Source organism: Mirounga leonina, unplaced genomic scaffold (assembly GCF_011800145.1).
Source record: "Mirounga leonina isolate KUSES-001 unplaced genomic scaffold, KU_Mleo_1.0 Mir_153, whole genome shotgun sequence".
Taxonomy (NCBI): Eukaryota; Metazoa; Chordata; class Mammalia; order Carnivora; family Phocidae; genus Mirounga; species Mirounga leonina.
Window position 1 is genome coordinate 8,174,348 of NW_023270387.1, and position 144,179 is coordinate 8,318,526.

The 144,179-nt window shown below is 42.9% G+C and overlaps 4 protein-coding genes across 8 annotated transcripts; 3 read left to right on the forward strand and 1 right to left on the reverse strand.

Moving 5' to 3' along the window:
• Nucleotides 1-20,657: 20,657 nt before the first annotated feature.
• LOC118013216 lies at nt 20,658-53,101 on the forward strand. Of its 4 annotated transcripts, XM_035008903.1 has the most exons (10): nt 20,658-22,245; nt 22,548-22,665; nt 23,508-23,700; nt 24,414-24,536; nt 26,514-26,665; nt 35,743-35,829; nt 37,263-37,409; nt 37,831-38,028; nt 42,224-42,346; nt 43,021-44,141. In XM_035008903.1, exons 3-10 carry the CDS (start codon nt 23,568-23,570, stop codon nt 43,078-43,080), a joined length of 1,023 nt encoding a protein of 340 aa, XP_034864794.1. In that variant the 5' UTR covers nt 20,658-22,245; nt 22,548-22,665; nt 23,508-23,567; the 3' UTR covers nt 43,081-44,141. The 4 variants fall into 4 exon arrangements, with proteins under 4 accessions (XP_034864794.1, XP_034864792.1, XP_034864791.1 ...); XM_035008901.1 differs by lacking the exons at nt 20,658-22,245; nt 22,548-22,665; nt 43,021-44,141 and adding exons at nt 22,699-23,384; nt 52,887-53,101; XM_035008900.1 differs by lacking the exons at nt 20,658-22,245; nt 22,548-22,665 and adding an exon at nt 22,699-23,384.
• Nucleotides 50,487-96,657, reverse strand: BTG4 (BTG anti-proliferation factor 4). 2 transcript variants are annotated; one of them, XM_035008905.1, is made up of 6 exons: nt 96,102-96,657; nt 94,738-95,798; nt 54,237-54,428; nt 53,638-53,775; nt 52,855-53,053; nt 50,487-51,141 (listed from the first exon to the last, which is right to left on the reverse strand). In XM_035008905.1, exons 3-6 carry the CDS (start codon nt 54,407-54,409, stop codon nt 50,959-50,961), a joined length of 693 nt encoding a protein of 230 aa, XP_034864796.1. In that variant the 5' UTR covers nt 54,410-54,428; nt 94,738-95,798; nt 96,102-96,657; the 3' UTR covers nt 50,487-50,958. The 2 variants fall into 2 exon arrangements, 1 of the variants encoding a protein (XP_034864796.1); XR_004679969.1 differs by lacking the exons at nt 50,487-51,141; nt 52,855-53,053; nt 53,638-53,775; nt 54,237-54,428 and adding an exon at nt 93,191-94,152.
• Nucleotides 72,368-93,152, forward strand: HOATZ (HOATZ cilia and flagella associated protein). The gene is made up of 7 exons (XM_035009421.1): nt 72,368-72,593; nt 73,864-73,934; nt 86,179-86,242; nt 89,101-89,168; nt 89,843-89,902; nt 90,524-90,576; nt 93,095-93,152. Exons 1-7 carry the CDS (start codon nt 72,368-72,370, stop codon nt 93,150-93,152), a joined length of 600 nt encoding a protein of 199 aa, XP_034865312.1.
• A 117-nt stretch (nt 96,658-96,774) lies between the features above and the next one.
• LAYN (layilin) lies at nt 96,775-115,459 on the forward strand. Its single transcript, XM_035008904.1, has 7 exons — nt 96,775-96,952; nt 99,977-100,274; nt 106,134-106,291; nt 109,802-109,834; nt 110,454-110,537; nt 112,672-112,768; nt 114,822-115,459. The coding sequence occupies exons 1-7, from the start codon at nt 96,868-96,870 to the stop codon at nt 115,183-115,185; spliced, it is 1,119 nt and encodes a 372-aa protein (XP_034864795.1). The 5' UTR covers nt 96,775-96,867; the 3' UTR covers nt 115,186-115,459.
• Nucleotides 115,460-144,179: the final 28,720 nt, after the last annotated feature.

Below are 144,179 nucleotides of genomic sequence, written 5' to 3' on the forward strand. Positions count from 1 at the left end.
CCCATCCTTTACACCCCCTCAGAACCCAGGGACCCCTTGCTCACAGAAACTTCCTGCAAAAGGAAAGGACTGTACTTTGTGGACGATAGACAGTAACTCTCACCCTCCGGAGCTCAGAGCTCCCCTCAGCAGGAGGGCCCAGTGACCCTCAGCTTCTTACTGCCCCTGAGAGGTCTCTTGGGAGCAGGTCCTCTGATGGGGACTAGAGTGGAGGGTGCTGGAAAGGAATGGGTATCTTTGTTTGCAAAGCTAATATTTCTCATTCCCCTATGCCCCCATCAGACCCCAGGAGCTGTGCTCGACCAAGGACTGGGGCTGTTCTCTTTGGAAATACCACATAGAGGCTGGCAAGGGGCCGAGGGTCCTCGTTGCCCACGATGAGGTTAGCACGCCAATGGCGTGCGCCTGCAGCCATGCCTGGCATCCCTACCACCACTCAGCAATGCAGAAAGGTAGGCTGGGCATCCCAGTTTTCATCCTGTGGTCTCTTACCTGCTTCTACCATGCTGTCCAGGTTTTCGATTGATGGCTTGGCCACCCAGCCTTCCTGGGTTTTCTTTTCAGCCTTGATCATGTTCTTAGGCGATCTCCATTGGCAACACATCTTATACCATGAGCCCAGGGCATAGCTCACTCTACCCTCAGGCTCAGCTCAGACCTGCAGGACCCCCACCAGGTCCATAGCCTCTCAGGGGGAGGGAACTGATGACTATCACCCCCGACCCCAGTGGGCAGCATTTTATGCCCACCTAGAAGAGAGCCTCGGACATGTCCACGCTCACTGTGCTATTGAGGACCTAGAAGCAGCTGCAGATGCTACTTGGGGGGAAAGGCAAAGGAGGAGGATGCCAGGGCATCCACAGAGCCATCAGCAGGTGGGACATAGAAGTCTCTGGGCCCCCTGCCCTCCAGGCAGTTCTGCAGTTCCACAGATGCTGACTCAGGATCCCGGACTCCCTGCATACATTTGTGGGTTAGACTGAGGGCTCCAATTTGTTTAGGCCAAATTCTAGCACAAAAAGGGATGGGTCCCAGTATGCTTTGGCCAGTCCCCAGGGACACGATGTTATCTCCGTGCACATTGCCAGTCTGTGCCTTATGCTTTCCAGCGTGAATCCCTTGGCTTGTGCAGCCGCTCGCCTCTTGCCCGCCCTGGCCTCCAGACCTCCAAGGGCTTGGCTCTCGGAAGCCTTCCCTGATCCCTTCCTAACTGAAGTCAAGCATTCTCTCGGGGCCTTTTTTCCAGCACTCAACAAATTCCCCCAGGTATTTTAGTTATCTGGGTACACATCTTATCTGTAAACTCCTGAACAACAGAGCTATCTCATTCATCTCTGTTCTCACCAACTGCTCACCATTCCTCACCCCCTACACCTAGCCGTGTAGCTTGCAGAGAGCAAACATTAAACATTTTCTGGATCAATAAATCGGGATAATCCCAAGTCCTTCTGATTGGTCACTAGGGGATTCTGGGTAGGGGTTGATGGAGAAAAAAAGGAAAAAAAAAAAAAAAGAAAACCAAAATATGTCCCCATCTTCTTGGCAACCATTTATATATATATATATATATATATATATAAAACTCTAAGTTTCAAAAGAGAGAATGCTAGAGAATGCCCCAGGTATTATGGTCAGAGGGACCCTGACTATAAGAACATCCCCCATCCTCACTGGATAATGCCCTGAATTTCCAGTGATACTTCCCCAGTTGCACTTCTGTCCCTATGCATCTAACCAACCATCAGAAACCTCTGTATGACATATTAAACAAAACCCCAATTTCCTAAACTTGAGGGAAAACAGGCTTCCCCTGCCTGGAGTGCTGGGTGCTCTCTGGCCCACTCCTGCCCTGGGAGGGCAGCTAAGCCTCTGTGGTCAGGACCCCAGGGAGGCCTCCTGGTGATTTGCATATAATCACACACAATGCCAGGCACAACAAAGCCACTCCGCACAGCGGAGTCTGCTCAGCTGAGTTTAAGGCTTAATCTCCTTAATACAAAAGTTTCTGCTTTGCTTCAGACGACTTCTGGGACTCTTGCTAATGATGCTAAACAAATAATCAGCCTTTATCCCCCTGTGGACGCTTTGCCCTGTGCATTGTGGCAGCACGGGGCCCTGTTGCGGTTTACGGGCCAGGCCTGCACCTGCAGTGTTCGTGTGAGATCACTAGGGCCCAGCAGTGCCCTTTAAAGGGAGCCGAGCACAGCAGTGGGCAGAGCCAGGCAGAAGGCACTAGCCCAGGGGCTGCTTGAACCCCCGGGCCAGACACCAGCTCAAGGCTTCCCATACTCCCAGGGCACCCTGCTCTTCCCCTCGGAAAGCACTCACCCCCACGCCCTCCTGCCAAAATCCAGTCCCTTCTTTACTAGTTCTCCGAGTTGATTCTCTTCCTCTTCCAGACAGTGCTCAGCCCCCTTGTGCTCCCCTCCCAGGCTCACCCCGTGTCTCTGTTTAGGCAACTCTTTGCCCCCACCACCTGGTCATTCTAGGTCCATTTTCCTATTTATTTCAACACCCCTAGAACTCATAGGGCTAGCCCAAGCAAAGAGCCTCCGGGACACAATTTCGAAGAGATGCTCTGTACCTTTAGTCTCGCCTTTAGCTCCTCTGCCATGCCATTTTGAGAATGAACCATGAGCCCCCGCGTCTTACAATAATGCCAGATTTGGAAGTTGATAATCAGACAAGTGGCCTCAATGCGTGCACCCCGGCAGTCTCAGTCATCTGTTGCTGTGTAACAAACAACCCCAAAACCAAGAAGCACAAAACAACAATCATTCTTATTACATCTCACAATGTTGTAGTGTAGAAATGTGTTTAGGGCTCAGCCAAGCAATTCTTCCGTTCTATGCGGTGTCAGCGGGGGTTACTCTATGGTATTCAACTGACAGATAGGCTTCACTTTCAGGTCTTATGCTGTAGTAGGTGTGGCTGGGAGGCTTGGATCAGCTGCAACTGTTGACCAAAGGGCCTACACATGGCCTCTCCAGCATGGCAGTCTCCAGGAAGTAAGGCTCTTTACATAGCAGATCAAGGCTCCCAGATAGAATGTACCAAAAGAACTGCACAGAAGCTGCAAGGCTTCGGAGGGCCTAGGCTCAGAAATCCCAGAATCTCACTCCTACCCTGCCTCATTGGTCAAGCACATTGAAGAGGAGGGAATTAGCAGACAGCTTTAATGTCTCCTTGTCAGGGGCCACCAGCCTCACCAGGAACAATGTCCTAGGCCTGAAGGCTGCATAGCCTAGCCTTGCAAATAGAACCTCACAGTTAGCAGCCTGCATGCACTAGGTGCTAACATCATTCTCATTCTTTCCCCCAGAAACTCAGACACACTTCCTACCCCGGGCCCGGGGCTGTGTCCCCAGCTGACCTCCTGCTTAGTCGGCCTTCCACCTGCTGCTGGCAAGACCTTTGGTTTTTCTTGGCTGCTGCCAGATCTAGAGCTGCCCTTTTCAGGTTTTTGTTCACAGATGGCTTTAGATGGGAGATAAGGAAGTGTGAGTCCATTTTTGCAGAGGCAAAGATGCTGCCCTATGATGGGGGTGGGTGGTAATAATTCTCCAGACCTCAAGTCCTCCCTGGCCTTATAGAACGGCTCCAGCAGCAAGTCCCTGCTATGGGAGAGGGTTGTCTCTATGTCACCACTCTGAGGCTCTCAGGGAGTCAGAGGTGGGCCTCTGGGATGAAGGGGGCGAGGAGAATGGGAGGAAGGGGTCATTCTGTATCTGCCGCACCACCTAGATGTTGAGTCACATCAACACCAAGCAACACCAGGTCAGACAGACTCCGGCACTCCCATCTGGCCCAAACCAGATGCTCTTTCCCTGGCTCCAGGCTGGGAGTGGCAAGTGTCTGGGAGGTCAGTCTCTGCTCCAGGAGCAAGGGTGCGTGGTCACGTAGAGGAAGGCCATACACACGTCTTTCCCCTTTTCTTCAGTAATGTGTTGCAAATGTGATTATGAAATGTTTAAGCCACACAAAAAGGAATGAGGAATACAAAAACAAGCCCCCACACAAGCACCCCCAACTTAAGAAATAAAATGTTACCAATATTGCTAAAGTTCTCTGTGCCACATATATTTTCAGGGCTCTGGAGAGTTGGGGAGAGAACAAGTTCTGCTCATTCTCTCTACGGGCTTTGGGAAGCAGCCGTGGGGACCCTTCCACTCCTAACAGAGCCTATTAAGGCATCTGGATGGGTTTTAAACAGAATGAGTGGGTAACAGTTGACAGACATATTCTTCCTTCTTTGGCTTTAAATGAAAAAGCAAAAATCACTCACACACACACGCACACACACACACACACTCACACCAAAAAAACAAGGGGAGAAGCATTGATGGAGAAGAGGGAAGCTCAGCATCAGCCATGGCTGCTCCATCCTGAGAAGGATCACTTATTGGGGCCCCAGTCAAGGTAGATGTAATCAGAGTCTGCTAATAGGCTATAGAGAATGTAGACACTTCCTTCAGCTCTGAGCTCAGAGACTTCCCAGATCCTGTAGTCTGCACGGGTCAGTAGGTCCTTAGAAATTGGCTTTACGTCTCCATGTGCATCTATCTCCCAAACTTGACTATAAACTCCATGATGGTACATTATTCCTTTTTGATCACCCATGAAATTCTTGTGCAGAGTCAGGACTCTATTACTGGCTTGAATGTATGATTCATTCTTAGGAAAGCCCCGTGGTCAGTGGGCAGGGATCAGGAGACCTAACAGAAAAGGAAAGTGGCTGAAACATAAGAGACCAGAGCATGCCTAGCTCCCAGACCTTGGTTCCTAATTCCACTCTTTCCAAACAGGAACCAGGCTGATTCTGAGACCAGGGCAGGAGATGGACAAGATAAGCCCATAGCATCTAATAGTGCCAGAAAGTAAGGAAATGCTTTTAAAAAATAAAACCCACAATGATGGGTTATGTCAAAGGACTCGGGAGCCAACTGAAAGAGCTCCCAATGACTAACATTGGGTCATTTGAAGGGGAAAAAAAAGCTTTCAATATCCATGAGTCCATTCTGATATAAATAAATAATTGAATAAATAAATAGGGGAGAAAAGACAAATCTCCCATGCAGAAGAATTCCATATACTTTATGTAGATGCTCCACCATCAGAGGGCTAGAGCACAGGTCTTCGCTTGCCCCCAAGAAGCACACTATGGAAAGGAGAAAAATAAGAACAACTTTTCAGTAGAAAAAACCTGACAAACATGACCTCAGCCAGGTGGCTAAAGTCCACATCAACAGTGATGCATCATGGCGATAGTATGCACTCTTGATGTGAAGTGGTATACGCAACACTTTGTGGTCTTCCTCCCCCAAGCCCACAATTCCAGTCTAATTACTAGAAAAACATCAGACAAATCCCAATGGAGGGACACACTATGATACCTGACACATCCTCCTCGAAACTGCCAGGATCATCAAAAAGCAAAGAAAGTCTGAGAAACTGTCACAACCGAGAGAAGTCTAAGGAGATGTGACAATTAAATGTAACACGGGATGCTGGAACAGAAAAGGGCATTAGGTAAAAACTAAAGAAATCTGAACAAAGTATGGACTTTAGTTAATAATGATATATTGGTATCTTAATTCTGACAAATACATCAACTTAATGTAGGATGTTAATAATAGGGGAAACTGGGTGTGACGTATATGAGAACTCTCTGTGCTGTCTTTGCAATTTTTCTCTAAGTCTAAAATTGTCCTAAAAAAATTATCAAGAAAAAATCAACCATGTTCCAGGAAAAAAAATTAAATAAAACTGGAAAAACAGTGGGAAAAAAAATTAGAGACTGAAAGGACTTCAGAATCATGGAAGTTAAGAAGTCCCCAACCTGTCCGAAGCAGTGAAGAATCAGGTAAAATCAGAAGTAAAATCTAGAAAGATCTAGACCAGCCAGGGGACGCTGCCCTTGGAGAGGGCAGTTTTAGGAGACAGTGAATATGGAAGTCAGAGTTCAGGGACACAGTATAAGACACTGGAAGCAACAAATGTAGACCAACTATCAGAGAGTGTGGTCTTTAGGGATACGCAAAAACCACAAGAGTGGTCATGAGCGTCAAGAAGGATGGTGCACATCAAAGCTCCTCACAAAACTTAGCTACTTAAGGCGTGGTAACCACAGCTTGTTAGAAATGCAGAATCCTGGGCCGCACCCCAGATCACCTATAGTACTGAATCATAATCTCCCTTTCAGGAGCGCAAACATTCAATACCAAGAAAACAAATCACCTAATTTAAAAATGGACAAAGAACCTGAATGAACATTTTTCAAAAAGAAGACAGATATGTGAAAAGATGCTCAACATCACCGATCCTCAGGGGAATGCAAATCAAAACCACAATGAGATAGCACCTCACACCTGTTACAATGACCATCAACAAAAAGACAGAAGATAAGTGTTATCGAGGATGTAGAGAAAAGAGAACCCTTGTGCACGGTGAGTGATCCAGGCATTATGGAAAACAGTATGGCATTTCCTCAAAGAACTAAAAATAGAGCTACCATAGGATCCAGGATTCCTACTCCCAGGTATTTATCCAAAGGAAATGAAATCTGTATGTTGAAGAGACATCTACAGTCCTGTGTTCACTGTAGCATTGTTCACAATAGCCAAGACATGGAAACAACCCAAGTGCCCATCGATGGATGAATGGATAAAGAAGATGTGGCAAGTACATATAATGGAAGATTATTCCGTCATGAATAAAAAGGAAATCCTGATGTTTGTGACAACATGGGTGAATCTGGAGGACATTTAGCTAAGTGAAAGGAGCTAGACAGAGAAAGACAAATACCCTATTATCTCACTTATATGTGGAATCTGAAAAACAAAGTTGAACTTATACAAGCAGAGAACAGAAGTGTGGTTACAGGAGCAGGAAGGTGGGGGAAATGAAAGGCTTGGGCAAAAGGGATACAAAGCTGCAATTACATAAGATGAAGAAGCCTAGAGATCTAATTTACAACATAATGACTACAGTCAATAACACTGTATTCAATACTGGAAGTAGGCTAACAGTTGATTTCAGGTGCTCTCATCACACAAAAAAATGACAACGATGTGAGGAAATGATACGTTAATTAGCTTGACAGTAGTAATCCTGTCACAAGTCACGTGTATCAAATCATCATGTTAAATACATGCAATTTTTATTTTTCAATCTATATATAAAAGAAAAAAATGAATTCAATTAAATTAAAATTGAAAAGATCCCTGAGCGATTGGCAGAAATAGTAAAATGTTTGGAGAATTATAACGTGACATAGATGTTAATCGTCATTTCCACCAAAATAATTAAGGTACTGATACTAATTGGCACAAACATACGTACACACACACATCCTCCTTTACAACTGCATTTCCTCTTCTGCCTCTACTCAACGCAACCACCGCCACCACCTGCATCGAGTGATCCTGCAAGATCACAGTGCCACCTTCTGGAAAGACGAGGGAAGGATGACAGCCCCCCAGGAGAACAAAGCAGGTGACAGAGGTGATGGGCAGGGCAGGGGGCCACACACCGGCCTAGAGGACCTTGTAGAGAAGGGGCTTCACCAGACAATGGCACCCCGAGCTGTCCAGTACAGCGATCAGTAGCCACGTAGGGCCACTGAGCACTTGACACGTGGCTAGTCCTCCCTGAGATCTGCTTTCAAAGGCTTAATATAAAAAAAGAATGTAAGATACCATGTTATTAATTTGTATACCGACTAAGTGCTGAGGTAATACATTAGGTTAAATAAAATATGTTATTAAAACAAATTTCACTTGTTTCTTTTTAGTTTTATAATGCAGCCACTAGAAAATTTGAAATTACATCTGTGACTCGCACTATGTTTTTATTGGACAGCACGGATGTTAGCTGTGTTTTACAGAATATAGATCCCCAGGGATCTTAATGTCTTCTCCCTCAAGTATGTCTCTGCAAGGCGTCTCTAATTCTGCAGCTCGGTAATTCCCCTTCAGACCTCAGCTCCACAATCAGCATCCGGTTCCTGTGGGCATCAGCAGCCTCAGCAGAGAGTCTAGCACGTCGTAAGTGCACAATGAATACTTGGGGAATGGACCACTAAATAGATGAGCAAGTGAAGTGCCATCGAGTAGAGGGACACCTTGTCCTGAACAGAAGCAACCCAGTCACCAGTCATTCAGGGGGAGATATAGTGAATTAGATGCAACAAACCAAGTCAGAGCACATTTATTATTCTCAAAACCAAAGCCTGATTACAAAGTCATAAAACAGATTTTCTTAAGGCCCTCCCAGCCGAGTGCTATTCAAACTGGGAGGCAGAGATCTTATTTACAAGTTGTAAATGGGGCTTAGAAGTTGGGTGGCCTTGAAAGTCCCAGAGTCCCAGTTCCCTTTCTTTGGCAGCCACACCTCATCCGAGACCTCACTTCTGTTAGCACCTTATGGCTCGGCAGGCACTTTCTCACCTGTTAGCTTGATCGATTTTCACATCTGCTCTTGAAGAAAGCCAAGCAGTATTATTTATTATCACCTTTTTATGAGTGATAAGTTAACTGATTATCTGATTTCCAAAGGTAATTAACAAGGAGGCCAGGTCTCTCCCCTTGCTCTCCACCACCTGCTGTGTGCTTGATGCATTGTATCACATGGGTATTCTAAGCGCTCCCTGGCTGTTTTATAGTTTCCGGGTACTTCGTGTATGCATTTTCTTGAAGAGCATTTGACCGGCTGTGTGACTCTGTTAAAACTTTCCGTCTTATTGGCCTCGATCTTCTCATCTGTAAATTGGGAGGAGAGAATTAAATTATCTCCAAGGTCCTTCCTAATGCTAAAATCATGCGGATCTCTGAACGTGCACCAAAGGCGGAAGCCTGTGTCTCATTCCTCTCGTGTCTCTCCTGCAGGATTTTGCAAACAGAGACTGGCTTTGCCTTGCACAAGGAGGAAGCTAAAATGTCCCTTGCTCTCACTGAGCCCAGTTCTACACACACACACACACACACACACACACACACACACACCCCACTGGCTGCTATAGGAAGGAAACAGCGCGTGGCCCTATCTGAGTTGTCTGGGCCAAAGCCGCCCAGAGGATCCATCTCCAGATGTCATTTTCATGAAGTATTCAGTGCGTGCTCCCTCGAGCTTCTGTGAGTGGCAGAGGCTATTCTCCCTGGCGTTTCCCTCTGCGTGCAGACCCCTGTGCCCAGATCTCTCTGTACCTCTCCCACCCTCCTCTCGTCCTCTCCGGGTGCCACTGTCACCCTGTCTCTGCCTTTTGCCCTTGCCTCTCCATCTGCGTCCCCAGAGGTGTTGTCCATCCTCTTCCAACCTGCATGTGGGCCTCTCCCTGCCACTGTCGCCCCTGCCTGGGAGGTGAGGGCTCTACCCTTTGGAGGCATCCCAGGGACATGGGCCTGTCTAGCTCTCTTCTGCTCTACCTTCCAGAGCGCCATGTGCCTGGGAAGGGAGAATCCTCAGGACTGCGGGAACCAGACACCCTGCGCAGAAGAGGCGCACCAACCAGGGTGCCCAGAGGGTAGGGCCTGGGGCTGAATGTGCACCGGATGAGCTGGGGATAAAGTGAAGGGGTGGGCAAGACAAACAGCTCGAGGGGAGAAACACCTGAGCTGGGGGGTCAGAGGCCCCTGAGCAGGGAGAGAGAATAGTCTGGGGTGCACCTACGGCCTCTGGGGGGAATCATCGGACTTCTCTCCAGCCCTGTTGAACCTTGACCTCCCCTCCCCCACCTCTCTTTTCTGATCCATCTCAGGTAGGGTCACAGCCAAAGGTGTGGTTCCTCACAACCAGGTTGCTCATCAACCAGCCAGTCTTCAACTGCAGATGGGAATCAACTGCCTCCTTGAGGACCGGAAGCTAAGTCTCAGCCCTAACCGCTGTGCGCCCTTCATTCTACAGGTGGGCTCTGCCCTGGCTCACCACCTGCTGCCTGTCCCCCCGGAACTTTCTTCACCAGAGCGGGTCCCCACGACATGCCCCTCTGCCGCCTCTGCCCTCGAGGATTCTTCAACCACTGGCCTGGCCAGGATGCCTGTTTTCCCTGTGGTTCGGAGGCCACCCAGCCGGAGGAGGGCAAGGACATGTGTGTCTGCCTGGGGCCTGGCAGAGTGTTCCAGGTATGTCCTCTGGTGTGGGACCCAAGGACAAGCTACATTTCCAGGACTGTCTTTGGTCAAGTTCAGTTCAGGTGTAACCTGACCAGGGTTAGCTCAGGTTTCCAAGTGACACGGGGGTAAGATCGCCAGATAAAATACAGGGTGTCCAGTTAAACCTGAATTTCAGATCAATTACGGATCATTGTTTAGCATAAGTGTGTCTCAAGACTTATGCTGAAAACATATTTCTTGTTTATCTGAAATTCGAATTTAACATTTTTACTTGCTAAATCTGGCAACCCTACTCAGAAGAAAGGGTAGTCTGTTGTTCTCCACCATAACCACTCCCAAAATACACCCTGGCCCAAACCCTTCCAATTCGAACTTTCCCTATAAGCCAACCAATATGTATGTGAATCCTTCCTTTCCTGAAATTTCCTGAGTCTTTTTGACTAAAATGCTAGCACCGGCTGGACCCTAACCAGCATGTGTTGGTTGTCTTCCCTTCTCATCTGACTCCTCTCCAGCCCTGTTGAACCTTGACCTCCCCTCCCCCACCTCTCTTTTCTGATCCATCTCAGGTAGGGTCACAGCCAAAGGTGTGGTTCCTCACAACCAGATTGCTCATCAACCAGCCAGTCTTCAACTGCATTTCCTCCCTCCCCAACCCACAGCCCAGTGATGGGCAGTGCCCCTGCCTCCCAGGCTACCAAGATTTTGGAAAGCCAAGGGGCTGTGTCCCGCGGGAACACGGGAGCTGCAAGGATGGGGCCACCTGGAACCAGGAGGGGCTGTGTTTGACCAAGGATCAGTGGAGTGACCACTGTGCCCAGGAGGTAGGAGGCATCTCCATAGTGCACCCACCCCTTGCACCCCGGCCCTCCACCCAAGAGCTCACAGGCCCAACCCCCTAGCCCTCTCTGGAAACAGGGAGACCTGTGCTCTATACTCTGAAGCTGGAGAGAGTTGGGGGCAGCATCCCCCAGAGAGGTGTGCCTAAGAAGTTTGAGTCTTTGTGCAGGTGTGTACCACACCAGGAGACGTCCGTGGCTATGACCCAGGCCTGGGGCTCTGTCTGTGCTGGGGACGACGCTCAAGTGGAATGTGTGGTTCCCTGTGCCCCGAGGGACAGAGACATGTCCTGCAGCTCAGCTGCTCTGAGGGCATCCCACAGATTTCCATCACTGAAGGCACTGGGAGCCAGGTACAGTGCCCGAGCTTCAAACCCTTGCGGGGCTGGGGTTCCCTGCACCTGGGGCCTCTGCCTCCTAAGAAGGAGAGTGCATGACATGCCTGTGCATGGGGTCCTGGCCCCTACTCGCCAACCCACATCATGGGCACAACCTCCAGCAGCAGAGAAAAGGCCCCCCTGTTGATTTAATTTCATCCTATAAAACTCCTTGAAGAAGTGATTTGCTCATTAAAGAGCGGGAAACTGTCTTGGAAATCTTCCCACGTGAGCAAAGCATAGCACCCTGAGTTACGACTCCCCGTTGCCCCTCCCTGTGAAGTTCTTAGACTATTGGCACCACCACCCCCCCCCCCCCCCCCCCTGCAGCCTTATCAGGACACTCAGACAGGGCTCAAGGAAAGCCGCGTGCTCTCTCCACCTCCCAGCGGGGCAGATGTGTTACTTACTCACCGTGTCTTAAGGGAAGAGCTGACCCTGGACCTCCTCTTTCCCAGGAATTTTACCTTCTGGACAGGCCTTCCTCACCACGTGCTGTAGGCCATCCCTGCAACTCAGACCAAGGGCAAAAGCCTGTCCCTCTGTATGTGGTCAGGATGGATGGTAAGACAGCAGGCCAGAGGGAGGCCACAGGTGGGCCCACCACTCAGGACCACACACGGGCAAGCCTTGACCTTTCCATGGCATGAGCATGGCCCCTTCAGGCAGAAGCTAGATGGTGACGGGCAGTTCCCCATGAAGGGACCCCCTCGATTTTTAGAAAGTTGAATCCTGCCATGTGCAAATCAGAAATGGACAGCTTCTCTTGTATCCATGCGCTAGGGAAAACTCTCCCCCTAGGCCCTGCAGGTTGAGGGAGATCCCTGTCTTGCTCCAGGGATTGGGTTCCTGGGCCTGATCAGACCAGGTCACGAGCTGCTACACTCCCTTGGTCTGCTCTTCTGGGATCCCGGGTCCTCAGGCCACGATGCAGGTGAGCATCGCAGCTGATGCCTACTGCCTCTCCTCTCCCACCCCCACCGGCAAGAATCTGTCTAAAGGCTGCTATTCCTCATATTCTGTGTCTTGCTTGCCCAGAAATTCGAGTGAAGCCCATCTGACCTCTTCTTGGTCAAGGAGCCCCAACTCTACGCGCCATGGGGATTTGTTGCCCCCAGAGCCAGGCATCCAAAACCCCACAGTCTGCCTCCAAACCAATGATATGCTTGCCTTCCTGGTGACCCATGCGCATTACCCAGAGTATGACCTGTGAGTGTCCAGAGGACAGAGCCCTGCCACCATCAAGGCACTGGGGAAAAGACGCCCCAGGTGACAATCCACCGCCTCCTCTCTCTGTCCCCAGGGGCCACTTCTATAACACACTGCAGGGATTTGACTGGGGGTGCTTCCGGGCCCTCCCTGAGGAGTCCCAGCTCCACGATTGAGAACCCCACCTCTTTCTGCAGCAGTTCCAGCAGCCTGGGGTGTATGTCTTTCGTCTGAGCAGCAACAAGCATCGGAAGATGGTTTGTCCCTGACGGCTGGCCTCATTTAACACACTAGCCCATCATTTCCCCCTCGTCTTAAAAAATACTGCCTCATAACCATCCCAGACAGATCCCCAAGGAAGGAGACACTCAGGGTGTCCCTATCAGAGTTTTGGGCTCCCATAGTCCTAACAGGTAATTCTGGGGGTTCCTAGGGTTCCCTCCAACATGTGATGTATAGGGAAGGGAAGATCGTGAGAGTGGAAATAACATGTGTATCTAAGGACCTCACAGTGTCCAAACATCTCTCCCAGCCCTCTACTTCATTACCCCTCCTTCCCTACTCCCTCTTTCATCCTAAAGGCACACGTCCCAAGCTCATCTGCACAGGCTTGTATCCATGTGACCTGCCTATGAGGTCACCACTGATCCAGGTGCAGTCTCTTGGGCACACACAGGTTTAGCTCCCCATCCTGTCTGCACAGCTTCTAAGAGGCTGTGCTGACCTCACCCCAGAACATGCATACAGCTGCTCAGTTACTTGATGTGAACTTGTTTCCCAGGAAAACCCAGATTCTGCTCCCCCAAGGTATGCACAAAGATCTAGACTACTTGGTTCGTGCTGACAGGCCCAGGGTCCCACTCTGTCCCCTTGCCAGTCTCTGGCAGACTGTGGGAGAAAGGCTGAACAGATTTCTTTCCACCCAGTACATCCGCACCCTCCTGCCAGGGGGCCAGTGCTTCGGAGAAGGGCCCTTCGCCTCCACGACTCCCAGGCATCTCATCCAAACTGGCATCGCCAAGATCCCCAGGCCCCCGAAGAGGTCTGACTGGCCAGAAGTTCTGGGGGAGATTGTCCTGCTCCTGGGGTTCTGCCTGCTTCTATTGGTGAGTAAAGCTGGACAAGTGACATCTTAACCCCTGTGCAAATCCATGTCAGTGGGCTGTGCAGTGCCCGTTCACGGCAGGCAATCCAACAGCCACTAAGATGCAAACGTGACAGAGGTTCAGCCTCGGGCCTCCAGTGATCAAAGTTCAGCAGGCAGAATACAGACAAGGAAACAAATGAACGTCAGGGAACATCAGGGGACTCTGGTGAAAGCCTGTCCAGGGCGTCTGGCTGCACGAGGAAGGAGCTGACTGCCCTTTCTTGGTGGGTCAGGACAGACTTTTGTGAAGAGGTGATCCCTGAAAAAGGCTTGAGATATGAGCCGTGGGGGCATGTGGTCCCTGTACTAACAAAGGGGTTGGTGAGTTGGGCGCTGGGAGGGTAATGGGCTTGGGCAGAGGGAGGGGATGAGAAAGGGAGGACTATGTGTGAGGGAACAGAGGCATGAAAAAGCATTCACCTGCTCAGGTAACCAAACGTGGGGGTGCAAGCACAGAGCTGAGAAACGAAATCACTATGGTTTCATGGGCCCTGCTTTATCCTCTACGCAGTGAGGATCCATTAAAACCTTTGAGCAAAACAAAACAAAAAATTTTCAAGCAAGAGAGAGAAACCCTGGTAAGACTTTTATTTTTACTCTAGCAATAGGGTAGAAGACAAGATGGATTGGGGGGAAAGTCACAAAGAGATAGACAGTTGGAATAGTCCAAACAAGAGAAGATGAGGTGCTCCCGAACTACAGCTGAGCAGCGATCTCCCTCCTCCTGGAAGAAGATGCTTCCCCCTGTCCTTCACATCACCCCATTATGTACCATGTAGATTCAGTGTCACAGCCTGACGTGGGCCCGGAAGGCCACTCCCAACCCCACCTTCAGGAAGCATCAGCAAGGATACAACCTGGATGCCTACACTTCCCCAAGAACTGGGATTATATCAGTGAGGAGAGGTCCATCACACCAAGACTCTGATACCCCCAGGGTCAAGGGAGATCATGGTGAGTGGCAGACTCGGGTTAGAATCCCAGAGTTCTCCCCAAATCCAACTGACCAGCTCCTGCTTCCTTTTTTCATGTTCCTAGATTACTCATGGTTCCATTCTCCCCCATTCATTTATTCATTTGCTCAGTAATTATTTATTAAAGGCCACTCTATGCCAGACACCGCCTGGTTCTAGAAGAACGCAGTGTAGATGGGGGTAGAGACATCTAAATAAAAACTTTCCAAGGGGCGCCCGGGTGCCTCAGTCGGTTAAGTATCTGCCTTCGGCTCAGGTCATGATCTCAGGGTCCTGGGATCGAGCCCCGCATCGGGCTCCCTGCTCAGTGGGAAGTCTGCTTCTCCCTCTCCATCTGCCTCTCCCCCTGCTCATGCTCTCTCTCTCAAATAAATAAATAAATAAATAAATAAATAAATAAATAAAAGCTTTTAAAAAAAGAACTTTCCAAAAGAAAAGTAATATAGCTGTGTACAAAGTGCCCAAGTTAGGAGATGTCCAGCACCAGCCGGAGGAGCGGATCACAGAAGGCACTCCTATGTCACACTAAAGTGCTTCACCTTCTACCCTTGCTACTCAAAGTATGCTCCTCAGATAGCGGCACTCCACCTTAAATGTGATTATGAATCACCTGGGAACCTTCTGCTGCAATGGCTCAGAGGTAGAACCTAGAATTCTGTGTTTCTAACGAGCTCCTCAGCAGAGCTGATGCTGCTCGTCCAAGCAAGACTGTGTCTAGACCATTGAGGATCTGCAGGAAGAAGATGCAGGGAAGATCGGCAGGGAGGCTTAACCTTGCATTTCAGGAGGCTAATCCCGCTTCCCATCCCCTGACAGGTGGGTGCTGGGAGGCCGAGGAGCAGGTAGACCTGGAGTGGTTTGACCCAGAACGCTTCTTTGCGATCCTGCTCAGGCAGTCTCTGTCCGTGACAACGCAACTCAGCCAGACCAAGGAAGAGGTAAGTGGAGAAGCTGAAGAAGAGAGCGGGGTTGAAAACGGGTTCATTGCAGAAGGGAACTGGTTAAAAGGATATAGAACCTAAAGAAATCCTCCATCTATCCATAAGGAATCAGGAAAAAGGAAAGTATCCGGGAGGGGAAATAGATTTCAGATCAAATTTAGGGCTGATTTTCAGAACTTTGGGCTTCAGATCAGTGATAGAGAACCTACTAAGACCACCGCTGGAGTCTCTCAGATCCCCATTCCTGGTCCTCGGTAGCCCACCTGGAATGCATAAATTCAGGCCAGGAGGTGACAGGCGTCGGGAGCAAAAAAGAACACACTAGAAGTCCAAGTACGGAATCTGGGTCAGGGGGCCTGCGGTGCTGCGGCGTCCCTCCCCCGACGGGCAGCAGGGGGCGCTGTGATCAAAGCCAGGAGCGCGGCCGCGAGGCTGTCGCAGGTGAACGCCGCCCTCCCCCGCAGCTCAAACTGCTCTGCCCCAGACTCGCGAGTGACGCCCGTTCTCTGCGGCAGCCGGGGGGGCTGAGCGTCGCGTCCCAGCCTCTGCTGGCCAGCTTCTGGGGAGCCCCCCGAGGGAGTGCAACAGGTCGGGCTGTGTTCACCCCTTCCCCCCCGGTCCCTGTGCCTAAATGCGCCCCCCCCTGGGCCCCGCCCCCCGGGGCGCCCTGAGCCCCGCCCCCCGGGGCGCCCTCGCGCACGGTCCCGTCTCCCAGGCCCCGGGGCCCTTGGCCCCCCCCGCCCCCCTGCGGAGTTCTCGTCCCTTTGCCTCCGCTGCCGGGCCCGCCCAGAATGTTCTGGAGCCCCCTCCCGGGGCCCGCCCCCGGGCAGCTGCTGGCCCTGGCGTCTGCGGCCCCGCGGGCAAGCAGGCAGGGCTGCGTCCGACCCCCGGCTGCGGAGGCTGCTGCCCGGGCCGCGGAGCAGGAGGCCGGGCGCAGGGGGCGTCTGGCAGGCCCCGACGCAGCAAGCCTCGGTCGCCGCTGACGCTCGTCCGCCAGGACCTGGGCGCCAGGCGGGGGCAGTGGGCCTCTTTCTGCCCGGCGCTGACGGCGGCTCGGCGGCTGCTGCGGGCCCGGCGGCCTCCGGGCCCGCGAAGTCCTCCCAGGCCGGGCCGAACCCGGAAGGGTGCGTACCCGGTGCCTCTGGGTCCGGCTCGGTGAGCTCCGGCTTAGGGGAGGCGCGCGCGTGGCTTCGCCAGGCCCGGAGCTGGCCACGCGGAGGGCCCGTCCCCCTCCGTCACCGCGCTCCCCTGCGAGGGCCTCCCCGCGCCCCCGCCCCCCGCAGGGAGGCCCCCCAGCTGGATGCTGCGCTGGGCCGCCTGTCCCAGGCTGTGCTGCAGGAGGGCCACCGCCTGAAGGCCTGGGGCGTCCTGGTACCCGCCCTGGGGCGGAGCTGCTGCGGCCAGGTGGGTCCTGCTCCGCCTCGCCGGCGCCCCCCAGGAAACCTGGCCCTGCGTTCAGGGCGACGGGCCCTCCCCTACGACACCCTGCAGGGGAGGAGAAGGGCAGAGCAAAGTGGAAACCCCCAAAGTTGGGAGGGACTTCCCGTGCAGGGTGCGGGCAAACAGCCGTGTTGCCGAAGAGGGAGCCTCCTAAATGGGAAGAACAGGGTAGAAATGAGCGAAACGGCCGCGAAAAATGGCTTTACACATAAGGGAGCATTTCCTGGGAGCAAAAGCCTGACCGATGAGTGCAAAAGGCCACATTTGGAGAATGCCGGGCTTGCCTGGAAACGAAGAGTGGGAGAAGGATCCCCTTGGGTTCCCTGTGGGAATTCTGAGTTCTGGGAGTCCCCAGCCCCATCAGGTGACCCCTAGGCTGTCACCACAGTTTCCCAGAGTCCTTCTAGTCCCTGCCAGCCTGCAATATGATGATACCACCATGTCATGTCTTAAATGGGGAATCCTGGCCTGCACTCAGCAAAAGACAAGACACTCTGCTCTCAGGGAGCACTTGCTCCTGGGGTTGGGGTGCGGTTCTTCCCAGCTCCTTCCAGGCACCAGCCAAGGGAGCCCCTAGCCTGCCCACTCAGCCTCACACCCAGGGCTGAGCAGTTTGCTTTCCTGCAGCCGCAGCAGGCCCTCAAGGGGGCGCCCAGGACATCAGCGTGATTCCCATCACCAAGTTGATGGTCCCCGGCCCCAACTGTGCAATGCTTCCAGCCAGTGGCCATGCAGGGTCCATACCCCCTGGCTACTTCATCCACCCTGACACTGGGAAGGTGCTGCCTGAGGCTGGAAATCTGGGGTACGATCTGCAGGGAGCTACCTTGGTGCCCACCACTGACTTCAGTTCCGGTGAGACCCTGACCACGAAGGAGGAAGGAAGGTGCTCCCCAGGAGCACAAGGAAGGGAGCAGGGCTCTGTCCTTGCACCGTGGGGTGTGATGACGAGCCGAGCAGTAAACACCTTCTCCCCCTCCTCACTTTAACATTCTTGCTGCAGAGCGTGAAGGCTGGAGAGAGCCTCTCAGTGCAAGAAGGCTCTGCAGGGCCGGGGAGGGAGGCTGGCCTATCACCAGTACCAACACTTCCCTGTCTCCCTGTCCAGGTGGCGCCATCCTCCCCTACGTGCCCTACCCAACCTGTCGTGCCACGGGCTCGCCTCCCGCCCCCCACCTGCCTGTCCTGCAGCCGAGTCGGACATCACAGCTGGGGGCGCTCATGACAGACCCCGCAACTGGCATCGAGGTGCCCGTGCTGGCTGTGACTGTGCATCCTCAAACCAGGCAGCGGCTCACTCTTGGGGACACATACTGCAATCCTCTCACCAAGACCTCGGCCCCTCTAGAGTTGGGGGGCCCCATGGAGGACCCAGTCACAGGAAGCATCTCGCCAATCCTGGGAGTCGGGTTGGATGAAAACACAGGTGTCCGGCAGACCTCAGTACTGTGCTCCCACCCTCTCCTCTCTGCCCGGCCTGGCTTCCCCAGCCCCCCAACCCCCCAGCCCCCCGAGCCTGCTACACCCCCCCATGCTCTGGTCCAGGCTGCAAACCACCCCACACCCACCTTTCTACCCTTTATTCCCACCCTGCTCTTACCCCACCTGTGTCTTCCATCCTGGCTTCCCTGTCCCCTTCCCCTGACTTCCGGTCCCCCACCCCCTGTCGCTCACTCGGTCTGCAGGCCCTAGTTCTCCTTATGCCTCATCTCCCTGCATCTCTGTTCAGTCCCCTTCCTACCTCACCCTCTTGGGTTCCACTGCCAGGTCAGGTGCTTGCACTGGGGGGGCTGCGAGACGCCTCGGGGAGCCTTATGCTGCCTGGTGACAGCTTTGAGGAGCCTCTGAGCAGGAAGACGGTCCGGCTGCAGGGAGTGTCTCAGCGAGAGGGCCAGACAGTGCCCCACATGGGAGGATCACAGGCCCTGCTGGACGCCAATGTGCTGGTGGCCCAGAGGCGTAGCTCCAGAGCTACGGGGAGAGGCCGGGGTCAAGGACACAGGGGCTTCTGGAGGCTGCCATCAAGGACATGAGACAGGCACTGGGCTTGAGTCTGCACCATGCCCTGCAGCAGGCTCGGAGACTGGAGCGGCAGCTGGGGACAGCAGAGGCCATCGTGGCCAGTGGCGGGAAGATAGGTACCTACTGACCAAGACCTAGGCTCTCGGGCCCTGAAATCCCAGGCCCAGAATGCCCTGGTGCCTCAGTGCCCTCAGCTCGTAAGCTAAGGGACAGGACTGCGGCCCCCCCGGTCATGCACACATGGGACCGAGGGAAGGGAGAAGGAGTGTGGTGGCTTCATGCCCGACCCCATGAATGCTCGGCTTGAACTCTGCCCTCTGATCTCTTGCCAATCCCGCTGGGTCTTACACTTAATGTTTGTGAAGTGTATGTTCTCTTGATATTTCAGAGGGCTCCCAACACCATAATGTGTTATGAGACCCATTTTACACCAGGGAGTCTGAAGTTCCTCCATCTCCCTTCTGCCTCCACTAATACAAGGATGGTCAAGGAAAGGAAGTAGGAGGGGCACCTTCCTGGAGCTTACCTCACTCATTCTTTCTAGAAGCTTCTGCCCATGATGTGACAAAAAAGAACCAGGGTTTTGGGTCAGAACTGACTCAAGTTTGAAGCCCTGCCCCACTGTTTAATAACTCTTCGACCTTGGGCAAGTTACTAGACTTCACTCTGCCTCTGTTTTAACAGCTTTAAAATGGGGATAAAAATAGTACATATTTTAGGTTCCATTGTAGGACCAAATAAAATATAATTTGTAAGGAGTTCTTAAGCCCAGACTTCTGGTACATGGTGGGTGCTCAAGAATATTTGTTCCCTTCTCCTTTACCTTTTTAGTGTGGCCTGGAAATTGTTCTCAGCCTCCCAAAAGTCCTGATGCCACTCAGTACCTTCCTCCTGAATTCAAAATGTTAAGTGAGGCCCCAGAGGAAATGTAGTCTTTGTAGGGAAGCTTCTCTGGTCAGGGGTTAGCCCTTTGAGCCTGGCACTTAACCCTAACCCCCCTTCTCTCTGCCAACTCCCCCTTGTGTTAGGAATGATGTGCTATCCTGGGACGGAGCTGTGGGTCCCAGTCTTGTACGGGATGGAGATCCCAGACCCTGAGGGCTCAGGGCTCATGGTGCCCATCCTGGGCATGGAGACTGATGGGAATTCGTGTGACGCCACACCCCTGGCAGGTTCAATGGAAGATGCTGATGGCAAAGGTAAGAGGGAACTGGGGGCCTGCGAAAGCCCCAGGGGGATCAGGAATGTGACTTAGCCCTGGGTGAGAAAGCCCTGGAAAGCTCAGGAGGGATACCCCCATCCATTTACTCATGAGCCATGGGATGGGGTCATTCTGACGCCTCCACTAGGGCTGCTGAGACCCAAAATAAAGTGCTCAGAGATTCCAGAACCCGAGGACCACAGGTCATTTATCTCCCACTGAGAAAATTGGGTCCTTTCAAAAACCAGCCCTTCAGAACCTCACCCTCAGGGTCTGTGGCCTCCAAGAAACCCTCGAGTCCAGCTCAGAACCTCTCAAGGGTTCTCAGGGTTTATTCGGCTCCCTTCCCACCATGTTTACCTCTTTCCATGACCACCTCTTCCTTCTTTCCCTCTCGCTTTGCCACAGGTCTTGTCCCAATCTCGATTGGGGCTCAAGCCATAGAGCCCTTGACCGGGGAACCTGGTCCTGTCATTGGTGCTCAGACAGACCCCTCTGCCGGAGTGGTGGTGCCCATCGTCCAAGTGCTGGAGGCTCTGCCTCGAGGAGTGAGAGACCCTGGTCTGGTTCGTAGGAGCCGTTTATTCTATTCCTTTTTCCATTCATCCAGCAGCTATGTACGAAGTACCCTCTAGGTTCCAGGCACTGAGTTAGGTGTTGAGATGCAGAAGAACTAGACGGGGCTCCTGTCCTCAGGAAACTGGTCGGCCATGGGTTCCAACCATGATCATGGTTTATAAGGGTGTTAAGGGAGCACAGAGGACGGATTCCAAATCACATGCAGGAGAGCTCAAGGAAGGCTTCCCTAAAGAGGCAACACCTGGGCTCAGTCAGAAAGAGGCCTGGGGGGCCAGCAAGCACAAAGGTGGCGAACGTGAGACCACGACTGTTCTGGGAGGGTGAGAGGCGGCCAGCAAGGAAGGCAGGAAACAAATCACGAACTGCCTCAGGTGCCTGGCTGAGGCCCGGAAGTGTGCCTTACCATGAAAGCCATGGGGAGCCACTGAAGGATTCTAAGTACACATGTGATATGATCAGATATGAATATTTTTAAGACTTTTAAATTTGGAAAATTTGGCACAATACAAAAAGAAAATAAATTACTCATAATCCTACATGTCTTAACATATGTAAATGAAGAAGCACAAGGTCCCTCCTCCCCATTGCTCTCACCCCATCTGCCATCAGCAGCCCCCCACTAGACACTACTCACCTCACCCCCTAGTCTTCCACTAAATGCAGCCACTGTTAACGGGTTGGCACATCTCCTTCCAGACATTTTTATGTGTGTGTATGTGAATATATAGTCAGCATTCTAGAAAGTTCCTTCTGGCAGCCGTGCAGAGGATGGATGGGAGCAGGGCCAGCCTGGAGCAGGAAGCCCCATCAGGAGGTTATTGCAATAATTCAGCCGTTGGCAGGTCTCCACGAAAATGGAAATGACTTAGGTCCTCCCATACATTCAGCCCGGTTCATTTCAGGAACAAAGATGGATGTGATGTAAAAGATTCTCATTAGAAGCCAAGACACTTTAATTCTAGCCCCGACTCACAGTTTCACGTTGGAAGGGATGAGATGAAGGGAAGAGAACAGTTTCTACCTGCCCTGGCCTCGCCAGAGAGGCCGGGCATTAGAAGGAGGGAGGAGGGGACGGGGATCTTGAAGCAGGTGCATGGTTATTATTTTTCCACCTGCAACCAAGTCGACTGCCTCACCGATCTTAGTCATGGACACCCAAGGGTGAGGGAGGCCCCTGTCTGGAGGAGAAGCACTGGGGATCTTCAGCCAGACCCCAGGCTATGAGGAGAAAAAGTGTATGAGCCCCAGACAAGCTGGACATTGCAGCTGGACACCCTGGAGAAGGAGCTGAGAGCCCGGGAACAGTACTGGCACAGCCAAGAGCAAGAAGAGATGCGTCTAGCAGAACGCCTGGGGCAGCTGAGCCACGAGCTGCTCTCCATTCCGGGCAAAGATGCTCGGCAGCGGGTGAGGCCCAGAGGCGCCACCTCACCGTCCCCACCCTTTACCCAGACTACACAGGTTTCTCTTGTAAGTGTGGAGTCTTTGTCCCCCCCGCTGACCGCAAAAATGGAACCCATCTCAAGGCAGACCAAATCCCAGGATTCCCTGGCTCCAGGCCCTAGACTCTGGTCACCCCCTAAGTGTCTCAGGGTGGAGGAGGAGGGGCAGGAGGGGGGAAGGAGGAAGGACCACCATGAGGCGGCCCAGCCCAGAGCTCCCGCCTTCCTCCCTGAGGCCCCTTCCTTTGTGCTTCCTGCCCCATGCAGCTGAGGGCTGCTGAGGAGGCCCGGGCAGCGCTGGAGTCCTGCTGCCTGCAGGAGACCGAGAGGAGAGCCAGAGCCCTGAGCACACAGAGCAGCTCAGAGCGGAGCCCGCTCTCCCAAGGTGGGACAGCATCCCCTGAGCCCAGATCCCCAGAGCAGAAATCTACTGGGAGTGGGGACACCTCCCACAGCTGCCTGGTGGGGAGTCCCTCTTGCTCTTGAATGTGCTCACCAGCCAGGCTCCCCCCGCCAGGCCCTGGCTCTGATCTGGCAGGTTCCCCTGGCCCCAATAAACCACTGTGCCTTTTCTTCTTCTCCCTCTCGCCAGGGGCGGCAGCTCTCATGTGGCTCTTTTCTCTGCCCCTGCAGCAGACAGAGAGGAGTGGGAGCAGGAGGTGCAGATGATGCTAGGCATGCAGGAAGTCCTGCAGAGTTTAGGACAGACAGCAGAAAAGCTCAGGCAGGCAGTGGGCCGGCTGCGGGGCCAGGAGCAGGAGATGTGGCTGCAGCAGCCTAGGAGTCCGAGGCCCCAGATCTGATAAGAGGACCCATGCGGGATGAGCACATCCTCCTGTGTCGTCAGATGTGGTTCTTCAGGGCAGCATGATATTCAGGAATAGGTGGCCCAAGGAGCAGCGGATGGGCTGGGAGGGGAACAGGAGGAGAGAAAGAAGCTCCATTTTCATTTGGGCGTTTCACTTCCTGTGCTCTAAGGTGGTTGAGCATCTCTCTGATGAGTTTCAGGAGGTGGTAAGGGAGAGACAGAACTTTCTGGATAGGGCCCTCGGTCACCTGCAGTACCAGCGGGAACTGAGCCGCCTACACCTCTTGCACACCCAGGTACTGCCTTGGAGTAGGCCATGGAGATCGGCAGGTCCAATTTAGTAGGGGCTTTGGAGAGAAGCTCCCAAAGCAGCCATGTGGGAGCCACGCAGGAACCAAGTTCTGACTCTTTTGTCCTAGATCGTTGCCTCAGGCTCCCCTGCATGTTTGGAGAATTACCCTGGAGACAGATTCTATGGAATGATCCCCACTTCCCTCAGGGCCAGGGCTGCTGCCTGCCCGCTCTTGATCCCCTTCCTGAAGAGCCTCACTGCAGCGCTAGTGGGAGCTCAAGGCCGTGGCCCAGGCCAGGAGGACCAGGGGCCAGGAACAAGTAAGGCTGGTCACTGGCCCAACATTCCTTTCTGTTGTCAGTGCTGATCACGATTGATAAGTTCTAATGCTACAGTCAGGGCTCCTGGCACTGTAAGAGTGCGGTCATGGTAGGTTCTTCAGGAAGAACATAGAGAAACCCAGGGTATTCGTTCTCTATTGCTCTGTAACAAACTACGGGAAAGTTCTGTGGCTTAACACAACAAATATTGATTATTTCACAGCTTCTGCAGGTCAGGTTTCTGGTGCAGCTTAGCGGGGGGCCTGTGGCTCAGGGTCTCCTACAGGCTGCATCAAGGTGTTGGGCTAGGGCTGCAGTCACCTCAAGGTTTGCCTGGGGAATCGAAGTTCTGTCCTGTGGTTTTTGGCCAGAGACATCAGTTCCTTGCCACGTGGACTTCATGGGATAGCTTGCAACGTGGCAGCCAGCTTCCTTCAGAGCAAGCGAGAAGGGGCCAAGAAAAATGGAAGCCACAGTCTTGTTGTATCCTGATCTCATTACTTGTGCCATATGCTATTCATTAGAAATGAATTACTAGATCCAACCCACACTCAAGGGGAGGGGATAACACAAGGGCATAGATACACATCGGAGGATCCTGGGGACCATCTTACGGGCCACCTGTCACATCTGACGCTACACCTGGCTCTTTCTGACTTTAGCCACAGTCCTGGGCCCTTACTCCAACAACTCTCTTCTTCCCCTCTGTTCAGATGCAGATAAAGCTGACATCATGTGGACCTCACCACTCTTTTCTACCCTAGAGAAAGTAGACATCTGGTCCCAAGCCCCCAAGGAAGAAGCTGAACTACAAGGACAGGTGCATCACCTGCTAGGTAACCTCCTTTCCCTGGAGCCCCTGTCTGGAACTATCATGGCCCACTGAAGGTATTTGATGATGTGATCCCCAGGGACTAGGAATATCAAAATCCTGACCTGCCAATCATCTCTTCCTTCCCACCCCCAACTTAAGATTCCCAAGGGCCTTTTCCACGTAAGGAATAAAAAATAGGAATCAATGTCTTACTGTAATAACTTGGCCAATTTCAAAGGGGAAATCCTAAAGACCCTGTGCCTTCCCACTGAACACTGAATCTAAATCTTGGGATTTTACCCCATACTGGCCAGCCACATTTTACAAGGAGTTAATGGAAGAGGGTGAGACACAAGGAGATAGGCAGAGTAGACAAAGAATAGGAAGACCTTGCCCCAAAAACTAAGAAGCATTTTACATTTGTATATGATTTGGGGGGAAAAGTGAAAAGAAGACTAACGTTCTTATGGAGTGCTTTGTAATGTGTCATGTGATATTCTCAGTCTTTGGATACATTAGCTCATTTAATCTTTACAACAACCCAGCAAAGTAGGTACTTTTACTCATTTTATAGGTAGGGAAACTGAAGCATCTGAATAGGTCAAGTTAGTAGTGAAAAATCATGTTGCTAACAAGGAGTTCAGCTGGAATTCAGTCCCACAGCCTGTGCTCTAAACCTGCTTACCCATGTGAAAAAAGATCCAACACCATAAAGGCAGTGCCTAAAGGGAGATGCAGGTTATTGTGGTGGTGAGTTCCCAGGAGGACAAATCACTGTGTTTCAGAGAGAAGCAAGGGAAGGCACTGCGGGAGAGTGAGACCACGCTTCTACCATGAAGGTGGGAACACTGAATTTGAACCCCAATTTTGCCTCTCAGCTGGCAAAACCTAAAATATTTACTTTCTGACCCTTTACAGAAAAAGTTTTGTTGACCCCAGAACTTAACCAATCTTAGTATTAATTGGGCCTCCCTTTGGGGGAAACTAAGAAGAGTGTAGGCAGAAAGGTGGGTTCTCACCACCACTTCAACCTCCATTGTCTTACAATGATATTGACTTTATAATATTGAAAGCAATTGGGGGATGTCTGGGTGGTTCAGTGGGTTAAGCGTCTGCCTTCGGCTCAGGTCATGATCCCAGGGTCCTGGGATGGAGCCCTGCATTGGGCTCCCTGCTCAGCGGGGAGACTGCTTCTCCCTCCCTTGGTCCCTCCCCCCTGCCTGTGCTCTCTCTCTCTCTCTCTCTCTCAAATAAATAAAAATCTTTAAAAAAAAAAAAAAGAAAGAAAGAAAGCAATTTTATATGCATTGCCTTGTTTACGCCTGGTCACCCAACTCTTAATTCTGTAAGATAACAAAAGATTATTAACCTACTTTTTTTTATAGATGAGAGAGTTGATGCTCAAAGAAGTTTAGTGTCTTTCCCCGGGTCTCCCAGGACCTGGACCAGAACCCAGTCTTCTGGCGGCTAGTTCAGCGTTGTTTCCCACACCATGCTACCCAAGCTCCTTTTCATTGTCTTCTCAAGAATAAAAAGACAATACAATATGTTTCAAGACCTGAGGCCCATTAGAGACAATTCTATGAGGAAGTAAGATCACGATGTTAATCTAGCTAACATTTACTGAGTGCTTACTGGGTGTTAGACACAGTTCTGACTATATTACATTTAGTGTTCCAAACAACCCTATGAAATAGTAGAAGAAAATTGGTTACCATCTTTTCCAGATCCTTGGTTTTTTGTTTTGTTTGGTTTGGGTTTGGGTTTTTCGTTCTGGCACCTCTGTTCCTATTGACTGAGGCTCAATTGCTTTGCCATGAAAATGGCCGCGAGGATCTGAGGCAGAGTGCATATAGATATCATGGATGGATGGATGGATCAAAGCAAATACAGCTTTTTCTAAGTTGGATTGTGTTGTTGTTCTTGTTGCTTTTATTAAAAATCATTACCGGACAGAAAAGTCAGTGAAATCGTTGCTGTTTTCTCTTGATCTCTGTAGCCCCCAACAGCTCTTTGCAGGATGTCCCAAAACCTCAGTTAATGCAGAAGGAAGAGCTTATCACTGTGCAACCCACAGACCTTTCTGCCAGGGAGTTCGTGGTTTGCCAGTATGACCTCTCCGTCCTGAACCTCCTCATCCCCGAGCTGCATGTACGTCTGGGTTCTGGCCTCTCTGTGGAGCAGTATTCTTGCAGCCAAGAAGGTCAAAGTGACCAGGAAGGAGGCTTTTGGGTGGTGGATATATGTTAGGATTAAGCAGCTGGAATACGGAATTTGCTAGTCTCTCCTATAAAGGGACTGATAGAAGTCATTTTACCAATCTACAGTCTAATCTCTCAAATGATAACAAGTAGAATCAATGAAGTAGTTTGTACATGCCAGAAAATGTTCTAATAACTTGCATGAATTAATTCATTTAATCTTCACAAAAACCCTATGACATAGATACTATTATTTTTTTCAAGTATAATTAACACAGTGTGATATTAGTTTCAGGTGTACAACATGATTCAACAAGTCTGTACATTCCTCAGTGCTCATCATGATAAGTGTACTGTCAATCCCCTTCGCCTGTTTCCCGCTCTCCCCTCCCCTCTGACAATCGTGAGTTTGTTCTTTAGGGTTTTTTTTGTTTGTCTCTTCTTTTCTTTGTTCATTTGTTTTGTTTCTTAAATTCCACATATGAGTGAAATCATGGTATTTGTCTTTCTTTGACTGACGTATTTCACTTAGCATAATGCCCTCTAGGTCCTTCAGTGTTGTCACAGATGGAAAGATTTCATTCTTTTTTTATGACTGATTAATATTCCATTTATATCTATATATATATGTATAGCATGTCTCTTTTATCCAGTCATCTCTTGATGGACATTTGGGTTGCTTCAATATCTTGGCTATTATAAATAATGCTGCAATAAACATAGGAGTGCATATATCTTCTCAAATTAGTGTTTTCATTTTCTTTGAGTAAATATCCAGTAGTGGAATTACTGGATATTATGGTAATTCTATTTTTAATTTTTTGAGGAACTTCCGTACTGTTTTCCATAATGACTCACCTGTTTGCATTCCCATCAATGGTGCACAAGGGTTCTTTTTTCTCCACATCCTTGTCAACACTTGTTATTTCTTATGTTTTTTATTTTAGCCATTCTGACAGGTGTGAAGTGGTATCTCATTGTGGCTTTGATTTGCATTTCCTTGATGATGAGTGATTTTGAGCACTTTTCATGTGTCTGTTGGCCATCTGGATGTCTTCTTTGGAGAAATGTCTATTCATGTCCCCTGCCCATTTTCAATCAGATTATTTGGTTTTCTGGTGTTGAGTTGTAATGAGTTCTTTATATATTTTGGATATTAACCCCTTATCAGATGTATCATTTGCAAATATCTTCTCCCATTCAGTAGGTTGCTTTTTTGTTTTGTTGATGGATTCCTTCACTGTGCAAAAGCTTTTTACTTTTGTGTAGTCCCAATAGTTTAATTTTACTTTTGTTTCTCTTGCCCTAGGAGACATATCTAGAAAAGTGTTTCTATGGCCAACATCAAAGAAATTACTGCCTATGTTTTCTTCTAGGAATTTTATGGTTTCAGGTTTCACATTTAGATCTTTAGTGCATTTTGAGTTTATTTAAGTGTATGGTGTTAAGAAAGTGGTCCAGTTTCATTCTTATACTTGTAGTTGTTCAGTTTTCCCAACACCATTTGTGGAAGAGACCATTTTTGTCCCATTGTATATTCTTATCTCCTTTGTCATAGATTAATTGACCGTAAAAGCATGGGTTATTTCTGGACTCTCTATTCATTTCCATTGATCTATGGGTCTCTTTTTGTGCCAAGACCATACTGTTTTGATTACTATAGCTTATAGTATATCTTGAAATCTGGAATTGTGATACTTCCAGCTTTGTTTTTCTTTCTCAAGATTGCTTGGCTATTTGAAGTTTCTTGTGGTCCCATAGACATTTTAGGATTATTTGTGGTAGCTCTGTGAAAAATACTATTGGTATTTTGACCAAGATTGCATTAAATCTGTAGATTGCTTTGGATAGTATGGACACTTTAACAATATTTGTTCTTCCAATCCATGAGCATGGAATATCTTTCCATTTGTTTGTGTCATCTTCAATTTTCTTCATCAGTGTTTTAAAGATTTTATTTATTTGTCAGAGAGAGACACAGAGAGAGAGCACAAGCAAGGGTAGTGGCAGGCAGAGGGAAAAGCTGGCTCCTCGATGAGCAAGGAGCCCGATGCAAGACTTGATCCTAGGACCCTGGGATCATGACCTGAGCCAAAGGCAGACACTTAACGACTGAGCCACCCAGGCTTCCCTTCCTTCATCAGTGTTTTATAGTTTTCAGAGTACAGGTCTTTCACCTCCTTGGTTAAGTCTATTCCTAGGTATTTTACTATTTTTGGTGCAATTATAGGGACTGTTTTCTTAATTTCTCTTTCTGCTACTTCATTATTAGTTATAGAAATGCAACACTAAATATTAACTTTGTATCCTGTGACTTTACTGAATTCGTATATCAGTTCTAGTAGTTTTTTGGTGGAGTTTTTAGGGTTTTCCATATATGGTATCATGTCACCTACAAATAGTGAAAGTTTTACTTCTTCCTTACCAATTGGGATGCCTTTTACTTCTCTTTCTTGTCTGACTGCTGTGGCTAGGATTTCCAGTGCTATGTTTAATAAAAGTGGTGAGAGTGGACATCCTTGTCTAATTCCTGATCTTACAGGAAAAGCTCCCGGTTTTAACACCATACAATGATGTTAGTTAGCTATGGGTTTTTCACATATGGCCTTTATTATATTTCCTCTTACCTACTTTGTTGAAGATTTTTATCATGAATGAATGTTGTATTTTGCCAAATGCTTTTTCTGCATCTATTGAGATGATCATATGGTTTTTATCCTTTCTCTTGTTAATGTGATGTATCCTGTTGATTGATTTGTGAATATTGAATCACACTTGCACCCCTGGAATAAATCCCACTTGATTGTGGTGAGTGATTTTTTTAATGTATTGTTGGATTCGGTTTGCTAATATTTTGTTGGGGATTTTTGCATCTATGTTCATCAGAGATATTGGCATATAGTTTTGGGGGGCTTGTAGTGTCTTTATCTGGTATAGGTATCAGGATAATGCTGGCCTCCTAGAATGAGTTTGGAAGCTTTCCTTCCTCTTTTGTCTTTTGGAATAGCTTGAGAATAGATATTAACTCTTCTTTAAATGTTCAGTAGAATTCACCTGGGAAGCCGTCTGGTCCTGGACTTTTGTTTGCTGGGAGATTTTGTTTCTGTTTTTGTTTCTGTTTTTTTTAATTACTGATTTGATCTTATTGCTAGTAATTAGTCTGTCAAAATTTTCTATTTCTTCCTGATGCAGTTTTGGAAGGTCATATGTTATTAGGAATTTATCCATTTCTTCTAGGTTGTCCAATTTGTGGGCATATAATTTTTCATAATATTTTCTTATAATCCTTTGTATTTCTGTGGTGTTGGTTGTTATTTGTCCAGGATCATTCATTTCTGATTTTATTTATTTGAGTCCTCTCCCTCTCTCTGTCTTTATGAATCTGGCTAAAGGTTTATCAATTTTGAATTTTGTTAATCTTTTCAAAGAACCAGCTCCCAGTTTCATTGATCTGTTCTAATTGTTTTTTTAGTCCCTATTTTATTTACTTCTACTCTAATATTTATTATTTCCTTACTTCTACTGGCTTTTGGGCTTTGTTTGTTTTTCTTTTTCAAGCTCCTTTTGTTGTAAGGTTAGGTTGTTTATTTGAGATTCTTCTTGCTTCCTGAGTTAGGCCTATATTGCTATGCTCCTCCGTCTTACAACAGCTATTGCTGCGTCCCAAAGATTTGGGACCATTGTGTTTTCATTTTCATTTGTCTCCATATATTTTTTTATTTCATCTTTGATGTGTTGGTTGACCCATTTATTGTTTAGCAGCATGTTATTTAACCTCCATGCATTTGTGTTCTTTCTGGATTTTTTCTTGTGATTGATTTCTAGTTTCATTCCATTGTGGTTAGAAAATATTCATGATATGATTTCAGTCTTTTTTAATGTGTCCTAACATGTGGTCTATTCTGGAGAATGTTCCATTTGCTCTTGAAAAGAATATGTATTCTGTTTTTGGATGAAATGTTCTGAATGTATCTGTTCGATCTATCTGGTCCAATGTGTCATTCAAAGCCACTGTTTCCTTGTTGATTTTCTGTCTAGATGATCTACCCATTGATGTAAGGGGGGTGGTAAAGTCCCTACTATTATTGTATTACTATTGATTTCTTCCTTTATGTCTCTTAATAGTTGCTTTATATATTTGGGTGCTCCCATGTTGAGTGCATAAATATTTACAATTTATTACAATCAGCTGTTATTTCTTATATCTCCTTGTTGAATTGTTCCCTTTATCATTAGGTAGTATTCTTTTTTGTCTCTTGTTACAGTTTTTGTTTTAAAGTCTGTTTTGTCCATTATTGATACTGCAGCTTTCTTTTAACTTCCATTTGCGTGATAAATGTTTAACCATACCTTCACTTTCAATCTGTGTCTTTAGGTTAAAATGAGTCTCTCGTAGGCAGCATATAGATGGGTCTTGCTTTTTTATCCATTCAGACACCCCACATCTTGATTGGTGTAATTAGTCCATTTACATTCAAAGTAATTATTGAGGGTATACGAGTAGCTGCATTTCCCTGCCAGAACCTCCAAATGAAGAAATTATTGATAAGTATGTACTTTTGCCATTTTGTTATGTGTTTTTAACGATTGTTTTGTAGTTCTCCATTCCTTTCTTCATTTACTCTCTTTCCTTAGTGATATGCTTGGATTCCTTTTCTCTTCATTTTTTGCCTATTACAGGTTTTTGACTTGTGGTTACCATTAGGTTGATAGATAACGTCCTATGTATATAGCAGTCTATATTAAGTTGATGTTCACTTAAGTTTGAACCCATTCTAAAAGCACTAAAATTTGGGCACCTGGGTTGCTCAGTCAGTTAAGCATCTGCCTTCGGCTCAGGTCATGATCCCAGCGTCCTGGGATCCAGCTGCATTGGCTCACTGCTCACTGGGAAGCCTGCTCCTCCCCCCTCCCTCTGCCTGCTGCTCTGCTTACTTGTGCTCTCTCTTTCTCTCTCTGTCATATAAATAAATAAAATCCTTAAAAAAATAAAAATAAAAGCACTAAAATTTTAATCCCCTCCCCAACATTTTATTTATTTGATGCCATACTTTACATCCTTTTATTTTGGGAATTCCTTGACTGGTTTTTATAGATATAATTGGTTTTACTGCTTTTGTGATTTAAATTCTGTACCTGTTTTATAAATGATTAATCTACTTTTATTATGTTTCTATTTACTTATGAATTTTTTTTCCTTTCCTAATTTTATTACACCTGATTACAGCCTTTTCTTTCCACTTAAAGAATTACCTTTAATGTTTCCCATAAGGCTGGTTTAGTGGTGATGAACTCCTTTTACTTTTATTTTTCTGGGAAACTCTTTATCTCTCCTTCTAATCTGAATTATAGCCTTGCTGGATAGAGTATTCTTGGTTGCAGTTTTTTTTTTCTCTTTCAGCATTTTGAATACATCATGCCACTGTCTTCTGGCCTGCAAAGTTCTGCTGAAAAATCAGCTGATAGCCTTATGAGGTTTCCCTTGTATGTAACTATTTTCTTTTCTCTTGATGCTTTTAAAATTCTCTTTATCACTACTTCCTACTACTTTAATTATTATATGTCTTGGTGTGGACCTCCTTGGATTGATTTTGGTGGGTGCTCTCTGTGCCTCCTGGATCTGGATGTCTGTTTCCTTCCCCAGATTGGGGAAGTTATTTCTTCTAATAAGTTTTCTGCCCCCTGATCTCTCTTTTCCTTCTGGGATCTGTGTAATGGGAATGTTATTACACTTGATAGTGTTGCTGAGTTCCTTTAACCTACTCTCATTTATTATTATTATTCTTTTTTGTCCTGTTCAGCTTGGTTGCTTTCCATTACTGTCCTCCAACTCATTTATCTGTTCTTCTGTATCCTTTAATCTGCTGTTAATTCCCTCCAGTGTATTTTTAATTTCAGCTATTGAGCTCTTCATCTCTGATTAGTTCTTTTTTTATATTTTCTATCTCTTTGTTGAAGATCTCCCTGAGATCCTGCCCTCCTTTCTCAAGACCGGTAAGTATCTTTATGACCATTACTTTGAATTCTCTATCAGGCATATTGCTTACCTTCATTTCATTGAGCTCTTTGCTATGATTTTGTCCTGTTGTTTCATTTGGGACATATTCCTTTGTCTCCTCATCTTGTCTAACTCTGTGTTTGTTTCTATGTACTAGGAAAGTCAGCTAAGTCTCCTGGTCTTGAAAGTAGTGGCCAGCAATTAATGCAACTCCTATCAAAATACCACCAGCATTTATCACAGAGCTAGAACAAGCAATCCTAAAATTTGTATGGGACCACAAAAGACCCCAAATAGCCAAAGAAATCTTGAAAAAGCAAAGCAAAGCTAGAGACATCACAACTCCAGACTTCAAGTTATATTTCAAAGCTGTAGTGATCAAGACAGGATGGTACTGGCACAAAAACAGATGCATAAATCAATGGAACAGAAGAGAAAACCAAGAAATTAATCCACAACTATATGGTCAACTAACCTTTGACAAAGCAGGAGAGAGTATCCAGTGGAAAAAGGACAGTCTCTTCAACAGATGGTTTGGGAAAACTGGACAACAACATGCAAAGGAATAAAATTGGACCACTTTCTTATGCCATTCACAAATATAAATTCAAAACGGATGAAAGACCTAAATGTGAGGCAGGAAAACATCAAAATCTGAGAGGAAAACACAAATAGTAAAAAAAAAAAAAAAAAAGAAAACACAAATAGTAACCTCTCTGACATCAGCCATAGCAACTTCTTACTAGATATGTCTCCTGAGGCAAGGAAAACAAAAGCAAAAATAAACTACTGGGACTTGATCAAAATAAAAAGCTTCTGCACAGTGAAGGAAACAATCAACAAAACTAAAAGGCAACCTATGGAATGGAAGAAGATATTGGCAAATGATGTATCTGATAAAGGGTTAGTATCTAAAATATACAAAGAACTTATAAAACTCAACCCCCAAAAAACAAATAATGCAGTTAAAAGTCAGCAGAAGACATGAATAGTCATTTCTCCAAAGATGAAATCCAGATGGCCAACAGACATGAAAAGATGTTCAACATCGCTCATCATCAGGGAAATGCAAATCAAAACCACAATGAGATATCATCTCACACCTGACAGAATGGCTAAAATTAACACAGGAAACAACAGGTGTTGGTGAGGATGTGGAGAAAGGGGAACCCTGGTGTAGTGTTGGTGGGAACGCAAACTGGTGCAGCCACTTGAGAAAACAGTATGGAGATTTCTCAAAAAGTTAAAAATAGAACTACCCTAGGATCCAGCAATTGCACTACTAGGTATTTACCCAAAGGGTACAAAAATACTAATTTGAAGAGATACATGTACACCAATGTTTATAGCAGCACTATCAACAATAGCCAAATTATATAAAGAGCCCAAATGTCCATCAACTGATGAATTAATAAAGAAGATGTGTGTGTGTGGTGTATACATCACACATACACACACGATGGAATATTACTCAGCCATAAAAAAGAATGAGATCTTGCCATTTACAATGACATGGATGGAGCTAAAGAGTATTATGCTAAGCAAAATAAGTCAGAGAAAGACAAACACTGTATGATTTCACTCACATGCGGAATTTAAGAACAAAACAAATGAACATGGGGGGGAAAAAGAGGCAAACCAAGAAACAGTCTTAAATATGGGGAACAAACTGATGGTTACTGGAGGGGAGGGGAGTGGGGGGATGGGTGAAATAGGTGATGGGCACTGAGGAGGGCACTTGTGATGAGCACCGGGTGTTGTATGTAAATGATGAATCACTAAGTTCTACACCTGAAACTAATATTACACTGTACATTAACTAACTGGAATTTAAATAAACACTTGGGGGAAAAAAGAAAAAAAAGAAATTATATCTTAAGAAGATATTACTGGAAAAAAATAAAAAGAAAGTAGCAGCCATATGAAGAAGAGGCCCAATAGTGCCCTATGGTACAGTGGCCCCTGTTCACCAGACCAGATGTGCCAGGGGTGTCTCCTATGTATGTTGTGTGTGCCCTACTGCTGTCCTGAGACACATCGACTTCAGTCCAGTCAGCTGTAATGGCCCACATTGCCTGTTGTGGGCAGGGTTTGGTCCCTATGCTGTTAAGGGGCCTGTCTGGGGCTACCCTGGGCTTGTGGTTGCATCAGACCAGATGCGTGCCCCCAGCTCATTCACTAGCACTGCAGTCACATTGAACTACAGGTTGCTTTCCCTGTGTTGTTCCCTGAGAGGCTTTCGTTTGTTGGTGGGGCCTATAGTCAGACAAGATGTCTGCCCCCAGTCCTTCTGTTGGGGTTGCAGTGACCCTGAACTACAAGACTCTCTCCTTATACAGCCCCTTATGAGGTTTTTGTCGGTAGGCGGGATCAGCAGTCAGACCAGATGTCTGCTCCCCGCCCATTGCTGTGGCTGCAGTCAAACTGATACGTGTGGTTATCTCCTCCTCTTGCTGGGGGGTTTGGTTCCCAACCACATCTCCAGCTCTCCTACCCTTTTCAATGTGGTCTCCTCTCTGTGATTAACTGTGAAGACTCTGTTCTACCAGTCTTCGGGTCATTTTCTGGATTAGTTACACTGATGTGGCTTTGATCTAAGTGTATCAATGGGACGAGATGAGCTTAGGATCCTCCTCCTCTGCCATCTTCCCAGGCTCCTATATCTATTTTTTTTTCTCATTTTAAAAGTGAGGTGGGAAAATACAAAGTGATTGAGTTAACTTACCCAAGATTCCACAACCGAAAGGGTAGAGTGGGGTGAGGACCCAGCCATCATGCTCGAGAGCCCCCATGCCTGACTGCCACACTCTATTTAAAAAAGTAATAAATTAATTCTTGTAATTAGCATAAATATTAAACACATAAATACTCTTTGCACTTCCCTGTAATGTATGCTGAATCTTCTTATCCTGTTCCAATGCATTTACTTCCCATTAATTTGGTTGGTGCTGTGTAGCTGAGCCACATGAGAATTGTTTAGCAAGAAGATGGGTCTTGGTTTGGTTTTATTTGTTTCTTATTCTTTTCAGGCTCCTGAAATCACCCTGCAGATTGCTTCTCGTCTTCCTGCGATGGATGCTTCAGACAATGCCTTCCAAGGCTCCTTCTTCTATCAGGTGATACAAATTCAGTTCCAGATGAGGGTTTGTAAAATTCTAGGGTCTCAAAAGGAGCAAAAAGACCAAATGTTATAAAACATTTTTCTCTAAGTCCTGACATTCTTTATCCCCCTTGGTAATAAGTCATTTAGTAAGGCATAATAAATGTCACCATGTAAAAGCTTTCTCCAATTAGTGAAATGAATATGTCCTGGCCAGGAGAATCATAATGGCTTTGTGCCCCTTACTGAATCTCTGTCATCAAAGTCGATGTGTACACAGACCTTAAACACTGATAACAGTTCATTGGTAAACAGTGATTTGAGAGGGGCACTGCTAACCAATCCTAGAGGACTAGGAAGCCGTTCGCACTTGACTAGTTGGTTTTTAGGGGATGTCATAAGACCAAAAATTACTCTTTCGTTGCACCCTCCAAGCATCCTTTCACTTGATCCTCAAAGAAATCTATGAAGTAGGCAAGAATTTAATCCCATTTTACTGACAGGGAAGCCAACTCAGGATTCATTGAGTACTGTGTGTCAGGCACTTGGCCATGCACCTTACACGTGCTATATCGTTTACAGTTTATAACAACCCAACCCTAGGGGGTGGGTGTTCTTGCTGTCTCCATTTTATGAAGTAGGAGATTGAGGCCCATTGAGACCAAGTGACTTTCCTAAGATCACAGTGTTAGCAAGAGTTTAAACTCAAGTTCTAAATTCAACCTCCTTTTTAACCACTGTTCTGTGTCGCTACCCAGAGCTCATTCCAGGGACAGATCTCAGACTATCTGGCTCGAAATTACCTAATGCTTTTCCATGCCAACCTATTGCCTGAACAAGAGAGTTATTTCAAATCAATTAGACAAGACAGAATATTTAAGAACCTGATTACAATAAAGATATGAAAGACAAAGTCAGAGAGCCCTATAAGGCACCGATTCTCAGACTGTGGTCCTTGGACCTCATGGGTCAACCACCGGGGAAGTTTGGTAAACATGGAAATGCCAAGGACTCCCCTAAAGCAGCCCACAGAACCAGAATTCTGGGATGGGCCCCAAGAATAGAATCACTCCCTTGTGATTTTTATCCGCAGATACAGTTTGAGAACCACTACTTAAGGAAACGGTGATTGGAGGACATCAACAAAAAAACAGAGATGCATGAGTAACTTCGCTCTGAATTTCTAGTAGTTTATTTTCTGTACCACGGGGGTAGCAAAAACTGGAGGAACAGTGGGGAACATGATTTATTCAGGGAGTTGAACTAAAGCAATACTTTATCCCTCTACATCTGAATCTTTCCTTCTGTAAATTTCCATTAACCCCAGGGAGTCTCTGACTTTATGATTCCAAAAGTTATTTTAAACCACATAAAACTAGGAAGAGAAAAAGGTAGTGGAAACATTCCCTGAGGTTGACATCTCTGTGTTTGGGTATCTCCTCTACTCAGAGCACTGAAAACACACTGTTTGTTGGGAGAGAGTCTTTGGCGTCTGCGGGGAGTTTCATTCTGCTGCTGATCCACTGCCTGGCCCACATCGCCACCGAGGACTTCCGCCAGGATGCAAACCCTGCCTTTCTGAGGTCATTTTACAAGGTATTTATAAAATGCACGGGGCGCTTAGCTTCGCTCCCAGAATAACAAATTCTTTAAGCTGTGCAATATTTCAAAGCTACTTAGGTCCCATTGTTGGCCTCTGGTTCCTACTGCCTGGCCAGGAAGAAGGTTTTCCTGATCAAATTTCCTGTGGCAGCATATAACAAAATGCATGCACCCCTCTGTAGGAATCAGAGAGAAGTGGTCTTCCTATAAGAAAGGCATCCCAGCTTTCTGGGCTTACTCCCTTGTCGATACATAAGCCTCACCAGAATTGGAAATGACAGTCATAACCCGTGGTAAGGGCAAGTAAAGATGATCCATACCAAGCCCCATTTTTCTTTCAACTATAATTTTGAAGCTTTAATAGCAGTTACCTAGAACGGAACTGATCTGGCCCCCCCGCCGTTTCCTTGACCAGGGCCTTCGGGCTTATTTTGGGGAAGCATTCTCAACCACACTGCGGGTGTCTGCGATCTCCTGGGACAGTAAGCTTGACCAGAGCATAAGCGCTACTCTGCGGGACGAGCAGCCCATCTCTGAAAGAGGAAGAGATCTTCTCTTTTTACTCCTTGAAAGGAAGTGTGAGTCTTGCTTGGAGCCTGAGTCATCGGAAGAGGTAACCAATTTTAACTGGTGTAGCATATGTCCGTTAAAAGTTGACTTCTTCACAGAGTCAATGCCTCAGTGTCTGACCTGTTCAGATATTTCTGGCTTCCCCAGGTGGCACACTGCCTTGACACTCAGCCTGCTTCTCAAACCACATATGACAATATATTTTTTAATCCTGTATTCTACAAGGCAGACAGTGGGTACCCGGCTCTTTGAGTTATGGGGATTACAAATGGGGCTCCGTAGTTACTTAACTCATGTCTCACTAACATATCAATTTGCAGAATTCCATCTATAAAACTTACTGTGACTCAGTAATTAAATTTAGATGCCCCGGTGGTAGCCTATTTACCAAACTGCAGTGTGTTGTTTTCTGTGCAAGCCTGAAAAGGATATTCTTTTTTTTTTTTAATTTTTTATTGTTATGTTAATCCCCATAGATTACATCATTAGTTTTAGATGTAGTGTTCCATGATTCATTGTTTGTGCATAACACCCAGTGCTCCATGCAGAATGTGCCCTCCTCAATACCCATCACCAGGCTAACCCATCCTCCCACCCCCCTCCCCTCTAGAACCCTGTTTGTTTTTCAGAGTCTGTCCTCTCTTCATGGTTCATCTACCCCTCCGATTTCCCCCCCTTCATTCTTCCCCTCCTGCTACCTTCTTCTTCTTCTTTTTTTTTTCTTAACATATATTGCATTATTTGTTTCAGAGGTACAGATCTGAGATTCAATAGTCTTGCACAATTCACAGTGCTTACCAGAGCACATACCCTCCCCAGTGTCTATCACCCAGTCACCCCATCCCTCCCACCCCACCCCCCACTCCAGCAACCCTCAGTTTGTTTCCTGCGATTAAGAATTCCTCATATCAGTGAGGTCATATGATACATGTCTTTCTCTGTTTGACTTATTTTGCTCAGCATAATACCCTCCAGTTCCATCCACGTCGTTGCAAATGGCAAGATCTCATTCCTTTTGATGGCTGCATAATATTCCATTGTATATATATACCACTTCTTCTTTATCCATTCATCTGTCGATGGACATCTTGGCTCTTTCCACAGTTTGGCTATTGTGGACATTGCTGCTATAAACATCGGGGTGCACGTACCCTTTCGGATCCCTACTTTTGTATCTTTGGGGTAAATACCCAGTAGTGCAATTGCTGGATCATAGGGTAGCTCTATTTTCAACTTTTTGAGGAACCTCCATACTGTTTTCCAGAGTGGCTGCACCAGCTTGCATCCCTGCCAACACCTGTCGTTTCCTGACTTGTTAATTTTAGCCATTCTGACTGGTGTGAGGTGGTATCTCATTGAGGTTTTGATTTGGATTTCCCTGATGCAGAGCGATATTGAGCACTTTTTCATGTGTCTGTTGGCCATTTGGATGTCTTCTTTGGAAAAATGTCTGTTCATGTCTTCTGCCCATTTCTTGATTGGATTCTTTGTTCTTTGGGTGTTGAGTTTGATGAGTTCTTTATAGATTTTGGATACTAGCCCTTTATCTGATATGTCATTTGCAAATATCTTCTCCCATTCCTGACAAGGATATTCTTAATATTGTGTTATTTAAAGTGCCTTTATGAGAATACTATCATCCAGCTTTTTAACTATTAAAAACATGTGTGATCTTAAAATTGTCATCCTCCATTAAAGATCAATTCATTCTTGAGTTACAAACAAGAGCACCTTCTCTCTCATTAGTTATATAAAACTTTATACCTTTCAAAGCAGTTTTATGTACATATTGTCTCATTTGATCCTACCAGCAATCCTGTAGAATAGGTAAGCATGTGTATTGTTTTTGGTAGCATACATATTTTTAGTCACATTTTGTATTTAAGGAGAGAATAAACTATTTGCCCCAAGTCATGAAGCTATTTGTAGTGGCAGATCTGGGATCAGATTCTAGATCTCCTAAGTAAATTTCCATAAACACCTCTCTATGATCAGATCCCCATTAGTTACCAAGTCAGAGATTTATTTTGTGATCATTGATGGTCATAGTGATGGTGATGGTGATGGTGATGGTGGCCATCCAGACCCCAGAATCAGTCACACCCCAGCTCCCACAGACCCCAGGGAATGCTCAGTTCTCTCTCCTCCTCTGACAGAGGCATCGGACACATCCACTCACTTCCTCCTCCTCAGTACAGTCTTTACTTGGCTCCCAGGACACCAGCATCCTCTGGTTTTCTCCTACCTGTTTGGCTATTCCTTCACAGTCTCCTTTGCTGATCCCACCTCTTCTCCCAGGCCTCTTTGTGTAGGAGGGCCAGCGTTCAGTCTTGTCCTCTTCTTTTCTCTGGCTATATCCGCTCCCCTTGGGGATCTCATCCCATCTACTAGCTTAAACCCTATCCGTATGTCAAGGACCCTCAGATTTTTATCTCCAGCCCCACCAACTCTCTAACTGAACCCATGTCCTCAACCGCTTATAGCCACCTCCATTTGTAGGTCTAAGAAGCATCTCGAACTCAACATGCCCCAACCATCCTCTGTCCAAACCTCCTCTACTCGAAACCTTCCCCATCTCAGTTGATGGCAACTGTTTCTTCTGTTTTTTCAAGCCAAAATCTTCCTGGAAACCTCTCTGTTGAAAACACCCCATAACCAATCCATCAGGAAATCCTATTGCTCTATTTTCAGAATAGATCCATAATATGACCACGTCTCATTGCCTACAGTGCTCAAAGCCTGGTGCGAGTGCGCATCATCCCACCTGGATTCCTGTAATACTTACTAACTGGTCCCCAATTCCAACCTTGCCTCTCCTCAGTCTGTTCTCAGCACAATGGTCACAGTGATCCTTGTCAAATGAAAATGGATCAGTTCAAACTCCTGCTGTGGCTCCTCATCTCACTTAGAGTCAAAGCCAAGGAAGCCAAGTCCCCTTGTCTCCCACCCCTTCACCTGCCACTCTTCCCCTTGGTCACTCATCTCCAACCATGCTTTCCTCCTTGCTGGTCTTCAGACACACCCGCTGCACTCCCCTCTGCCTGCAACGGCAATGGTTCTCAACCAGGAGCAATTTTATCTCCCACAGGACATGTGGCAATGTCTGCAGACATTTTTGATTATCCTATGCCTTGGAGAGGGCTGCTACTGTTAACTAATGGATAGAAGCCAGGGATGCCACTAAACAGCCCACAGTGTGTAGGACAGCCCCCACAACAAAATACTACCCACCCCAGAATGTCAGTGGTGCTGAGATTGAGAAACCCCGGGCTAAGGAGTTAGAGCATGCACAACTCCCTTACCTCCTCCATGTCTTTGTTGAAATGTCACCTCCTCCCTGAGGCCTGCTCTGACTCGCCCATCTCATTCGCAACCCTCTTTTCTCCTGTTCATCAGCTTTTCCTTACTCTGCTCTACTTTTCTTTCTCCTATATGACTTCCTAATATACTACATAATTTACTCACTTAGGCTTGTTTATTACTTTTCTTCCCTGATAGAACATCAGCTCCATGAGGTCAGAGATGTTTGTCTGCTTTGTTTCCTGAGGTAACCCCCATGCCAGGCTCGTAAGGAGGCTTTCAGTATATTTACCATATTAATGAACAGGTTTGTAAGGACCCTGATGCTCTTATATACTGAAATATTCCAGTCTACCAGAGGTAACTACAAGGCAGGTCAGAGGAAACATTTATTACTTACTTGCCATGTGCCAGGTCTTCTGCTGGGAGTTCTACATGCATCATCTCATTTAATCTGCCCTATGCCCTTATAAGCTAGATGCTACTTTTATTCCTAACTTACAGATGAAAAAACTGATGCTTAGGGGGCGCCTGGGTGGCTCAGTTGGTTAAGCGACTGCCTTCGGCTCAGGTCATGATCCTGGAGTCCCAGGATCAAGTCCCGCATCGGGCTCCCTGCTCAGCGGGGGGTCTGCTTCTCTCTCTGACCCTCCTCTCTCTCATGCTCTCTGTCTCTCTCAATAAAATAAAATAAAAAATCCTTAAAAAAAAGAAAAGAAAAAACTGATGCTTAGAAGTGTTAAAAACTTGCCCAAGACAGAGGTTGCTGTGGAGCTGGAACGCTAGTCCTCTGTCAACCACCATCTATGGAGAGGTCTTGCTTTTATTTCAAAGACAGAATTGTATGTACTCTGCTCAGGTCCAGTCTAAGAAGATCCAGGAGTACTTAAGAGAAATGGGAGCAAAGGTATTAACTCTGTCCTCCACACTCTCCACAGTATAGAAAGAGAAACACGGATCTTCTCCTCTTCACCAGTATGGAACATTTTCTAAAATCCCTCCTCCCGGCAGAACAGCAGATCCCAAGAAAAGCAAGAGATCAGCATGGGGACGAAGAGAAGGTGAGATGCCCTTATGATCCACGGCATTAAGACTGTCCTTCGCTATACACCTTGAAGCACTTTATCATGTGTTTGGAGTCACGTTTGTAATTGAACATGTCAGCAGAACAAAGGATTGGAAATCAATGGTGGCAAGAAAAGCTACATCATCTGTCACTTTATTTAAGAGTTTTCCCAGTACGGGAGATGGTAGATCTTAGATCTCAGAGTTAGAAAGGAAGAGATCACAGTTTAATCTCTCTGCCTTCAGGCAGGTAAAGCATTAATTAATCCCAGAGAGTGGGAACTGAGACTCAGACTAGCCCCCGTCCACCCAGCTGGAAGAGGGCAAGAAGTAACTAGAACTGGGGCCCTTGCCTTCTCATTCAGGGTTTCTTTCATTATGATACCTGCTGCTGTTGTATAAAAGGTTGTTTGTTTTTTATCATAAGCATTAAAATGTTATATCTTTAGGGGCACCTGGCTGGCTTAGTCAGTAGAGCATGTAATTCTTGATCTCAGGGCCGGGAGTTCAAGCCCCATGTTGGCCATGTAGCCTACTTAAAAAAAAAAAAGTTATATTTTTAAAAACCAACAAATATTTTGGTTCCAAACAACCGACACTAATATTTTGTAAGGTATATGTATAATTAGCAAAGAGAAAAACCCCAAAAACCTTCATTTTTCTCATGCAGAGATGTGACGTTGCATGTCAAGGTCAAGATCACCAGCTAGCACCCCAGAGAAATAACTGAACACTGACTTCAGCCCTGGGCCCCAGTCCACTTTATGAAAAGTTATCACCCATGTCTGGGGTGAAAACTACCTTTAAAACTTTATTAAAATATAACACAGCTTTTAAAAGTGCACGTATCATAAATGCACTCCTCACAAATCATCCAAAGTGAACATTTCCATGTAACCAACATCAAGAAAGACAACATCACCAGTCTCCCAGAAGTCCCCCATGTCCCCTCCTTCCGGTCATTGGCCCCCCGAGAATAACCACTATCCTGACTTCAGACATCATCAACTGTTTTTGTTTATTCATGAACTTCACATAAACAGAATCATAAATTATGAATTACTTTATCATTCCTTTTGTTGAGCATCATGTTTGTAAGGTGTATACATATTGTTGCATGTAGTTGTAGTTTGCTGATTGTCTTTGCTATAAAACATTCCATTGTGTGGATATATCAACATTTATTCTTTCCACTACTAATATTAGTGCCTGTGGGTATTTTCTAGTTTGGGGTTATTACAAATAGTCTTGTGCACCTTTTAGTGACTATATGTGGCTGTACCAAATAGATATTACTTAGAACTGGAAATTCTGGGTCTTAATGGGTGGATAGTTCTCTCCTTAGCAGATACTATCAACGGGACTTCCAAAGTGATTGTATGAATATAGACTGCCACCAGAAGGGAGTAAGGGTTCTGGTCACTCTCCATTTTTATCAACACTTAGAATGTTCCATCTTTTTTATTTTATGCATTCTTCTGGGTACGTGGTTTTAACTTGCACGTTCCTGATGGCCTCTGAAACTGGGCACCGTCCATGTGTTTATACACATTTGAGTGTCTTCTCTTGAGAAGTGCCAGTCAAGTATTTGCCGATTTTTCATTGGATTCCCAATTTAATTGATTTGTAGGAATTCTTTATTCTGCAACTATTTTCCCTCATTCTGTAGATTGCCTTTCTATGAAAATAACTACATATAATATTTCTTTTTCTGCTTCATTTTTTGATCTAGAAAGAAAATGGTGATCTCATTTCAGTCTGCAGTTTAAAAGATGTTAAATATGGAAATATGATATCTAATAAGGTTAATAAGAGAATTTTTTAAATACCTGTAACATTGATGTGTCAATCACATAAATGTATACCTCAACCTTGGGTAGATATATAACAGAGGTTAATATTTGGCACAGAGGATAACATGCATACAATGGGACTAAGAAATCATTAGATCACATATTTTATTAAAATATTCATTATTTAGAGATACTGACTGAACCTCTTTCTAGAAATGTAAATTTGCATATATTGTCATTTATCAGGCTGCTTAACTTATCTGAAATTGTCTGCTACTGAATCACACAAAGTAGTTAGATATATTTGCACAATATTTGGTGATCTGGAATGAGAATTTAGAGATCTGGCAATAAGATACAGGCCATGTGGCCTGCACAGAATTCCCTGTGGAAGCTCTGGTTGGAACACTTCAGAGAAATAAACAGTCATCTGAAACAAGTTTGAGTGCTGATCAGGAGAGACACAACCATCTCATGAATTCAATGGAAGCCAAAACATTTTTCTTCAAATACAAACTTCAAATCAAAAGCCGGCTCAAATGACAAACCCAATGCCAGCAATTCAAGCTGCTTCTCACATGGATAATTCTCTGTATTATACTCCAAGATGAGTAGCAGAAGGAATTTTTCTTTTTTACATAACAATTGTTATTGAGTCTTTCAAGCAAAGCAACAAAGAAAGACTAGTCAAGAAAACTTGACAAACATTATGTGTGTGGATGATGAATGGTAACTAGCGAATTCAGTATCCACATCATATTCAAAAGTTTTAGCACTATGCATCTTTTGTCATAATGATGAGATGTCCATACTCAACTGAGGATTTCACTCTAAATCCAACCAAAATACTAATGCTCAATTACTTTAGGGGAAATAAATTATAACTAAAAACACTGGACGACTGTGAAGACAAAAAGATTTACAATTCAGATTTAACAAAGAGTTTTAAATCCAGCCATGAGGAGATCTCAGATTCAATTCACTACACTGCCATCTTACGCAGATGCTGAGTCCTCATTTCTTTGCTGCTAGAGGTTGACCACTTCATCATCTTAAATAATCACTCAGTTTAAAACACTAGCCAACAGGTAAAGTAAGTACCAAATTTGTCAGCCTTAAAACTGTTTCATTAGTTACTAGCTCAATTAAAACTCTCTGCTCCCTTCCTAGCACAGATACCAATAAAATGTAGTTGCCCTAAGAATGGACTATGAGATACCCATTCTCCTGTCTCTTCCATGAACTGGGAATTCATAAACAAAGAACACCCCCCAAATCAAAGCAGAGTAACTTCATAAGATTAAAGACGTCTCCAGTACTTTTAGAAGAAGGTAAATCTTAGTTAGATATGATAAATACTGAGTGTGTATCCTCAAGAACTTTAGCTATTCACATAAATTATGAGATGCATTTCCCAAAAAGCAGAGTGAAATTAATTAAGCCAGACACACAAGACTATTTAGAGTCATTAGGCCAAGAGGTGGCAAAGAAAAAGTCATGCAGAAGTTAAAGATCTTTCTTCTGTATCCCTCATTCTCGGCTGAGTGAGGCACCTGCCAAAACATGATCCCATTAGCTTCCTGGCTAACTTCTTGAGCCTTCCATCTGATCCCATTATTAATATACTAACAGCTGCAGGCTTTTGGTAAGCACATGCTCTTTAATGGAAATGCCACAGATTACAAGGCAGAGATCATGATCTCTTTTCTGCTGCATTTTGTGCTGTTATTGCTGTTTCTGTTTAAAATTGTTTTTAAAATTATTCTTTTATTTCAAAAGTGGTACACAGGCTTCTGCTTCCAGGAAATGGAGTAGGCATACCTTTCCCTACTCCTTCCATCAAGTAGAACTAAAATTCTTGGACATTATGTGTTAAAACAAGGAGATTCTGAAAGTAGAGAAGAGAATAGACAAGCCAAGGACCTCAATACCCAAGGCAGGAAGTGGTGGTAATTCCAGATATTCTCTTATTCCCTCATGTATTCTAGACTTGGAAATGAAAAAACCGGCAATCCATAAACACCAATGGGCACAGAACCAAAAAGCTCCCCTAAAGCACACTCTCTAGCAAAAGGACTGAGAAAAGGGCAGCTTGGTGGCACCTGGGTGGCTCAGTCAGTTAAGCAACCAGCTCTTGATTTCAGCTCAGGTCATGATCACAGGGTCATTGAGATTGAGCCCTGCATAGGGCTCTGCACTCAGCAGGGCATCTACTTGAGATTCTCTCCCTCTGCCCCTCCCCCCCAACTCTCTCTGTCAAATAAATAAATCTTAAAAAGTGGGGTGGGACAGCATAGCAAGACAGAAAACCTTTAAACAGTAACTGCTTTACTCCAGCCAAGCATCACAGGAAGAAAAACAACAACAACCCTGGCTCCACCCACATCAGCAAAAGTTGAGTGAGAAGTCTAAACTTCCACCTTGCCAGGCTATATAATTAGGCATCCCAACCTCCTCCTGGGATGTCGTCAGAGAAGACCATGCAGAGAGCTAGGAATCTTCATCTTTTCATCCCTGCAAGGCAGTTACAAATCCCCCTCCTCTTCAGTGTCAGGGCAGACCACATGGGGAATCCAGACATCTACCAACATATGGTAGTAGAGTCCCCTCCCTACCACCTCCCCGCTCGAGTGGTATCAGCAAAGGCCACGTGGAGAGTCAGGACTTCTCCCACTGCCCGTCGGCAATGAGGCCAACCTCAGCAAAGTGTTCCTGCAAGCCACATGAGGAGCTTGAACTCCCATACCTGCCCAGCAGGTACGAGCAACCCCTTCCTTAGGTAGCGGTGGAGAGCAAGTGGGGAACCTGGACTTTTAGCTACCGCCAGGCAGAAACAAGGCAGCACCCCCCCACACCCCCCACCCCCGCTCCCCTCTCCCACCACCAGTGGAATGGTGTCAAAGGAAATCAGCTAAAACAAAGTTTAAATAGGACCCCAAGTCTTATAATGTCACAAAATGTACAGGTTTCAGGCAAAAATCATTTATCATAGTAAAAACCAGAAAGATTTAAAAAAAACTGCGTGAAAAAAGGCAATAAACAGGTGCCAACACCGAGATGACAAAGATATTAGAGTTATAGGAAAAAATTTAAAGAAGCCATCACAAAAATGCTTCAACAATTATGGACATGCTTGAGATAAATGAAAAAATGGGAAATCTCAAGAAAAAAAAAACCATAAAGTCACAGAAGAAGAAAGAGAAGACAAAAAAATCCAATGAACATTTTAGAACCGAAAAATATAAAAGCCAAAATAAAAAGTTCACTCAATGGGCTCAACAGTAAAATAGAAGGGACAGAGATGGGGAAAGTCAGTGGATTTTTAGACAGAATGATAGAAATTACCAAATCTGAACAGCAGAGTGGGGAAAAGACAGAAGAAATGAATGTGTAGAGCCGCAGGGACCTGGGACACTATAACAAATGACCTAGCATTCAAGTCGTCAGACTCTCAGGAGGAGAAGACAAAGAGGGCAGGCTATACAAGTACTCAAAGAAAGAATGGCTGAAAACTCCCCACATTTGGAAAGAAGCAAATCTACAGATTCAAGGAGCTGAATGAATCCCAAGTAGGATAAATAAATTAAAAAAAAAATCCACACCAAGACACATCATAATTAAACTTCCAAAAACTAAAAGCAAAGAAAAAAATCTTGAAAGCAGCCAGAAAAAAAAAAAAAAAAAAAAAAAGACAGCTATAGAGTTAAAAATGTGAATCACAGCAGATTTCTCATTAGAAGCCATAGAAACTAGGAGAAGAGGCACTACATTTTTCTAGTCCTGAAAGAAAAAAAGGATAAATCCAGAACCCCAAAGTCTGGCACAAACATGGGGAAAGGAGATCACTCATGCATTGCTTGTGGCAATATGAAATGGTACAGCACTCTGTAAGACAGTCTGGCAGTTTCTTAAAAAACTAAACATGCAACTACCATACGACCCAGCAATTACTCTCTTAGGCATTTATCCCAGAGAAATAAAAATTTATGCTCACACATTGTGTATATATGAATGTTTATAGCAGTTTTATTCATCATCCCTCAAACTAGAAACAACCCAGTTGTCATTCTTCAACATACAAATGGTTAAACAAATTGTGGTATATCTGTTCCATGGAAGACTACTCAGCCGTATAAGGAACAAAATACAGCTTCGTGCAACAATCTGGATGAATCTCTGGAGAACTAGGCTTTAGTGAAAAAAAAAGCCAATCCCAAAAGGTAGCCTATAGTAGGATTCCATTTATAACATTCTGGAGACGGCAAAATTACAGAAATGGGGGATAAGAATTTAGTGGTTGTCAGGGGGTTGAGGAAGGGCTGGGAGCGGGAGGAAGTGGGTGTGGCCATAAAAGGGGACGATGGAAATGTTCTGTATCCCAACTGCATCGTGTCAGTATCTCTTTGTAATATTATAGTATCGTTTTGCAAAATGTTACCACTGGTGAAAACTAGGTAAAGGGTACACAGGGTCTACCTTTTAAAAGCATGTGAATCAATAGCTCTCTCAAAAAGTTTAATTTTTTAAAGAAAAAAAGTGGTACATACTCATAGAAAATTTCAAAATCCAGATTAGGAAGATCTAATTTGGTTATTATACTTATATTCTAATAGACACAGTATTCATTTATTTGGGGGTTTTTCAACTGTATTGATCACTTTTAATCAAAGCAAGAAATATATAGTTCATTAAATTTTCCCCTATACCCTTGTCTCAGGGCCACATGGGAAGCTTTAAAAAATTACACAGGGCTCTAAAGCTCATGGATGGCTCCCTCTGGGCCAATCATCAATCGTGGTGGAATTGATTTCTTTTTGAGTCCCCACTTGGAACAATTCATTTTAATGGTTATGTCTGGTACTGTGTGCACAGAATTTTGATGTCATCCGTGCACCCAAATAAGAATATGGTGACTCATTAGTGAGGTCCATCATGGCATGGATCACAGAAGTGGTAATATACATGCCACAGATTTATCCTCTCTGTTGGCTGGAAGTAGTTTTGTTTTTTGGTTTAAAAAAACAAAAACAAAAAACCTCACACACTTCAAGAGACAAGTGTTAATAAAATCCTCTGTGCAAAGGTTCTTAGAAACCCATTCTTCTATCACATCTAAGTATTTTGTTTTTACATATAGTAACTATTTTATACAGTTTTCACTTTCTAGTCACACTATACATGGGAATAACTCCTACAGAGAGTTGCTCATTGAAATCCAAAATAACATCATTATGGCACTAAGAAACAGGTAAGAAACGAAGACTAAACAGGACTGAGAATAAAACTGGCAGAAGACTTAAGATAATCATGGTTTAAAAAAATGAAAGATACTAAAGCAATCAGATAAATAGTTATGACAAACAAAGAAATGATCCAGCATCTGGAGAGTTGGTATCCCTAAAATGGATGGACCGATAAAGTATTAAAATACTGTAGATTGCTCTAGAAAAATAAAATCTGCAGATCAGAAAGGAACACAATATTTTGGAGGAAACTGGTAGAATGACTGACACATGGACAAAGACTTCCAGTATAAAGAAAAGGTTTTCAGACTGGCAGGCAAAGGAAGTCACCTAAGAAAGTAAAACTCATGTTGGTGTGAGTGGCGGGGATTTGGGGAAATCAAACTGGTCTCCAATTTCTCCACAGTATCGTGCCAAAGACAGTTTCATGTGAGATCTATGAAATTGTAAGAGAAAGAAAGCATGACCTAAGATTTTAATACTCACTTAACTGGTCCTTGGGGGAAAAAATTAAGAATGCTTATTTCTGCAGCTTGCATAGCAACAAATACTACTGTATAAAATTGAAAAACAAAGTTTTAAAGATAAGTTTCCAGATTCCTAGTGTTTAACTCCAGGGAAATCTTTCAGGGAATAAAATACTTTGTGGTAGAAAAATTTATGAATATTTCACCTTAGGTATCTTTGTTTTGCTAAGATACTTGAATTTAATTTTTAATTTTAGTTACTTGTTTAGCTCCTATCATATGGTTTTTCTTATTAAATTGTGTATCAGTTCTTACATCTGTATACATATATAGCATGACTGTAAAAATGGTCACCATTTAATGTTAATAATGATAGTTTCTGGATGGATGGTAGGGATTTTTTTTCTTGGTGGTACATTTTTTTGCTTAGCTTAATTTTTTTTTTAAGTTTTTAATTTTAATTCCATTAGCTTGAATCCTTATAATGGACAGGTGTCACTTATAAAATAAGTCATAATTAAGTCTATTAAGAGGTTTAGAAATAGATCAAAATTTTTAAAAGACACACAAACAAGGGAATTTTGTATCTTAAAGAGTAATTTTAAAACTAACTCCTAGCGGCCTTGTGAAATAGAGCAGCAATGATGGGTAACAGAGTGTGGCCAGGAGACCGTATCATGGGGATCACACTTCCCCAGGTGAAGGTCTACCTGCCTTAATGGCTAATGAAGAAACACAAACTTTCGAAGCTTTCTTGCAAAACACTGAACTAGAAAAGGTATTAAAAACATAGTATGTTTATTTAAACTGTTACTTTTCATAATTCATTGAATCTTATCACAGGTCAATATCTTCATTCTATTACCTTACTGAATACATTCATTAGTGTTACATAAAACTTCACATAAAATTAAGTAAGAGTTAAAAAGTACAGCTAAGAACATAGTCATGATCTGTGTGAGAGGATTCACCATTATGCCACCCTAGTCCCTGATGGGATTACTTTTTCTGTTTCATGGGCCTCTCAACCTTAAACTCCCTTTTGTTTTAAAGAAAATGAAGCAGCTCCTCTGAGCTCCATCCCACCGAGTGCCCAGCCACTGCATTATCGGTTCATGTTGACCCAGTGGTACCTGTCCACCCGGGGGACAGGAGCAGGCCTCGGACCCTTGGGATTTTTATGCAGTGCATGATAAGTGTTCCCTAGGAGGCCCATGCGGCCATCTGCCATATTCTTTTTGCGGGAGACATGGAACCAAGATTGAAAGGGCTGTTCCAAGTTTTCAACCTGGAAAAAAAAAATAAAAAAGGTATGAAGATCATCTCTAAAGTAATAAGCTAGACCGAAATACTAAACACAAACCCATAACTCAGAAGCTAAGCCTTTAAAAAGCATAGAGAGTACAAATGAATAGAAATCAAAGCAGATGATGATCCTTGGAAAATTGTCTAGCATGGGGGGGGGTAATAAAGTCATGTCATACCTTTTAACAAAATTAAATCTTTAATCCAACTAAAATACTTAAAAACACATCTTCAAATTTGTGTATATTCTTGGGTTCTCTTCTACCCACCCCTCCCCTCACTGGCTTAACCCAAAACTGTCTAATCGTAACCTCTAGGGCTGAGGTCTAGAAATATCCATTTTCAACATCCCAAATGACCAATACAGATGTTTTGCAGACCACACTCTGAAAAGATATTGTTCTACAAGTGTATGGCTGACTGTAGATCTGATCCCTAGATGGAAGAAAATCTTTCTAAGCCTAAGAATAGAATTAAAGGTATATATGTCATTACATGGTTTTAAACTTTTATACATGGAGAACTATATAATAAACTGTAGAGTTTAGTTTCCAAACTACCAGAATAAATATTTGCCAGTAATATGAAAAGGGGTTAAAATATTTCTAACCTTTGAAGAACCTGTACTAATAATATATTAAGACCTCAAATGGTAAATGGGTAAAGAAAAAATTCATAAGACAGTAAGTACCCAAAACATTTGGGCATGTGGAGAGTTGGGTTTCTTTAATGCTTAAATTAATAGTCTATAACAGTATCTTTAGCAAATTATTTTTAAATGAGAATAACCAATTTTAGCAAAAATGATAAAACAGACACTTTCACATGGAGCTAGTTAGAGTACAAATAAATAAAACCTCCCTAGACGGTACTTTGGCCATATCCTATCACCCAGTAATTCCAAGTCTGAGGATCAAGTCTCCAGAAATAACTTAAAATTCAGTCATCTCTACAAGTTATCAGCTTTTTTTATATCACAACAATGTGAAAATCTAGATGATTGCCAGTAATAGATTAAATAAATTACAAGGGAAAAAGTAAGTATTTAAATTGTCTTAACATGCATAAAGGATTAATTTCAAAAAACATACAAACAAGTATATACATAACCGTATCAATAGAGAGTCTAGATCAGTGTTTTTCACATTGAGGGTTGCCACTATTTCTGGGTCATGAAATCCATTTAGGTGGTTGGAATCAATTTAATTTAATAGAAAATATGGAGGGCATTATGCCAAGTAAGGATGAGTATTGTTTCATGAAACTTATTTCCAACATATAAATATACATATCTTTCTAGTTGTGGCTAAAATATATTTCATTATTTTTAGAAAAACTGTTCTTGTGGTGGGATTACAGACCTTTGATCATTTCTTAGTATTCCAGATTTTCTACAAATGGTATGTTATTTTCTGCTGGCAAGAAAGCCCACTAATTTTAATATTTAATCAGGAAGGAATTTGGATGAAAGGAAACTTGTGTTCAAATACTACACAGAAAAACAGTATTACAGAAGACTGTAGCTCCTGAGCACTCAGCCAAGTAGAGAAACTACATATAGAAGAAAAAACTTTTCCAAATTGTTATTGTGATTTTAATCTTTACAGTTTTTTCTGTTTTCCACTTTTACAGTGAATAAATTCTTTTTAGAATTAGAATGGGGGGAAGCATAGAGAAGAACTGGAACACACTTCACCTGGTAAATACTCTTTGGATTGCTCACTTTAGGAATGATCTGAGGTTCTTTGTTACAACTTTCTTCATCGGAGGAAACGCCAGAGGAGTGGTCTAAAGTGGCTCTATTAACGGCACAGCTGATCCGTTGGGAAAGCTCCCGTTGCTCCCACCTGCCTTTAAAAGAAGCGATTGTAAATGGGTGATTTTTCTCACCATACCTAAGTGGGAAAAGAAAATAAAGTATTCGTTAGGGATTCAAAATTTCACAAGTTGTTTTTATCTCTACTCTTTTCTACAGACCACTCACTAATCTGCAAAAAGTTATTTTAAACAAATGGAAATGGTTTGACGGCAAAGCAAGTTAAGAGACGCTGTGACCTTCAGCTACCACAGGGTGGTAATTAATGGGGGTTATTCTCTAAGCGCTCTCGGTGAATTTTTCAGAAAAAGACAAGAACTAGTTTCTTTCAGTTCAGCTAAAGGACTGCATTGCAACTTCTCTGCCCTTTGATACTGCCTATAATCCTTAGACGTTATTATCTACGGTTGGCAATGAAGTGCAGGGATTAAAGTCAGATTTCAAATACTATGTAAAGTCTTTGTGCTTCCAGGCCATCCGCTCCTAATGGAAATTTGCGCGAATCAAGTTTGCATCCGAAACCTTAACGGGCCAAGGCCCTCGGCCTGCTAACCACTAACGCAGGGCTGTGGCGCATCATCTCTCACAAAGGTGTACAGAACTGACTATGTAACCAAGGTTTCCGGGGGTCACAGGCACACCCGCTCCCATGAGATTACTCACCTACAGCACACTTCAAAGGGATCTACCCATAGGGTCATCTCCTTTGGAAGTCCCAGGTGAGAAAAATCCACTTTACTTTCAGCACAAGCCCTTTCTAGAATGGGATCTTTATTCTGAATATTATTTATCCTGATACACCTTTAAAAAGCAAGGAAAGGGAAACAAAGATGGGGTGACAGGCGCCTTAGTAGAAGAATCATGTGATGGGCAAACGGCTCCAATACACACAGCTCCCCCCTCACCCGCGACCCCTGCCCCGTCCCCGCCCTCCACGTTCTATGGGTAGAACCATCGACTTTTTACACAGCTACTCAGAATGTGAGTTGCATCACTAAGCCACACAATTAGTGTGACGAATGTTCTCTGCTTAATCCACCTCACATAAGGGAGTTTGCCCTATAAGCCTTCAACTATCATTTAAGCTACATAGGTTTCAACTACGCACTGCCGCCTGCTGAATCTTTCTTTCAAGCCCACGTTCAAATCAGCTTGAGCCCATAAAACTTATGTTACTCAGACTCTGCCGACAGAATCCTTGCCAATGGCGATCACTCGCTTGTGACTTCCTTCCCTTTGCCGTCCTACACACCGCCTCTCACCTGAAGGCTTGCCCTTTGGAAGGGAAGTCAGAGTGCCAGTGACTTCTGTAGGTTTCAAACAAGATCGTCATCAGCTTTTCTGCGAAGTCTTTTACTTGCTGTTTACTCAATTTGTCATGTTTTTTCACCAGTCTTGTGACAAAGAAAACTGCTGTTGCAATTTCATCCCTCATGATTCAAGAGAAAGGAGGTCTGCAACCATTAAAAGGAAGCGAGAATAAATTAAAATAGAAACAGGGTCACACTGGTTATCAACATGTAATTGCCACTGGGAAGTTTTATAGACCTTACGTTTAAAGTAGAAATCGTTTGCTAGTCCTTCATGAACGAAATAAGCGCATCGATACTATCAATTAACGAAACAGCCAGGAGCACCAATTCCTCAACTAGTCAGTTTTTAATATTTTCAAAGAAAAAAAAAGACCCGCTTTTCAAAACTTCAGTACACTTAAGCAACAAATGAAACACCACTATGCAACTTAAGTCAAAAAAGGGGAGGGGGGCCTGGGTGGCTCAGTCTGTTAAGCGTCTGCCTTGGGTTCAGATCATGATCCCAGGGTCCCGGGATCGAGCCCCGCATCAGGCTCCCTGCTCAGCGGGAAGCCTACTTCTCCCTCTCCCTCTGTCTGTTGCTCCACCTACTTGTGCTCTCTCTCTCTGTTAAATAAACAAAATCTTTTAATGAAAAAAAAAGCCCTGATACAAGACAGTCAATTATACCCAAGCAATGCTTTTTAAAAACATGTTTACAGAGAGCAAAACATTTCAGGATATAGTAGTTCTAAAATGTGGCTCTCAGGTCACATGCTTTAAGTAAAAGTTAAAGTTAATCAAACATACATGATACTTGCCAGAAAAAGTGCTTTAGCCCAACAAAAAGCAGGTCAGCGTTAGAAGACACTCTCCCCTACACCTGTTCTGTTAGTTTTAGGCTGAAGTTTATATAAACCTGGGTCCCAGAGCCTGACAGGTGTTTAACCTTACACAGGGGCAGTCCGTTAGGGTAATTAAATAGCTTCTTCCAGGTCCCCATCAGATTCCTCCCTGGTATACGCAGAGTGAGTTCTTTAAAATCTGAACATCTGAAAAAAGATTTTCCACCTGGATTTGTCTCTTCTATTTTGCTATTAAAGTCTTGTCTCTTATGACATAGATTGAGAATCAAGCCTTCTCCTTCCATATCCTAATATCCTACATTCCAGTAATTTTGTCTCTAATTGTAACTGTCAACATATTAAAGAATTTTGTCTTGGGTCGTGTATAAAACTTAAGACAACTTTCTTTGAACAATCGTTATGTTGACAACACACATTTTTTGCTAGAATGTTTATTTGCAAAATAAGTGGAAAAGATCTTGGAGTTTATCTAATCTCATTGGTTCTCAAAGTGTGGGTCACTGACCACCTCGTTGGGCCCCACTGCGCTGCCTGTTAAAAATGCAGATGCTTCTAAAGGTGAAGCCTGAGAATCAGTAGATCACAAGTACTTCCAGATGATTCTTATACCCACTAAAATTTAAGAACCACGGCACCTGACATATAAGTCTTTAAACCCACAGTAAGGGGTCATTCAAGTTCTTCACCAGTGAAAAAGAATTCGTTCTCTTAAAAGGAAGCCCATTTCATTTCTAAAAAGCTCCAGATACCAAGCGGTGCTTCTTCCCTTGGAGGTGCCAATTCCTCCTAATGGAAGCCTTACTTCTCTGGAACTATAGACTGTAGCTGACGCTCGACCGCATGAAGACACTTCAAATGCCAGTTCTTCAGCCTCTCCTGAGCCTTCTCTTTTGGAGCGCTAACCTCAACTTTTAACAGTCCTTCCTATAGACACCTCACTCCAGATGCTTCACCATGCTCGGCGCTCACCTGTGGAGGAGTTTCAGGTATGTCAGTAATGCTTGTTTAAAGTGCGGAGCCCAGGACACACAGTGCCCCGGGTATGCTCTGCCATTGCAGATGAGAGTGGGACTGTCCCCTCCCTTGCTGCAGATACCGTATTTCTAGAACGCAGCCTCAGGTGGCATTCACCTTGTTGGCATGGCATCCCACCACTGCCTCACGTTGAACTTGCAAGGAGTTTTTTTCACTAATGCTATTGTTTTGTTTTGTTTTTTAAAGATTTTATTTATTTATTTGACAGAGAGACAGCTAGAGAGGGAACACAAGCAGGGGGAGTGGGAGAGGGAGAAGCAGGCTTCCTGCCGAGCAGGGAGCCCGATGCGGGGCTCGATCCCAGGACCCCGGAATCATGACCCGAGCCGAAGGCAGGCGCTTAACGACTAAGCCACCCAGGCGCCCCAATGCTATTGGTTTTTTACATCTTTCCCTTCCTGGACAGCTTGAGGTTTAAGAATATGGGCTTCAGAGTTAGACAGACCTGGGTGTGAATTGCAACTTTACGATGCACTGTCTGTGTAGCCTGGAGCAACCTGCTTACCTCCTGAACTTTCAATTTCTGACCTGTGAAATGGGAGGGACAAGAGTGACCCCCCAGGGTTGTTAACAAGATTACAATCAGTGCACAAACGCACCTTGTCCAGAGCCTGTCTAGCTGTTGTGACAGGAAGCTGATTAAGAAATCAGCTTAAAGGGCGCCTGGGTGGCTCAGTTGGTTAAGCGACTGCTTTCGGCTCAGGTCATGATCCTGGAGTCCCTGGATCGAGTCCCGCATCGGGCTCCCTGCTCTGCAGGGAGTCTGCTTCTCCCTCTGACCCTCCCCCTTCTCATGTGCTCTCTCTCTCTCATTCTCTCTGTCTCAAATAAATAAATAAAATCTTAAAAAAAAAAAAAAAGAAATCAGCTTAAAATCAAGTGTCATGGGATTGAGTCCCAGTCCTTCGTTTACCAGACATTTAGGGAAATTTCTCAGTCTCTCTCATCTTCAAAATCTCATCTGTAAAAAAGGGGGTAAAACGTGTGCCTATAGCCTTGGAATCAGACTTCCAGAACTGGAAGGCTTTGTAGGGTTATGAGAATTAAGTATAAAATGCCTAGAACAGCACCAAATACTCCGTAAATGCTCTGTAAATGATAGATATTACTACTACTACTATTGTCTTATGAGGTTCTTGTCCAGATTAAATTATAAAATTAGGGTGCCTGCGTGGCTCCGTCATTAAGCGTCTGCCTTCGGCTCAGGTCATGATTCCAGGGTCCTGGGATCCAGCCCCGTGTCGGGCTCCCTGCTCGGCGGGAAGCCTGCTTCTCCCTCTCCCACTCCCCCTGCTTGTGTTCCTGCTCTCACTATCTCTCTCTGTCAAATAAATAAAATCTTTTTTAAAAATTATAAAATTATATGAAGTATTTAGCAAAGTGCCTGGCATACAGTAAGTCCTCAAAAAGTGGTAGCCTTTCTTATTAATAAATAATAAGTTTATATTTATCATTTTATTGTCTTTTCTAATGCTTTGTGGATTAAATGGGGTATAAAACAACTGCATATTACAGTTATACCTGTCATATTTCATTGTGTTAAATTTAGACCATCACTATAAGGAATCAGGATTAGGTGTGACCCAATTCTGTCATTCAATAAATTCTCTTATCGTTTTGGCTGTTATCTGTAAATTTGGCAAGAATATATCCTGCCTATATCTATAAACAAGTTGAATAGAACAAAGATCAAGCAGGAGCACCTGGGTAGCTCAGTTGGTTAAGTGTCTGCCTTTGACCCAGGTCATGATCCCAGGGTCCTGGGATCGAGCTCCACATCGGGCTCCTGCTCAGTAAGGAGTCTGCTTCTCCCTCTCCCTCTGCTGCTCTCTCGCTCCACTCTCTCTCTCTCAAATAAATGAATAAAATCTTTTTTTAAAAAAAGAATAAAGATCAAGCAAACTGCTTTGACAAAATCCAAGTGACTCTAGAATACATTGGAGTCTATTCTAGAGAGACTATAATGTTAGTATTACCCTTTTGAAATTTTATAGAGAGAGAGAATAGACTAGGATAGAGAAATACAAATATTTAATGTTGTTATGAACTAAGATTTTCAATGTAAGGAAAAAGGGATAAAAGTGTAAAATCAAGGAAATTAAGTAAAAATCCTATAATGTTAAATTTGAAATGGTAGTATTAATATGAACTTGAGTTTTTTTCCTAAAAATTTGTGTTTTAGTTCTGTTCACTGAAAGGTCTAGAATTAGTAAGGAATCCTGACATTCATTTTGTGGTCTCTAAATACCATTTGTCACTTAAAAAAAATCCTTGGAGAAATGGCTCATTCCAGTTGTAGTTCAGGTAATATATTAGATGAGCCTGGAATGTATTTTACCAGAAAGCAAGAAAGTTATGCAAAACCAGTGGGTCATGTCAAAAGACATGAGCCTACATGAAGAGCTCCCATTGGCCAAAGATAAGTTATTTTGAACAGTATAATAGATACTGAGGTCCTTCAACCAGTTCCCCTCTTTAGGGTCAACACAATCATCCCCCAACTGCTGGAACCATCAGCAGCTAATGGCTCAAAGCTGCATTTCTCACTGGGACTTACTCTCAGAAACTATCTCACAGTAAAGATATCCTCCCAGGGATGGCCTGCAGTGCAGCCTTTGGCTAACGTGGGGATACAAAAACCTGGCCCCCTTATAATTCTGAAGAGCCACCCCATCTCCGGAGTTCCCTATAAAATAGACGGAGTCCTCAAATGCAACTGCATCATTGGTCCACCTGTCCCTCTGGCCGGTCCTATCTTTCTCACTCCCTCATGGGTATATCTCTCAAGAGGATTCCCTAATAAACCTTCTACATGCAGTTCTCTATCTCAGAGTCCGTTTCTAAGAAACCCAGTCTGAGACAGTTTTAAGGAAACAGACTCTAAAATGGAATTTTGGAAATGGATTACTTACCTGCTGGCTGGAGTAAAAACTTCATTGCTAGTGGTAATAGAATCTGGATATGGATGGCTCCTGGCATGCTGGACCGCTAGAACTTAAAACTTTCACCAGTGCTGAACTGAGATGCAAGATAGATATTATTATTGGAAATACAGCTAGGGTTGCACTGGCTACTGTAATATCTTTGATGCTTAGGAGGTATGAGAAATGATCATCTAAGCACTATGGAAATGGTGGTTGAGCACCTGGATATCAAGTAATGACATAAGTTAATAAGTCTAGCTCAATTCAATATATTAAGTATTTCAGTATCTACTATATGCCCAAAACATATAAAAATAAAATTAAGTTGTGACTAGGACCTTAATGACCTTCTACTTTCACAGTATCTTATTGATTTCAGCTTTCCATGATATATTTCTTATTCCCCTTACTCAATTACAGGGGTTTCCAAACTGCTGTACTTTGGAATCACCTGAATATCTTTTAAAAATACTGATGCCTGACAAGAGTTTATGCCCAGACATTGTGCTTGAAGGAAGATGGAGTGCAACCAGGGCATCAGGACTTTTAAAAGCTTCTCCAAGTAATTAATGGGCAGCGAAGATGGAAGAGCATTAAGAGACATAACTCCTAGCCATTAAGGAGATTTCACATTTATTTTACACCCTTGATTGCTTTGTAATGCCTTGAGCTTAATAAAGATCATTATCACATATTTGCATCATTTATCTTCATCTTTTCTAGCCTTTGCTGGGGCAACTTTTGCAAAGTTTTTTTTAAAATTTATGTTAGAAGTAAAAAAATTGGAAATCAGGACAACTACTCATATATTGCTGAAATAAAATTTATTTTGGAACTAAAGGCAACATGCATTAGCATATCCTCAATCTTTTCCTTTTCGAATGGTTAGTGTTTGCATTTATAATACTAAAGTGGTGCCAGGTGCTTAATAATTCTTTCACTAGTTCACCTTCCCAGATGACATATTGTTACAGTGCATTTTGAGTTGGTGCAACATGTTAGCTGATGAGGCTTTGAACCTCCCTAGTGATATTTTCTGCAACAGGCCCAGGCAGGCCTTGGATGTTATGAATAGAACAATGGAATAACAATGCACCTAGAGTTCAGGGAAGAATAAATAGAAACTAACATCATGCAAGACTTCCTTCAGTTACTTGTTTATGATGATTTTAAACACCTTACTTAAATCACCTCCTACACATAATGACAACTAGAGCTTCTGTTATAATTGACATTCACTCCATGACTATTTACTGACCATCTAACTGCATATGAGATGCTGCTAAGTGCCATGGGTTAAAAATTTTGTTTCAACTTTCAAGAGGCTTATAATCTAGAGAAGGAAACCAGTTATGTACACAAATAACTATTTGGATGCTGAGTTTGGAGATATGAGATACTCAAAAATCACTCCAGGTTTCCAGCCTTAGTTACCAAAACAATAATGTTTCATTGAAATAACTGAGCTCAGCAGAAGAGTTGGTAGAAAAAGAACAGTGGCTGGTTCAGGTTGAAATATACTGAGTTTTTGATGGTAATTAAACACCCACGTAGTAATGCTCATTGACAGGATATTAGAATTTAGCAAAAGGTCTAGCCTGGGCCAGCCTAAACCAACCTCAGGTGTAAGTAGAATAGAAAATGGATGCTGAAATTTGAAGACAAACTCCCTTCAGCTCAGGTCATGATCCTGGAGTCCAGGGATGGAGCCCCATGTCTGTCTCCCTGCTCAGCCAGGAGCCTGTTTCTCCCTCCCCTTTCCCCTGTTCCTTCTCTCTCTTGCTCACTCTCTCTCTCTCTCTCTCAAAGAAATTTGAAGACAAAAAAAAAAAAAACAACCCCAAATCCAGCTCTTCCACCATTTCTATGGAATGTCTAAAATTCCCATTATAAAGCATTTAGTCCCCTGATTAGATGTTGTCTTTTCAGGATTTCCTTCTGAAAATGTCAAATGAGTTATCCTTAATAGAACAAGAGAATCATGTTCTATCTGGAGAGGTTTGGAAAAGGGGAAGAAGCCTGGGGAAGCACCACAGAAACGGGTAGAAACATGAGGTTTCTGGCCATTCAGAATGAGGATGAAAAACAGAATGAATAGGAAGCCTTTTGAGGGAGGCAAACCATAAGAGACTTTTTTTTTCTAATTTATTTATTTGAGAGAGAGAGAGAGCATGAGCAGAGGGGAGGGGCAGAGGGAGAGGGAGAAGTAGACTCCCCATTGAGCAGGGAGCCTGACTCGGAACTCAATCCCAGGATCCTAGGACCGTGACCCTAGCTGAAGGCAGACGCCCAACTGACTGAGCCACCCAGGTGCCCCAAACCATAGGAGACTCTTAACTCTAGGAAACAAACTGAGAGTTCCTGGTGGGGAGGTGGGTGGGGGCTGGGGTAACTGGGGGTTGGGCATTAAAGAGGGCACATGATGGAATGAGCACTGGGTATTGTTTGCAACTGATGAATCACTGAACTCTACCTCTGAAACTAGTAATACACTATATGTTAACTAAATTGAATTTAAATAAAAAATGTAAAAACATAAATAAAATCTAATAAAAAGACAAATTTTACCTTCTTATCTGTAACAGAGAATCAAATGGTAGAAAACACAAAAATGACTGAAATGACCTTGCACAAGTTAACAGTTTCCCGAATTGCATTTCTTCCTTTTAGCATGAGGGACTTCAACTCTTATCACTAAGGCACCTTCAAGCCCCAAGTCTCATCAATAATGGTAAACCTTGAAAATCTGCTTCTACGTTTGTCTTCCTGATCTTAGCTAAACTTCAGTATAAAATTGAAAATATTTATGCATTTAATAATTTAAAAATAGGCTAAATAATTTTAAAATATCATTTACATTAAGCATTACATTCACTAGATTTTCTTACATATATTAAAGATTATTATTTTATTTTTTTAAAAGATGATCCTCTCAAGCAGGATCCAACATATGTAGTGTGTCTTGGGGTAATGTATTTCATAAAGCTCCCAGAGTTAAACTTCACAGGGCAGCTTTTTGCTCAATTGTCTTTTTTTTTTTTTTTTTAATAATTCTTCCCACTATAACATCTGATGCTCAGTAAATATTTATTGAATGAATAAATTCAGTGATGAGTACTATTTCTTTTGTTTCTTCATTTTTTCCCTTTAGTTTCAGAGGTAGAATTCAGGGATTCATCAGTGGCATATAACACCCAGTGCTTGTTACACCATGTGCCCTCCTTAACACCCTTCACAAAGTTACCCCATCCCCCCACCCACTTCCCCTCCTGCAATTCTCAGTTTGTTTCCTATGATTAAGACTCTTTTATGATTTGTCTCCCTCTCTGATTTTGTACCGTTTTATTTTTCCCTCCCTTCCCCTATGTTCATCTGTTTTGTTTCTTAAATTCCACATATGAGTGAGATCATATGATATTTGTCTTTCTCTGACTGACTTATTTCACTTAACAGAATAGCCTCTAGTTCCCTCCACATTGTGGCAAATGGTAAGATTTCATTTTTGATGGCTAAGTAATATTCCATTGTGTGTGTATATATATATATATATACATATACACACATATATATATACACACCCCACATCTTCTTTATCCATTCATCTGCTGATGGACATCTGGGCTCTTTCCATATTTTGGCTATCATGGACATTACTGCTATAAACATTGGGGTGTAGGTGCCCCTTTGAATCACTATGTTTGTATCCTACGGATAAATACCTAGTAGTGCAATTGCTGGGTCATAGAGTAGCTCTATTTTTAACTTCTTGAGGAGCCTCCATACTGTTTTCCAGAGTGGCTGCACCAGCTTGCATTCCCACCAGCAGTGCAAGAGGGTTCCCCTCTTATACATTTACTGGGTTTTTGATGTGATAGCCAATCTTATCAGATCTATTTGATTTCCTTAGCATCCCTTCCTTAAGTTGCAAATTATATCCATTTGCAAATGCACATCATTGCTAATGAGGAAAAAATACAGATGTTTTAGCAAAAATCCCACTTCTGACAAAGTATATATTTTTAATAACTGCAAGTAAGCACCGTTTTATAAAGTGATGAACTATTCTACAATGAACTCTTCAGTCCCATTATGTTCAAACCACATACTAAGGAAGTTACATTAATGTTGAAACAAAATTGCATATACTAAAATGTTACCTGATAAAATTCTACAGTTATGCTATGTTTATTTGAACCCAAGAGAAATTAAGTTTAGAGCTGCCTAATCTATTAAGTGAAACATTTACTGATAAACTAAATGAATCAAACTATTATGATGCTTCTTTTTCATAAAGTGACCATGCAAGTGTATTCATCACAAGCCTTTTTCCTACTTTATTTGTATTTCCTATGGGCATTATTGAGCAATCATAATGTAAGTGGTATCGTGCCAGGAGGACCAGATATAGATACAGATATGTCAGTGAAGTCATATATATATATGAAATGCATCAAGTTGGAAACCAAGATAGCCCACTGCAAACAATTCAGGATATAAGACAATGTATATACAGTGCTCTGTACTAATATATGTATGTTATATACACCAGCATTCTCTACTATTACAAAATACTGATTTCAAAAATGCAATTAGAACACTGGAGAATAACATTCTCTTAGTAATGGGAGGTACTAGTTATATAGTGAATAATTAAGTGCAGAAGGAGTTAGAGAAGAAAAAGATCAAGATGAGGCTCCAGGCTCCAAGGAAGATTTTACCCTGGAAGTAGGAATGGAGTTTGAGATTTAAACAAGCTACAGATGAGCTAAGAGGGGAAAGACAATATGAACTTGACAAGATGTTTGAACTTGATGAAATCCTTGAGATATGCTCTATGGATATAGAGGAAATAAAGATAACAAATCAGAACTATGTGATTCTTTTCAGAGTTACATAATTTTTTTAAAATTAAAGAATATAAACCGCACCTAGAAAAAAGGCTTAAGTGCCAAATGGGGAGAACAGAAATAAAAACAAGAATAGGTAGACCTCCTCCGGTGGTGCTAAAAGAATGGCATAAAGTATTTTCATGCTTATGAATGTATTAACAAGATAATCAGTCAATTTCCTGCTTTTAGCTTCATAAAGTTACAGAACACATTCTAGAGCTCTTAAGAACAGACTTTCTTCAACTGTGTACTCGGACCACCTGAAATTACCTCTAAAAACCTGAAAAATCTACATGAGGCTTTTTGGAGAGGGGACAGGGGCTAACCAGTGGTGAAGCAGCCAGGAAAGTTGATCTGTTTCCTAACAGTCTAGAGAAGTTTGTGGACTCTTAACTGACTCAATGAATAAAGCCCTGAGACAAACATTCTGGAAGAGCCATTGTAGTCATCTGCTGCCCACTGACCAAACCTTATGATGTGGTGGTGCCCAGACAGCTGTTTCCCTTGAATTCACATGTGTATACAACCCCGTTTACAACAGCTTGGCTTCTGTGGGAGTCCTCTCTCTTGTACTTCTTGTGAGCTCAAGACCTACTTCTTCCTGCCAGCCCTTAGAGAGGACACAGATACACTCTAAGCTGGTCCCAAGGCTTCTGCTTTCCTCGCTCTTTTTTCTATTCAGGAAAAAACCCCTGCTGCTAGTTCCCTGCTCTGGCCCAGGTGGACCGCAGCAGATGTTGGATGTTCATTCATCCTCAGACTTCAACTGTTGCCGCTTTAGGAAATGACTAAATCTCCCCTTTCAATAGTCGCAGCCCCCAATATCTAACTCTACCAATGTCCTTTCATCGCCTAAATTAAGCAAGCCTGAACACAAATGCATCGTAATTAGCCTCTGACTAGATTTGCCTCCCAGTATTTTGGTTTGTCATTGGAACATGGAGGTTCATCTTGTTCTCTCTCTTGGCTTCAACCAGTCACCAGGTCCTATGCCATTTCCTTCCCAAAGTCTCTCCTGTTCATACCATATTTTCTACATCACTTCATACCTAGGTCATTAAAATAATTGCCTAAATGGATACTGAGTCTCCCCAGTCTCTCCCTCTTCTAATCCATGCCACTTTATTAATCTCCACAAAACATATCATATAAGTCATGGGCCCCCAAAGTCAGGTGAATGAGATTAAAACCCCGTGGCCTGACACCTATGGTCCTCCATGATCTATTTCCTACGTATCTACCTCTCTAATCTTATTTCCTCAAGCGGGGACACACTGATTGCTCTCCCAACTGACCATGTATGTTATGGCCTCCATGAACTGGCTTGTATTTTTCCTTCACAAGTTGCTCCTTCTACCAAGAACATCCACCTCTGTCTTCTCCCTTAATCTATGTCCTACTTTTCCTTCTAGACCCAGCTTGACCTCACATTTTCCATATAGCCTTCTCTGGGTCCCCCACCTTCGGTGATTTGCCTTTTTTTTTTCCCAAATACTGGCAATAATGAAGCTTACATAAATTGTGCAGCCACTATAAAAAACAGTATGAAGATTCCTCCAAAACATAAAAATAAAAATACCATATGATCCAATAATTCCAATTCTGGGTATTTATCCAAAGAGAACAAAAATACTAATTTGAAGAGATAGCTGTACCCCTATAGTTACTGCAGCCTTATTTATAATAGCTAAGATATGGAAATAACCCATGTGTTCATCAATAGATGACTAACTAAAAAAAGATGTGGTGTATATATAGATATATAATGGAATATTACTCAACCATAAAAAAGGAAATCTTGCCATTTGTGACAATATGCATGGACCTAGAGGGTATTATGCTAAGTGAATTAAGTCTGACACAGAAAGACAAATACCATATGATTTCAGTTACATATGGAATCTAAAAAGTGAAACAAAAAACAGAAAGAGATTCATAAATACAGAGAACAAACTGGTGGTTGCCAGAGGGCAGAGGGGTGGGGAAATAGGCAAAATAGGTAAAGGGGATTAAGAGGTACAAACTTCCAGTTATAAAATAAGTCACAGGGATGAAAAATACAACATAGGGAATATAGTCAATAATATTGTAATAACTTTGTATGGTGATACATGGTAGCTACACTTACAGTATTTCATAATGTATATAATTGTCGAATCACTATGTTGTATACTTGAAACTAATATTATATGTCAACTATCTTTTTTTAAAGATTTTTTTAAATTAATTAATTTATTTATTTGAGAGAGCGAGAGAGCTTGCAGGGGGGAGGAGCAGATTCCCTGCTGAGTAGGGAAACACATGGGGCTCAATCCCAGGACACTGAAATCATGACCTGAGCCAAAGGCAGACGCTTAGCTGACTGAGCCACCCAGGCGTCCTGTATAGGTCAACCGTCTTTAATTAAAAATTTAAAAAGTAAAAATTAAAAACTAATTTTAAAATAATAAGCTTACATTAGTACTCAGAAGTCTTGAAATATCTATTAATCTAACAATCTTGGTATTTAATATATATAATATAAACGTATAAATAATATATATTCTATATTAATATTGATACAATTACTAAACTATAGCTATCTTAATTATCTGTGTATACAAATTGTCTCCCTCTCCAACTAGACTGTAAATCCCTAGACTGTGTTCTCTCAAGATGGTAAATATGTAACATGTTTGCTCCTACTGCTGAAGCCTTAAGAGCTCAAGCAACTTTAGTTATAAAGCCTATTTTTTAGATTGTTTCTGATTTACTGAAAGATAATTTAACATTTTTACTTTGAAAGCAACAGTATCAATTAATCAATAAATATAAGAAGCTAATGAAGAATCTGGTACACTCTTATTAAGGAGAGCACAGGGCGCCTGGGTGGCTCAGTTGGTTAAGCGACTGCCTTCGGCTCAGGTCATGATCCTGGAGTCCCTGGATCGAGTCCCGCATCGGGCTCCCTGCTCGGCGGGGAGTCTGCTTCTCCCTCTGGCCCTCCCCCCTTCTCATGTGCTCTCTCTCATTCTCTCTCTCTCAAATAAATAAATAAAATCTTTTAAAAAAAAAAAAAAAGGAGAGCACAATGAAATGGAATCAGAAGAGTGAAATTATAAAAATTCCTGGCAGTTCATTTTAGCTAGAAAGAAAATCTTCTCTCATAATTGAACAGATTCATTGATTTTTAGCTCTTAAAAAGGCATTAAGTTTATTTCAATCTAGTCTTGCATCAGCATATAAACTAGTTCCTAAATATAGTATCATGAACATTAATAAGGTAGTCTGACATTTATTGATCTATATAAAAATTAAAATATGGTTTTCTATTTCCTAAGAGAAAATATGTATGTAGAAAATAGGTTTAAAAAGAAGCTGCTAAACTCCAATAATTTCTAATCAGTCTGATTCTTCACTTCTTCCTCTCGAACAACATCCTCCAAAAGCTATGGAAGATAGAAAATGTTCAGATGGTGTGTCTGTGTGTGTTAAAAGAAGAGAGTAAGTTTGTCTCCATCTTTTGTAATTCCCAATCCCCATTGCTCTAGTCTTTTATTGAGGAGTGGTAAATTTAACTAATACAAATTCTCCAAAGCTAAAGCAGAAGATATATGTGTTCTGTACTCTTCTGGGTTTGTTCCTAATCACCAACCTCATCTTCTCTCCTTAGCACTCCTTCCCCATCACCCGAATCACCAAAAGCCCAGAAATTCAATAAAACAGTAAACAATCTCTCTGAAAGGTACCTTCCTGGTTTTCTCTAAAACAAATGCAATCTTCTGTTTGGTCATTTAAAACACCACAAGCATTCTTACTTAGATTAAATCATGGGTCTCCCTGGTCTCCAGGCATGCCTAGACATGAACCATAAAGGGAATGAGTTCCTTGGAGTTTCTCTAGTAACTACAGGCCGAATCAACAGCAACCCTAAGAACAAGCATTCTTTAAAAAAAAAAAAAAACAACAACACTCACACATACACAATCACACACACACAGGACAAGGCCACACAAATTTTTTTTCTTGTTATTTTACTTTTTTTAGTTGCACTACCCGCAGAATAGACTGTATTTTAAAAAATCGATTTCTGGAGGCAATGCATCTTGATGGCTTTTACATATGTTTTCTTTATTTTTTAAATTACCTTTGAAGAAAAGCTCTAAAAATATAAAATTCAAGGCATCTACTGCAACCACTACCTTGGAGGGCAGCGATCCAGCTCGGGTAAGAAATGTAAAATGCAACTAATAATCATAAAATGTCAATCAGGAAGAGGTATTTAATATTGTATTGGGTAGAGTGACTAACAATTTGAAAAAAACAGAATTGTTTTTATAATTATGTCCTAACCAAAACTTGTAAGTCTGCATATTGCTAATGGAATGGAAGCTATTTCACTCCTGCATTTATGTATGTATGTCTATTTAGCTATAAAATACAAATTTGTTTGTACAGTTACCTCTAGAGAACTCGCAGCTCACCTAGCTCTGATTCCGGCATATTGCCTGCTACTGCTTGGGGTACAGTACGTGTTAAAGAAGTATGAGGTGTTCTACAACATTGTGCTTCTCCCAAAGATAAGATGAAGACAAAAAAAATAGTTATAAATGACACATCTTTTGCAATTTGACTTTACAAGTTAATCTTGAGAATTAATGTTTTCTGTACTGTACATTTTATACTTTGATTTCTTACTCTTCACTTTGGTGTTCTCAGGACACATGATGCATGTGGCAAAAGAATGTGCTGTCTTTCATAGCGAAAGACAATGCTGTAACTCAAACTCATCCTTGGGAAGTTCTTCTGGTGGTTTAATAGTGTGAGCTTGGAATTTGTTTTGAATGATCTAGATGACTGGCCCCTAATTCACGCTACTAGTGGCATGTAGGAAACCATTTCCTGGGTTTAGGGAATCAATCTCTAGCTGGGAAGTTTTCTTCTGGGGAAAATAATCTAGAACTAAGCTTTTGGGGTCAACAATGAGTGCTCTATACTGGATGCATGAAGACCATACTGAAGGGCTACTTCCAACTGAGTTCCACAAAGTGTAGAATTAGAATATTCTTTATCCTTTCCTGATGCATTCATTGAAGGAAAAGAGGGGAAAGAGTAACTCAAGGAATGAAGTATTAGTAGAGGTCTCCCAGAAATTCTCTAACTGTCCTCTTTTGTTCAATCTAGTCCGAATACACACATAAATACATCTATATCATCAGATGTGGAATTGTGAGAAGAAAATGTAACTGGTCACAAGACGTTGTTTCTCTGGCCTCCCCACCCCTCACCCTGAATATCCCAATTTAGTCTTGCTTCGAGGACCAATTGGAACCTGGCTCTTCCCTGTGCCTTCCCTGACAATTACAGTCCTCATTGATGCCCCACCCCACCCTCTTATATATCTCCCCAGTTTAACAATTTATTATATACTGTATTGAGTGGTAGATAATGTGTGTTCACATTGTGTTACCACCTAGATTATACATATGGAGGGTAGAATGAATGACCTTAGGTGCTGAACATATAGCAGGTATTTAAGTATGTGAGGACCAAGCTTTGATCTAACTCTTGAGCCCACTCACTATTTGATGAAAAGAGCCAACCTTCCACCTCATTGCATGGCCCTCCAAGAGTGTAAGAGAAACCCAAGGGGAAGGCAAGAGTACAGATGGGACTCTCCAAGGCAGTTGTCCCACATGCCAGAGGCCACCGAGGCCTATCTCCCTTTGGAAAATTAGAGCCTACAATTTGGTACCAGGCCAGGCTGTTCTCCCTGACAAAGATGGTAATGAAAACTGGGTGGGCGTGTGGGGCTTCTTGGGGAGGCGGAGGGGAGAAGGAGCTCCTTGGCCCTCCTGCCCTATCAGGAAGAGAAACTTCTCAGGAATCTGTGCCTCGGTCCCCAGGGCCTCTTCCCTGCAGGGACCCGCCTTCGGCCCCAGCTCGCGGCTTCCTCCCCTCCCCCACCCCGCCCCTCCTCCACCCCACCCCACCTCGCGCGTGCCCCGCCCCCTCCACCACCGGGTTCCAAGGGCGGTTGGTCAGCCACGGCCACGGTACTCGGCCACTCGGAGCTGCGGGGCGCACGGGGTTGAGAGAGCTGGCTCTAGGGTTTGGGCTGGGGACTGGAGAGAAGTTTTCTGGGGCGGAGCAGACGGGGGAGTGAGAAGGTGGGAGCAGGACCCGAGGACGCGTAGAGGGGAGGGCCCTGGGAGGCACCGAGACGGGCGCGGGGACGGCGGCGGCTGGGACGAACCCGGGAACACCGGGAGTTGGGGGGCGGGGGGGCGGCCCGAGGGGTGCCCGCTGGCCCTGCCACGCCAGGTGTGCGCGGGGGTCCGGCGGCGGCCAGCGCAGCCCGCGGGCCGGGCGAGGGTGCCGGCTGGGTCCGGGGCGTCGTCCGGGGCCCCGCGCCCAGGTCCCCGCGCCCAGGCACCGTCGGGCACAGCCCGGGGGAGACGCGGCCTGGACCCCGAGGCCCGCCACCGTCCGGGAGCTGCAGCCCGCGGGCGCCCGGTGCTCGGTTTGTAGGCAGTGTAATTAGCTGATTGTACTCTGGTGCTTACAATCACTAACTCCACTGCCATCAAAACAAGGCACAGCATCACCCGCCGCCCCGCGGGCAGGAGGACGCCACCCTCGGCGGCAAACGGCCAACCCCGAGCGCTGGGAGAGAGCTGCGCTTGGAGATTTGATGCGTCAGCCTTTGCTGGGCTCAGCGCTGGCCGCCCCGCGCGCTGTGCACCTGCGAGGACCCTCCAGCAGACTAGCCGGGCGGCTGCGGCTAGACGCAGTTAAACTTAGCTACGCCGAGGCGTAAAAGCAGGATTGGGCAACCCGCCTGCAAGGAGAGCCTGCAAGGAGAGCGACGTGTGCAAAGTTTAATGGCTTTAATTGTGAGCTGTAATGACATTTAGACTTCGGGGAGGGGCCCCCCCCCCCCCCCCGTGTAACGTTTAATTCTGTATACTGTGATTCATTCTGCCTCTCGTTCATTATTTAGTAAGGTATTCACCAACCCACAAACTAGAGTGAGCTACAGTTGAACCGATGAACCAATATGATTTGTCTATCACAACTTGGGACTGCAGTGCATGATGGAAGTAAACCTTTTTTTTCCTGTGAGTCTAGTTACTAGGCAGTGTAGTTAGCTGATTGCTAATAGTACCAATCACTAACCACACGGCCAGGTAAAAAGATTTGGGAATCATCCAAATGAGCTGTCTGTGCACATTGGTGTGTTTGGGGGAAGGTGGGGTTTGGAAATGCTCCAGTATTACCCATTGCCTATTAATAGCTTATCCAAGAGAAAAATCAGTATTTTAGCAGCTAAATATACAATGTAAAATTCATATGTCTTTATAATTTATCAATTTCCTTCAGGCTCTTAACCAAAAAAATTTTAGATATATAATAGGATTTTTTCCTTCACTGATCTATGTCATTGTATAGACTTGTGATTATCAACTTTTGAACTGAGACTGTATTAGTATTTTGAAAGAATAAAGTGCCATAAGGTCATAAGTTGTGGTTATTACCTTTCCTAAGTTGGCTTTATGATGTCCATCTTAATTCCAGCCACACTAATTACAACTTTGCTATGGCTGAAATGGTTAGATTGTTCCTAGATTAATGAAATCTCCCAGGAAAGTTATTTATTCACACTTATTAATATTTTTGTAAAAATACATTAACATTTTTCATAATTTATTTTTCGGGAAGGGACTGAGTCCACACATCAGACATAGTCCTTCTTTTAACTGATCATTTAGGACTGTTGCAGTGCAGGCAGCTTTTAGTGGGACTGATTTGTAAAGGCACAATCTAAATCCAGTTTCTTCCATGAGATTTCCCTTAAAGGATGGGGGAGAGGGGAATATACAACAAGGACTTTATACACAGGTACTTCTCAGCCCAGTTCAGCGCTCTGGCTCCCATGGGCTAGGATGTTATCTGCCCTATTGAATTCTCCAACCACTATCCACATAAGGTGGGCAATCTGGTGTGGAAGGAGAGGTGGGTTGGGGTGGTAGGGCTAAGAGTTGAAAAGCTTTATTTAGATATATAGGTATATTTGGGGGGAAGGAAACTGGGGAGAGGGGGGTTTGAAGGCTGACTGAGGTGGTGCGAGAACTCAAGTGCTGCCCTACTGACTCCCAACAGGACAAGAACCACCCCAAACCTGATGTTTTTGACTCCTCCTATCTGGTCGCCAAGGCTTGGACTGGTCCTGAAGCCTGTGATACCGCAGAAGTGGGCTTCAGATCATCCACAGGCACGCGCTGGACCCCAGCGTCTATTCAGGAATCAAAGGGCTTCTGGCGGTGGTGGTTGCCCAGCTTGACGGTTCTCCGCAGGGCGGGGCTGGGAGAAGAGCGAGGGAACTCAGAGGAGCGTCCTGAGTTGCCATGGAAACGAGGGCCGGCGGAAGGCTTCCCAGCCACAAGGAGTCCGTTGAAATTTGCCCCCAGGGATTGCTGGTGTTCACCGGAACTTCGGAACAGGACTCGAACTTGGCCAAGCAGTTCTGGGTCGCGGCGTCGATGTACCCTACTAACGAATCTCAGTTGGTGCTGTCCCGAGGTAGCAGTCAGCGCCTGCCGGTGGCCCGGCCCTCTAGGCGCCGTCCGCCTGGTGAGTAGCAGCCTGGGGCCGCGGGCTTCTGCCTCCGTCATCAGTAACCAACCAGCGGGGCCACTGTCACAAGTAACCGCCGAACCTATTTCTAAAATAAGAATCTTTCATTTCAAATGTCTGAAAACCCTATACAGTTTTTTTTTTTTTTAACTTCTCAGCAGTCCTTCCACCGGGAAAGCATCAGTGCTATATTCGTTACATCTAAAACCACATCTGAAAGTATCCCTTAGGTTATGGCATCTGTTTGGCTAAACAGTATAGAATAATCTGGGGGAAATATTATATGTTGGCTGAAAGGATGTTAAGGGTGGTTGTTTACATAATCAAGTTCAAACACGAAAGCCTCAGAGAAAGTTTGAATCAATATTAGGAACCAAGTCCCCAGACCTGTAAAACCTTGGTAAGCCAAAGAGATGGAAACTGTTATTACGCAATTTTTATAGGTATAGAAAGCTTAAATACCCCACCTTTTTTAAGAAAGCTTAAATATCTTTAATGCTATGGTCTTTCCAATAATTTCTTCACTTCCCTTTTGTATTTTTTTTTTTAAAGATTTTATTTATTTATTTGACAGAGAGAGACACAGGGAGAGAGGGAACACAAGCAGTGGGAGTGGGAGAAGCAGGCTTCCCGCGGAGCAGGGAGCCTGATGCAGGGCTCGATCTCAGGACCCTGGGATCATGACCTGAGCCGAAGGCAGATGCTTAACAACTGAGCCACCCAGGCGCCCCCCCTTTTGTATTTTTTAGAGAAAATTTACTTCCAACCTCTTAGCCTTGAGAAAAACAGTAAGTACCAAGTCTTAGGCATTTCAACATCCTGATTCCTAGATCCTTCAGAAAATAGGTAATAAGTATAAGGAGACATCTTTACACTTTGGCATAATTTTCTGAATTGCATATCAAAACCCTGTTCAGAGACCATCCTACTTATCCAGAGGAGAATGTCTAAATTCCCCTAACACGTTGAATAGAAATGCAAAAATTGGAAATTCTTTTACTGCAAAGATGTTCTCTTCAGAGACCTTTTCTTGTCACTGGACTCAGGCTTACTCCTCTTCTAAAGAGATTAGAGGCTCCCTTTGGCCATAGCTAATTAATTCAGTCTCCAATTATTTATGAATCGGTTTGTAAAGTTTCAGGACAGTACATATTTGTGTTTACCTTCCTATTCTGTTACTTTTTAACATTTATCCAAGTTTATATCAACATTATTATAAAATCATGATAAAATTATTTTAGATTGAATTTGACTTTATTTCCTTTAGAGACTACTGATATCACCGCTGAAACCATAAAGATTCAGGAATCTGAGGAGAAAAAAAAGTATCTCCAAAAGGTAGGCCAATATTTCAGAAGGTCATCTGATTTTCATTAGAAATTCATTATTATTTTCTAAATAATCCCAGTTATCCTTTTTAAACACATATATGTAAAATTTTTCTACTTCTGGCACATCAGCTTGAGCAATTAGAGAACCTTTACTGGAATTTTTTTTTAAGATTTTATTTATTTATTTGACAGAGAGAGACACAGCGAGAGAGGGAACACAAGCAGGGGGAGTGGGAGAGGGAGAAGCAGGCTTCCCGCGGAGCAGGGAGCCCGACGCGGGGCTTGATCCCAGGACCCTGGGATCATGACCTGAGCCGAAAGCAGACGCCCAACGACTGAGCCACCCAGGCATCCCCCTTTATTGGAATTTTAACTGAAGATTAAATAATTATATAGATTATTATATATATAGTAGATTAAAAAATTCTATTAAATTTTGGCTATTCTCAGTCCCTGCAAAAGCCCAAGGATATATAGGAACAAGAGAATCAGAGGGAAATGGGGGAAAATGGATTCACACACCTTCCATCCAATAAAGCCCTAAACCATATACAATGTTCTAAGAATGTTGTAATAACTGGAAAGATCAAATAGAATTGACCATCTTAATAGGTCAAACTCAAATGATCCGATGAATGAGTCTGTCATCTAGAACCCTTTTGACTAAAGACTGAAATTGAACAAATTAGCATAGTCAAATCAACTGAACACATCTCTTTTTGGCAACGTCTCTTGTTTGCTTTTCATGATGCAGGCACAGACTTTAACTCCACAATTAATACAGTGATTTATAGCAACATTTTGTTTGGTTAATGGGTAAGTTCCATTCCTGTAACTGTTCCTGTACTATAAAAGTAAAGATAGAAGATTCACTTGGACCCAATATCTTTAATCATTGGATATACTGGCAAACTCTGAAAGACTTATCGGGAATTCTACATAGATTATAGAATAATGCATTTGTGTTTGCCAATCACATTAATTCACTTTATAGACTATTGGTGATTCCTCCAAACAAATGAGGTGATTATAAATAGTCAGCATTTTCTTCATTCTTGAGGATATTGGGCACTATGTGTTTGTACCAGGACTTAATGGGTGGATGGAGCCTAATTTTTAGTGAGGTAAAAATCATTAAATTCAACTTCCTCAGCACTTTTTAATTTTATTTTTGGAAGACATTAGAAATAAAGACTAAAGACAAACTACTGTCAATTCTTATCATGTTTTGTCAAACAATTAAGATGATGTGAGTTACAAGTGGATGTTCTGCTCATGGGCTATTATATCAGTAGTCTTAGAACTGGCTTCCTTGCCTCGGGTTCTTCTATGTTAATTACTTAATTCTATAGATATTGATTGAGAAGTACCAAGTGCTAAGTACCATACTAGATGCTGGGAATACAAAGGTAACATGTGGTCCTTGATTTCAAGGAGTTTATAGTCTGGTGGGAGAGACAGCCAATTAAAGTCAAGAGTTATGATACATTATTACGGTAGATGTATATGCACATAATACAATGGGAACACACTGAAGAACATCAAAATGAAACTTAAGGAATCAAGAAATGTTCCCAAAGGAGCTGCGTTTCAAAGAATATATAGAGTTGACCAGACAAAGACTATGCAAAGCAGTCCTTCACAGTGTACTAGTTAGCTTCTTAAAACCCAAGTCCAATTATGCTTCTCTCCTTCTGTATTAGGGTGCTAGGGCTGCAGTTACAAAATATCACAGCCTGGGTGGCATAAACAACAGAATTTTATCTTCTCCCAGTTCTGAAGGCTGAGAGTATGAGATCAAGATGCCATCATAGTTGGTTTCTGATGAAACCTCTCTTCCTGGCCTGTGGATGGCCAACTCCTCACTGGGTCCTCACATGGCACAGGGAGAGAACTCTGGTGTCTCTTCCTCTTCTTATAAGGACACAAGTCCTATCTTGAGAGCCCCATTTATGACCTCATTTATGACCTCATTCAACCCTAATTACCCCCCCTTAAGGACCTACCTCAGAATACAGTTACACATGGAGTTAGGGCTTCAACATAGGAATGGCGGGGGGCACAATTCAGTCTATCCACCTACTTTCATTTCTTCCTTGGCTCTCCATTTCTACAGGATCAAGACCAAATCCTTCAGCATGGTATTTAAGTTCCTTTCCAATCTGGCCATAACCTGACTGAAATCTCCTGCCACCCTTCTCTTTCCCCTATACCCTTCCCCCATCCCCAGCGCAGCCCACTCTGTACCATTGGTTCTCCACCACGAGGCCAAGGTACACTCTGGATCCTCCCCATATGTGCTATCAAAGTGGTGAGTGGGTAAAATAGTTTTTGCTGAACCTCAATATGCACATTATTCTGTAATATCTGCCAAATTATACATTAAGTCAAGTGGGTCCTGCAATGCAGTAAAGAAGAAGATTCTGTTTGTTGAGAGTAGAAGAAGCCAAAAAAAAACCAGCAAGCCAGCAGGAAAGAAATAGAATGTCACCTGAACAGACATTTTTCCAAAGAAGACATCCAAATGGCCAACAGACACATGAAAAAGTGCTCAATATCGCTCGGCATCAGGGAAATCCAAATCAAAACCTCAATGAGAGACCACCTCACACCAGTCAGAATGGCTAAAATTAACAAGTCAGGAAATGACAGATGTTGGCGGGGATGCGGAGAAAGGGGAACCCCCCTACACTGTTGGTGGGAATGCAAGCTAGTGCAGCCACAGTATGGAGGTTCCTCAAAAAGTTGAAATAGAGCTACCATATGATCCAGCAATTGCACTACTGGGTATTTACCCCAAAGATACAAAAGTAGGGATCCGAAAGGGTACGTGCACCCCGATGTTTATAGCAGCAATGTCCACAATAGCCAAACTGTGGAAAGAGCCAAGATGTCCATGGACAGATGAATGGATAAAGAAGATGTGGTATATATATATATACAATGGAATATTATGCAGCCATCAAAAGGAATGAGATCTTGCCATTTGCAATGACGTGGATGGAACTGGAGGGTATTATGTTGAGTGAAATAAGTCAAACAGAGAAAGACATGTATCATATGATCTCACTGATATGAGGAATTCTTAATTGCAGGAAACAAACAGGGTTGCTGGAGTGGGGAGTGGGGTGGGAGGGATGGGGTGACTGGGTGATAGACACTGGGGAGGGTATGTGCTCTGGTAAGCGCTGTGAATTGTGCAAGACTATTGAATCTCAGATCTGTACCTCTGAAACAAATAATGCAATATATGTTAAGGGAAAAAAAAAAAGAAGAAGAAGGTAGCGGGAGGGGAAGAATGAAGCAGGGGAAATTGGAGGGGTAGACGAACCATGAGAGATGATGGACTCTGAAAAACAAACTGAGGGTTCTAGAGGGGAGGGGGGTGGGAGGATGGGTTAGCCTGGTGGTGGGTATTGAGGAGGGCACATTCTGCATGGAGCACTGGGTGTTATGCACAAACAATGAATCATGGAACACTTCATCTAAAACTCATGATGTAATGTATGGGGATTAACATAAGAATAAAAAAAAAAAAAAGAAATAGAATGTCACCAAAGGTATGCCTTGTGAGTACATAGGAGAGCTTAGTCAGTACTGTATAGTAGAGTGCTGTTCAGACAAGCCGTGGTACAAAAGGCAAGAGAATCCTGCAATAACTGAGTGCTGTTACTAGATATCCTCAGATATTATTGTGATGTGGTATTCATAACAGCCAATTTAGTGAATGTTTACCATGTGCTATAAACTTACATATATCACCTCATATTCTCCTTAAAATCGCCTCCTGATGATTGTCCCCATTTAATCAAACTAGGCTTAAATGATTTTCCAGTTCCCACAAGTGACAAGTGGCAGAGCTGAGATTCAAAGCCTCTAGTCTAACTTCAAAGCCCATGAGACTCATTGTATTGTAATGTTTGCTGGCCATGGCACTGTTCAGGTCTGTTGCCAAATAACCTAAAATTCAAAACTGTAGTATAAATAAAACAAATATGAGAAACACTATTTCCAGCCCTGTGAGACTATAAGCTGTTTCTTCAACCTGCATTGCACTTTCGTGTCTGTACCTAAAATGCTCTTCCCCATTTGCCTTCAAGTCCCAGCTCAAATGCCAGTGTCTCTGGGCCAGGCAGGCGACCTAGAGACTAGCAGAATGAACAGCTTCCTGCTGCGTGCCCCTCCAGCAAGTCACCTCCATCTTTCTCGTAGGATTCATCCCAGTCTCTGGCCTGTGTTAGGTGCCAGTGTGCATCTTTCTGCCTTTCCTGCCAGATTACAGGCACCATGTGTAGTGGGCTCCAGAGACAGAGCGAGTCTGGAAGTCTAACTCTGCCACTTACTATTTGCCTCACCTTGAACAACCTCTTTAACTCTGTGAGGCTCAGCTTCCTCAGATGTAAAAGGAGGAATGTAAAAAAAAACTTGACAAAGTTGATGTAAGTTACGTGCAGTCCCTGGCCACAGTTTGCCTTCAACAAACGTAAATTCTCTTCTCCTCTATGAGGAGGGAGATCATTTCTTATTGCTTAAGCCCAGTGCCTTTCTTGTTATTGGAACTCAATACGTATTTGTGGATTGAATAAATAAATGCATAATTGAATGAATTAATGAGAGAACATATGCTCTATACAATGATATTTCCATTTTGTTTTGCCTTTCCCACATGTATCCATCTGGCAAATTTTTCTAGGCTGATAATTTTTGCAAGAATACTCCCCAAAGCTAATCTGTTTGCAAGTCTGCTTGAGGAGCATGTTAGCACATCACTTCTCTTCTCAGTTTTGCTTTTATCTCTTTCATCTCTATGTGGTGAGAGGAACTGTGACTCCCTGTAACTATAAAAATGTAGAGTCAATTTTTGGATGCTACTGTTTTTCTAGGTCTGTAGCACTCTACCTGCCCTACTGCCCTCACCATTCTATAATTTTTAGCTTGATGGCAGAAAATAAGTGGCAGTGGGAGGTTCTTTTTAGCTAATAAGAAATTTACAATGCTCTATTCAATTTCAGAGAATCTTCTACATATTTTGAGCACAGACATTGATAAGTAAATACCTAGTACGATTTTCATCTTAAAATGGGAAAAAGTATTTCCCATCAATTCTCCTAAAGGTTTTTCTTCTACTTTTTCTTAAAACTAATGAAAAATCTAAAAATTTCTTTTCCATTAGTCTTAAAAGTACCTTCATAAAAGCTTTTTCTCCCAATTGATACTGATTTTTTTGGTTGTTGAACTTTTTTTTAAACTGTAATGTTATCCTCCATTTTGGAATATATTCCAAATGGATTACATTATACATTATACAGTACACATTATAAATGCTTTTGGTTAGTGCACAAAATGCTATTAATCACATCTACTATTTGTTTGATGGATATCCATGGCAGAAAATCAAAAACAGTTGAGTCTGTCAAGATTAAATGGCTTATTCTGTCTATAAAGGAAATCTTATAGCACTGTACTAGACTATTATCCTTCCTTTGAGAGTTCTAAAGTAGTCTGAAAACATTATAATAAATGAGTAGTCAGCTAATTTTTTGAAATCATAAAACTAATTTGCTTTTTAGTTTTGCCACCTTTAAGAAAGCTCTTTAGCTGATTATCTCTTTATGAAAAGAATTATAAATAATTCATTTGCTGGGAAGGAAGAAGAGATCCAAGCAGTATTTTAAGGCATATATATAGATGGCATATTGGAAATATTCATCTGGAATCAAAGTTCTGACATGAGTGCATACAGACTAAGGATTTTCACAAGAAATTATGCAATCTACAGAACAACATGCCTGATATACTCTTTGTTGGGAATGGGATTTTAATCCATCCTATCACACAGCCTGGGCAACCAAGATTGACCATAGTGTAAGTCTTCCTCAAAAGTGAGCTTGCTATATGGCTCTTCCATGAACCAGAAGCAAGTCATGCTATGGGAAGATGCTTGAAGGAGAATCTAAGAAGCTTCACAAACTTTTAGTTACTGAATTATGAAACAAAATGAAAGCAGAAAACTTTAATGTTATCCTCCATTATCCCACACTTCCAAAGTAATAAGAGGGATACTTAAACTCATTATAAGTCAGTTTCATAGAGCCAAACCAAAGATGTAGGAAATTTCCTCAGGGTCATTGCCAGGACGCTCAGATAAAAGAAAATCCTCTTCGGTGTCAAATTGATCAGAATTGGCTTCCCAGACAAACCTAGATTTTCTCAGTAACAGTGTTATCTAGCATTTTTTTAAGTTTTGCTATGCTCTAATGCAGTATTAACAAAGTTCCTTTTCCTCCATAAAGTAAATACCATCAGGAAATGGTAGGTTTCTTCTTCACCAACAAAAGCTAGTCATTTAAATTCCTGTTGTTCCTAATTTGCCAAAGAATTCAAGTGGAAGAATCATAAAAATAGTGTGTGCATTCACAGTAACAAGCAAATATTTTGGTGGCAAATGATAATTAGATTACATAAATATGAATTATTCTTTTATGTTATCTATAGTACACTTTGTTTTCAAACATTATTCAAACTCAGGAAACATTTTCAGTTGACAGATGAGGTTCTCCTCTTAATCTTCTTTGTAACTTCTACAGTCTATGAAAATGTACTTGGGGAAAGGGATCAAATAGATGAGATTTGGGATCATGTAGGTGAATTCATTGCCCAAGACAGACCCAGCCCCAGAGCCGGACAGGACCATGTCCCCACAGCATCTTTTCCTCTTTTTTTCCAGAGATCTATGTACTTTATCTTCTATATACGTTCACCTTAAGAACAGAATAAAAACATTTTAAATCCTAAGATACAACTGGTCAAGAACCCATACTAATGATCTCCTTGTAAAACATGATTAAATGAAACCATTTAATGCAGAATGAAGCCCAAAAGGATTATATACGTTTTAAAATAAATGACAAGACAATGGTGGAAATATGGTCTACAGGTCACAGAACAGAGTCATAGTCAGTGAGCATTGTATGTTCTCTGAAGGAATTGATACCAGGAAAGACAAGAGAGAGAAATGTAAAGTCATGGTTCTAGTATATGTTATACAATGTTTGTCCAAAGCAGCTGAAAACTTTGCAGCCTTAAAAAGAGATGCAAGCAAGTTGAGGATCAAAGCTGAAGAGGCAATGCTAAGCTCAAGCAAGAAGGGCCAAGCAAAGCCATATAGTAAAATAAATCATGAGGCAAAAGTTAGAGAGTCTGATTTGGAAGAATTGGGCAAGACTTATTCAACAAATATTTATTGAGTACCTCTACATACCTGGCCTTGTGCTGGCGCTAGAGTCCAATGGTGGAGTCCAACATGGTTTAAAGATGTGAACTCCATCCTTATTTGAAACTTGCTGTCTAATCAGGGAGAGAGATATTTGTGAAAGAATTATATGTGATGTTAGGACAACATTTAATAGGGCAGTATTAATCCAGTCAAGGGAACAGGAAGGATTTCTGCAAAGACAAGCTGAGATTTAAGGAGGAGTGGGCATTAATGAGGCCAGAAGAAGGGGTGGAGGGAGGAGTGGGAGAGCATTCCAGACAGCAGAGGCAGCTTTGCAAAGGTCCTATGCTTCAAAAGCCGTAGGGCATTTCAGAAACTGAATGGCCAGCAAGGTAATGCAAAGGTTCACATCAGATTTATTTGGAAAGGTCAGGAGACTATAATAATATGGAGAACGGTTTCCATTAAAATATGCATGATGGAGCCAAGAATGGATAGTAAGGGGCCAGAGCAGAAGGGGGCAAGCCTGATTGGAGGCCGTTGCAATCTTCCAGCTGGGAGGTGATGGTAAGGTTGGATTAGGAAAAGTGGATTCGAGAGAGAATTAGGAAGTCAAATAACTAAGGCTTAAACTATATATTGGATACGAAAGGTGAGGCCGAGCAAGCTATCAAAGATAACTCCTAGTACTCTGGATTGCAAATGGGTGCCATTGTCTGACACAAGGGACACTGGATAGATAAAGGCCGGGTGTTGCACTGGTATTTTCTTTTGTTTTGTTTTGTTGGAGAGCAGAAGGTTACAAACTGAGCTGAGACTTAACAAGTTTGAGGTGCCTGGGAGATAAGCAGGAGGAACTGTCCGATTGGCCTGAAACTCAGGGAAGTAGGGCCTGGGATGAGATTGGGAGTGATCTGATGGGGAGTCCCCCACCCCCTCCTTCTTACAGCCTAATGGCAGGACAGGAAAACACGCACCTGAAAAGAGCACGTGGTCAGTGCCATTAACCCATTTATCTTATCTATGTGCATCAATATGATGAAAACCCTAAGACTCAGTAGATACTTGTTTGTGGAGGACAAGCCTTGGTAATTAGACTGAATCATCAATAATATATCATATTCGATTGAATTGTGAAATGAAATATTCATTTTATGCTATTTTCCTCATTAAAATTCAAAACTCACTGCTTTTTAAAAAATAAGTGCCTTTTAAAGCAACATTAATCTGTTTAGAAATCACTTTTACTTTCACGCATTTATTTTGTGCGAATGTTTTAAAACAAGCTACACTCTTCAGGTAATTATTATTGGTTTCCATTAAAAGATGTGTACAGAACTAAGAAAAAATATGTAGCAGAACCAAGAAAAAATATATTTTTTATTCTTCACAATGGATAAGTTAATATTTTATTGAAACCTACGTTTAAAAAAAATTGAGTTGATTCCCTCTTACGTAATGACCGATATGTTTTCCTCATTTTAGTAAGCTGTCATTTTTAAATGAAATTATATATGTCAGAGCTGGGACTTGAGCCAGGATCAAGCAATTTCCAGGAGGTATGGAAAGGTGCTTAGATACGCATCCTTTTCCTGCCAGTCAGCATTCTTTCTCCAGTCAATAATCCTTTGACATCCTCCATCCACTCTTATAGATTGCTGCTGTTAGGTTTACCTCCTAAAACTCATGCTGGAGAAAGCCTTTTCACTGATTATTCAGGCTATCTTTTAAGGTATACAGTAGATCATTCGAGATCCAACAGTTCTGTTATCTTACTATATAGTAGGTATAAATTTACTATATGGAAATTGTAGCATCTACATAGCAGATTTCAGTTAATAGGCACAGGGAATGGTAGTAAAGTTATAGAGGAAATTCATCGTTGAAGCATTATCAAAATAAGCAAGCTGGCAGGTACATACTGCCTTTTGGAATCAAGCCCAAATGTGAGACTTTATATTGATGATACATAGTTTTACCTAAAGCCAATGATCATTCTCACCTTCCTCAAGATGGCACTTGTAACGTGGAAGAATGCAGCCTGCTGAGGACGACATCTGTAGACTAAGAACTGAAATTCCCTAGTGCTCCTCTTGGACTCCCAACCATAGGCATAGAATTAAAAAATTAAATTTAGGAGCCTCAAGAAAAAAAAATCAAATAATGTTCCTAACCTCTGTTAAACCATGGAGCCTTGGCTCTGCCTAGATGATATTACAAATTTGGAACGTAATTCCCATTTAATAGTTAACTTTTAATCAAAAATCCTATCATAAATATTTACTTTATATTAAATAAGATCTTAGAAAGCTCAAAAGTACTACTATTGGGGTGCCTGGGTGGCTCAGTTAAGCATCCAACTCTTGGTCTCAGCTCAGGTCTTGATCTCAGGGTTGTGAGTTTAAGCCTCACATTGGGCTCCATGCTGGCATAGAGCCTACTTAAAAAAAAATACTACTATAATTCAACTCTTCTTTATCCTTTAACACACTTTTTGCAAAGTGCTACATGATATCATAAAATAAACTTTGATGAAAGCTGACCTCAATCTCCCTACTCTCTATTCCCATAGCACTAATTTTCTGCTAGAATATAAATTTCTCTGAGAGTAGACTATACTTGTCTTATTCACCATGGTTAATCCTAATCATTAATTCTTCATTTTCAAAAGAAAGATTGAATGAAGAAACCAAAAAAAAAGAGGAAAAAGAGAAAGAAACCATCTGTTACTGTCTGTGTGGTGTGTGCGTGTAAGTGTTCCAAAATCTTTAGGATGTGTTTGAAGGGGTCTAGCAAAAGAAGCGTAAGATATGGAGTCAAACAAACAGTACTAGGAATGAGTCTGAATCCTTGGTCCTTCCAGTTACTAGTTAAGTGACCCTGAGATGAGTGGTTAATTTTTATGTGGTTGAGCTCTTTCTATCTGTAAAGCAGTGATAATAATAATAATACCCACTTCGCTGTGTCATGAGGATTGAGTAATCCCTCTCACAAGGCCTGTCATCCAGCAGTTACTCCATGAAAGTTTTATCTTCTCTGTTCCCTTTCTGTTTTCCTTTAACTCATAATTGAAAGATAAAATTGTAGTGGGTATAAAATAAGCTGTAGTATTAAATGAAATGCTTTGATAAAGGGATAAAAGGATGATGATATAGATTATGAAATGTTGTAGACTCTCATTATAAGATGATGAGTAGATCACAAAAGGCACCATCTCCCAGATTTCCACATCCTGATTGAAAGACACAATCAAGATTGGTTTGCCCGTAGTGTTAAGGAGACTTTCATAATATTTCCCCATAATCCTATCTTTATTTATCACCTGCAAAAATAAAAAATTAAAATTAAAAATATATATATATATCACTGAAAATATATTTTTAAATTTCAACTATGGAGCAAAAATGTGTGGGCAGAGTTAGTTAACCCTTGCAGGTAAATAAAAGGTACTTAAATTTATCATAATGCCTCTCTCTCTGCAAGTCATGATGAAGTTCTGGATCAGTGGTTCCCAACCAGAACCCTATCAGAAATCAGCTGGGAAAGGACTATTTTTCAACTCTACAGACTCTTTGCAACAGTTCCTAGAAACCTAGAAAAAGACTAGTATAGAAGCCAAGGCACTATTAGAGGTGGTGAATAACAACAGCAATTTGACCCAATTCAGTCCAAGGCAAAGCCAACTGATGAGCTAAATGGTGGTTAAAATTAAAGTCACCTTTAAAATTAAAATAATGAATATGACCCTAAACTAATAAGCGACATAGGTTTGGTTTGCTTGTTTATTTTGTTTTTGCATTTTAGATGGATAAGCCTGTGTGTTATTTATTGAATCAGTCTGCTAAGTTATTTCTCCCTAGAAAATTGTCCATCTCATCTATATTTCTAAATGTATTGGCATAAAGAATTCAGTGTTTTTTAATCATCTTTTTAATCTCTGTCGTAGCTCTAGTTATTACTCCTTTTCATTTCTAATCATTTGTATTTTTTCTTAATAATTATGCCAAAGGGTTATCTATTTTAATAGTCTTCAAAAAACCAACACTCAGCTTTATTATTCTCCATCATATTTTTGGCTTCTATGGTACTAGTTATTGATTTTTATTACTTTTTCCTTCAATATTGGATTTGTTCTTATTTTCCTTCTACCTTCCTTCTTTTTTCAGTTTGGTCCTTAATTTTCCATTTTATCTCTAATGTAAGTATTCACAACTATAAATATCCCTCAAAATACTATTTCAGCTGCATCTCACAAGCCATATAGTATTTTCATTATTATTCCATTTTTAAGTGTTTGTAAATTTTCTACTTTGATTTCTAATTTGTCCCAAGAATTATTCAGAAGTATGCTTTTTAATTTCCAAGTGTATCAAGTCTTCTTAAGACATCTGGGTTTTTTTTTATTTCTAAATTATACTGCAGTCAGAAACATAGTCTCTGTTTTCTACTAAACCAAGTTTAAACAGAGTCATCTTTATGTCAAGGTTCTCAGATATGATGCCATCCAACTGTCCTACCCTTTATACTCCTGTTCCCCAAAACACATATCTTGTCCCAGGCAAGCCAGGCTTATCATCATCTTTAAGCCTCTTTCAGCTCATTCCTATTTCCGTGTCTCCATTTATTTTTAACTGGACTGTTACCTTCTTTCTGTCACTGTGCACGCTCTTTGTGTATTTTGGAGCTCCTTTAATGTTCTTCTGAACTTTCTACAGGTTTTAAAATTATAAACTTATGTTAAGATTTATATCAGCAGTGAATGTGTTTAAATATTATTTTATATGCATTTTTTCATTTTCTGATGTTTGTGCCATGACCGTATACTGCATTTATGTTCAATGGAAAGAATAAAGAATTTTTTTCAATTTCCACGTGAATTAATATATTTCCTCCAGTATTTTTTGGTCTGTTTTCTTCATGGTTTTTTCCTTTTAGACCATCTGCTCCTCTCATTATATAATAATAATATTTTGAGAATTAATTACATAGCACATATACTATAAGTCCTTTACTCCCATTCTTATTTAATCCTCAGAACAACTCTGAGAAGTACCGTAATTACCCTTGTTTAATACCTGAGGAAGTTGAGGTTGAAACATGTAAGTGAATTTTTCAAAGTCACATAGCTAAACTACAGTAAAGACAGTTTGAATCTGGGTCTCTCTGACAATGAACCAACGTGTTTAACTACTATACCATACTAGTTCCAAGAATTTCTAGATTATCTGAGTATTGGGATGGTTGCTAGGTGACTAGGCAAAGACTTCGTTTTGAAATCACTCCAATACTCTTCTAAGATAGTCTTAGGATTAAATTCAGTAGTTCAGCTTATACTGTGGTATTCAAGAGAAAATTTCTTTTGGTAACGTAGATAAGTAATCAGAGGAATAGACACATATACTATTTCTGATTAATGTTTCACTCAAAAAATTTCAGTCATAAGCCAAAGAAGAAATGGATTTTTCATATGAGAACCAGGTCCTGTGAAGAAAGGGCCTTTCTTTCAAAGTCTGGTGTTTATTAAGAGTTTCTTTAATAACTGAAAATTACCTAGGGAGAACATTTCTAATACACTGGGGAATTTGTGGACAGAGGAATTTGCACTGCATTATCAAGGGCAAATAATCTCTTGGGCATCCCTCCTTGTCTCCCCCTTTCCTCCACCCCACTCCATTCATCAGCTCACCTGCAGGCCAGGGGTGGAGTCATCAGATCCTCCACGACTGTCCACAGGGGGTGGCCAACCTATCCTTCTCCTCTTTTTCTCACTCTTCCACATTTTGAAAGCATTGGAAGAAAAATTTTCTCTGATAATAATAATACCTACCATTTATTAAATATTTACCATACACCATGCACTATGTTAAGCAGTGTTTGCATGATCTCCAGTTTTCACAACAACCTTCCTTAGAAATGAGAAATCCAAATCTCAGAAAGTGGCTCTTTGATTTACTCTGAATCATAAACCTCTAACCTGTGGGTTAGAGATTACAGTTGGAGGGAAGAAAGGAGGAACCAGGAGGGATAGTGAAGCTATTACTTGCCATTAATCATACAGCAGAATTGAGATTCAACACAGATCTGTACCTCTGAAGCAAATAATACATTATATGTTAAAAAAAAAAAAAAAGAAGAAGAAGAAGAAGAAGAAGATAGCAGGAGGGGAAGAATGAAAGGGGGGGAAATTGGAGGGGGAGATGAACCATGAGAGACAGTGGACTCTGAAAAACAAATTGAGGGTTCTAGAGGGGAGGGTGGTGGGAGGATGGGTTAGCCTGGTGATGGGTATTAAGGAGGACATGTTCTGCATGGAGCACTGGGTGTTATGCGCAAACAATGAATCATGGAACACTACATCTAAAAGTAATGATGTAATGTATGGTGATTAACATAAACAATAAAAAATTTTAAAAAATTTAATAAAAAATTTAATAAAATTTAATAAAAATTTAAATTAAATTTTAATTTAAATTTTAAAATTTAATTTTAAATTTAAATTTAATTTAATTTAAATTTAATTTTTAAATTTAATTTTAAATTAAAATTTAATTTAAAAAATTTAATAAAAAAAAAAGAAGAAGAAACCAACCTTGAAAACCTACATTGAAAACATCCCAGGTTTTCCATTTTACATATATCTTTTACATACCCTCAAATGTTCTACATATGTAGAAAATAATCTACAGACATTATTTTAGTCAGTTCCTAGCAAGTAGACAGGTATTATGAAACTTAGCTTAGTATTTGCAAGCACCCTGGATTCTTTTTCTTTCAATAATTGTGGTATATGAGGCTCAAAATTCAAGTCAAAAGTAGAAATCCTGTCCCAAAATAAAAATATCATAGGCTTATAAAAGGCAAGATTCATATGACATGAACAAAGGAGGCAAACCAAGGTACAGGTGTACCTGCCCCAGCGGCTGATTCCTCCTGCCCTGCACGGGCTCCTCCTCCCAGGTGTCTCTGTGGAGCACGCCCGAGGTTGGTAGCTTCTCCTGCGGGCACCTGGGCTGAGGACCCCTTCTGAGGAACTACTCAGCCATGCAGCTGCCTCCCCGGCTTTGTACACCCTGTTTCCGCTGCCTCAAAAGCTTTTATCCCCATCCTTTCTCTGTTGCAATCTGGTGACTACTACTTGCAGGAACAAGGTTGTCACTTCTGGGACGTCTTCGAGTCTCCCCGTAGATCCATACCCACCCTAGTCTGAATTAAGCGTCTCTTTTCAGGTCTCTGATCGCACCCTCTACTACCCGCATCGTAGCACTCTTGAAAGTACTCTCTGCAATGACCTTGTAGGCAGGAACTGCGTTGTTCAGCCCCTAGCACGGTCATGTTACATCATAGGTGCTCTTTATGGATTGAAATGTGTCTCCCCTTAAAAAGGATACGTTGAAGTCCCAATCCCCAATACCTCAGGATGTGACCTTATTTGGAAACTGAGTCACTGTAGATGGAATTAGCTAAGGTAATTATTAATGGAGCAGGGTGGGGTGTCCTTATTAGACAGCCACGAGAAGACAGAGACACACAGAGAAAGCAACGTGCCTAAGCAGGCAGAATTTGGAGTTACACAGTTCCAACAGGGAGTGACAGATTGCCAGCAATCACCAGAGGCCAGGCGGAGGCAAGGGAGGATTCCCCTAGACGTCTCAGGGGAGCATGGCCCAGCGTACACCTTGATCTTAGACTTCTAGCATCCAGAATTGTGAGACAATAAATATCCATTGTTTTAAACCAGCCAATTTATGATTGCCCTAGGAAAACAGTGCCGTGCTCAATAAATTTGAATGGATGGATGACTTTGAATTTTTACCTATGACAGATCTGTGTCTCTTCTGTTATTTCTTGTTTCTAGCCTTGATCTAACAGAGCTTCTTTCATTTTATTTGGCCACTTGAAGGGTACAAATTTTATTTGTCTGATTCTCAGGTTTTTCTTTTGTTCTCAAATGTTGTAGATGCAATTTTCTGCCTGGATGTCTCCAAAACTGACATAACTGGATTTTATGAAAGAATTTTTGTACCTGTATTTGCCTCTTTTTCATAGTCTATATCTTGATAAATCTTCATGCCTACACTAAATTAGTTTTTTACACTTAGGAAAGCAGAGGAGAGACGAGAGAATGAGATTCCATATGTGAGCTCCTAAGAGCCATCTTGTCGTGGACTTAGGCTGTGGCGTGCTGTTTGAGTTTGCTGATCTTACTATTTAATGGCAATTTAGTGGGGTGGACAGCAGCTGGGGCTTTGTTGTCAAACAGAGCTGGGATCAACCACAGTTCTGCCACTTCCTGGCTTGGGTACGTTTTTTTAACTTCAGTTTCCTCCTTTGTAAAATGGGTAATATAGTGTCAAACTTCTGAGTTATTACAAGAAAATAATGGCATAATGTACATAAAGTTCTTAGCATAGTTCATGTAGTAAAGTCTTACTAAAAGTTATTATAAGATTATTAGATGGGCACCAAAAACACCCTCCCACTGAGTATCAAAATCACATTTTGTAAAGCAGCGTCCTTTGGAATCAACTGTGTTACAAATGGAAAGTATAAATCTATCATAGAAAACACATATTTTAAAATTCTACCAAAGAATACCAGAAGGGAAATGCAAAAAAAAAAAAAAAATCTACCCTTTACAGGCAAAAGCTTGATTATTGAGTCAAAAAACTCACCCACTCTTATTTTTTCCCTTTAAACAGGCTAAAAGGAGAGATGAGATTCTCCAACTCTTAAGAAAACAAAGAGAAGAGAGGATCTCGGTGAGACTGAGAGGCATTCAAATCAATCTAACCAGTGGCGGGGGCGGGGGAAGAGACTATGGCAAATTCTCAGAGGTTTTATGGATTGTCCCCATAAACCTAAACACTCATAGCCCAGAGCCTTCTATCTACAGGGTACAGACATCAGGCAGTTTGGTCATCCTTGAGAAACCAAAAAATTCTCCAGAGTGTGCTGCTCTATTAGGATAGAAATGAGGTGGTGGTGGTAGCAGGTTTGTCCCCCGTATGATAAAGCTCTAGGATAGTCACACGGCTGAGCTACCACAGTGCTCATCCTTGTTTTACAATGATTGATCTTGCTGAGATCATACAAAAACAAATGCTAAATGAAGAGAAACATAATAAAAATAGTAAAACAAATAATAGCACCCTATAAACTTTCAGATGTACAAACACCTGGTCTCTTGAATGAACCCCAAATATGCTTCATCTGGAACATTTCTAATCCCAGTGTCTCCAGATTAAAGAAGCTAGTCTGTATAGACTCTGTGATAATTTGACCTTAGGTGTTTTGTTTTGTTTTTTTTCAAGTAAGGAAATGTCAGTCAGTGCAAGAAGTAAAAATTGTGCTTTTTGAGTTCTGTTTTGTTTTGTTTTTAGAAAGAAGTGGTTTCCCTTCCTTATAAGCCAAAGGCCAAAGGACACAAAGCAAAGTAAGTTTACTTCTGTCAAATATGTTCTTACCTTTCTAGTTCCCCCCATAGAGAAGCACTGTTTTTGGTACTTCCTTTGCCTCCTACCCTCAAATGTTCTAAAAACCCACCCACTGTAGTCACAGATTTCTTGCCTTGAATAAACCTTCTCCTCAGCCACATTAAAGCCTGTGTGCCCACTTGCATCTCTGTGCAGCAGGCCAGCATAAAATGGTCAAACAGGACAGCAGATCAAGCCTGAATCTTTGCACATATTCCCTTCCCCCACCCTCCTGTTCTTGGCGTATTCACCTGCCCACTTGGCCTCTCAACTCCCCCCGCCCTCCCCCTCCTCCCTACACCTAGCTCCCTCATCTGTAGTAACTCAGCAGGTCTTTTAGATTACCAGCTCGATACCACCAAAGGCATCCCTAAGGTTGCTAAATCTAGGTTCATGTAGCAAGGGCGGTAGCCTCACAGCAAGGGGTTAATAGCCTTATCCCTGGAAAAATGTTAGAGCAGGAGAAGGCATCGGTCTGAAGAGTTTAAAGGAACAACCTAACACCAGTTAATTATTAAAGAAGCCCTAACCAAAAAAAAAACAAAAAAACAAAAAAACACAACTCTCCATTTTCTGTATTATGACTGAAAACCAATGTGGCTAACTCAACATTAGTTTGACAAATATATATTTGCATGCTGTATTCAGGGAAGAACAGTTAACAAGAGAATTTAGATTCTGCTCTCACTGGTATTGAGGTTGACTCCCTTTAATGTTATCGAAGTAATATTCTTAAAAAATATGTCCACAGTGATTTTAAAAAGGTTTGAAAGAATGAAAAGATCATTTAATCACCTGGCTCTGTTGTCTACATAATACTCAGCAGTTTAATTTCTTGCTTTTTAGTCAGATGATTTGAATCAGATTCTAACAGTAGAGCAAAACTAGTCGATGGAAAGATGCATTTATCTGATTCAAATAATGGGTGAAGACTGGTAAGCCTGGGTGCTTTAGGTTTCTGGGCATATTTTTATAGGAATGCTCAGAACATTCCTGGTACCACCCCTGTTGATTCACCTAAGAGTAAAACATTATTTCACAGCTTGAATGGATAATTCTTTAGGTGCTTGCCTAATTTCTTTTGTATTCAACTTGCTCATTTTCCCTCCTCTGCCCTGAAGCCTTAGATTTCATTCCATTTCACTGGGACATCTTCCTTCTCTGAGCTTCTTACAAAGTTACCATCTGTACCATTCTTTCGGCAAATATCCGTATGCTACTCTGCAGCCATATTTTATAATTACTCAACTCATTAACTCTTACATTATTTAACTCTTCGTGTATTTTTTTTTTTTTTTTTTGAGAGAGAGAGAGAGCTCACGAGTGGGGGGCGGGGGGGGGATGGCAGAGAGGGAGAGAGAGAGTCTTAAGTAGGCTCCATGTTCAGCACATAGCCCAACACAGGGCTCAGTCTCACCACCCTGAGATCATGACCTGAGCCAAAATCAAGAGTCAGACACTTAACCAACTGAGCCACCCAGGTGGCCCTCATGTATTTTTGACCTATCAACTATATTGCAAGCTCAGTGAGAAATTGAGTCACCCAAAGTGCCTAGCACACTAACTACATGTAGGAATTCAGAAAATATCGGTAACAAAATAGTTTAGTTCAAAAAGATCATGTAGGGGCACATGGGTGGCTCAGTTGGTTAAGCGATTGCCTTCGGCTCAGGTCATGATCCTGGAGTCCCTGGATCGAGTCCCGCATCGGGCTCCCTGCTCTGTAGGGATTCTGTTTCTCCCTCTGACCCTCTCCCCTCTTGTGTGCTCTCTCTCTCATTCTCTCTCTCTCAAATAAATAAATAAAATCTTTAAAAAAAAAATCATGTAGTTCAGTATTAGTTAATTTAGGTGATGCTTTTATACTATACATGATAAACATTTTTAAATTTTTGAAATATTTTATACAGAATTGTAAAATACTCAACTTTTGCCCTCTTTTTCCTCCCTCCATACTTCCTTGTTTGCCCAACACCCCTTGCACACAGAGATACATGCCTTTACCATCCTCTTCCAACAGATCTTCTTAGGATAATCCAAGTCCACTTTTGTCAGAAAGAACTAGAAATAGAAAGTGTGTTCATAGTAAGCTTTTAGTATCAATATATTTATAGATTCATTATTCCTGTCCACCAAAGGAATACTTGCATTTTAAAAGAGGTCTGACTAGAAGGAAAGAAGGACCAATAGCTATTCCAAAGAAATCAATTATCAGTGATAATCACAAGTGTGACTCTCCGGTGAGCAAAATACATGTAGGGTAGGCGGTCTTCTCCCAAACCCTTTACATCACACTTCACAGCAAAATGACCATTCCTCTCACTTGTAAGTTTATACTTCGCTCCAAAATCCTCACGCATAGTCAGAATCCAAGACAGTCGATCTTTACTGGGGAAATTTTCAGGTGTTTCCAGGCTACCTGGTGTCCACAACTACGGAGCTCTGTGTCTTAAAACTGATTCATGTTATTGCCAACAGGAAAGTGACATCAGAGTCAGAGAAGGAAGACCAAGAGGAGGTCAAAGCCTTGGACTAACATGATGGACACATGGGAAAGGATGGCTCACTTAGATCTTGACTTCTGAAACACCCTCCTCTGTGTCAGGACCATTGGGATCACTTTGTTAAACCAGACAAAGAAATAAAAGTTAAATATGCAGACTTGTAGGAATTTCACCAGGTATTGAATACTTGTGGCTACTTTACTCGATGGATACTACTGTATTGACACCACACAATCGTCTCTCTCATCTTATACCTCTGAAACTCCTATCTGGTTTTCATCACAAGTGTAGGTCCAGAACTGCTATATTTGATCTATATGATGAATATCAGATAAACAAGAAACAGGGGTTTCATATGCCCCAACTTGAGACCACTACTAAAAAATCCTGAAAAAGTTTAAGTCTTCTTGCTGTTAAAAAAAAAAAAAAAAAGTCCAAAATCCATTTTCTAGAATTTGGTTTATTCAGTTTCTGGAACATGTCTGAAGTCAGAAATTACTTCTAGTTCTGTAAATAGCTGCTTAACATTTCTATAGCTTAGACACATGTGCATGATCGTATTGCCAGCCTTCTTCATTTTCAAAGGTCATTCCCTTTGGTATATATTTTATATATTGGAAAAGAGAAGGTTAAGTATCTATCTCTTCTGTGCTGTTTAACTGCAGCATTACCCAGGGTTGCATGCTTTGCTCCAGAGCTCTATTGAACCTCCCAGCTCCGTTAAGGACCACCGTTCACTTCACCCTTGGCCCCCACCTGCCACTCCTGGACATAACCCCCCTCGGATGCAGCTCCTACCCACAGCGCCCACAGAGGAGTGGGTGACCCACTGGTCAGAACTTCATCACAGGGACAAACCAAATTGCAAGGGAGGCTGGGAAATAGTCTTTAAATGGAAGATCGTCTGCCTAGTTAACGTCAGGACTCTCACTGAAAGAAGTGGACAATGGATATCAGTGGACAACTAGTAGTTTCGGCCACACACTATTTGGAGAAAAATGTTTTCAAATGAACAGAAGAAGGTAGTCAGGCCTAGAAAAGGGAAATTTACAAAATTATAAATTGGCAATCTCATGTTAGCACTATGAATTCTTTATTCATAGTTTGAATAAATGAATTTATTCTTTATTATTCTATGAGTCTATGATTATTCATGTAATAATTCTATGAATTTATTCTTTATGAAGAATAAAAGGCACCCTATCAGGGTGATATATTTGTCTGCCAGACATATATATCTCTCTTGTAAAGACGGATAGAGCAGGTTATCAAAGCCTAAACTTTCAAATCATATAACTAACTCCCTTTGTTCTGATTCCATGCTCACTTGGAAATCTCTTGCCCAGAGGTAGAGAACGTGCTCAACAGACTAATGCAAACATTGGTTTGCTTGACAATAATATTTCTCAATGTATAAATATATTAGTCTCTTAGATTGGGTTTGGGCTTGTCAAACTAAGGATGGGACCCTAGACCAACATAATTTTACCAAGAAAAATTCGACTGTGTAAGCCACCCAACCTTCCCCAGTGGACACCTCTCTACATTACCATATATAATGGTTGGTATTGCTGCAACAATCTAACAAAGTGATCTAAAACATTTATTATTGCTCACACATCTGCAGGTTAGCTGGGGGGTTGGGTTGGCTGATCCAGGCTTGGCCAGGCAGCTCTGCTTCAAGCGACAGCACCTAGGGCAAGTCTGCTTCTCACTATGTGTCTGTTGATTGACTGAGGCCACTCTGCTCCGTGTGTCATCTTCTTTGGGATGTACATGGTCCAGTGGGATAGCTGAGCTATGTTCCTCTCAGACAGCAGCCAAGAAGCAAAAGAACAAACAAGGACAAGTGAGGCCTTTTCCAGTGCAGGCTCAGAAGCCTCTGACTCACTCCGTTGGCTAAACAAGTCACATAGTCAAATACAGAGACAAGGGGTGGGAGATATACTTAGTCCTTTTAGTAAGAAGAATTGCAAAGTCACACGGTAAAGGGTGTGGATATAGGACCTGCGCAGGACTGGAGTTGCAGCTGTAATCTAGTACATGAGGTTGACCACATACCTTAACAAAGGCAATGTGGACCAAGGGCCAGAGCATCAAAGGGAGAACTCAGGGCACAATTTAATTATTTGGGCCGAAGTAACAGCTTCCCTAAGTTGAAATAGGTGTTGTAATACTGGAAATACATCCTTTTCAATTGACATTAAGTAACCAGCCATCTGCACCCTCCCATGTCTATTTGCCCCATCAAACCTTCACAAAACTCTTAAGGTAACACCAAGAGTTAACTGAAACTTAGACGAAGGAATTGCCAAAGTTCCACCTAGACTTTAAGTGAAGAAAAGCAGAACATCAGATGCCAACTCAGGTGCTTCCCTCTTTGTCTTGAGAACCAGGAGTTTCTAGAAAGAATGCATGTTGGGTATGAGATATTCTAATTTGAGACATAAAGACGGGTTGTAAATCAGCGTGACATAAAGGTCAGTCCTCACCCCGCTGATGCTTTTTTCTTCCGTAGCAGTTCTTCCCTACAGCATCAGCTGATACTGAAATAGATTCCCCTGCCCGGGGCTATATTCACTCACTCCTCTTCCTCTAGACTTGCAGCGGCTCCCGCTGAGACCAAAACCCCAGAAGTCAGTGGTCCAGACGGGGCTTCTGCAGCCATTCACAGCAGCCTGGTATGGGGGGAAAGGCAGGGAAATCAGACCCACCTTCTGCCACTCAGTACTTCAGTTTGGGGACAGAAGGCTCACTTTATTACTTGAGCATCTTTGAAAACATTGTGTTTACCACAAGAAGCTGATGGAAACAGGAGTATTGTGGCAGTTTCGAAGAGGGAGCCCACACTGAGGGCTGAGCTGGGGAGGAAGGCTTTTCCACAGAGAGGGACCATTCTTTCCTAGGGAGGTTCCTCTCCCTTCTGCCACCAGCCCAAGGCTGAACAGTCACCCCCACCTCCCAACAGGTGCCCCGCATACGGCGCGGATTATCTCCTTGCTGAGTTCAGAGACACCCTTTGGCTTCGGGTGGAGCTACTCTCTTCTCAGCCAGAACTCCAACTCAGCCACCTCCTCTGGACACTCTCCACGCTGCCCCATAACTGGCCGGCCAGGGGCACACTGCCCACGTGAGCATCTTTTCTCTGTATCCGCCGTTCCTTTCTCACGGGTGGCGCCGAGCGCCCGGCCTGCGGCCTCCCGAGCCCCAGGGAGGTCTCAGCGCCTCGCCTCTCCCACTGGCCCACACTGCGGAGCCTAGGGCTCGGGGTGAATTTGGCCATGGCTGCGAGGAGTGCGGCGGAGAGGTGGCCCTGTTTTGAGCCACAGTGCTCTCTCCATCAGATTTCAGAGAGGCCGACTGGGGTGTTACCGGGCCCCGCGCCCTGGGCAAACGCAGATCTCCGCGGGAGGCTCGGGGGAGGCGGGGACGGGAGGGGGCGGGCAGGGAGCTGGCGCCCCTCCTCCGCTCGCTCCCCTCCGGCGGGCCCGGTCTGTGGCGCCGAGGCCGCCGGAGGAGGCCATCGGGGCGGGCCAGCGGCGGGGCTGCCCTCCCCTCCGTGACGTCCCAGGGGGGCGGAGGACGGCGCGCTGGCTCCGCGCCCTCCCCGCCTCCACCGGGCGCCCCGTCCGTTGGTCCTCGGGAGATGCGGCTGCCGCCTTTGCATTTGCTGTGCACGCCGCTGCGGGTCGGTCGGCTCCACCGCCGTGGCGCCGCGGCGTCCGAGGGCGCACCCGAGCCGGGGCCATGCAGCCGGGACTCGCGCTGCAGGCCATGCTGTTGGCCGCGCTGCTGGCGGGGCCCCGGGGTGCCACCGGTCGCCTGCTAAGCGGTGAGTGCGCGCGCAGGGGCGGGGGCTGGTTCCCGGTCGGGCTCCGCGGATGCACCCACCGCACCCCAGCTGCTGCGGGCCGTCGTCAAGGCCGCCGCACCTCTTCTCTGGCCCCCTGCAGAGGCGAGGGGCGGCCTCGTCTCGGCAGCGGACCCAGCCCTCCTGCGCCCCCTGCTTGTAGGGGTCCGTCGCCCCGCGGCTAACGGCAGCGCGGGTCGCTGCCGATCCTGGAGCACTCAAAGTCTGTCCCCTCCCCAGAGTTCCGGGCGTTGGGGGGCGTAGGCTGGGTGAGGCGGTGGGCAAATCCGCCCCAGGAGGCGCGCTCCTCGGCCCGCCCCGCCGAATGCGGCGCAACAGTTGCCTGGACCCCGGCGCAGGGGCAGGCTCACCAACTCTCCTCCAGCCCACGGGGGAGGTCTCCTGTTCCCGGAGACCGCGGGTACAGCGGGGGTTCCGGATCGGCTGTGCGGTGGGGACGCAGCCTGTTACTCCCGGTCTCTTCTGGGGGGAGGATGGCGGGATCCCGCTCTGGAAGCAGAGCGCTTAGAGATCGAGAAAGAAGCCTAGCTAGCTCGGGACAAGCCCCGCCTGACTCAGGGGAATGACTCTCCGCTTCCTTCCTCCTGTCGTGTCACTGCAGCCTCGGACTTGGACCTCAGAGGAGGTACAGTGCTCTTGTTTCTCGCCTCTTCTGTTTGTTCTGCATGTCGGGGAAAGGATGTCCGTGCCTCTTTCTCAGGTCTTCGGGGCGCAGACAGATTGGCCAAGGGGGTGGCGGAGAATGACAACATCCACTCCGTTATCCCGGCTTTCAGAGCTGATGGAAAGGATCTAAAGTGTGTTTTGGGATGGGGGTGGGCTGCGAGGCGGCAGAGGGGGGGGGGGGTGCACCTGAATTAAGCCGCCCAGATTAGAGCTGCATGGGCTTTGTCCTAGGTCGTGGGGAACAGAAGCCCCCGCCCTTCCCCTTCCTGCAAATAAGAAGAGAAAGACACTTCCTGAAGGCAGGGGAACCAGATGCGCCTCAGGCATCCTTCCAGCTCTGGCGCTCTCTGGCACTCACCCGCTGACTTGCCATGTGTGGCCAGGCTGGACCATACAGGAAACCCGTTTAAGGTGTCATGTTTTCCCTTGATAAACCAACAGTAGAAAAAAGGGGACTGCCAGTAAATTCAGCTACACCTTATGTTATGCCCATGGCCAGACTGAAGGTACCTGGAGCTCACTTTCCTTCTGCTGCCTCATTTGGATCCCCCTTGAAGGAATCACAATAGCAGGGCTGGCCCAGGCTTCTCCCCAGGCAGCATGCCAGCGACAGCCTCCCTGGCCAGCGCCCCTCTTTCTCTCTGGAACAAGGCTGTAGTGAAAATGTCTTGCGTTTTGAGGCCTCCTAATTTGCTGATGGGCCAGTCCTGTTAGAGTTCTAGCAATAGCAGAAGAATAGCAGAGAAAGGGAGAAGACACAAAACTCTTTTAACTTGTTGCTTATCGAGAATTTCCTTACAAAAGTGATAAAGGGAGCAGTAGAAACAAGACTTCACAGGAATCTCCTGGATTGTCTGCATGCGCTCTGTTCCCATTTAGCACTGAAAATGCAGTTAACTGTGTGCAGCCTTTGCCCCGGATTCTGGTCAGTGTTGGGAATGATGAATGCTCTCTGGGTCCCTGCATGGCTGCAAAACAAGTTAGGAAAACGAGAACATTCCTTGAGGGCTGGGAAGAGGTTCCCAAACCAACAGCCTTCATCCCTTTCTCTGCAGCAGCAGTTCGCACCCACAGCCCACAATCTGGCTCTTGCCTTGCAGGGGACTTCCGTTGTTGAAATTTGGTTTCCGCTTGTACATTTGGGTCCAGAAGTATATGCTCTGTGCTTCTGCAGGCTAGGAACTGGCGTTGTGGTTTCTGTATTCCCAGCACCTAGCACAGTGCCGGGCACAGAGTGTTTACGCAATCCATGTTGATGGAACGGAGTTTGCACGCAGCGAGGTTTCACCCAGATGCCAGCTGGGTGGGGGAGGGGTATGTACCAGTGAACAATTTGTCCCTCCTCAATAGAATCCCATCCATTTGACTGAGATGGTATTCAGCCCTTCCAGTGCCAGTCCGATAAGACACGTTACGTAAGCTCCCAAAGCAGCCTGAAACTGAGGCGGAGTGGGAACTGGGCAGCGTAGTTCAACGGTTAGGGGCTTGACTCTGTAATCAGAACCACGTGCAGGGGAGGGACACAGAGGCCTTGTTATAAAGTAGCACTGATAGCTATGGGACCTTAGCCAAATTACTTAATTTCTCTGAGCCTCAGTTTTCTCCTCTGTAAAATGGGGCATAAGCAAGAGCTATTATCAGGGAATTACTATGAGAGTTCAAGGAGAGAACATATAGATATAAATGTAGAAGCCCTTAGCATAGTTCATGCCCCATGGTGAGAGTTCAGTAAACCTTATCTGTGTCTTTAGGCAAGATCGATCACAGCAGAAGACCCCATAGACCTGATGCTCTTAGCTTCTGCTTACACCACAGCCTGGGCAAAAGCTCAGTCCTACTAACCAGGCAGAGGGTTCCAGGATGGAGGAGCCCACCCCCAACTTCAGAACATGTCTCTTACCTGAAGGAAGCACCAAACAGAGAAAGCTGCCTATAAACCACACTGTTCCCTGAGACTTCCTGATGAGGTGGAAGTGTTATATGTGTGTGGCTTTAAGCAGAACCATAAATCTTCAGCTACCTCTCTTTTAAAGGATAGTCAAAAATGTCTGCTTTTCAAGACCTGTAATGGAACCCAAACAAAATATGGAGTCCCTACACAATACAGGCATCAGAGTTTAAATCACTGCATCTCCAATGCCGGAAGGGGTATTCACATGCTCTGAGAAGCTAAATGACATCATACAGTCCACGGATGAGTAATCAGGATTCCTGCCCGCGGGTAGCTTCATGGCAATGCCACCGAGCATCCCTGCCCTGGGATACTTTGGGGAGTACTGAAATAGTTTGGCTTTTTTTTTTTTTTTTTTTTTCCTCCAGGGCAGCCAGTCTGCCGGGGAGGGACACAGAGGCCTTGTTATAAAGTCATTTACTTCCACGATGCTTCTCGAAGACTGAACTTTGAGGAAGCCAACACAGCCTGCAGGAGGGATGGGGGCCAGCTCGTCAGCATTGAGTCTGAGGATGAACAGAGACTGATAGAAAAGTTCATTGAAAACCTCTTGGCGTCTGATGGTGATTTCTGGATTGGGCTCAGGAGGCGTGAGGAGAAGCAAAGCAATAGCACCGCCTGCCAGGACCTTTATGCGTGGATGGATGGCAGCACTGCAACATTCAGGTAAGTGTGGAGAACCCGCAGCAGCTCGCTCACTTGACGTGACTCAAAAAGGAGGGAGGCTGAATCCACAGTACCCGGTCAGGGGGTAAGAGGAGAAGGCCCAGCCAGGCAGAGCCCAGAGAGGATAGCACTGGCCAAAGCAGGGAGGTGAAGGTGGTCAATCAGCCTGGATCCGTGCCCACCTCATGTCCCAAGAGCTCTGTCCAGGTAGATGTGGCCCAGAAGCATTGTTTTAGCAGCACGTGATGTTTGAAGTCAGGGGTTCTGGCTATCCAGCCTTTTGGATTAGAACCCCAATGAGAGATTGAAGGTCTGTGGAGCTAAGACTCAGACAGGGAGTGGGCCTGGATGGGCCAAAGGGGGACTTAAGGAAGCCTACATTTTGGAGGACCCTCCTAAACCCACAGCATCAGGACTCACTCATTTCACACCCCACCCTGGCACCATGGCATTGCCATTGTCCCTCCCTAAGAAATGCAGTGACATGGACAAATATCAAAAGATATCAAAGTTAAAAGGCAGACATAAGACTGGGAAAATGTAACAGATTACGGGGAAATTATCTTTTTACGATCAAGAGTTTAAGTCATTAAGACACTAAAAGCTTATGTAAGTCGATAAACTTAGAAAGATAAAGAGGCAAAAGACCTGAGCAGCTGAAAAATGGAAAATCTAACTGGTAAATGCTCACATAAAAAAAAAAAAAAGAGTTTAAACTCATTATCAATCAGAAGAATGCAGATTAAAATGTATGTTTTTTACCCATTACCTTGAAGACAGCAGATCAGCATCTGTCGGAGTCTACCCATTATGCTAATCAGATCCATATCTTCCATCTACGTGCCAGGGGTGGCCCCTCCAGGGTTCTCATGGGCTTCTCTTCCTGGAAGAAACTTTAAAAAGGAAAGTTAGTGGGGCGCCCTAGTGGCTCAGTCAGTTAAGCATCCCACTCTTAATTTCAGCTCAGGTCTTGATCTCAGGATTCTGAGATCAAGCCCTGTGTGGGGCTCTATCTGGGCATGGAGCCTGCTTAGGATTCTCTCTCTCCCTCTCCCTCTGTGCCCCTGTCTCTAGTTTAAAAAAAAAAAAAAGGAAAGTTAGTAGGATGAACTTCACTCCCCATCACTCTAGCTTGTCCCAGGGCCCCAGCTGATACTCACTGACCTCCCTCCTCTACTATTCAGTCTAGAGTCCCCTCACTGTCTGCTCAGGGAGCCTCAGTGGCTGACCTTGTGGCAGCACCCAGACCTCAGCCCTGAGGAATGTGAGGCCCCAGTCAGTTTGCACTTCTCAGGCTGGAGTGATTGCACTTTTCCATTTACCATCGAAATGGGGTATGTGAGGACCCACAGGAACCCAAGTAGATAACCTGGAGGCCAAACATATTTCTTCTGACCCCAAATGGGTGACAGCATAGCTCCCTCCTCCTGTGATTAGGGCCAGTTACCTCCTACAAAGACAATCACTGCTCTTCTTGCCTGTTGGTCTCTGGACACAAGGATCCCAGAGTGCCCAAGTGGCAGCCATCACTCAAGAGTTTAATAAGACTTCTCCTATATCTTCTGGTGCAAGTATTTTGCCTTTGGGTAATGGGACATCTAAAACTTACAGAGCCCAGCATTGCAGAGACAAGAAGCACAAATTCCCCAAGTGGGTCACTACTATTGATGGTAAGCCAGGCTACCCCTGTTTCCACCCAGTGGCTCCCGGACCCCTGTATTCTTACTCTTGGGGACACGGGATGATACAAAGGTCATTGATTCAAAGCGTGCACTGAGTCTTGGAGGATAATGCTGCCTCCTTGCAAAGTATTGCCTCTAAGCTAGTTCTTTGGCTATGTTGTCAACAAATTTTTCCATCATTCTGTCAGGCTAGCAACTTCCAGATGGTGCAACATGTGACATGACTAGTAAAGCCCTGGCGACCAGCCTACTCCACACCTCCTCTGCTATAAAGTAGGTCCCTTGGACTGATGAGGTGTTGTTTGGGGTTCTGTGCCAGTAGATCCAATAATGGATAGTGGTGCCACCTGAGGCCCTGAGAGGGGAAAGGCAAATCCATACCCAGAATCTATGTCTACTCCTGTCAAGGTGAACCGTTGCCCCTTTCAGAATGGCAGGAGTCCAATGTAGTCAACTTGCTACCAAATGCCAGGTCGGTGTCCTAAGGTCGGTGTTCCTTCAGAGGTTTAGCTTTGGTCTCTGTTGCTGGCAGGTTAGATGTTTGGCCGGAGCTAGATCAGCCTCGGTGAGTGGAAATGGATACTGTTGAGCTCATGCATGGGCTCCCTCCCTGCCACCACGGCTACCCTACTACGTATCTGTTGTGCGAGCACTGGGCGACCGACCGCAGGCTGGCTGCCATCCACTGGCTGAGTCGTTTTGTCTCCCTGGCCCTTCAGTGCCTCTTCTAGGCTAGATGCCTTCTGGTGGGTTTAACTGTGATAGATCCTCATACTTTCTGCCTGTTCCCATACGTCTATTCACATCACATCACTCTATCCAAGAGTTCCCCATCCCCAATCTTCTTCTCTTTCTCCTTTTAGACTCCTGATCCGCTGGCCAAGCTCTTGCTTTACCCCGGAGTCCTTATGTATTCTAACCTCCGGGAACTTCTCGTTCCATGCGAGGCAGTTAACTAGGCATACCATCTAAGCTGCAGCCCTGGGGAAGATGTCCTCTTACCCCTTGATCTTTCAAGGCCAACTCTGAGTGCAGTCAGAGTGCAGTTGCTGTCCAGTGGAGCTGTACTCCCATCCTTGGCTGAGCTGTCCATGAACCGAACTCGGGCAGCCTCTGTCAGCCAGTCATAAGGGATTGATTCCCTTATGCAGGGATAGGTGTAAACTGAGGGCGAGGCCTTGGAATGACAGTGGGAGATGCCATGGCGGTTTGCTCTGCCTGCTCATCCAGTGCTCTTTGGTCCTGGATCTACCTCTTCCATCTTAGAATGGATCGCTTCTGGGCCTGCCCAGCCGGGGACCAGGTGGGTCTGACAGTACCGCACTCACGATGGGCAAGCTGGATCGCACAGTCTCTTGGTGCTTCTTGCCTAGTAGCAAGCCAGGAGTTGTTCTGCAAAAGGTGATTATTTCTCAGCTACAGTGAGTGCTCACAGCATTTAGACCCTCTATGGACTCCAAGGCCTTACCCTTGCTGTAGACTCCTAGGGGTCTACATTGCGATTCCGTCATTGGGGCTTGCCACAAATTCTCTATGGCATTATTTTTCCCATCACTGATACCTCTACTAATAGGATCTGCTAGATCATATGGCCCAACTGGCAAATCTGCTTATACCACAGCCTAGAACCTGCTTCAGGGTCCTTTTTAGCTCTGGACCTCACTCAAAGCTGGCTGTCCTTCATGTCAACGGCTATGTGGGCCAGAGCAGTATCCCCAAGTGTGAAATAGGCCGCCTCTAGAACCCAGACAGGCCTACTACGTGCTATGCATCCTTCTTCACATTACTGTAAGATGCTTCAAGATGCGATATTTGTCCTTTAATATGAAAGGGATGTTCTGGCGTTCCCTAGATCACTAGAAACTGACATCTCTGACCCCTGGACGCACGAGTGTCTTACTTAGCTTACCTGGTTCAATAGCATGTCAGAAATAGAGCAGACCAGTGTGATTTTCTGCAAGATGTCTAGGTAGTCCAGGTCTCCTCATACCACATTATGACGGAGAGTTTGAAAATTAGTATAGGCCTGAGGCAAGACCATAAATGTATATTGTTGTCCATTCCAAATGAATGCAAACTGTTTCTGATTCTCATTCTGATGGAAAATACTGTGTTCACTGGATCTGCACATTAAGTAGCCAAGGGCCTGTTAACCTGCTCTAGCAAAGATACCTCACATGGCACAGCAGCTCTAACTTCTACTTAGCTGTGTTTATGCTACTCTAGTATCATCCTTCTCGATCTGCCCGGTTTTTGCAGGAGCCAGACCAGTGAACTAACTAGAGACATGATGGAGACTACCCCGCCCCCGGCATTCTCTAGCTCTTCAAGGGTGGTAGTACTTTCTGTCATCTTCCCCTGGATAAGATACTGGTTTTTTATTTATTACTTTGGAGAGGGTGGGGAAGAGTGCAGTTTCAGAAACTTGCACTTGACCTAGTCCACTATTGTAGCTCTTATCTCATAGGCTAAAGAACCAATGTGGGACTATACCAGCTACCAAATATGGCTGTTCAAGCCATGTGTCTGGGGACTGGGGAAATGACCACTGGATGGGTCCCACCATGAGATGGTCCTGGGGCAGAACTCCCTTTACTACCTGGCCTCAATATGCCCCTACTCTAATGGGTAGCCTTGATGACATTTCAAGTCTTCGAATATCAGTGTCACCTTGCATCCTGTGCCCAACAGTTCTTATTATATTTGGATATTCCCCTTCCCCCAGTGCATGGATACCTACTAAGTGGCCATAGGTCCCTTTGGGAGAACAGGAAAAATTATTACCATGTGCACAACTGTGGTGTTGTAGGGTCCTTCCTCCTGAGAACCTGGCCTCCTCTTCTATCAGCGAGTTCCAAGCCTGAGAGCTGGCTTGAGTCCACGAACTAGGTGCCAGGCATAAGATTCCATCCATTCTATCATCTGTGAAATGAAATAACATAAAGCCATAAGGTCATTGGGGAAGAGATCAAGGCAAGTCAAGGTAGGAGGTCCACCACCTGGGTTGGAAAATGGCCTGGAGGTAAATAATGGGTCAGAGCCCAGGCTAAGTCAGGGCCCCCAGCTGTCCAGGCACAGCATCCAAGCAGTGTTGCAAGTTCAGTTATTGTCCAGGCAAGTTCAACCCAGCGGGTGCAGCAGAGGATCTTCTCTTTGGTGGATGGTAACACAGCACCCAAGCAGAGCCATACTGAGGTGCTACAAGGGGACCTGTCTCTCAGCTGCCTCCTAAGAAGGGGCTCTGACAAGATCTAGGCAGAGCAGCAGGACCCAGCTAAATAATCTGAGCATCAGGGCAAGATCTGGGTCTCAGAAGGAAGCAGCTAAGGTGGGTAACCGTAACCACGCAGACTATGAAGCCCAGCCTCGAGTCAATGCGTGCAGTGAGTGCTCACAGCATTTAGACCCTCTATGGACTCCAAGGCCTTACCCTGGCATCATTACATCCAACTGGGTGGTAGCACCATTTAATACCAAGTATCACTGGATAGTGGAGCTCAGGCTACTAATGCACCCCATCCAGGAGCAAGGAAGACAAAGACAAGAAGTTTGGCCACAGAGGCAGAAGGAGGGGCTCATCTGCCTGATGAAGTGGAAACAACTTAAAAACTGAAAAAGACTATGTGGGCCTTCTGCTCTTGTCCCCACCCCCTCACCTGCTTTGACAGCTTCTACATTCTGGAAAGTCTTGCTCAGATGCTTGCATTTTCCATTTACTTCCCGGGGCTAGAAAGGCAGTTGTGACGGTTGAAAAGCACAGAGAGATTTGAGCAGGGCAAGCTCTGGCTGAGATAAGCCATGCCTCTTCTCAGTGCATCTGATTTCTAAAACAAAGAGAAACAGAAGCCAGTTAGCAAAAAGCAAGGAAGAAATAAGATCATCCAGACTGGCCCTGCTAGCTGCTTTTTCTCATAATTACTTTGCAGATATCATATGGTAATATATTCCTCCCTACAAACAGGTTGTGGTAAATGTCAGATGATTGATCTCGATGTCCACATGAGAAAGCACATGGTTCCACTTATTGGCAGGACTCCAATTCCTGCCTCTCTCTGTATTGTCTTCCGAAGCAGAATCCTAAGTTCGTGGCTCAACGGAACTTGATGGGCAAACAAAGGTTTTGAAGTCCTGGGGTTTCCTCCTCCAGTGGTCTCCATTGTTGACCCCTTCCCTACAGGAACTGGTATGTGGATGAGCCTTCGTGTGGCAGCGAGGTCTGCGTGGTCATGTACCATCAGCCGTCCGCACCTGCTGGCATCGGGGGCCCCTACACGTTCCGGTGGAATGATGACCGATGCAACATGAAGAACAATTTCGTTTGCAAATATTCCGATGGTAATGAATCCCTTCCCAAGTTACATGGCTGAATTCTCAACTTCCTCTCTTACTTCATAAGCAGCTGCTAGTTCCCAGAATTTGTTACATGGTCTCTGAGAAAGCTTGTTGCAAATGCTAGCCATATTAAACACTGGCGAATGCAGTGACAGTTCCTCACTGAGGAGTACTCCTAGCCAGGGAGGGGAGTGTCTGATGCCAAGAGAAGGGATGAAGAAAAGAAAGGGTCTAATTTATGTATGACAAAGCGAGAATTATGAGAAGCACGAGGAACAAAAATCCCTCTAAGTGGACAATCACAAGTTCTTATTCTTTCCACATGTGAGGTTGACTGTAGGAACTTGGAAAAAAGAAGAAATTTGAAAGGGAGATGGCCATTGTTCCTGGGTCTTCTAACAGCCACATGACATGATCTTCCGGGGCTTTAAGGAGACAGCATAACGACCAGTGGAGGTAGATGATGGAGTACCCTGATTTCACAGGCATCACCTTGAGGAGCAGGCTTAAACCACCCTCTAGCTATGCCTTGTAAATTCAACTGGCATTTGCTTCTAGATCTGTTAAGTGTTTTGAATTGGCTACAAGCCTGCAGTCTCACTCTGCTGGGGGTTCCCAAACTCCTCCCTCCTAACTGACTTAGATCTAAACTTGAATTGAATTTTGATTGTCCCTGAAGTTTCTCAGATCCCCGAAGCCACCTGATAGGTCCAAGTCCTGCACCGTTTCCTGGCCAGAATAGAATGACTTGGTAGTTATATCTAGTTAAAGACTAAGTAGTCCTAAAATTGTTTGAATTTAACTATGTTTTTGCTGTGATTTTTGCTGCTACAAGGTGTTTTCCCCACCCCCTCCTTCATCCTTACCCTGTGCGCTCTGTGAAGTTGCCCAAGAACTCTTAACTGCTGTTCCCTGTGCTTGGAACATTCCTACCCTTTCTCAGACAACTCATTCTCACCTTTGGGGTTTATGCTGAACATCATCTTTTCTCATAACACAGCTAAGTGCAACAGGTGATTGTGGATTTGAACCTGGACAATGATGATGGTTTTCTATAAAGGGCAGTATTAGGACGATTGGCAGAATTTGAAGAAGGTCTGTAGATTAGACCCTGATAGACCTGTAATAGACTATCAATGTTGATTTCTTGGTTCTGATCACTCTACTGTGGTTACATAAGAGGCTGCCCCCCCAACTTTTTGAAAACATACTGAAGTAATTAGAAGTAAAGAGTAACCATGTCTGCAACTTATTCTCAGAAAAAAAGTTACACATGTGTCTGTATGTGTTTTTCGTACATATGTGGGTATATACATAGATATAATTAAAAATATAGATCCGTAGACATAAATATATAGAGAGAGAGACAGAATAAATAAATGAAATATGATAAAATCGTGACATTTGGGTGAGGATATATGGGCACTCTTCGTACTCTTTTAGCAAATTTTCATAAATCTGGAATTTTTCAAAATAAGTTAAAAAAAATTCTTTTGGGAAACCTTCCAGGGGCCCCTCAAAAGCAAGTTAGGTTTTCCTCCTAGGAGGATTTTAGCACCTCACACACACAGTACTTTAACTGCCTGTTTATAAGTTTGTCCCTTTCACTACATGGCTGGCGTAAGGTCTAAAGACATACGTGTTTGACCAGTTAATCCCTGCACTTGATGGGCGAGGGGGAGGGTCATCCAGTGCAGTTCCAATAGGATGGCCCACCATCTATTATGCCAGATAATAGCATATATAACGTCTAGAACTGGACTTGACAACATGACCACGTAGAGTAGGTGCATGCTAGCCAGACCTGAACCCTTGCTTACTTCTAGGGTCTGCTAAAGGCGTAGATGTCTTCAGTGAAAATCAAAGACAAATCAGCTGAGGCAACGTATCGCAGATGCTTTGCAGGGACTGATGGAAATGCTGCATTAATGTGCCGTGTTTAATGCACTTTTGCACAGTGGATTGAACCATGGAGGGACAAGAAAATGAACAGGTCATGTCATGTTATTGAATATACTACGTATATAATGTAATATCACAAAATTACTATTTGTTAATATTATCCTGTATTTCCATATGTTATGGCCATCCCGTAGAGTCTAAGAGCCAGAGAGAGCTGGAACTGTTCTCATTTGCTCTTGTACCACCACTACCTAGCACAGTTTTTGTCTCCTCGCAATTTTAATTGTCACTTGAATTTATTGGGTTCAAATTCCAGCTCAGCTACTCACTAGCTGTGAGATTTAGACAAGTTATTTAATCTCTTGGTACCTCGGATACATGGCGTACAAAATCACCAGAATAATAGCAACTACCTCATAAGGCTGTTAGCAGGGTAAATCGTGTTTGTTTTTATAAAACACTTAGAACATGATGATGTTTCTATCATAGAGAAGGCACTCTACAGGTGGGGCTTTTAAAAATGAATAAATAGATTTGCATCACTTTTGTGTACTTGCGTTCACATGCACACACACACACACACTCTCTCTCTCTCTCTGTCTCATGGGAAGAGGATTAAAAGTTTCCTTCAGAAGCTTCAGAATAGCCTTGGCATCCTGGCCTTAGGACTGTTTCAGAATTCCAAAATCATGCCCTTTAAGGACCCCATCCCTATGAATCCCAGAGCACCTGATGAGCATGAGAGATTTACTACCAGTACCTTAGGGGGACACACTCCCAGCCTAAGGTAAAAACATTCAATGTAGATTATTTGTGCAGCCTGATTTTCCTGAGGCTCTTTGAGATATTTAAAAGGACTTGGGTTCTAGATCACCAGTGTCTGCCTTGGGACTGGCGGCTATCTGCGTCCCTGCCCCCAACCACAATCACGTCCACTCCTGGGAGATCAGTGTTTGTTACTCTCTAAAACATCTCCGCGGGAATTGTTAAAATGTCTTTGATTGCTTTAAAATAATCCAGGCCTGAGTGTAGCTGGGAAGGGGTAGGGATTACTTTTGAAACTAGATTAGCCATATGTTGATGAGGGTTGAAGCTGAGTGATGGTACATGGGGGTTCATTCTACCACTCTTTCTATTTTTGTGTATATTTGGAAATTCCCGCATTTAAAATTTTAAAATACTTTTTTTAAAAGATTTTATTTATTTCTTTGACAGAGAGAGACAGAGAGCACAAATAGGCAGAGCAGCAGGCAGAAAGAGAGGGAGAAGCAGAATCCCCACCGAGCAGGGACCCCGACGTGGGGCTCGATCCCAGGACTCCGGGATCATGACCTGAGCTGAAGGCAGCCGATCAACCAATTGAGCCACTCAGGCGCCCCTAAAATTTTAAAATACTTTTTTAAAAAAATACCCAGGTAAAGCTGGGGGAAGGCTAGTCTTGCTGCAAAATTTCTTTGACTTACTAACCCAGATCTTGGCATCTAGTAACATTAAATAAAGTTTATCAGATGACTGAATGAGTAAATAAGTGGATGCCATGATCTGGCCAATTTCATCCACATGGCATGGAAATTTAGTTACTATTTTCATATTTGTTTCTTTCTGCCACAGAGAAACCAACAGCTCCTTCTACAAAGCCTCGAGGTAAGCCTATCATTTGAGATTTGGGTTAATTTGGGCTGTTTCCCAGGCCCCTTTTATGGGTTTAGAACCATGTGTTCTTTAGACCAGATTTTCCAACAGGAAGAGGGCTGGTGTGAAGTCAGACTATTTAGAGAGGTATATGCCACACCCAGCCCTGTCAAGCAGTTCATTAATCTCTCTCTCCGGTATTGCCCATTTCTCCCAAAGCTGAAAAGCAACAACCACAAATTCAGTTTGGGAAGTGACTTGTCATTATTGACAGATGAAGGGAATAATTCAGTCTGAGACAAGAAGTGAGCCATGCGGCTCATTTATGGTCCTAGAAGTGAGTCATCGGCCCTGCCCTTTGGCTCCACCTCTGCAATTCTGTGTGCCTTGACACCAGCCACCTGCTGTCTGTTTCAGTACAGGATTCTTGGCAGCAAAACTCTCACCAGGAAGATGAAGACAATTAAACCTGTAGGCCAGCAAATTCAACCCTTTACTTTTCTATGTTTATAAATGGCCTCAGTCAAATTGCTACTGCTTTTTGGCATCCCCCCTACAACCTGGTGGGACCTCAGAGACTATGGATTGTGAGGCCTTCCCCCGGTTCTCAAGTCCATGTGTCTGTTTCCAGATGAAGGAACAGGGCCAGCAACACCCATGCTTCCGGAAGACACGGGGAAAGAAGATGCCAGAGAGACATTTAAAGGAAATGACGGTATGGACAGAACTCTCCTGGGGAAAATAGATGATGGGACTCTCTTGATCACAAATTACCCAAGGTTATATTTTCTACTTTGTTCTTTTCTCAGCTACTTAAAAAACAAACTAGACAGGGCATCTGAGACTTTGCAGAAAGTGCCTACGGTGCTGGGGTTGGTCAGGGAAGCGCCTGGGGAGAGTAGACTGGCCAGGAGGTGAAATGCCTGCATGAGGATGTGAGCTGGGGGGACAATACCCAGCAGTCGTGGGGTGGGAGTGCGGTCCTGCAGGAGCAGAAGGCAGGATGCGGAATGCATGATGTCCGTGCTTGATATTCACTTGTGGAAAAAAATAAAGGAGATGGGCAAAAACATTTTACAGTTCAAATCATAAAGGATCAAGGAAAATGGGGTGATAAATTGGAGTGCTAATGGAATTTCAACCTCGAGCCTCCCACCTTGGATGTTAAGAGGGAGATCTGGGTTTGTGTCACTGGCCATCAAAAAAGCACACCATTTCTCTGTGCTGTAGTGTCCTCTTTTGCGTGACGGAAGTAATGCTGCATTTCTCACCTGTCTGAGAGCATCACCGTGCCCCTGAAATGAACTAGGATATTGTAATACTGCATTTCAGTTCTGACACCAGCCACCCCAACTTAGGGCAGATCCCACAGGTGAAGGGCTCCGTCCCCCACAAGTCTGCCCTCCCTGCAGACATCAGTCACAAGTTCAGGGGTCCCCAGGCCACTCCCACTTCTGATAAACTGGCTACAAATCCAGAGGATGCCCACGACCCTCTCAGTTTTGATAACTCACAAAATGGCTCACAGAATTCAGGAAAACACTATACTTAGGACTGCATTTTATTGTAAAGGATCCAAATCAGGAGCAGCCCGCTGAGGAAATAGATTGGGTAAGGTCCAGGAAGGTCCCGTATCAGGATGCATAATCACCCTCCTGGCACATCTGGTTCACCAACCAGAAAGCTCCCTTGAACTTTGGTGCACGGAGACTTTATGGAGGTGTTATTACATAGGCATGATTGATTTGGTCATTGGCCATATAATTGAACTCAATCTCTAGGGCCCCCCTCAACCATCCTGAGACCCCACCCGTCCCCCTCCTGTGACATCTCATTGGCATAAACTCTGACGCGGTCTGAGGGACTCATGAATAACAGAGTTACTCCTATTACCCAAGAAATTCCAAAGACTTAGAGTCTCTCTTCCAGGAACCGAGGACAAAGGCCAGTCAAATTTTTTTTATTATACAACAGGTAAAACGTGTTGAAAATGCTTTGAAAAAAGTACAAAGTGCTGTGTAGGGCTGGGTGGCGTTTTCATTGCTCATTGTTATCATGGTGGCATTTAAAGTGGGTTTTGTTTTGGGCCCTTTTTGTGTGTGCGTGTGGTTGTCAGGTTTGCAGTCTCACAGGAAAACAAAGCAACAGCTTCTAGAAGGTTGGGAACTTTGGACCAGTGGGAGTAAGACAGGGGTCAGTCGCCAGTCCTTGATTCTTCCTAAAGGCCCATGACAGAAAATTCTTTGGTTCTCAGTCTTAAAGGACAGGAAAGGTCAGGATAGCAGGCCTCTGAATGCCCTCTACAGTCACTGCTCTTGGCCCCAACTGGATCCAATTAGTTTTAGTCAGATTTGTTGGGAAGGTTACAGTCTGATTCATGTGCTTCATGTGACCTTCTCTTTCCTAATAATAGCACTGAGACTTGCTTCCCTCTCCCTCCCTCTCTCTTCCCGACCCCACCTTGGGAACTACCATTTCTGTCCATAGAGCCGAAGATATTAGCACTGCCCAAGCAGCCAGCCCCTTTGTTAAGGGAGAGCAAGGCAAGAAAAGAGAATCTCTTTCCTCTGGAGAAAAAAAATGTGATTAAAACAGTGCCCTTCTGATATTTTGTAAGAAACTCCAACATGTAAACTTCTTTCCTCTATTACTTAGGGTCATAGGACAGGTAGAAAATGCTCACTCACTGAAACTAGAAGGCTTTGCTAACCGGCTAACTCTATACGTATCTCCTTCCGGGAAGATGCTCTTTGCAATGCTCTGTGTTGATTATGCTTTTTGAAGCCTGTTCTGAAGTTCATAAAAGCATCATTAATGCTGATAACACATTTTGCTTTGTTTTTTTCCAGAAGCTGCCTTGAATCTTGCTTACGTTCTGATCCCCAGCACCGTCCTTCTCCTTGTGGTCATCACGGTTGTGTTTTGGGTTTGCATCTATAGAAGGAGGCAAGTAAAACCTTCATTTGTAAACCTGTGTATCTTCTGGACTCTTGGAGACTCGGACATCGCGCTGTTTGCTTCCTGAAAAGCCACAGCGCTCCAAGAGAATTCCCATTGCAGATTTGAGAGTAAATTCTCTGATGGCCTCCGGACATTCAGAAGTACTAAGCATTTGTGCTTAGTTTTGATTAAGAAAGTGATCTTATAGTCTTTAATTTTTGTGTGTGAAAGCTTTCAAATGACTTGAGGGGTGAAACGGGTATTCACCTCCTAGGTAGCCACACATCGCTCAGCAAAGTGCCTTCGTGAATGTATGCTCTCTCTCCAAAAATGTTTGTTAGTTGGGTGAAGGAGTAAATAGTGAGCCATTGAAAAATGACTGTCCCAAAGCCTTCTGGCAAACATCTGAAACAGAATCCCTTTATTCAAAATGAAATAGCTAAAGCCTTTTAGTTGACTTTGCTTTTAATTGAATATACAATTATAGATTGCTACAAAATAGCTACACTAAGTGGCCTAGAGCATCTCTATGAATCGTGTGCCACCATTTTTGAGGTTCCCGTAGCTCTTCTCAGTTGCCTTTTTATTCCCCAGCATCATGCCATACATAGAAGAAGGCTGGTCTGCCCATTTTACAACAGGAAAACTGAGTTTCAGTTTAAGATTCGACTCCCTTTGGTGGCCATTTTATGGTGAATTAGTAAGATTGCAATGCACAGTTGACCCTGGAACAACATGGGTTTGAACTGTGTGGGTCCACTTATACATGTTTTGGGTATTTTTCAATAAATACAGTACAGGACTGTAAATGTCTTTGCTCTTCTTTATGACTTTCTTAATAACTTTTTCTTTTCTCTCACTTACTTTATTGTAAGGATACATACAGCATATAATATGTATAACATGCAAAATATGTGTTAGGCTTCCAGTCAGCAGCAGGCTATGAATGCTTCAGTTTGGGGTCAAAGTTACATGCAGATTTTCAACTGCACAGGGGCTTGGTACCTGTAATCCCCTCATTGTTCAAGGGTCAACAGTAGAACCTGCTTCATTTAATAATATCTTCCTTATAGGATTATTAGAAGAATTAAAACAGTTAATTCATGCAGAATGGGCATATAGTAAGCACTCAAAAATGTTAGCTCTTACTATGATCCTTTTTATTAGTTAATTAATTTTGATCTAAAAATAGAATTCAATTTAAAAATTAGTAATATATTTCCCAACTACTTACTCTGCCATTTTTTTGTTGTTGTTTTGTTTGTTTGTTTGTTTGTTTCCATTTTGTAGTCTATTTAGCACCTCACCAGGATTTGTGAATTGTGACTCAGAAGCTGGAGTCTATCTCAAGGGTTTTTAACCTTCTCGTGCCACAGACCTCTATAGCAGCTGGGTAAAGCCTATGGATCCCTTCTCAGAACAATATCTCTAAATATATAAAATAAAATATATTGGATTGCAAGGGAAGCAATTGTACTGATATAACAATTTAGCAAAATGTTTCCAAAACATGAATGTGATTCAGTAATACACGTGTTTCTTTATTAATGCTTCTTTATTTAGTGGTAGGTATAATCAGCATAATTTTGAAGTAGAGATGAGTGTAGAATATTTTAAGGCATCTATGAAAACTGTGATGTGATATGAAAATATCCGTGATTCTGTTGGTGATCAAGTCAAAGATATTACTAATTCTACTCTGATTTATTGCCTACATTTAGAATGGAAGGACAGGCTAACTTTCACTTGGAGATGAGTTTTTTTAAAATGTGATATTTTTTCCCCCTCCAATTCTATCCACGGATGCTCTGGGAGCTCTGGGGATCCCAGGACAACCACCTCTGTTCTATGCTGGGGCAGCAGTGAGTGGTAGATAGGCAATCACTTTCCTGTTTTGGTACCCTACCTCACCCCGGAGCCCTGACCCAGATGTTTCCACAGGTGAGAAGTGCAGTGTAGTGATTGCCCAGCAGGACTTCCTCCTGCCCGAGTGGGAGACACGGGGATATTCTCAATCCCCCCATCTAAAATACTCAGCCCCAGTTTTCTTTCCTCCTAGGAAACGGGAGCAGCCAGACCCCAGCACAAAGGAGCAGCACAGCCTCCGGCCCCCTCCTCACCACGGGGACAGCCCAGACCTAGAGGTTTACAACATCATCCGAAAACAAAGTGAAGCCGATTTAGCTGAGACCCGGCCAGACCTGAAGAACATTTCATTCCGAGTGTGTTCGGGCGAAGTCGCTCCCGATGGCATGTCTTGTGACTATGACAACATAGCTGTGAACCCCTCCGAAAGTGGATTCGTGACTCTGGCGAGCATGGAGAGTGGCTTTGTGACCAATGACATTTATGAGTTCTCCCCGGACCGAACTGGGAGGAGCAAGGAGTCTGGGTGGGTGGAAAATGAAATCTATGGTTATTAGGACACATGAGAAACGCTTGAACAAACGGGAACGGGGAAGAAAAGAGGAGGCAGCTTCTCCTGTTTTCTATGAGGAAAAGACTCAGAATGTCTATGAAAATGCTCAGATCAGGTCGTGGGGTGAGCATGTGATCTCCATTAGCCCCTGTTGGATCCCTAAGTTTGGCCATATCCCTTATCCCAGCTTCTCACCCAGATCAAGCTTATGAGAAAGCACCTTGCTCGCGGTCAGGCATGTAGTAGAAAATAAATATCAGTTGATGGGTTATTTCTGACTTTCAAGGGACCGTGCTTTCCTTGGCAGGGATCAGGTTGTGGCTGTGGGACTCGGGAAACCCACCTCTAGGTTCTGTTTTTCTTGCTCTGTACAGCAGCATGTATAATTAATTACAAAGAGACAGAAATTACAGAATCTTTGCAAAGCCCACGTCCTCTGGCATCGGGCGGGCCCGTGCATCAGCAATTCTTAGATCTGTTTTTTTCAAAGAATCAAATCAAATCAAAAGCAGGAAGCAGAATGTTAGTCTGTCTGTGTCTACAGCCCTTCCTCTGCATGTGGCCTCAGGGGACCTCTTTTTCTTTCTCCTCACATCCAAACTTGGAAATATCCAACTTGGAAATACTTTACGAACTGGAACTGAAATCCGAGTCTTGGCCTCCAGGCGTATTTGTGTGCCCAGCCCTGACAGTGCTCTTTATTCTGCTTGAGTGTTCGTTCTACTGAAGCATCAGCACAATATTGCTGATAATGGTCATGAGTCTTCCTTTTTGTTGTAGGGAACTATTTCAAATACTTTTGGACTCGCATCCACAGAAAAGTTTCTGGGCCTAACACCTGTTGTTTGCATGTTGAAGGTCTGAGGGCTCTTATTTAATATCACCAGCAAAGCCCTTCTGTCTTGTTATTGTAAGCTTTCCTCATATATCTTATTTCTTCATAGTTTGTCATTTTGCCTCCCGTGTGGAGCCCCGAACTAGACAGCGTTAACTGGTCTGGGTCAGAGCAGTACCACGCGCAGTGGATTGTAATCACCGCCCAATTACCCGCCCCACTGGGGCAGAGAACAGGGTGGATGACAAACTCGTCACTTACGCCTGCTTCCAGGAAGTGTATTTTGTGGACTTACAACATTTTTTTTTTTAAGATTTTATTTATTTATTTGACAGAGACAGAGAGTACAAGCAGGGGGAGCAGCAGAGGGAGAGGGAGAAGCAGCTCCCCGCTGAGTGGGGCTGGGTCCCAGAACCCTGAGATCATGACCTGAGCTGAAGGCTGACGCTTAACCAACTGAGCCACCCAGGTGCCCCGACTTACAACATTTAAAGCAAAAAGAGTGACCCCATGGTCTGAAGGATTGGGTCATTGCTCCAAAACATCGAAGTTCCCATTTTGCTTCAGATGTCCTGGCTCTATCATCTCCTTTAATCCCCCTGTGCCGCCCTCCTTGGGCCCCTATGAAGCTGCACCTCCAACAGGGTGGGGATCCTATCTGCCCTGTCAGCATCGGACCTCCTACACCCAAGACCGCACCTGGCACAGACCAGACAATATTTGTTGAATGCATGAACAATTCATTCTTCAGATCGATGTAGAGTAGTGTATATATATCAGCCTAAAAGTTTGTAGCACCCGTCGTTCACACCCTGCCTGAGTCAGGGAGGTCAGTGGGTTATTTTAGTTTAAAAGGCATTTTTTGGCCTAGGAAGAAGGAAGCTTGTAACAAACAGAAGCTGGTGAATTGCGTCAACAACTTACTTTATGTTGCGGAAGCTGGTAACCAAAGGGTTAATGGGACTAATAAGCACAGCTGCAACTTTTTACCCAGGCCCCTTTTATTTGCCTTTAATTTTCCCTGATTCTGACTCTCCTCTGGGGGGAGGTAGAGTTGAGGTTTCTCCGTTGGCCTCTTCATCTGGTCGCCTCTCAGATAAGCCCTTTCCTCACTGCTTACTTGATGTCTCAGTGATTATCTTAGCTGTGCATCAGACACACAAACTTGGGTTTGGGTACAAAGTTGGTGAACCAGCTAGGAGCTCCTTGCTCATGGTTCATTCAGCCCCCAGCCAGTAAGGGAAGTCTGGTGACCGTCCAAGCGGCTGCCTAGGCTCTTGGTCCCAGGGACCATCACAGGGGCCCCACCCCACCTGGGTACCGCCAACCTTCGGCACCAAATATAACTCCTGCGGCAAAGAACTAGTTTGGGGGCTTGGTTTGGACGGACGTCTCTTGGTGGGTCCTTCATGTGCAATGGCACTTGACCTTATTTCTTCTGTTTGGTTCATTCGGTGAAGCTCTGGCTTTTGGGAAGGAACCGATGCTCACAGAGGTACCCGGGACTTCATTTGGTTTGTTTGTTGTTGCAACTTTTGGTATCTTTGAACAAAACTAGCCGTGTTCTAATTGGGATATGGGAAATGACCATGTGATCCCCATATACAGCCCTTTGGGTTATATTCTCTAAAATTAGGTAATTTTTTTTTTTTTGCAACACTGCTTGGCCACAATATTTGTTAGACTCCTAAGAAAAATGACCAATTAATGGATCTATAAATTATAATCTCATCTTGCAATGGATTTGTTTTATAAAAAGATGATATTTGGAAATTGGGCCTTTAAGATTTTGTTTGCATCTTGTTTGTGTATTTGTATGTGCGTCCATGTATGTTGTAAATGTGAGCTGTTTTCTCTATCTCTGGATGGTATTGCTAAATTTCATTTAGTTTGCTTAAAGGCGAACACTTGTAATAATTGGGCATTCTAAAACTCAAAAAAATGGTAACTAACCCAAACATTTTTCAAGTTTATGTGATCTGGGAAAATGTTTGATATTAAAGCTAATTTCAGTTTGTTGGTTTTATTAAAATGGACCTGTCTTTAGAGTTGTCAGCATTAGATGTAGAGTTTCTTTTCTACCTGTGTTTACTGGAAGTCAGGCAGGTTCATGTTCTCTCTATTGCAAAATTTGTCAGAAAAGAAAAAGCATATGGTATTTTCCAGTTCTTTGTATTTGAGTTTGTTTCTAATTTGTTTGTCCATTTGTTTTTGTTTCAGAGAAAACCCTTAGTGCTTTGCCTAATGAAGATTTATGGGTAATCTAAGAACAAATGAACAAATGTAAATAATGTTAATAAATGTAATTAAGACTACTGGAAATAATAGGGAAACAACTCTTTGCAAGGAAAGGGAGACTGGTTGTTCAAAGAGGGAACACTTAGGACAAACTCGGATGTAAAGAGGAAAGTTGTAGAAGGCTGTAAAAGGGAATCTTTGGAAAGGAATTTTGTGCATGGTCAGGACTGATGAAGATTACGGAGACTAGTATGTATTAAAAAAAAAATTTTATTTGGGAGTGATCACGCTTGGGGAAGAGAAGGGTAAATAAGAGAGCAGATCAGGCAGATGTTCGGGCAGTGATAAAATATCAACAGAAGCCTTAAGTGATTCTCTGAGGAGTCCCACAGTAGGATTACCCTTCAGAACCATCCTAAATGAGGGCAAGAGGCCCGGGACTTTTATAACAGTCATTGGATGTTACCAGCTGGGAAGAAGGCATGACCTTGGCAAGGCAGCTGTCTTCAGTCAAGGCAATTCCTGATGGCCTCTAAGAGTTGAGGACTGTTGGCAGCATTCCTACAGCTGAGAGCCCTTCATTCCTGATGGAGATTCTGATCAGAACATCATATATCAACATGGGAGATAACAGGAAGGGAAAGAGAGACTGCATAAGCTTTTTTAAATTCATCTTGTTGGAATGCATGAGTTTTAATATCAGAAGTACACGGATATAAGACTGGAGTTTGGTTTTTCTCCCTGTTGAAATGAGTTTTCTTAGATTATTTGTCTAAGTTGTAAACAAAGGTTTTTCTTTATCTTTTATCTGCCTAGAAAAACTGTTCCTATTAAAGTTGAATCTTCTCAATATTAAAAGAGCTAAGTCTTGTTAACTATATAACCCTCTGCCTTTGCCTTTAGAATCTTATTGCCACCTTGGCTAAAAACATAACTAGGTCTTGCAACGATCTATAATCTTATTTAGGCCTGTGCTTTAAAACCTTCTGATATTTCAGGGCACCTGGGTGGCTCAGTTGGTTAAGCGACTGCCTTCGGCTCAGGTCATGATCCTGGAGTCCCTGGATCGAGTCCCGCGTCGGGCTCCCTGCTCAGCGGGGAGTCTGCTTCTCCCTCTGACCCTCCTCCTTCTCATGCTCTCTGTCTCTCATTCTCTCTGTCTCAAATAAATAAATAAAATCCTTAAAAAATAAAAAAATAAAACCTTCTGATATTTCAGAAATGCTTCCCCAAATTCAACTTCATAACTGCTCTAGTTACTTCCCAGTGAAGATCAGGGCTGGAGGAATGGAACATTTCTGCACCCGTTCAGAAATATTCCTTAGTTCCAGGTTGAAACCCAACATTCTGCAGTATCACGATTTGTGAGTTCTTGTGTTGTATTTTATCTAGGGCCTTTAGGGGAAGTTGGTTGTAACCAAGTAGCTTGTTGTACTTACCAATTTCATCAGACAAGCTCTCCCCCAAGTAGTAGTTTCAGGTCCATCAGAAGCTTGTGGTCCAAGCAGTGTTCTTTTCAACATTCCCCTTGCTAACAGAGTACAGGGAACCTGTGGATTCTTGTGGGACCAGCAAACAGCAGCATCTCACGTGTAATGGGTGCATTGATGAACACGGGAATCATTTCTTCCATAAATTATTCTGGGATAAAGATTCATTATATTTCTGGTTGGCTTTAGGGGTAGCACAGTGTTTAAATCCCCATTCCTTAGCTCTTCTGAGGTCCTCCCGTCCTTCCAGGAATATTGGGGTTGATACTTAGTTAGCGGGTTTTGGAGTCTTTGTATGGGCTGCGAACATGGTGGCTTGATCGGCCCAGCTGTTCTCTTGGGCAATCAACCAGCAGCAGCTAATAGCTGAGGGGTCACCATTGCATCTAGCTCTTCCTTGTCCTTGATCCATAAAACTCCCATCTGTGAACATCTCAAGGTTGAATTCATTTATTATTTTTAGTGGTTGTTACTTCCCTTTCATTTTTTATTTTATTTATTTAGGTCCTTTCTCTTTTTTTTTTCTTGAGTCTGGATAAGCGTGTCAATTTTGTCTTTTCAAAGAACCAGCTCTTGGTTTCATTGATTTCCCCCCCATTACTTTTTTCATCTTTATTTCACTTATTTCTGCTCTGATCTTTATTTCCTTTCCTCTACTCACCTTGGGCTTTGTTTGTTCTTCTTTTTCGAGTTCCTTTAGGTATAAGACTAGATTTTTTTTTTTTCTTGTTTCTTGAGGTAGGCCTGATTGCTATATACTTCACTCTTAGAACTGCTTTCTCTGTGTCCCAGAGATTGTGGACCTTTGTGTTTTCATTGTCATCTGTCCCCATATATTTTTTTATTACTTCATTGACACATTGGTTGGTTGTTTAGTCTCCACATGTTTGTGTTTTTCCCAGTTTTTTTTTTTTCCTGTGATTGATTTCTAGTTTCATACTCTTGTGGTTGGAAAAGATGTATGGTATGATTTCAATCTTAAATTTATTGAGGCTTGTTTTATAGTCTAATATGTGATCTATTCTGGAGAATGTTCCATTTGCACTCACAAAGAATATGGATTCTGTTGTTTTTGGATGGAATGTTCTATATATATGTTAAGTCCATTTGGTTCAATGTGTCATTCAAAGGCATTGTTTCGTTATTGATTGTCTGTCTGGATGATCTATCCATTGATGTAAGTGGAGTGTGAAAGGCCCCTGCTATTATTGTTTTACCATCAATTTCTCCTTTTATGTCTGTTTCTGTTTGCTTTATGTGTTTAGGTGCTCTAGTGTTATCTGTGTAGATATTTGTAATTGTTATATCCTGTTGTTGGATTTATCCCTTTATCATCATGTAATGTCCTTCTATGTCTCCTGTTACAGTTTTTGTTTTAAAGTCTAATTTGTCTGGTAAAAGTATTGCTACATCAGCTCTTTTTGTTGTTGTTGTTGGCTTCCATCTGTGTGGTGAATGTTTTTCCATCCCATCACTGTCAGTCTGTATGCTCTTAGGTCTGAGGTGAGTCTTGGGTAGGGGCATATAGATGGGTCTGGCTTTTTTTTAAATCCATTCTGCCACTCTGTCTTTTGATTGGAGCATTTAGGCCATTTACATTTAAAGTAATTATTGATAATTAGGTACTTATTGCCATTTTAAAAATTTGTTTTCTGGTTGTTTTTGTAGTTCTTCCTTTCTTGTTCTCTTTCTTTCTGTTTGATGAGTATAGTGTTTATTTAGCTTCCTTTCTCTTTATTTTTTGTGTATCATAAGGTTTGGGTTTGTGGTTACCATGAGGTTCATATAGAACATCCTAAGTAAATAGCAGTCCATATTAATTTGGTCATTTAAGTTAAAGCACAACCTAAATAAATAGAAAAAAATCCTTTCTTTTTTCCCTTTTCTTCCCTTTTTGTTCCCTTCTCTACATTTTATGTGTATGATGTCATATTTTATATCCTTTTAGTCATAGTTTTCTTATATCTAATGATGACCTTTTCTTTTCCACTTAAAGAAGTCCCTTTAAAATTTCTTATACAGCTGGTTTAGTGGTGATAAACTCCTTTATCATTTTGTATGTCTGGGAAACTCATCTCTCAAATCTCAATGATAGAGATGTCTTGGTGGCTCAGTCAGTTAAGTGTTGACTCTTGATTTTGGCTCAGGTCATGATCTTAGGGTTGTGAGATCGAACCCCGTATCAGGCTCCATGCCAGGTGTGGAGCCTGCTTGAGATTCTCCCCCCGCCTCCCCACTCTTCCTTTCTCTCTCTTTCTCTCTCTCTCTCTCTCAGAAAAAATAAATAGGGGCACCTGGATGGCTCAGTCAGTTAAGTGTCCGACTCTTGGTTTCGGCTTAGGTCATGATCTCAGGATCATGAGGTTGAGCCCCATTGAGCACAGAGCCTGCTTGAAACTCTCTCTCCCTCTCCCCCTTTCCCTGTTTGCCCTCCTCAAATAAGTAAATCTTCAAAAATAAATAAACAAATAAAATCTTTATTAAAAAAAAAAATCTGATAACCTTACCAAGTAGAGTGTTCTTGGTTGTAGGTTTTTTCCTTTCAGCATTTTGACTATATCATGCCTCTCCCGCTCCCCCCCCCCCCCCCCCCCAAGTCAGCTGATAGCCTTATAGGTTTTCCCTTGTAGGTAACTTTTTGTTTCTCTCTTGCTGCTTTTAAGACTCTCTTTATCTTTAATCTTTGACATTTTTATTCTATGCCATGGGTGTGGATCTCCTTGGGCTTATCTTGTTGGGAACTCTCTGTGCTTCTTGGACTTGGATGTCTATTTCCCTCCCTAGGTTAGGGAACTTTTCAGTTACTTATTTCTTCAAATGAGTTTCTACACCTTTCTTCTTCTCAGACCCCTATGATGCAAACGTTTGCTTGCTTGGTGTTGTCCAAGAGATCTCTTAATCTCTCCTCATTTTTAAAAACCTTGCTGTTCAGCCATGCACTTTCCATTACCATTACCCTCTTTTCCAGATCACTGATACATTCTTCTGCATCTGCTAGTCTAGTGTTGATTCCCTCTGCTAGTTTTTAGTTCAGTTACTGTGTTCTTCAACTCTGATTCTTTTTAATATTTTCTATTTCTTTATTGAAGCTTTCATTGGGTTCTCCTCTCTTTTCTCCAGCCCAGTGAATCTCTTTAGGATCATTACTTGAAATTTTTTATCAGGTATATTACTTATCTCTGTTTCACTTCTTTCTCTGACATTTTTCTTGTTCTTTCTTCTGGAGCATATTCCTCTGTCTCCCCATCTTGCTTGACTTTGTTTGTTTCTATGGATTAGGCAAACTGGTTACTTCTTCAAAACTTGAAGGAGTGGTCTTGCGTATTATGTCCCCTATGCACACCGTTCGTGCTTGGTAGCCCAGTACACTTTTCATCTAATTGTACTGGCGCAACAAGATTGTTTCTACTGTAAATTAAAGTGCATTTTCCAGCTATCATAGATTTATATCTCCCATCCCCCAAATTGTGATATACTGTAGAGTACCAGAGTAAACCTCCCAACAGAGGAAGAGGGATTTCACTGAGACACAGGAGGACACCTGCTGACCGTGAGAATCATAAGGTCTTCATCCCCACAAGAGGCTCACACAGAGGCCACATGACCCCCTAGAGGGCGCAGGATTGCGAGGCCCCAGATGTGGTTTTGAGTCACTTGATCACTTGCTTGTAAAGGTGTTAGTTCTTATTATCAGAGGCAGCCTCCGGCTGGTTGGAAAGTTGGATTTCATAACCTGTACCTTCCTTCTTCCTCTCAGTTCATGAATTTCAGCCATTTCCCTTTGACCCTAAAGAAGCCACAAAAGAAAAGGGGCCAAAGAAGCTTGGTGGTAATTTGTCTTCTTCCTACAAGCTCTAAAAGCTGATTTTATGAGCCTGAGATCAGTAGGTAGGATGAAGGCTGAGGAACTTCACCTAAACCTACGCCACGGCATTCTCACCATTTCACGCCCGGCCCTACGTGACAAGACAAGGAACAAGAGTCTTAAATAAAGAGTTGGCATAGGCAGCCCTGCACATGATCCTGTTGGGCAGATCACTCCACTCAAACCCTCTCTTCCCTAGACTCAGAAGACTCCACCACATTGGGTAGGCTGGAAAGCTACCGGCAGTTTGGGGGATCTGGAGCTGCCTTTTTCATGTGGATGATAAAGAGAACATAGAAGGGACTATTACCTGCAAGAGTGGTCCCCAAATGCCCGATAGCCAGGTCCTCGCCACAGCTTGCCTCCAGGGTAGATCCCACTCTCGGGTTGGATTAGAATTTAAAAGAAATCACGGATGTGGGGACCTTGTTCCATTGCTGATATGAACAAAACAACCAGAAAGGACACCTTGAGACAATTGGAAAAATTTTAACATGGATTGGACATTAGATAAAATTAAAGATTTACTTGTGTTTTATTAGAAGTTAAAATGGCCAGTGTGTAACATCTAGCACTACTTAAAGAGATAGGGCCCTCAAGTTTCATCAATCTAGGGGTGCCTGGGTAACTCAGTTGGTTAAACGTCTGACTCTGGATTTTGGCTGAGGTCATGATCTCAGGGTTGTGAGGTCAAGCCCTGCATCAGGCTCCATGCTAGGCATGGACCCTGCTTAAGATTCTCTCTCTCCCTCTCCCCTTCTCCCCCTACCAACCCCCAACATACACTCAAGCTCGCTCTCTCTCAAAAAAAAAAAAAATTGTCAATCTATTCCTAATGGTAGGTCCATCCATTCTGCAGAGATGCATGCATCCGCAATCATAGACTAGAACCACAGAATCATGTAACATAACCTCCAGTTCTGATGCCAGGATTACAAAGCAATCTTAATAAGCATAAATAAGCTTCTCACACAGATCTGTTGATGGGAAGAGAAATATTTAGGTCATGAGCATTCTGGTCTGCATGATATTTATTTCCTTAAGATTATCAAGATACTAGTCTGGTTTATGTGTAAGACCACCATGATTTGATTCCTGTGGCTCTATCTCCAGACTGATTCCAGTCCACTCTGACACCTGAAGGATCAGGTTTCTAGATCTGCAAATAAATGACACCAGTTTTTTTCTATCCCAACACTTTTCTTTTTATTAATTAAAGGGTAGAATTTAGTGATTCATCAGTTGCATATAACACCCAGTGCTTATTACATCAAGCCATCAAGTGTGTACATCAAGAATACACAGAGAATACTCTTCGTGTATTCCTTGTTCCACACCTTCTATCCCACTCTACTTTTTCTGGCTAGCTCAAATTTGTCCTTTATAACTACAGTTTGCAGATTAGTCTCTCCACAAAGCCTCTCTAACCTCTGTATTTATCAGCACCTTGTTCAATGCCTGGCCCATCATTTGTCTTCATTATTGGGCTGAAAGTACCTTGAGATCACAATATTTATCAGAATCATTTTTACATCTTTCCAAAGTGCCAAGAACAACGGCTTGGACGCAGATCAATAAATGTAGCAAGTGTATTCTTTCTTTCTGTATTTCAAGGGAAAATATAATAAATAATCATGATACCAAAGCCAAACAAATCCAAAGGAACCTCCAGGAAACTAAAACGTGCTAATGTGCCAAGAGGTTTTACAAAGTAAGTCCATATGGGATTTTTAAAAACAACACAAGTGTTGTAGGACTTTATTGTGAATTGGATCTGCCAATATCAGTGTTGAAGAAGCCAATCCTGAAGCCAAATACCAGCTTTTGTTTCCCAAACACTGATTAAAACAAATAGTTTTCAGTTGCCATAGCTTTTGGATCAACAGATCTTCCTTGACTTACGATGGGATTACATCCCGATAAGTTTATCATAAATGGAAAACACTGTGAGTGGAAAATGCATTTAATACACCTAATCTACTGAACGTCCTAGCTTAGCCTAGCCTACCTTAGATGTGCTCAGAACATATACATCCGCCTACAGTTGAGCAGAGTCATCTAACACAAAGCCAGTTTTATAATAAAATGTTGACTGTCTCATGTAACTGAATACCGAAACTGACAAAGAGAATGGTTGTATGGATGCAGAGTGGTTGTCAGTATATCGATTATTTACCCTCATGATTGTGTGGCTGATTGGGAGCTACACAGCAACACGAAAGAGGATTGTACAACATAGGGGGCCTGGGAAAAGATCACAAATTCAAAATTGAAAGTATACCTCACTTTTGCATCATTGTAAAGTCGAAAAATTACAAGTTGAGCCATCATCGTAAGTCAAAGACCATATATATTTTTTACATGCACACTGAATTTAGCAAGTAATAATGGAAATTCTGGCTTCCTTCATTATCTGAAATTAAGGAACCTAACATCACTAGTGAGGCCAGAAAACCCACAGCTTCACAACCACAGAAGATAACTTTTCCTTGGTTCTATGTAGCCAACTCCAGTACCATCCTTGCGGTGGTTTATCATCTCCAATAGCCAATGCTTTAAAACTGAACACAGCCTCAAAGTAGCCTTCAAGTATGGACACTAGTTAAAACAAGATTAAACCCTGTATTGTTACATGAAAGCACCAAAAGTATTTTTGACATTGCATGTAGCCCCGATATAACCTAATTTTTTCTTACGGAAATTTAAGAGTATGTACAAAATTTAGACGAGTGAAAAAAGGACCTGAAGTACCTTTCACCCAGCTTCAACAGTGACCAATTGTGAAAGGAGAACTCAGACACAAAACCATTAAGAATGTTTACTTAACTATTTTGCAAGGGAGCTCCTACTTCAGGACAATTGAGTTCTCCAAAGAACACAGCAAGAAGCCTTTAGAAAAAAAGTGAGAACCTGCCAAGATTACAGTTTGCTCCTCAAATGATTATCCTATTGCAGGGGTTGTTATTTACAACAAATAATTATCCAGTCCAAAATATCAGTAGTACTGAGATTGAGAAATTGTGTTTTAGGACAATGCCCAGATAATGACTCAGCTGAGAGCCAACAGCTGCTGGTGTCCTCAGCGTGGGGGGTGGAATGAGGACATTCTCCTGAAAGGAGGATCTGGGTGGCATACACAGTATCCACTCTGTGCCTTGATTACTTTTAAAGAAAACTAATACTTAGAGACCTTAGTCTGGGTGTTAGGAGTGCTCACTGCTCCTCGTTTGGTCTCTTTTCTAGGCCTTTTCAGGGGACAGAGCTAGGAAATACTTTTTAAATCTACATTTATATGATACTTCCAGTTCAAAATCCCAAACTATGGTATAACCCTTACATTTTGAGAAGCTTGGAAACGCATTGATCCTAACAGAGTTCGTGAAAGCTATCTGATTAGGCCTTTTTTGAATCTCATTAAGTTTACACTTTGGGTGGGGGGGTTACAAAAATGAAGGAGAACTTTGCAGGTAGGTGTTCAAAAATAATCCAGAACATTAGAATGAGAAGGAACTTTAGAGATTATCTGGTGACCAAAACACTCATTTGCAAATGAACAAGGGGCCTAGCAAAGTTGATTGAACTTGATCCAAATTTCATAACTACTTAGTGCCCTAGGCAGAAGGAGGACCAAGCCGCCTATCCCCTAACATTGTTTGTTTTCTGACCCGCCTCCCTACTATCACCACTCTCATGTTGCAAAACTGAGAAAATAGAGCAGGGGGGAACAGAAAGAAGGATGGCACTCACTTGGGAGTTCGCAGTGCCTCAGTGGAACTGTGAACTCGGAGTGCAGATCTGCATGAGGAAAGCACTGCTTACCCTCCTAAAACATTTGTTTCATTGTTTTTCCAAAGCACAATGGTTGTGCTGTGCCTTCCATGTTCTCTCCTTCACTTTGGCCAATGGCCAAGCAGTGACACACTAGGTTGGCCACGGTTGGGCCATCTCAGCAAAACTAAAGAGTTCAATTAGCCAACCTGCTCAGGAAGAGAATTAGTGATTGAGTCTCATTAGTACCACATACAAAAATAACCAAGCTGGCTACACTGGATAATGCCTCACTCCTCTTCAAATGAAGGATTTTTAAAGGGTTCTATCAATCCCTCCCTACACCTGCTAAGCCAGTCCAAGTCAGATGTTTATTATTTCTCTTGGTGGTTCTTAAACTTTTCCAGTGAAGTCCTGGGAGAGAAGAGTGCCAGCTATATACACACACAAACAGAGGCACTCGTGTGTAAATGCACAGCCCTGGGAAAGTGACCCAACACACTCTCTAGGAAATAAACACTTCTCTAAAGTCTTGTTTATCTTAAATATTTGTTTAAATCTCATACCTACTCTGTTTTTCATATATAAATAAAAGCTTAAAAGAGAAAACTTGTATTCCAAAAGATACAGGGTGTTTAACAAAGACTTTGAGAAGTCTACCTCCCCCACCCCCACCTTCCCCTCCCCCCATCCCAATCATGGCACATCTTCTATCCCCGTTTAAGAAGCTCTAGTTGAGAAACTGCTTATACAATAGATTTTTCTGCTCTGGAGTAGAATTCCTACTTTTAAAGGTAGTTTAATATTTTTTAAATTTGCATTTTATCTACTCAACCAATATTTATAGACTACTGTATTTGCTTTTATTTTAACAAAATCATGAAGCTGTGATAATGATGATATTCATATAATTTTTATTTTATCAGCAATAAAGACCTAGGTGTATTCAAACTGTATAAAATGTTACTATATTTTCTTCAAAAATGCAAACTAAAGTAAATGTAAAACTTAAAAATGTTTTTTCATATATTGTCAGACAACTTACGTCTCTTCTAAAATGTTCACAAAGCATCTATTGAAATTAAAAGGAAAGCTAATATAGATAGCAGATAATACAATGTCAACACTTTAAACTTTTTCAATTTAATTTTTGAAAAGTTAATGTTGTTAAATGGCTCATAAAAATAAGACAATTCCTCATTCAAAGTGTATTGTCCTTGTGGTTGCCAATGCAAAGAATTAGTGAATTGGTATCATGTTTCATAAATGTCATAGTTAGACCTTCCTACACACAATTTAAGAGGGATATGAATTATTTAACATTGCAAAACATTGCTCAGCCCCCAAGTGCAACGGTTGTGAAACCACCCTAAATTTGTGAGCACGAAAGAAGTAAAACTATGCTCAGCACTCTCGGAGAATAATAATTGGATGTGGAAAAGTCTCTTCATTCTTGTTCAAGGAGATTTAAAGACTTGATTAACTTGCCTTTCCTCTTAACTAAGCACTTCCATCATGCAAATGTCTGCCTAAACAGTAGGTGTTAGCCAAGTGGATATGTAGGCTTCTGGCCACGCTATGTCAATGCAGAATGCTCCTTCGTAGCTTGTGAATGTGCGGTCAGTCAGAAATGCCCAGTGTATGGATGCATCATGGAGTAGAAAGAGTGCATGGACATGTCCCCCTCTACTCCGCTCCAGAGAGAACGCATAGTGAGAAGAGGACCTACACACAAAAAGTTTATTTACAAAGTGCTTTCCCATACGTTACCTACCTATTCAGTGAAGTTAGCATGTAGAACAGTTAGGATTATTACTACTTTACAAATGAGGAAACTGAGGCACAAACTACATTGAAGTAACTCTCCAATGATTACCTAGCTACAGTTTGGTGGGGCGATACCAGAACCCAGGACTCCTGGCTCCCTACCCACAGAACTTGCTGCCTCATGACCAGCTTCTTGACTCTCAGAGTCGCTTCTATATTTATGGCAGGATTTTGTGATAAGATACTACATGAGTTGAAAAGAATAAAAGAATCATGTGTTTTGCCCTCTTAAGTGTCTAAGGATTTGGAGGTTCAGGGGTGGAGAGAAAGGAAGTCTTTTTAATAGATGTTTTCTGAACTTGACTGCTGAACTTCAGCATCTTGGAAACAACATACCTAAAATGTTTCTGATCAAACAGAGATTATGGGCACAACAGTAAAATCACTGTATTTAGTCTCCTGGGGTGTAGGCAGCCTCTTCTTTCATCCTTTTGATTTGGATTTCCTTGGGCTACTGGATGGGATATTTTCTGTTGTTACATGGCAATTTAAGACGGGTAGCTAAGTAGCATAATTGTTATTTACCGCGTGGTATGCACTATTGGGGAGTTGGAGGCTGAGCCTGACAGAAAATTAAATGTGATTTCTGCCCTCAGAGGTCTTCATTTTACTCTGACGAATAGATTTGCCATGTAAACACAGGAAAGAGGGGAGAACTCCAACTTCAGGGGGAAATGGGGTAGAGATACACCCAACAAGACAGACCACTAAGAGAGGAACTAATAAATTTGATGATGAGTTGAAGAAAGCTAATATTCTTTTAGCCATAAAGCAAAGGCCGCAGAGGCTGCCTCTCAAGCTGACCCCCACACCTCTGATATTCTTCCCCCAAAGTATCTTTACAGGTTATGTGACAGCTGCTCACAAAGAGGTTTTTGGTGACATTCTGTCCCCTTCACACACACACACACACACACACACACACACACAATGTACTCTCTCTTTCTCACTGTCAACTCTGCCCTCAAAAGCAAAAAAAAAAAAAAAAAAATCCCAGGGCACTAGAAAAATTATCAAATCTTTTGATAACTATCAAATTTAGTCTTGGATGGATGTCTACTTAGGAAGGTATTTACAACAAAATATGACTGACCAGTAGAGGGGGCATGAGCTTCACATTTGGTGTCCCTTAAAGAAATAAGAAACCAGAAAGAAGAATGAGGTCACAAAGAAGAGTAAATTAGGATAGAGCAAATTCACAGCCACCAAAAACGTTTTGTGAACATTCCTTATCTTTGCGTTCTTGCGTGGGCATATGATAATGTGCATACCAGAGGAATGAACCCAACAGTGCATGACCTTTCTTACTTGAGCTCTTCTGCATTCAAATTCGTATTACTCGATGATATGATAGGTGACTTCATTTTAACGCAGTTTTTCCATTATGACACAGATGTGCACATTCCTCAGCTTGCCGTGGCACCCTTGGTGTGGCAAAATACTTCAGAGTTAGGTGACCTTTTACCCTCACATATCTAGAGATTGTTATCCTCAGCAGAACAACTGCTCTTGGTTGATTCCGTAGCGAGTAAACTGGTTTCAGTGACAGGGAGCCTTATCCCGTCAGTGACTCAGGGCTAGGCTCTGGAGTCACAGAGAGGAGTCTTCAAAATCTGGATTCCACCCTATGCTCACCTGGTGGCCTGGAGCAAACGATGTTAACTCGCTAAGATTTGGTTTATTTGTAAAAAGAAGATTATAATAGAAATCAAAACTAGGATTGTTGTGGGATTAATTATAACATAATAAACCAAAACATGGGGGTGGAGGAGTTGGTATTATCCTTGCCTTTCCACTCAACTGCATGGATTTGGATTATCTTTGATCATGACACACTGATTATTGGCCTAAGCATGGCCCTCTTTTGTTTATATGTGCTATGTACTTATTTGTGTGTTTATTATTAATATAAGTACTTGTGAACCAGCCACCCAATATAAGAATTAGAACATTAACAATCCTTCACACCCACCTCTGGGCTTCTCCCCAATCTATTCTTCTACTGCCCCTTGAATCTTGCAATTATTATTATAACTTACTTTTGAAATTACAGCTCTATCACACATTTGTATTTCTAAAGATTTTTCCATTTTCTTTTGTTTTTTAACATGATTAAAAGGGTGTTAAATTCTATAAAATCTTTGGGAACTTCCTTTTTTTAAAAAAAATTGCATTGCTCAGATTATTCATATTTTTGTTTATAGCAATTTATTTGGATATATAATATGCCATTTATTTATCCATTTCCTATCAATAAATATTTGGGTTGTTTCAAGTATTTGTCTTACTAAATGTTCCCAGTGCTGCTGGGGATGTTTTTAACATCACTTATGATACATAGAGTTTTTCTTGGGTGTATACTTAGAAGTAGAATTGCTAAGTTACAGCATATGGAAATGTTCAATGTTTAGATAATGACAAACTTCCCAAAGTGGTCATAGCCATTTACACTCTTGTGAGTTTATATAAGACACCCTGCCAGTTCACATTTGCTGTAATAATTGGCATTGTCATACTCCCTAATTTGCCTCGTACTGAATGAGTGAGTCTAAATTGGTATCTCATTGTGGTTTTAATTTGCCTTCCCCAATCAATAAAGTTGACCATCTCATAATGATTTTATTGACCATATGTGTTGTCGCCTCTGAAATTCCTGTTTATATTTCTTGCCCATTTTCTGTTGGCTTGTCGTTTCCTTATTGAAGAAACCTTTAAAAATTCTTCCTATTGATCTTTTGTTGGCCAATTAGGTTGCAAAAAGTTTCTTCCAATTGGTACCTTCTCTTTTTGTAAGAGTCTTTTGATGTTCAGATCTTAATTTTAATATAGTCAGATTTATTGATCTTCTACAGTTAAAGGCTTTTTTCTTTTTTTAAATTTAAAGTCAATTAACCTATAATATATTATTGGTTTCTGAGGTAGAGGTCAGTGATTCATCAGTCTTAAATAATACCCAGGGCTCATTACATCATGTTCAGTTAAAGGCTTTTTTGCGTGTCTTTAATAAATGCTTCTCTACTCCAAAGCTAAGAAGGTATTTACCTGTATTTTCTAATAAATTTGTAAAATTTTACTTTTAATATTCAAGTCCTTAATTTATCTGGACTTCATTTTTCACATATGATATGAGGTAGGGATCAATATCCGTTTTATATAGATGATCATTTTTAGGGGCGCCTGGGTGGCTCAGTTGGTTAAGCGACTGCCTTCGGCTCAGGTCATGATCCTGGAGTCCCGGGATCGAGTCCCGCATCGGGCTCCCTGCTCAGCGGGGAGTCTGCCTCTCCCTCTGACTCTCCCCCTCTCATGCTCTCTCTATCACTATCTCTCTCAATAAAAAAAAAAAAAAATCTTAGATGATCATTTTTATACAAATCCATTTATTGGGTAGTCCCTCTATTCCCTATTGATTTGCATGCTACATCTATCATATAATAAAGTTCCATAAATGTATGGCTCTGTTTCTGAGCTTTTCATCTGCCCAAAGGTTTATTTTTCTACTTTTGAAAAAATACCATACTATGTTTATACTGTAGCTTCAAATTAAATCCTGTTATCTAGTAAAGCAAATCTTTCCTCCCTACTCTTGTTCTTTAGAAATGTCTGGACTTCTTGGCCCTTGACTCTTCCACATAAATTTTAGAATAAGCAACCAAGTGCCATTAAAATCCTATTGAAATTTTTGTTGGGATTGTAGTAAGCCTATAAACCAATATGAGAACTGAAATATTTACAATCTTAAAGTTTTTTCCATTAACGAAATAAGAAATATCCTAGGATTTCGCTTCATTTATTTAGAACTTCTTTCTTTAGGGAATCTCAATAGTTTTACATTTTCTTCATGGAAGTCCTACACATGTTTTTAAAAACTTTTATCTGACCTTTTAAAATATGCCATAAATGGTGTCTTTGGTTACATTTTATGGTTATTTTGGCATACAGGAATTAACTGACTGCTAAATTCTCCTTATTTCTACTTGCCCCAGGAGTCCTAGATTTTCTCTGAAGCAATCGTGCCATCAGCAAATAATGACTATTCTATTTCCTCCTTTCCAATTCTTATGCCTCTACCTTCTTTTTCTTGCCTTACTACACCAGCTAAAACTGTTGATACGGGGTCAAACAGAAGTGATGATACAGGGCACCCTTGTCTCATTCCTGATTTTAAATTGAATGCTGCTATTGTTCACCATTAAGTATAATGTTTGCCATAATGTAATTATCTTTCATCAGGTTAAGCAAATTCTTGAATTTATACTCAATTTCTATGAAATATTTCTCCATATCTTTTATTTTTTTTTAAGATTTATTTATTCATTTGAGAGAAAGAGGAAGATCATGAGCAGGGAGAGGGGCAGAGAGAGAGAGGGAAAAGCAGACTCCCCACTGAGCAGGGAGCCTGATGCAGGACTTGATCCCAGGACCCTGGAATCATGACCTGAGCCGAAGGCAGATGCTTAACTGACTGAGCCACTCAGGTGCCCCTCTCTGCATCTTTTTAAATGATTGTGTTATTTTTGTCCTTGAAGCTCTTAATGTTATGAATTACATGTACATATACTTATCTACTTGCATACTTCAGAAAACTGTACATGACATATCTTACTTTGTATTCTCTGTTGGGACTTAGTTTGCAAATATTTATTTAGGATTTCTACATTGAGGTCCCAAGCAAATAATCTGTAATTTTCCTTTCTTATACTCTCCTTGTCTTGTTTGGGGATCGAGATTACATGGTCTCACGTGATGTAATGAGCACTGGGTGTTATATGCAACTGATGAATTACTGAACTCTATATCTGAAACTAATGATGTACTATATGTTGGCTAATAGAATTAAAAAAAAAAAAAGATTACACGGCCTCATAAATGAGTTAGGGAATATCCCTCTTTTTCTATTCTCTGTTACACTTTGTAATAATTTTTAGTATGTTTTGTGAAAGTTTAGTAGAATTTGCCTACAAAACCAATGGTCTTGGGAGCCCGGGTGGCTCAGTCGGATAAGCAGCTGCCTTTGGCTCAGGTCATGATCTCAGGGTCCTGGGATCAAGTCCCACTTTGGGAGCCTGCTTCTCTCTCTGCCTGCCGCTCCCCCTGCTTGTGAGCTCTCTCTCTCTCTCTCCCTCTCTCTCTGTCAAATAAATAAATAAGATCTTACCAAAAAACCCACTGGTCTCAATGTTCTATTTCTTCTTAATTCAATTGGTAAATTACAGTTTTCTAGAAATCTGTCCATCTATTTCAAATGTGTTTATGTAGTGTGGAGATATTATGAACAACAAAATGGACAACTTTGCCCTCAATTTCATTTATGTTTCAGACTCTTAAAGTTTTAAAGTTGTGATTAAAAGATGGCAAAGGAATACTAGTTTTTGAATTACTTTTTTTCTTTGATTACTCTTGCCACAGGTTTGTCTTATTTCACTAGTTTTTTCAAAAAACCAACTTTTGATTCTATTGATCTTCTGTATTGTATTTTTGTTTTCTATTTCATTAATTCTGGCTATTTTTCTCTCATCTCCTATCTACTTCCTTTAAATTTATTGTTTTATTTATTTTATCTTTAAAGTGTTTAGCTTAAAGACACCACCTCTTGATATTGTGTAGAATTTAAGTCTAGGTTATTATAAACAAACTTTCTTGTTCTCTTTTCTGTCTTTGCTAATTTTTGAAAGACAGCACCAAATTGTATTCAGGTATTTGATTATCTTCATACACCTCTAGCTGCATCTCTTAAATTTGCTTTCTTACTTGAGCACTTTTACCCATAATGTTTTCAATACGGGTCTTTGTGTAACAAAACTTTTGCAGCTTTATATGCCTGAAAATATTTTTATTATGCCAAAACATTTAAATGACAATTTGACTGGATATAAATTTAGGCTCAAAGCTCTTTTATTTTTTTTCAGTACTTAAAAAATATTGCCATTGTTGGGGCACCTGGGTGGCTCAGTCAATCGTGGGGTCCTGGGATCAAGCCCCATGTCAGGCTTTTTTTCCCCATCATTTCCTAGTTTCATAATTTTCCTCTACAGTTCCTCCAAGATTGATCTTGGGGTCAGCATCCGTCCCATAGTAATTTCTGTCTTGGCTATCAGGCTGCCTGCTCAGCAGGGAGTCTGCTTCTCCCTCTGCCCTCCCCCACCCCAAATAAATAAAATCTTTAAAAAAAATAAAAAATAAAAATATTACCATTGTCTTCTTGTCGCTCTTGTAAAGTCTGAGATCCTGATGATTCTTATTCCTTTATAGTTGATCTGCTCTCTCTCTCTCTAGAAACTTTTAGAATTTTATCTTTGCCTGTAAAAACTTTTATTTTATTATAATATTCCTAAGGTTAGTTTCTCCTTATCACTCTTGTTTGGTACTGCATAAATATGAGGTCCTGCAACTTTAATTCTGGGAAATTTGTTTTCATTTCTTCAAATATTTCTTCTCCACTTTTATTTTTCTCTCCTTGAAAGAGGACTTCAGCTACCGCCATTTTGACCTCAAACTTTCTAATTCAGTAAGTTCTTCTTTCCAGCTTATCTCTTGACTTAGGCAAAAGACCCTGCAGGCAGAGCACCCCCTGATGGAAACTGGAACTGCTCCCTCAAGCAACAAGGACTGCCCCGAGCCAGCAGGACCCTGCCCATGGCTGACCCCAAGACAATGATCCACTTGACTTTTGCTGCCCACCTGTATACACCCACCAACTTTTGTCCCACGTTCTCCTTAGGTAAACCTAGAAGTATTTTCAGCACTTCAGAAACCGTCTTTGAGACGTCAGTCCGCTGTCTTCCTGGTGTTGGCCTCACTGAAATAAATTCCTTTCTTATTTCACCACCTTTGGATTTTTGTCAGTGGAGAATGACCAAACCTGGTCTGTTTGGGACCCCTAGAGCCAGGTACTCTTGTACCCCTGCATCCTACAACACTCCTCTTATCTGTAAGTTGAAGTTTGCATTGCAATTCAGTCTTCTTTATCTCTTGACTTTTGTTTTATATATTCTTTTTCTTCTTTCCTGCTTCCTCCTAGAAGAGCTCCTTAATCTGATCTTCCAGCTCACTAATTTGTTTTTCAGCCATGTCTATTCTATCTCAACTGTAATTTCTGCTATTACATATTTTTCATGCCTGGTATTTCCTCTTGACTTCAATGATTTTCTTACCAATTATTTATTACGTTTATTTTATATTTGTTAAACATTGGATTTGATGTATTTGCTTCTAGTGGCATCTTTAATGCAGGCTGTTGTTTTCTTTTGAAGTTGTGCTCCTAATGTGTCATTACTTTGGCCTGTGAGCATATATTTCTCTGATGGTATCAGCTATTCTGCCTGAGCATTTGGTGTGGGAAAAGACCAAAGGGCAAATCCCAGTCTCTGTCAACATCCAGTGAGATTAAGGAGGGGAGAAGAGATGGCCCTAAGGTGGAGAGCTCCAAACACCAGAGTACCATAATTAATTGCTCTGACTGGCCATCAGGCAACTCTTGAGGTCAGGGTCCTACCTTCAGGCCCACTCCACCCTCACCCCTCAAGGAGAAGCAGTCTTAAGAGGAGGTACTCTTAGGAGCGCCTGGGTGGCTCAGTCGGTTAAGCTGCTGCCTTCGGCTCAGGTCATGATCCCAGGGTCCTGGGATTGAGCCCTGCATTGGGCTCCTTTCTCAGCAGAGAGCCCGCTTCTCCCTCTCCCTCTGCCTGCCTCTCTGCCTACTTGCTCTCTCTCTCTCTCTGTCAAATAAATGAATAAAATCTTTAAAAAAAAAAAAAAAGAGGAGGTACTCTTAGATTATAATTCACCAGCCCTAGGGGCTAGAGGGAGTTGTGGTAGATTGTTCAGTAAATGCTCAAGGACAGTCAACCCCCACCACTTTTCCACACTCTGACTTCTGGCTCCGAGGCCACTTACACCAGCAGTCTGAGCCTCTGTTGCTAATTCCACAGAAGTGTTTCAGGATTTCTTTTCCTTTAGTGCCCGAGGCTTTTGGTCACGCTGCTTCCAAGAATGAAGAGGTAGACCAGGCAAAGTTTATTGGGCAGCAATAGCAAAGTTTACTGGGCAATAGTACAAAGCACCCGAAGAGGGAGGGGACCCGAGGGTTGCCATTGGAGTTTCTAAGTCTAGGGCATTTTATGAGATTGTTGGAGAGCTATTTTAATTTGATTATCCCTCCATGCGCCTGTCACCCAATCAGGTTTTTGTCTACACACTAATCTACCTATCAGGTAGTTGTTCACGTGGGAAAGGGTGGAGGGCTCCTTTCAGGATGGATTTAGAATAACAGGCTGGGGTCTTTTTCCTTTTAAGGGTAGTTTCCTCTTAGGACAGAGACCCCTTGCCCCTGCCTGCCTTTCTTCAGACTATCCTCCGTTAGAAGGGTCCTGCCCCAGGCTTCAGTTGTACATACAGATACACACATGCAAGTGCATACACACACACACACACACACACACACCATGCTTCCCTGTGCCTGGGGACTTTTTCTGTTTTTTTTCCCCCATCATTTCCTAGTTTCATGATGATTTTCCTCTACAGTTCCTCCAAGATTGATCTTGGGGTCAGCATCCATCCCATAGTAATTTCTATCTCGGCTAATTTGGAGCTTTACATTGGTTTGTACTAGACAAATTATGAAACAAGTATCCTTTGGGACGTTAGCTGCACTAGGACCGCCCAAGATTCAAAATCCCTGTTACAATGCTTACTTACCTGAACTTCTCATCCCCATGATCAGACAAAGGTCTCTGTGCTATTCCTTGCCTTCTTCACATTCCATTAATTGTTGCTTCCCTATGCAAATACCTAATTAACCCAATCATGAAGTTAATGGAAAAAATTTCAAATAGCAGAGAGGAAGGCCTAGAGACTTTCTCTTCAGGTGAGCAAAGTGCATTTTAATAGTGGTTTTCAGAATGCTTTTGCATTTGCTTTGTTTAATCCAAAGGAATAAGGCTTTACAGAAGGGAAGTAGCAGGCTGCTGGAGGAGACATTATAGGCAAATGTGATTTTTTTTTTTTTTTTTTAGCTTTCAAACTTCACTGTGTAGAATCACACAGCCATATAATAATTCCGATTAATGCTTATAAGCTAACAATTGTTGTAAGTCCATTTGTATCATTTCAAGTCTAATGGGTCAAAATCTACTTCATGATTTAGGATACATAGGATTTCATGTAATACAGTCCTAACATACACAGTCAGCCTATCTCTCTAATTTCCTTTGTAACTCTTCAGTTGTGACACTTTCAGCTTCTTCCCACCTCAAGATACAAATCTTTTCACTTTCATTGGTAAAGCTCTCCCTACATCTCATCCCCTGGCTAACTCCTACTGATTTTTCAGATCTTACCTTAAATGCCACTTCCTTAGGGAAACTTCTTGACCCCTACACTCCCAGAGTAGACCAGGACCTCATGGTATGCAATCCCATAGCAGGCAGTACTTTTCTTTTGGAGCATTTACTGTAATTGCAATTAACCAGTGAAATCGGTGGGGAAGAGGGAAATTGGTATAACATACTGGGAAGCAGGAAGGAAAGCATTTGTGTTCATTTTTTTTTTTTTTTGAGCAAATAAATATCAGAGGCTTATTATGTTCCAGGTATTGTGGTAAGTAACTGGGAATACAGTGGGGAAAGAGGCAGACCATTCCTCTTCGCTTTAATCTCTCATTCTTGAGGATCTTCCCTGGATCTTATCATCACCTAAAATAATATCTAACTCAAATATACTAGCAGAGACATGACTCCTCAAGATCTTTCATGCCTTCACTCTCATTTATGCTCCACAAACTCTTGAGCCCTCCAGGGACACCTGGGTGACTCAATTGGTTAAGTGTCTGCCTTCAGCTCAGGTCATGATCCCAGGGTCCTGGGATTGAGTCCTACATTGGGCTACTTGGTCTACTTGCTCAGCAGGGAGCCTGCTTCTCCCTCTGCCTGCAGCTCCCCCTGCTTGTGCGCTCGCTGGCTCTCTCTCGCTCTCTCTCTCTCTCTCTGGCAAATAAAATTTAAAAAATCTTTAAAATACAAGCAAACAAACAAACAAACTCTTGAGCCCTTCACTTTCCCATCAGTCTCCCACCCCTTCTTATCCTCCTGTATTCTCTCCAGACTGCATGGTACTTGTAATCAGTAATTTTCTTGCCTAATCCTCAACTCCCTTGCCCCTTTGACATCCAGCAATCTCCAGCCCTGTATCAATCTGACATCCAGGCTACCAAACATTGTCGGAAAAGTCCCATAACCATGTGGATTGGTATTCCTACCAATTCATGGTTTTCCCACCTCACTTTGGACCTTCTTGGAGCGTCCTATTGTCCAGCAAGTTTGCTATGTGTCCTAACCAACTTCCTCTCTCATTCTTAGCAGGTTTTTCACACCTCCACAACTCATCTCAAGCTTTCATTCCTCTACTCTCACACTCTGTGGATGATCTGCTTCCTACTTCACAGAGGAAACGGATGCCAAGGGCAAAGTTCCTGCACTGCAAACTACCCACTTACCTGCAGACAAAGGGCCCTTGCTTCCTTCCCCACCCACACCTGAGTAAAAGAGGCCTCCTACCTCCTCACTGAAGAGTCCCTTGTGTTCTGGATTTCTTTGCCCTTTATCGATGATCTCTCATCACCTTTACTTCAATCGCTCTCTCTTCTGACTCTTTCCAAAAATTCTCAAGTCTCTACCAATTAAAGAACAAAACCAAAAAGCAACTTCTCTTGATTTTATGTCCTCATCTACTTTCATTCCTTCACATACAAGTTTTTTTAAAAGAAATGGTCTATTCTCTTTTCTTCACCACTTCCCACTCAAGCTTGGTTTCTGCCCTCAGTACTGAAATCCTGTGCAAAAATCATCAGTTATTTCTTCATGACTCAATTCGATTAATTCTTTCCATCTTTATCTTGCTTGACATCTTTTTAGTGATTGAAAGTATCACCTCAGGACGCCTGGGTGGCTCAGTCGATTAAGCGGCTGCCTTCGGCCCAGGTCATGATCCCAGGGTCCTGGGATCAAGTCCCACATCAGGCTCCTTGCTCAGCAGGGAGTCTGCTTCTCCCTCTCTCTCCCTCTGCTTGTGCTCTCTCTGTCAAATAAATAAAATCTTAAAAAAAAAAAGTATCACCTCCTTTTTGAAATTCTTCTCCTTTAAGCTCTTTTTTCTCTAGATTCTAAAGGTATTTTTCCACTTTCTATCCATTCTCATTTTATTTCTCTGGCCTCTCCTTGTCAGGGAGGGGATGCTTCTCTTTTTTTTCCCCCTCCTGTGAGTGCTGAACAAATAAGATTCTGTCTTTTCCTTCATTCTTTTATTTGGAAGGCATGGGCTTGGGGGAAGGGATAGTTTTTTTTTTTTTTTGGCTTGTTTTTGTATTTCATCTTTAGACTAGTGATCTAAGCAAATAAATTTATTCCTCAGTCTTGGAAACTTAAAATATATGCAAATTTAAAAATTTTTGTGGTTAACATAAGAAACATAAGAAACTTAAGTTCAACAAACACTTAAACAATCCAAAGAGATCTGATAAAACTAGGTCATTAACGTGGAAGAAGAAGAGAGAGCCCTTCATGACCTGGTCTCCTGTCTTTCCATTTTGTCCATGGACACTCTCATCACTAAGGCTCAAAGTTCACAACTGATGGCAGTTATCTGAGCACATCATGCCTCTTCATACCTTCAGGACCATTGCTCATGATATTTCTTCTTCAGATGCTCATCTAAACTTTTCCCACCTGGCCAAGTCTTACTAACCTTTACAACTCTGCTCAAGTTTCATCTCTTGGAAGCCTTTCCAGCAAAACTGAAACTGAGCTAAACGCCTCTCCTTTGAGCTCTCCGTGCAAACCTCTTCTCTTGGTTTTCACCACGTTAATGGTGTTTATGGGTCTACTCTCCTCACAATAATCTTCTGAAGTAGCCCTGCTTTTAGCACTATTTAACAGATGACACACTGAGGCAGAGAAAGGTTAAGCAACTTTCCCAAGGTCAATGGCTAGTAAGCAGTAGAGCCACAATTCACACTCAAGCACTCAGATTTTAGAGCTCCCACTCTAAAGCATAAAATTCCCAAGGGCAGGGACTGTGCCTTATTCATGTTTGCATCCCCAGTGTCTACTATGGTGCCTAGCACATGAATGCAATAAATGTCAAAGTAAACTGCATTTGTGGAATTCCTTACCTTCAAAGAAGTTCACACCCTAGTGGGGTTAGAGAAGAATAGTAAAATACTCCAATAATAGAAAATAATGAAATAAATGGAAAGTAACTGAGAATCGAGTAGCTTATACTTTGAAACATTGGTATTAGAATGTTGAGGACCCTCTTTAGAATCTTATCCCAGCAGCACAGACATAGAATTTTCCTGGGGGCATCTGGGTGGCTCAGGCAGTTGAGTGTCCGACTATTGATTTGGGCTCAGGTCATGATCTCAGGGTCGTGGGACCCAGCCTCGCATCAGGTTCCGCACTCAGCGGGCAGTCTGCTTGAGATTCTCTCCCCGCTCCCCGCCCCAACCCTGCTCGCACTCTCTCTTTTTTTCGGTCTCTAAAATAAATATAAATCTTAAAAAAAAAAAGAAAAAAGAATCTTCCTGGAATTCATGGTTGTATGAAAAACCAAATCTAATGGATGTTGACCAATAAATTGTTGGAAGTCAAACTGGAAGATGTCAAGTGACAAGCCCTAAAACTCTGGCCCAGGTTTTGCCCTGTTTACCAGTTTACCATACCAGTCATGAACCTACTGTGATCCACACATTTGTACTAGGAATGATGATACAAAGACTAATTACCACAATAAAGATATAAAAGGTATGCTGGTAGAACTGGCCAATGGCTCCTCGAACAAAGATTAGGTAATATGATAGATGGCAGAGTGAAGCATCAAAATGATTCTATTATCTGAAACAATGGGCAAAATCAATAAGATGACATTTTAACTATCAGAATTTCCATTTGTATTTTTAAAAAACCAATAGCCCAGGAAAATGTTAAGAATAATTGTTATTTTAAAAGACCCAGAGGTTTTAGTTGGCCTTAATCTTAACTCTGGGCTGTAGCTTCTAAAAAGAAAACTAGCACAATCTTTGGCTGAATTAGTATGAGTAGAGTGTCTGGATCGAAGGAGAGATGGGCCAGTATTCCACACTGCTTGGACTACACCTGGGCTACTGTGGTTCAGTTTGGGGAAAAATATATGAAGAGATATTGACAAGCCAGAGTCCAGAGAGGCACAAGAAGAAAAGGTAGAGAGCTAGAAACATAATCACCTAGATAGTGAATCTGGGAATGTTTTGCCTGGACAATAGGAAAAAAACATGATAATAGTTGTGTGTCTGTAATGTCTTACAGCAGAGAAAAGAACTAAAACGGGACAGAAGTCAGAAAGAAGCAGCTTTGAAGCCAATATGGGGTGTATTTTCTACTGAAATGAACTGTTTCACATAGATTACATGTGAGACGTGTAATGAAGCATGAAGCATGAAGCAGGAAACCACGGCTTGATGCCATCTGTCAAGTGTCTAGAGATTTCTGTATCAGATGGGAAGATGGACTCCTATGATACTCTCTGAGATCCCTTTCAAATCAGGATCCTAAGCAAATCTGTCATCTGGGAGGAGATAGACAAATCTTTGAAATTAATTTCAAAGTTTAGAGAGAATCACATGTTCTTCACATAGAGGAGATCCATTGTAGCTAAAACTGAACTTGAAAAATTGAAACCTAAGACCTGGCTACACATCCTTCAAAAGAGCCAAAGAAAGTTTTGCTTAAATAATCAATCCTCTAGCTTTATTTCCATAGTAGTTTCTTAAACATAGTGGTACCCCCGTGTTCATTAACCTGACAGATTGATGCATATTTCAGGAATACCTGTGTTTTATACCCATGAGAAGCTCTTGTAATTGGCATAGGTCAGTGATTTGGATTTTCTCATGTACTTTCTGTCTTGTGTAATATAAAAAGCAAAGTATTCATTGTAGCTTTGTAACCTCTTTTTTCTAAGCAAAGTCATCCAATAAAGATTCCACCAGTTTTCAGTTTTGAACTAAATGTAAATTCAGTCTGAGCCTCCTGGTATGTTGACTTTTATTCAGTCCTAAAAGGATAAAACAGTAAAAATGCAGATGTTGTTCACGGTCAAGGAAACATGGTACATATCTTGTTTTTCAGGTTCATGGGCTATCAGCTTCAGCAAAATATGTATAGCACTGTGATCCGTGAAGTTTTTCTCCCTTCTCATTTCAAATCACTCTTTAATTAACTCTTTGCTAACTCCTCTCCTCATTCCACATTTTTATTCTAAGTTCAGTATGTCATAGAATTAATTCTTATCTCAGCTTCTCACCATCTCTTTTAATTCTTTATATACATACACGCTTTTGGCTTTTGACATGTTATCTTAACACTTTTTAATCACCTCAATGGCAAATACAGTGGACTCACAGCATTAGCTGGGCATATTGCATTTTAAAGGTCAAGCAAATAGGAAATCTGGTATCCAGAGTACTCGACCTCATTGATACTAAAACTAGAGATGAAGAAGATGAGAATTGTATGAAGCTTCTCTGATCTTCTCTTTCTCCCTTTTATATTATTTTTCCTGATGTGTGGTGGTGGTTATGGTATGTGTGTTTATGTGTCTAGGGAAAAAAAAGAGGAAAGCAGAAGGGAAAGTGGGAGAGAGAAGGAGGGGAGGAAAATGAGAGTTGGATAATAATTGCTATAATGTATATGGTTATCATTTAATTGGAACAAAAGCACATAAGAGATACACAGGGTTAAAATTGCAGAGGGAAAAGTTGATCTCTTGGACTGAGGGAATCGAGCTGCATCAGAGTGTCCAAGCTTGCAATATTTAGTCCGCATACATTTCTCCAGCTTCTATTTACAGCTCCTGGTAATTTTCAGTGGTGCACCTGCTGCATTTCCAAGGGGGCAAGATTTGTTTTTGGCACAACTCCTGCTACTTCTCCCCTATCTCGGCTT

Excerpts from the sequence above, each read along its gene's own strand:
- LOC118013216 (XM_035008900.1), top strand. The coding sequence starts at position 23,148 with ATGATATTCAGGAATAGGTGGCCCAAGGAGCAGCGGATGGGCTGGGAG. Across the intron at positions 35,830-37,262 it reads AAGGCTCCTTCTTCTATCAG|AGCACTGAAAACACACTGTT; the intron begins GTGATACAAATT and ends TCCTCTACTCAG. Across the intron at positions 38,029-42,223 it reads AGCCTGAGTCATCGGAAGAG|TATAGAAAGAGAAACACGGA; the intron begins GTAACCAATTTT and ends CACTCTCCACAG.
- BTG4 (XM_035008905.1), bottom strand. The coding sequence starts at position 54,409 with ATGAGGGATGAAATTGCAACAGCAGTTTTCTTTGTCACAAGACTGGTG. Across the intron at positions 53,054-53,637 it reads CCCTTTGAAGTGTGCTGTAG|GTATGGTGAGAAAAATCACC; the intron begins GTGAGTAATCTC and ends TTTCCCACTTAG. Across the intron at positions 51,142-52,854 it reads ATCCAAAGAGTATTTACCAG|GTTGAAAACTTGGAACAGCC; the intron begins GTGAAGTGTGTT and ends TTTTTTTTCCAG.
- HOATZ (XM_035009421.1), top strand. The coding sequence starts at position 72,368 with ATGGAAACGAGGGCCGGCGGAAGGCTTCCCAGCCACAAGGAGTCCGTT. Across the intron at positions 73,935-86,178 it reads AAAAAAAGTATCTCCAAAAG|AACAACTCTGAGAAGTACCG; the intron begins GTAGGCCAATAT and ends TTTAATCCTCAG. Across the intron at positions 89,169-89,842 it reads ATGAAAGAATTTTTGTACCT|GCTAAAAGGAGAGATGAGAT; the intron begins GTATTTGCCTCT and ends CCCTTTAAACAG.
- LAYN (XM_035008904.1), top strand. The coding sequence starts at position 96,868 with ATGCAGCCGGGACTCGCGCTGCAGGCCATGCTGTTGGCCGCGCTGCTG. Across the intron at positions 96,953-99,976 it reads CACCGGTCGCCTGCTAAGCG|GGCAGCCAGTCTGCCGGGGA; the intron begins GTGAGTGCGCGC and ends TTTTTCCTCCAG. Across the intron at positions 110,538-112,671 it reads GACATTTAAAGGAAATGACG|AAGCTGCCTTGAATCTTGCT; the intron begins GTATGGACAGAA and ends GTTTTTTTCCAG.